At 40.1% G+C, this 144179-nt stretch overlaps 1 protein-coding gene across 4 annotated transcripts; it reads left to right on the top strand.

The window, feature by feature from the left end:
• The first annotated feature begins 34837 nt into the window (after positions 1–34837).
• LOC109033208 (very long chain fatty acid elongase 7) lies at positions 34838–101662 on the top strand. 4 transcript variants are annotated; one of them, XM_019045726.2, is made up of 8 exons: positions 34838–35746; positions 63765–63901; positions 75465–75655; positions 89787–89867; positions 91342–91398; positions 91892–91997; positions 93789–93925; positions 95325–101662. In XM_019045726.2, the coding sequence occupies exons 1-8, from the start codon at positions 35709–35711 to the stop codon at positions 95871–95873; spliced, it is 1296 nt and encodes a 431-aa protein (XP_018901271.2). In that variant the 5' UTR covers positions 34838–35708; the 3' UTR covers positions 95874–101662. The 4 variants fall into 4 exon arrangements, with proteins under 4 accessions (XP_018901271.2, XP_018901270.2, XP_018901269.2 ...); XM_019045725.2 differs by lacking the exon at positions 91342–91398 and adding an exon at positions 91238–91294; XM_019045724.2 differs by lacking the exon at positions 93789–93925 and adding an exon at positions 93982–94118 and having other exon boundaries at positions 34843–35746.
• The last annotated feature ends 42517 nt before the right edge of the window (positions 101663–144179 follow it).

The raw sequence follows: 144179 nt of genomic DNA, 5'->3' as shown, positions 1-144179 counted from the left end.
CTATCGGTGCGCGTTTCTGTACTACCAAAATGAATTGTCATAGCCGAGAAAAATCACACGAATTCGTCACTTAGTTTTCAGCTGTGATTGCTTGCAATCATTTTCTTGATGACATTGTGTAGTAATTACTGTGGTTATGATGACTTCAAACAGCGAGCCATACTTTTACATTCGTGATTTGCGGCTAAAAAGATCCGTGACAATGTTTAAAATCAACTACTGGGCTCTTCCTGCAAATTATCTGTATAATTTAGCCTGAAGAAATCAACCAGTTGTACTAAAAATTAATCGCGGGATCACACTCGGAGGTATTTGGTAAAAAAAACATTGAAAACATATTGTTTTATCTGAGGGCTTCTGGGGGGCCGCTTCTCTCCTCTATAAAGTTGTGGTCGCATGCACTCGCTCAATACCATTCGATTCCCGTGAAGGGTAAATGGGCCTTACAAAGACTTTCGAACTGTACAAATGCTTGAAAGGCGATCTCTTGTGTCGCATTTATGTCTGACAGAAAATATTCATTGTAAAAGCTTTTACTTTCATGTTACATACAAATGTATAGCTCAGTTCGAAAGCACCCGAGTCCAAAACTGAGGAAAAATCGTTTGATTGCAGAAAAATGGTTTTGAAGAGACTTACGCATCTTGGATTATTTTTTCTCCGCGGCATATACCGGAGCCGTTCGATAGACACACCCTCAAAAATGTATTGTGACCCCATCGCCTCATTAAGTAACGAGCGATAATGATGAGAATGATAATTAGAAATGGAAGTCTGCATCAGACAGCAACCCATTCGAGGTATACACAGGAGCGCCACTAAATTGCGATCGATGGTCGAATCGGGAAACAACATTCCATGTTTGAGAAGCTTAAAATACTCGGAATCAAGATATTGCACCACCGATTTGAGACACCGAGACACTGACACAGTCTCCGAGACGTGCGTCAGCCAACCACGCACTCGACAGCATTTCAAGCAAAAACCGAGCATCTCCGTCAGTGGCGTATGGTCCACAGACCCTATTTAACGGAACTTTAGTCAAATTTTGAGGGTGGAAAAAATTAAAGTTTGGCACTACAGTTTTATCATACATACTCTCATGGATCGTCACCTAAGTTTTCATCGACTAATAATGATTTATAAGATTGTGACGGACCCTAACAACAGAGCGCGCGGTAGGTCTTCATTAGCTGATTGTGAGCCGCATTCGGTGGTGCGTTACAGGGTGTTTATTTTACCGAGTTACGCCTCATCTATGTAAATTTTTGGGCAACATGGATCCACCTGATGGCAAGTGACTTCCTTTTCACCCCGTTTCATTAATTTTGAACCGAAATTTGTATGCTTTTGAACGCTCCAAACATACGCCAAAAAATGCTAGAAATCAGTGAAATTCATAATTTTTAGGAAGCTCTAACTTTTTTTTAATTCTAGTTAATGCTTTGCGGATTGAAAAATCTTGTTCAACATATCCTTGACTTTAAAATGATGCCAATTTAAATTGCGCCTTTTTGCAACTAACGGTCGAAATCAATTTTTTCGGAGTGCACCTCCGTGCATCAAAATGTGGAATATTCCATGCATTTTTGGCGTTTTTGCGACTGTTAAATTTTTTCTAGGTACAAAATAAAAGTATTCTGATGTACTTTGATCTACTGAGTCCGAAAATGACCTTTGTTTTTTCTTATCACCTCTCACTTTTCCGAAAAAGCAACTTTTTCCCGGGAAAATGAGCAATTTTGACGTATTTTTGTCATAATTGCAATTCATGTTGATAAAATATACTAGACCCGTGATAAAGAGATTCTATCATGTATATAAAGCTGCTAAATCCGAATGTGACATAGGTTTTGATTAATCACCCTCCAGTTCTCCGATAATGCCGATTTTTCCGCGCTTTTTGGGTAAAACCTTTCCCGGACTCTAAGTGTGTTAAAAATACGGTTTAAAATTGATTTCGATGTTTGATATATCGATTCTTATGTATTTTGACTCGCTAAGCCCGAATATGACCTTAGATTTTTCTTATCACCCCTCATTATCCCGGAAAACTCAATTTTCCTCGGAGAACGAGCTTTTTTGGTATTTTTGCGACGATTTTCCGTTTTCTGAGAAAAACTGGGGGTTGTAAGAGGCAATTTGAGGTCGAACTCCGGTTGAATGTTTCTTAAGACGTCAGAGAAGACCTAAAGAGGAACTTGGAAAATCGCTACAACTCCATAGAATAGGAAAATTGGCGCCAAAATACCGAAAAAGCTCGTTCTCCGAGGAAAATTGAATTTTCCGGGATAATGAGGGGTGATAGGAAAAATCTAAGGTCATATTTGGGTTTAGCAAGTCAAAATACATAAGAATCGATATATCAAACATCGAAATCAATTTTAAACCGTATTTTTAACACAAGAGTCCGGGAAAGGTTTTACTCAAAAGGCACGGAAAAATCGGCATTATCGGAGAACTGGAGGGTGATAAACCAAAACCTATGTCATATTCGGATTTAGCAGCTTAATATACATGACAGAATCGCTTTACCACGGGTCCGGTATAATTTATCAACATGAATTGCAATTATGACAAAAATACGTCAAAATTGCTCATTTTCCCGGGAAAAAGTCGCTTTTTCGGAAAAAAGAGAGGTGATAAGAAAAGACAAAGGTCATTTTCAGACTCAGTAGATCAAAATACATCGAACTAGTACTATTTAGTACCTGGAAAAAATTTTACCTACATGTTGCAGAGGTCAACAGTCGCAAAAACACCAAAAATGTCCATTTTTTCCGGGTAAAATCGGCTTTTTCCGGAAAATTTAAGGGTGATGGACCAAAACGGAGGTCATATTCGGATTTACCGCCTAAAAATAAATGAGAATAGTCTGATCTCGACAGAGAGACACTTTTGTTATTATTTTTATACATGTCAAAATAGGGTGGAAAAAATCTTCAGTCTTGAAAGCGCCAGAAATCACATTTGAGGTTATGTTTCTCGGTCAGGATGTTAATATTTTGTTAAACTAAGATGTAAAATGAAATCAGCGTGGCGTGAATTGCGATATATCGATTGGTATGCCATTTAAACCTATGGAAAAGGATCGATAGACAGGGTGTTCGCAGCGAACATCTTAATAATCGATTATTTACCATAGGTTTAAATGGCATTACAATCAATACATCGAAACTCACGTCACGCCACTGATCTCCGTATGGTTTTCATTGGATTTACGCGTCTCCTGCCAGTCCGGATAGTCTGCTCTTCGATGTTGCGGGTCGATTGTTGAAACGATAAATCCGTATCTCAGCAAAAATTTCTATCGATCGAGGTCGCATTCGATATAGAGTCAATAATCGAGCCGCTGATATCCCTACGACCACGATCGAGTGCTACCTCCAATATTAATTGAATATCAATTTATCACTCGGACGAAAGGATCATTCATTCCTGTCAAATGTGCGTAATCCAATCTCTATCTTTTGTTAAATTCACGCCTTCAACTTTAGCGTATTGGCACTTCGCACGGGCAGTAGAGCGAGTTCGTAGCAGAACATCCTAAGTTGTCCGTAGTCAGCGTCATTCAAATGCCGTTCCTCTTAAAAGCTGTTTGATGAAAGTTCTGAAGGTCGGAGCGATGGCGCCATACTGAGATCTATCATTTGAAACTGCTGGAGAGGGTGCATTGTAATTCGGACCGTATTTTGTAACATGGAACTACTAGTTCTGACTCATTTTGGAAATAACACAAGTGCCATTAGTTTCAAAAGGTGGGTGCGAGCTTTTGTGGATGGGTCAGAAAAATAGGAGTTTACCGCACTGCAAAATGAAGTTGGAAGATATTAATGGATTCGATCAGAATCAACTTAAACGCGTTCCGCACGGTTCCTTATTTCCTATCTGAGGCGTTTTCACCCTTAACAAAAGCAAGTTTATGCATTAAAATGATCTGTATACATTCTTTATGTTTTTAAAGATATTTCCACAAACGTTCAAATCATTAGATTGGTCAGTTTTTTGGCAAAAAAATAAAATAGGAGTGAAAATCAGGCAAAGTGCTACGTAATAAGGTTGATTTTAGCAATGCTGACCAATGAGTCGAATTGAAAAGGAGTTTAAGACTGAGGTCTAAATCCAGCATTTGGGCTAAGCTCTGATTGTTAAAGTATAAACTCCTGAAATTTTATGGAAAGTGGGTTGATTGATCAGTGAAACTCGGTCTATTATTCTGTGGATGTCTTCATATGCTTAACGCGATAAAATACACGAACATAAGGCAAAAAGTAGTCCTCAATCCAAGGCTCATACTTCCTAATAGTATTTCAGTTAAAAAAAAAAATAATAAAAATAAAAAAAAAAAAAACAAAAAAACAGAAAATAGATCATTCCTGGGATTGAAACTTGAGCATGAGTAGAGCAGAGAGAAAAGTTCTCGACCGAGCCTCACAGCTTATATTAGTTTCTAGAGGACAACCCCATTATTTCAACCTATACATTGAACTTGTGAGGTAAGTTACTTTTTAAAATTGAAATTAGGACAAATGGCCGTGGGAAAAAATTTAATGGCACACCCTACTCGCAGGATAATTACAGTGGGACAAAAAGAAATACGGGGATTTTTATTGGGAAAACTTGTAGTAGGAAACAATTTTTTAGGGAAAATGACTTGCTACAGATTTTTTACGTTCATTTAAATGGAGGTAATCAGCGATGGAAAATCATTAAGAGTTTTAGCCTCCTAGGCCTTTATTTAAACGACAAAGCCCGATTAGGATATAAAATCGGAGTTTTGCATGCGGCGGAGGCAGGCAGTGTTGCAGAGGGGCTTGTTCGATGCCGATGGTCGGTGCCGTGCACCGGTGTGCCACACTACACCCGGCACCCGTCCTGGCCCGGCCCGGCCCGGCGCGGCGTTTGTTACCTTCTTGCATCATTCACAACTTGTTCTTGCTCAACGCACCGTCTCCGACCATCCTTCTTACGGCCCCGTTTTGAGCCTTTCTTCTCCTCTTGATCCTTTGAATTCCAACAAATGTACATTTTGTCACGACGAAACTTTTCCTCAACATGCTCGTTTCGTCAAAACCTTGCAGTGCAGAGAGAAAAACAAAAAGGAAACATTTCAATACCAAATGGACGAATTTATGCACTGGGAAAAAACACATTGGATCTAGAGTCCAGACTCTTGAAAACATTGACAAGAAAAAATACTCTTGATTCAATCGGATTTTTGCTTGAATCAAAACAAAATCCGCTTAAATTAAGAGGCTTGGTTCTTGATTTAAGCTAGATTCTGATTGGATCAAGAGTACTAGTTCTTGTCGATGTTTTTAAGAATCTGGACTCTAGATCCAATGTGTTTTTTTTTCCAGTGTGAGAAATCGGTTTATTAGAATGGAACACTTGCGCTGGATACAGAATCGCGTTTTGCTGGATTAAGGTAATAAATTAGGAATAATTATTAACATACGCCCAAACGCCAATTTTATACGTCCAGTATCAACGGATCCGTCATCCTTCGAATAACGAGATGTATGACGTCATGCACCGCGGTAGTACATACCATGGTTTCTTCATAAGCGGCATGTGGGGTCAAAAAGTCGAGGGGGGGGGGGGATAAAAATTGATGGATTTTGTTTGCTTTTCTACTTACGGTTAAGTCCCGTTTCAGCCCCGGCGTTCGAAAAAAGTGGGATGAGCTTCAGCCACGATAGCGTCATTCTATAGGTTTCTTTCACCTTTGACTAATAAATTAGTGATACATACCAAGGTGGAGAAATGGTGCTGGGTCCACACCATTTCTCCACCTTGTTACATACAGTTCGGGCCACTTCTTATTGTTTAATTTTTTCATTAGTGATATATATTTATGCCCTAATTGGTCCTCTTAAAACATGAAGAGAAGACGGTGGAAATAACATTGGTAACCGCACCGCGGTGAATCATGAATCATGTCATAGCCATGTCTCTTGAAGGATGATATGTTCGTTGATGTTGGACGTGGGAATTTGGTGTTGGGACCCATTCAACCTCGCCTTTGATTGATTTACCTTTTTAATGAAAAACTAGGCATTATGACGCCTTGATTCTATTTATGAATTCCCTCATAATCATAAGAATACCAGGGGGCGTACCCCCTGGCCGCTACGCGGCCCAGCCCCCAGAGGGCACTTCGAGATCTCTTAGGCCCGCTTCGAGAAAAGAACGACCAAAAAAAATGAAAAGATTGTCTAACTCGACTCTCATCTATCCAATCTCTCTCCGGCTGGGAAAGGTTGGACCAATGAGAATCGAATAAAAATATCGGCATTAATTTCAAACTTCGCGCCAAAACGGGAACAAAACTAAACGAACGGAACGAAGCGTTTCGTCGCTTTTGGATAGTCTGTAGCAACGAAGTATACATTCCGTTCACTTATTTTAACCTATCCAGACAAAGATTCTAGACATCCCATTTAGTTCAATTTTCCGCTAAATTAGAATTTTGAAATGAAATTTTCTTCCCCCTATATGCTTCATGGTCTACTCTTATCTATAAAAACCTGCGTCCTATTTTCAAAATCTGATTACAGCGTAGCGGGCTCATCTAGGGATTATCACCTGTCAATAGCTGCAAAAATCATGGACATCGGAGTAGAAAGCTCAAACTGCGGCAAAAAATATAAACTTACATTGTTTACACGGGATAATTCGCAACTTTACCACGTAATGTAAAAAAAAAAACCTGGGCCATATTTCCAAAATCTGAATAAAGCGGGCTCATCTAGAGACAATTGCCTGTCGATAGCCGCAAAAATCATGAAAGTCGGCCCGGTAGATCGCCAGAACTAAGTGTTACCAGTAATGAAAATTTAGGAGGCTTGAGAACTTACAGTATAGATAGTATGGATACTCATGATTTTCTCCGAATAAAATATTTTGATGATAGACAAAAGACGTCTCCTACAGATTATTAATGCAGTTCACTCAAAACTGTTAAAAATTGAAGTACAGACTTTTGAGTTGTACCATCGATATACACTGAAAAAAAAAGTAGCTTGGATCAAGCATGACGATTCCTGAATTTGCCGCCAAGAATTTTTTTGATCTTGCTTTACGTTTTTTATCTTGTTTTTTTGCAGCTTAAGCTGACTTTTTCTTTATACAAGAAAAATAATGTTCGGGTTAAGCAAAAAAGTAGCTTATACTAACCAGAAAAATTATTGATTTAAGAAGAAATACTTCTTGGCGGCAAATTTAAGATTCTTTTTTTTCGGTAACTCCTGCACGTTGAACAAGAGCCTGGCAAGAGTCTGTGATAAGGCTAAAAAGCCGGCAGAGGAGAGAACAACGTGGAGTAGGGGGTCGATTTGTCATCACTCGAGTGCGAAACCGTTGCGAAGGTAGCAATGCGTGATTGCAAGGAGGCTGAACTTCTGACCCGTATAGTTAAATTGACTAAGTAAATACCACCTCACATTGCCTTTATCAAGTCCGTTCTAGTGGAATCAGTGGCAACAGCCACTGCACTCTCCGCTGGTCGAACCGCTCGCGAGATGTTAAACTCACGTGCCCCCTTCCTCCCCCCTTTAAATCCTCGATCTGCGGCTATACAATTCTTCTTCTAGGATGAAGTTCAACTTATTAAACTCAAACCAATTATAGATAATTTCCTCAGCTCACAAACGAAAGATAGATCAATTATTTTTCCAATTCAATATACTTCATTTTCCATCGGCATCACTATTTTCGTAAAAAACCATTTTTTTCGTATTTCACGGTGAAAACGATTCACTCAAGTGAGTTATTAATTTCAAAATATAAACATGTTTTCTTTATTCTCTCACTCAAGAATCAAAAGTAGGAAAAACGCCGAGAGACTTTAACGCCAATACAGGAAAATATGACAAGATTGGAATTTGCAAGAAGGCTACAGGAAGTTATTATATTTTGTCAGGATAAGGAATCATTCTAAATTGTCTAATGAATAGTTATTACGGGTTGGAAAAACATTGGAAGACTTCAACGCCAATGTAGGACAAGACACATCGTGGACGTTACCGCTCCTAGGAAGGTGTGGACGTATACTTTTTTCGGATTTCTTGGAATTTCCTTAATTTTTGTGTACAACTAAGAGAGAAATTTTCAGATTATTGTCATCATTGCTTATAGCTTAGGTAAATAATAGATTTTGATCTGAAAGAGTTTCTATCGACTTATATATAGTGTTTTCATTCACGAAAAACATGAAGATTTTTCACTTAAAGGACTTCGAATTCAATTTAATGTGTCTCACTGTATGCTGTGTATATACGGATCCAAAAGAGTGACGACTAAGACTGTAGAGAGACGACTAAGTTCAATTTAGGCGCACGCCCCCCCCCCCCCTTAGCACAGAAAAACGAAGGAAGAGAAGGAGGAAGAAATATAGAAAGATAGGAAGTATTAGTAGTAAGATAAGTTTATATTAAAGCGGTGCTTTAGGATCTAAGGGCATTTACACCTCTGTGTGTTTACATGGAAATCAGGAAGGAAGGAAAGAAATGAAAGACGGAAAGGCGCTTGAACTTGGCAGTTTTTCATGTAGAGATTGACTCAAACTGCACATTAGATACTTTATACTTCCTGGAAAATTTCCTGGGGGAATCGGGGAAGCCCCCCGGACCTTCCTTGCCTCCTCCCGTTCGAAGGGTCTGGATCCGAAACCAGCCCATGGTTGAGGAAATACAGCCGCTTTATGATTCTAGTGTTTGTTTTTTCTCTGTAGGATTTGATATCAAGTTGAGAGATTTTTACAGTGTAAATATGAGCAAGGCTAAAAATAAGTTTTGCAAATACAGCTGGAAAAGTAAAAACAAAAACAAATTGCCCGAGGCCTCTCGTCAGAAACTGGTTTCTAACTTTGAGTTTTGAAATTTGGGCCGGCCAGTTTTATCCTAAATACTGCGCATCATTTGAATATGGCAGGACAGGGTCACGAGTTATGGCCTGAATTGTTAGGCCGCGAAGAAGCCCGGTTAGAATACGCAAGCAGTGAATATTCATTCGGCGGATCATCACATGTTTCACGATCCAATTTCGATAGCACCTGGACCTGCCCCTCTCCCCCCTCTTCTCCTAAAGATCAAGTTTAATTTGTTGAATGAATGGGTGTCTCTTTCTCATAATGCAATCAGTCAAAAGACGAGAAATTGGACAATATTTGTGGGCAAGACACGCCGCTGCCACAATTCTGTAAATTCTTTTTCATAACAAATTGAGGTTTATTGAAAAGGGTGTTTTTGCGGTACGTCTTCGTAGGACTAGAATGAACTGCTAAATCATAATGGATATTATTTTCGAGGTATTCAATCTCGGATACGCAAAAATTTTTAAAACGCGAGCATTTAGGTTATTTTGTTGTAATGGAGACCATGGACAATCATAGTAGCACCTGATGGCGCTTACTAAGCTCTAAATTTCCGCTTCTCAGTTATGCAAAGGCGGATCCAGCAATTTGGCAACACCGGATTCCCTCCATTTAAACATATGTTAAATAATCGATTCTTGTCGGGGCACGTGCCCCCCCTCCCCCCCTCAAGAATTGATGAATTTCCATAGGTTTAAATGAAGAAAAACAATGTTTCCTATTTGCTGGATCCGCCAATGCAGTTATGACACCTCAAATTGGTATACAACAATGACATTTGATATTTTATGCCTTCTACTATGTAAAGTTTGCAGTTACAACAGGTATTATTACACAACCCTATATCAAATCTTGTTACAGTTATTGACGTAATTAAAGAAAACTGCGCGACAAAAAGTCGATGCAAGCATAACGACAGACCATACTGGGACGGCAATGATACGTTTGTCTTAGAATAAACTTGCAGTATCAAATTTAAAAAAACGAGGGGGTACGCTCCCTGACCGCATTGCGGTCCAACCCTCCAAAGCGTTTCGCGCCTCAGGCGTTATGCGTCACGCGTTTCTCTTATAATTGAACGTATTTATGCTAAAAGGAACTATGTGCATAGGGTTTGCGTGGAACATAGTTCCTTTTGGCATAAATACATCCAATTTATGTAAGGTATGATATAATGTAACGTACCTGCACGTTAAAGTTACTCACTTGTTATTGAGTCTGTCTTAAAGCCCATTCAAGCTAAGTGATATGCACAGGAACAGTTAACAGCGTCCTTGCCGGATGCTACATGAATGGGGAGGGGGGGGGGGACACAATGATATGAAAATTGAAGATGATGTTCCCAACTTCATTCTAAAAATCTGTGGGTACTTGGTTGTCCTGCAGAATGGTATTGAAGACGGGTTATTCCATGTAGATTTGAAAAAAAATTTCGGCTTTTTATGATGCCGATGTAGTGACACAACTTCTAGGAGGGGAATATGGGGTGGTGAAGAGAATTTAAGTTCTATCTATCCTCCAGGCGAGGAAAATAATGTGTTCTTGACAAATAACACGGAAAGAAGGAGCACGGGGCTGTTGGATGATGAGAAAATTTCCAATTAATTGTGGTAGTACCCCAATTAATTTGGGTTGCTAACCCAAATTTTGCGGCACTATGCACCTCAATTAACTGGAAATTTCCATACCATTCAACAAATTGGGATTGCACCACAATTTTAGGGAATTGCCTCTAACTCTACTCTTCCGTGAAAACTTTAAATTCTCAAAACATACAGCTCCTCCTATTATTCAATGATTATTCAATGACATTAAAATGCGGAAAAAGAAAGGAAAAGAGAACCGTGCATTAGCTAAAATACGAATCTTTGCAAACTTCTGCGAATACTTTCCGCACACATTGGTAAAAGAAAATAGGGGGTCGAATCAGATGATCCCCTGTCAGCTTAATTCATTTTACAGATTTGATCTTGAATCGCCTTTGCTAATTTAATGTTGCTCAAAGGCTCTCGTAGGACCCTAAAATGAATCATATTGTCTGGAAGATTAAGCAGGCGGTTTTATGTTTAAAAAGAACATTATTTCGTATCAGTTGGATTGTAATTTTGACGCAGGGCTGAAACAATACTGAAAAGATTTATAACTTGCGGGTTAAAAGGTGCTATCGTAAAATAGGTGGGCAACGATGCAAGGGGCCCGTTAAGATTAGCAAGATGACCGCCCGCTAATTTTGATTGAGCAACAATATTTAAAGATTACGGGTATATTTTGACATTCACGCGATCAGTCGGTCGTTGGACGTTGTCACGTTGTGCATCTTGTCGCAGTTATCTCCCCTTTTTTGATGTTCATATAGGGTAATAGATTGTTTGAGTAAAGAAGGAGAGCAGGAGGAGGAAGAAGAAAAATAAGAATGAGTTAAGCAAAAGGAATGGGTAGGCTCAAAATTTTACATAAATGAATCTTAAATTTGGCGCTCCCACCCCAATTATACCTATTGCACTTCTTCTGGCTGAATGTTTTAAGTCTGCTCATTTCGGAGTAGATGAATATCGAAAAGTGCGAAAAGGTATGTAAAGGCAATTGAAAATAATGTTGGTAATTGAGCGATGTTTCTCACCCCGAAACAAAATATCTATCTCAAAAATAGTTTAACCACGAATACCTTTTTCTCTCAACATTGGACTTCAGTTATACCTACGTACTTAGTTTTTTATTGAGGCACGTCTTATTACACTTCTTTCCGTTTCATTTTCCTAATTTCTCCTGAATTTCCCCCTTATTAATTTCGCAAAAGGAGGGGACCACGCCATCATGTGTTCCATGACCTCTTTCAAGATCCGTCACCAATAAAATGATATCTTGTGGTTTAAAATAGTGGTTTAAAATAGGCGAAAAAAATAATAAATATGGCTGTTGATCTTCAACCAATAAGCTCAGCATCTTTGCAGTTGTGATCTCAAAAGTAATAACAAGTAAATTGCTATAAAATTTAACAGTAGACGGCAGGTAATCTCAGCTTTGGCCCTTCGTCCCTCTTCTTAAACTCATCTCTGATCCAACGCGCTAAGCATTAGACCATCATCACAGTCAGTGAAAAAAGACATTGCCTCAACAAGATCTCAAGAGCCATTCGATAGTGAAACTGCAAAATTGCGTATCATGATTGCGGTGTTCCGAAATCTCCGCTACAATTTTATTTATTCGTAGAAGATGAAATGAATCGTGGCCTTGAAGTTTTCAGAGGAAATTCATTAGAAAGAGAAGAAGAATCACTGAAATCTTAAAAAAAATGATGCTCTGTAGTTTATCATGTAGAAAATAAAGTGTGACAGGAAGTCTGTAATACCGCAAACCGAGATAAGCATTTATGCAGTTTCTTTATCGAATTGTCAACTTTTCAACAATCTCAATAACAAATCAGCATTGAGGTCAGTCATCTGTATTGTTACATTGCATTCAATTTTTCCTCTTTTACTTAATTCAAGGATTAACCAATTCAATCACCAATCAATTTTTACAGTTTACCTTGGATATGCTTGGAAACAGTGCGCTACGATCTGAGCCCTTTAATGGGACTGCATTTTGCAATTTGGAGCTATAGATTCTGCCTCATCTGAAAAAACACTTATGTGCATAAGGAAACTAACGGTACATACGTTGTTCCTAAACTGGGCTGGAATTTATAGTTCCTAATTGCAAAACGTAGTCCCATTGTCTGTAAGTTGTCCGCGAGTTGCGAGGCCCAACCCCTAAGTCCAATATAAAGTCGGAAAATGTATATTCTCAACTCAAGCTGCGCGTAAGTTGAGCTTTCTGTAGCAGTCTCTAACCATCATCAGTACCATAGTTCTTCAACGGTACAGACCATTAATCAGCGATCGAATAACGAAGTCAACATTCTTGCCTCAACTCGCAGTCGACCGCAAATCTGCCGACGAAATTCGGGCCCTGATACTGCCGGCGGGGGACAATGGGACAGGCCGCTGGCAGAGTCTCAAGTCTAAGCCTCCGGAGCTTCGTCGCCGAGGAGATGAGAATAAGTGACGAAAAATAAATTGCGACAGACTCAAGTCGCGATTGAGTAAACAGCGAACTTTACGGATGATTTATTTTGCCGCCGGTGCCGGAGTTTCGATCGGGTCCCGGTTCGGGCGCAGCGACGGGTATCGGCCCGCGATCCCCCCCCCCCTCCACCCCAGCCGCAGGCCCCCTGTCCCCTCGAATTTCGGTCCCAAATCACAACACATGTTCGTTTGAACTGATTATAATCGCCTTCGCTGTTGCTCGAGGGCAATTAATGACGCCTTAATTCGATATAAATCGCTCTTCACGGACAACAGGTGTCATTGGCGGAGCCATAAGATTTGGCAACATTGTTTTCTCTCCATTCATGCCTGTGTTGAATAATCGATTTTCGTCGGAACACCTGACCTCTCCAAGAATCGATACATTTCCCTAGGTTTAATTGGAGAGAAAGCAATGTTGCCAACTTCTCGATCTACCTCTGGCAAGTGGTGAAGCGTTGACTCTCGGGTGTATCAAAGTAGAAGTTAGTTTATACACATTCTTTTTCAATTCTAAAAAAAACATCGTAAGAAAACAGTTAGTTAGTTAATTTGATTTACGACGATCAGCGACCAGGTTATTTACGTCGGGGGCCAGGAAGTCTTAAATATTTAAATGTAATTGCTTAAAGAGTTTTAAAATTTCGGTGACTAAATACTTGGAGTTGGGTATATGGATCACAATATATGTTTAATTCCGTAAGCCGGATCCTTTGGGTTAAAATTTAGCGGGGACCGCCGGGCCGATCCGGGCGTGGGTGGTACCGGTTTGACCCCCTCCGATGGCGGGAAAAATAGAGGGATCGCGCGGCGGGCCCCGCGCCCCTTGCGCACTTTTCGTCGTCTCGTGGACGAAAGAACGTAACTCCATTTCAATGTTGCCAAATTACCCCTCGCAAATTGCCTATTAATCAAGAGAATCTTGGGCATTTCTGACTGAAAATTTCCCTGATTTTTCTCTAGATTCCAAGCAAAAAACCAACCAATTTTGGATAAAAATTGCCTACGTACATTTTTGTAAAATAAATTAATTGTTCGAGTCAATTTGGCAACCTTGGAATGGAGTTACGTTCCTTCGTGCTGGAAACGACGTTTTATCCCGTCCGTCCCGTCGGGAGATGCGCGGTTTATCGTTATTTTCCGGTGCTTCTTTCTTGGTCGGCTGATAATTCGGCTGCCCGAGGTGGTTGTTATCATGGGAGTCGCTTTGGGTGATGGATTTTTAGCCGAGGCGAACCTCAAAATTTTACCATATTCGCACAATAGGAAGTTCAGAGATCAACTTTGAACGAGATGTAAATAATGCGATGATCAAAGTGCGAAGCCACGGATCTCCTCTTGCGACGTTGCAGAAGCTGACTCCCTACCACACTCAACGCAATTTTTTTTAAAATTATCATACTTTTTCTTCTTCTTCGGAAGAATATTCTGTATGTATTTCAAGCAAAAAAGTTAGATTCTTTCTCATTTACAAGAAAATGAGTTAACAAGAGGCTGGAAAATTTCCGTAATCCTTCCATCCCAAGATCGCAGGCTTGCGGTGGGAACATTAATAGGCAACGAGGATATCCTAACCTTACCTTAACTCTTAACCGTGGTAATATAACGTCTTTTATGAATAAATTCAACCTTTCCGTTCATGGGAGGAAGAATAATTTACCAGGGTTAAATTGCACGCCAAACGTCACTGTAACAGTCTCAGTAATATGAGCATATGGCAGCAACAATCTTGACGCCATGCTCAAGCTGTACACACTATGAATTCAGTTTCCGTAACCAATGGGCCTTTTAAGCCCCATTTTTCGATGCCGCGATTATCCTAACACGAGTTCGAACAATCGCACCGAACACGGTTCGGTCGGTGTCAAACTCATATCAGCGCCTGCAAGACAGTAGAAATACTTTACGCATTGCGCCAAACAGTGCAGTCGGCGTCAAACGCATTTTAGCGCCTACAAGACTGCATGAATACTTCTCGCATTGCACCAAACGCAATGCGAGAGTTCTTTGCGATAACTACTTGACCACGAGTATAGGCACCTTGCCGCTAACTGGATTGAAGGCGCATCACATTGTGAAGATGACTCGACACTCGACTGAGCTCCCTTTCCTGGCTTGCACGACGCTAAAATCGTAGAATCGTAGTTCGTTATTGCAAAATGCAGTCCAAACAACTCAGTCATTTTTATCGTAAAAGTACGATTTTCAGAGAGGCTTGTGGGATGTGGGTGCCTATTGAGAATTTTACGAAAAATGGAGGCCTTATACAATGAATGTCTCCGATTGTTTACTATTCCGTTCTCCTCACTTAAGAGCGTATACATACAACTCTATTTCAATGTTGCCAAATTTCTCTTTCCAAGTTGCATTTTTACCAGGAGAATCTTGGGCATTTCGGAGTGGAAATTTCTTCGATTTTTCCGCTGATCTTGTGTAAAAATCATACAATTTTCGAAAAAATTGACTTGTTCGATTCAATCTCCCAAGTTTCGAATGGAGTTACGTTCCTTCGTCGAGGAAACAACGCACAATGGATCGTGTCAATAGGAGAGGTCGGACAAAATTTTGAAATTTCAAAAGCTCATAACTCCGTTCATACAAAACTTTGGGGGTTTAAAAGTGATCTCATTGGTTTCCTCGTGAAATTTCCTCCGAAAAATACCGCTTAAAATTAAAATGTGACGAAATAAACATCAAACTTTGCAGTTTTAGTCAAAAATTTGATGTCCGACTTCTGTTTTTGACTCGATCCACTGTGCGCCGTGTATGGGTCCAATTCCTCTTTTCATTTTCAGACCGAGTCGACTAGTTTAGGAAAGCGGAGAGCAGTGGCGTGGCGTGAATTGCGATAAATCGATTGTTAATCCATTTAAACCTATGGTAAAGGATCGATTATTGAGGTGTTCGCTGCGAACACCCTGATCATCGATCCTTTTCCATGGGTTTAAATGGAATAACAATCGATATATCGCAAAGCACGCCACGCCAATGGCGGAGAGGTAAGGAAGAAAGTGAGACGATCTGAACGAGGAACAAGGGGTGACATAGCACGTCGCACTGATGATGGCCGAGGGGCAGTGTGAGGAAACGTTAAAAATTCAATCATCCCAGTGTTAGTTGAGCAACGGCAGCTTGTAATGTGCCGTTGTCTGACGCAATGACGCCTTTCAACGGCAACAGAGGTACGTTACTATTCTCACCTCGACGACTCTCAATGTTTCGTACACCGGAGGCATTCCTTGAGAGGATGCGTTAGAATTTTCATATTAGAAAATCATGAGATAGAGAGAGCGAGATCACTGCTTTTTTTTTGACGGCTTAGTACGGAATGAACAGCTCCACTGCCGTGATAGCGAAGAGAGCCGTAACTGCAAAAATGAAGTTCTGAGAAAACGGGCTCAGAAGCTTGTAATCGGAACATTTTATTGAAAGAAGCCTCCGCTCTTTGTCAAATTGCCACTATTCGTCCGGAAGACTCCTAGAAATCATTTGGGGATTAAAACTCGACCGATTTTATTTTAAGTACATGAAAAAGGTAAAATTCAGTTTCGTGTTAGGTTATTGTTAGGCCGGACAGCCGTAAGTGCTATCTTCTGCATGCTTTCGTGGTTGCGTTTTGGACGCACAACAAACACATTTTCAGGTTAGAAATTGGCAGAAGAGGGCGGCACTTTACTGGAAAGCACTGTTTTCATTGGCTCTCATGCACCTACGGCTGTCTTGAAAAAAAACTATAGTCATTTTTTGTGCACTTACGGCTTTCTCATACGTCTCGTTTTCATTAAATTAGGATGAATTTTGCTGTTTTCGCTGTCTCAGTAATTTCATCTAAAAGAGTTTAGACGAATTTTGAAGAAAACTCGATTTCGAAAATGTTGCACTTACGGCTCTCTACGCTATCACGGCATTCCAGTTATACTAGTAAAGCTTTTAGAACTGTAAACTGACCTCAGGCTAAAAACTAAACTTATTTTAGAAAAATATGGTAATAGATTTGCTGTTGATAGTTGAACGTGCTAATTTGATAGTTGGGTTGCATGAACAGCATCGTAGAGCCCAGTATAAAGCATGGTATAGCGTACGAATCACCTAATGGAACACTGAAAAGAGTATGGCACATTTGACCACGAGTATGGTGGATTCTATGATGATTCTACTTGATTTTTGACACAGTGATGCTGTGCGGTAAATATGACCAGACATCTGGCTGCATTTATCATAATTTTGGTGAATGCTGTTAGAGTTGCAGTACTTTCAACCATCATAGAGTCTGTTTGTGATCATCAAACCCTTAGCACTGTACTGCCGTGCTAAGGAAGAACGCCGTACGAACATTCGAGAGTTGCCAAATTTCCCTTGTTAAAACGTGAATTTTTGACGACATTTACGGACATTTTTCTTTGAAATTTTCAGATATTTTAGATTAAATTGCGTAAAAAACTGTCTGAAAATTTTGGAAAACAACATTCGCAATTTTTCTAGTAAATTCTGTTTTTATCGAAGGAAACTTGGCAACTTCTGAAGGCTCATACGGCGTTCTTCCTTAGCAGGGCAGTGTACCTCAAACTACACTTTTTTCAGTGTCTGAGTGTACCGTATGGACTGACGTTAGGTTCTCGTACAACTTGAGTTTTTTTTCCTCCGTCAAGTCTAAATTTTAATATGAGACGATATAGGACAACACATTACAAATTCCCAGTGACGAGTATTCTGCCGTGATAGCGGAGAGAGCCGTAAGTGCAAAAATGAAGTTTTGAGAAAACGGGCTCAGAAGCCTCTGACAAGAACACTTTATTGAAAGAAGCCTCCGTTCTTTGTCAAATTGCCACTAATCGTCCGGAAGACTCCTAGAAATCGTATGGATGATTAAAAATCGACTGATTTTATTTCCATTACATAAAAAGGGTATTTTTCATTTTCATGCTAGGTTATATTGTTAGGCAAGACAGCCGTAAGTGCTATCTTCGGCATGCTTTCGTGGTTGCGTTTTAGACGCACTACAAACACATTTTCAGGTTAGAAATTGGCAGAAGAGGGTGGCATTCCTCTTGAAAGCACTGTTTTCATTGGCTCTCATGCACCTACGGCTGTCTTGAAAAAAAACTATGTCATTTTTTGTGCACTTACGGCTTTTACATACGTCTCGTTTTCATTAAATTAGGATGAATTTTGCTGTTTTAGCTGTCTCAGTAATTTCATCTAAAAGAGTTTAGACGAATTTTGAAGCAAACTCGATTTCGAAAATTTTGCACTTACGGCTCTCTTCGCTATCACGGCAGTATTGCAAGACTGATTTTTCGGGCGGGAGAGATTTCCGGGCGCTCGCTGCGTTCTCAAACGGCGATCATCCCGCCGGTACCATCATAATTGACTGCATCACACTTCGGCTTTGCCGCGCCGCTACGCCGCAAAATCGCGACCCACAACGAAACAGGAAGGGGGGGGGGGCGAGGAGCCACGACCTTGACTAGGCGCGTTCGTAATGCGTGCCACTAGGTCAGTTAAATTTTGGTCTTCATCCACCGCAAAACTTTGATTTGTGGTATTTTCTGCCGCTACTGCCACCGCCACTTGCCTCGCGCCTTCTAATTGGTGCCGTTTCCCAATGAGCTCTCCAGTCGTCCTTCCATGTGTAGTGCCGAGCGTCGCAGATATTCAGAACTTTCTAGTTAACTTTTTTTGACAATCACTCCATCTAAAACGAGGGAGATTTTTTTCCTGTCACGTAAAAGTGGAAATATGAATGTGCAACGTCCCGAAGAGCGCTGCCTCATCGAAGTCTATATTTGCAGTGGGTAAATTGATTTTGGGAATGAACTGAGAAAGAATGTGTATCTCAATTGAAAGGTGCAATCTCGGAGGCGTCCAGATAGCATTGTAGACCAAATTAGTCTTCAAATTTTCAATTTTGGCAATTTGACTTTGAGATCGGTGTTCTCGTCGGAAACTGCAGCTGACACGTATCCAGTGGCCTTTGGACTAAATCATGATTTATTCCGTAAACTACATTGAGTCAACTTAGAAAACCCGCATACATTCCCAGATTTGGGGGGGGGGGGGGGCAAAAAAGGCCCTTATCGAAACCCCTCCTTTCTGTACCTACTGTTGGACGTTCAGATAGCCACAAAAAACCCGTTCGTACGGAAACATGTAAAATTCATCCATCAAGCCTTGCCATACTCGAGAATAGGGAAAAATACTTCCTCAAATCATAGTTAACGATTTAAAAGAAACGAAATTATTTAACCGAAAATTTTTGGTCCATGATGGGAATCAAAACGATTATGAATCAGCGAAGCTTGCAAAGCAACCTTAACCGACAAAAAAATGACACATTCATGTGAATTATTATTTTCACGAGATTCCACTGAGGTCCCAACGAGTCTCCACTCGGCGAAATTGCGTAAAAAATTGAGGCAAGTGCGCAACTTTTGAGCTTGCTCACATTTTATCATCCATCCTCCGAGTGCTGCGGCATCTGGTTCTCCCTTCCATATCACTCCACATCCTCTCATTCTACTGCATTGAGAGTATCTATTTTGATACACTGAAAAATATCTCGGTGTATTACAGATAAGGACTACAAGAATAGGTTCATTGTCTCAATTTCTGAAAAGTAAAAGAAAATACTAAAAATTCAAGGAATTACGTTTTTGATCTCAATTTTTTCGGTAAATTAGAATTTATAGAATTGGTAATTTTACCGAGAGATCTCGGTAAAATTATTGAACTTTCTCGGGAATTTTACTGGAACTTGGTAAAAACTCCAATATTTTTTATCGACTATGGTAGAATTACCGAGATAAAATGGCAAAGATACCGGGAATTGTTTAACAATACAAGTGGTATTCTTACCTGAAAAAAAACAGTAAAAATACCGGTTTTTAGGTAAGCTTACCAGTCTGTCTTGGTAAAATTACCAATAATTGGTAAAAAAGTGAGATGGTAAAGGTACCAATGGACCTTGGTAAAGACGCCGAGAATTTTTTTTCAGTGTATTCCATTCCAATAAATAACAGTTGAATCCGTGCTGTTATTAGACACGTTATCATCTTTAATTCTATTTGTACAAAAATTTACTTTTTTCCTTTACTTTAAACTTAATATTAAGATTTGACTTTAAAGAAAAGAAAAACTAAACGCACTGAAAGAGGACAATACATGGATGTCAACACCAGGCAAGTGGGCAAAAAGGGTTTCCCTTGGAAAATTTTGAAAGGCACTGAAAGCTGGAGCTTACCTTGCTCCATATAACGTATTATTTAACTGTTCGATTTTCCTTGCTGCATATTCGTCCCATAGTAATCCGAGAGAACCTACCAACCCATTCAAAAAACAAAGAAGACTTTCATATCGTCGCAAAATTTTTAATTTTAAATTTCAAAGATCAAATTCTAGAAATGTGCCCAGGTCTGAGAAAGAGAACGTCTCGGATCACGGCACAAACTGAACGTATAGAAAAATTTCGTTCAGTTCCCCATAAAATGCACCTTTAAAAATTCGAAACTTTCCTGACCTTTAAAAATACATTATGGACGTGTCTAAAACTTAAAGTCGCGACATTTTTAAAAGAAACAAGATTTCGCGCCCATGTGTTTATGAAAAAAAGAGGATAAGCATGATCTTATAAACAATTTTCCTGTAATAAAACGAAAGTTTTATTTTTTCCGAGTCGGACAGTCTTCAAAGCACATTCAAATCACCTCGAGGTGTGAATTGATGAAAAGCGACACGCGACAGGATCAGGCATTTGCAGAAACCGCGTTACGTCACGAGGTGGATTTTTTCTCGTTGCTTCGTTTGTCGGAATAGCCCATCGCCCATTGCGATCGCTTTCGCGTGTCAACCTGCCACTTGCTTACCGATCAAGGATTCGCCGAACACGGACGTAGGGACGTGCGACGTGCGTCGAGTGACGTGAAAACGTCCATTGTCCGTAATTATTCCCGCTTCGCGAACAATTACAAGCAAGTTCTGGAATTTTTCACACAAGCAACGCAGCGCTCCTCCGTCCAACACCCGGATCTCCCCCGCTTTTCATGGGCGATTTTAATCGCTCAGCCGATAGGGAGCGTGTTTTGATTTCAACCTGCCTCTAGAAATTTAGTTTACTAGACGCAATGCGTTCAAATGGCGCACCAGCTCAACAAGAAGATGTTGGAAAGGGGCCTCACATATTTAGAATAGATTATTCTGCGATATCGGTTCTAGAAACCGCATCATCGGTTCATCCAGTCGAGCATTCAGACCAAACCGAAGTAACGAAAATGCTCGGTTGCATGAACCGAGAATACGGTTACACGAACCGAACAATACGACCGATATTGAACAGCGTGCATACGGTTCATATGACTGAACTTTTTCTCTCAGTGTACATAGAAAACAACCGAACTTTTCTCTGTTACGAACGTATCAGAGCTTTCCCGTTTGTTTTGAACTGACGTCTATGGAAAGAAGGAAGTTTTAAAATTTTCCCCTTCGTCTCAATTTGGAGTCTTCGGCCAGTTTCTGCTAAGCTCAGCACACCTCTCCGAGTAGCTTCAAGTTGAGGGTTGCGCACTGTTTATCCGTCACGTGGACTCGACGTCAAAGGTCAAGGGCAACGATGTCTGAGGCCGGGCGTCCGAAAGCCAAATAGAAAAAGCTGAGTAATGTTCGAGAAAGGACGAGGAAGGGTAGGTGAGTGGCCGGAACGGTCATCATGCAATCGCCCGTTTCAGTCGGACAGGAAGATCAAAAGTTCAATGCCAATCCGGCCAAGCGCGGGGGCGGAGAGGAGAAGGGACGCTTTGAACTTGAGCGAGCAGAATTTTCGAAATCCAGGACTCGGGAGCGTCGATCGCAGGGAAACTGAATTATTTCACATGACTTGTAACAATCGGCTTCAGCCTCGCTCGTGTCCGTTCCTGCGGTGGGAGCGGAGGGAGGGGGTGGGGCGGGGCGGGGAACGAGGAAGGGGTGTCTCTGGAGATTCATTTCACGGGGATTAGACAAACTGAATGGATGATATTCGAACGAGAATACGGCTCCTCCAAGTTCGAGTTTATGGGAGCTTTCGATAACAACATTGTGCTGAGATGCGGTGAAATGCCGAATATAACGATGCGCATCGCACGAAAAGCGTACCTCCCCCCCCCCCCCCCCCATGCAGTGGAGTATTGGAGACTTTAAAGGTGTCTGAAATAGATGAATTTCATGTATAAGTGGGGACCACTGAGTGCAAAAGCGGAGCGAGCAATTTTTCAACACCGGATTTCCCTTCATTTAAGCCCATGTTAAATCATCGATTCTTGTCGGAGAACTTGGCCCCTCCAAGAATCGATATATTTTCGTAGGTCTAAATGGAGAAAAAAGAATTTCGTCAATTTGCTGGATCCGCCAATGACTGAGTTAACTGAGCACGAGGATATCCTCAGTTTCTAAACTGGAAACTTGTCGGAGGAGTTGTGACAGAATGATCTAATTTGCAAAAATGAATGTATTTAGATATGGGAAATGCCGCATCATCACGTCACATAAGGCAGTAGATTTCCTCGCATTTGAATCTATTTTTCCTCGATCTACCTTTTCAGAAAAGAAATGCTGCATAAAATGCATAAAACCCTGCTCATCGAACATTCTGATTTGAAGCGATGATTTTTTCAAATACAATGTCTCCGTTTAGTTTTGACTGCTTTTTGAGGACGGACGAAAGTTTGGTGCATTTCATGTATTAGAAAAAAGAGGGGGAAAAAACTTAAATACGAAAACACCAACAATTTCTGCGGCTTTGTCACTACAATTGCAAAAATCAGAGAAAACGAAATTAATCTAAAACAAAAAATCAATATCTTTATTTATTTCTTATCATCATGGTTTCAGACCACCAGTCTATCACCATATAATAGACGTCGTCGATGGTAGATACAGGCCCGCCACATCCCATCTCGGGCCCTGGTACCAGTTTTAAGGTTCGGGCCCCAAGCACGGAGGGGGGGGGGTCCGAGGGGCATCCCCCGAGAAATTTTAGAATTTATACGACTAATCGGACGCATTTTGAAGCTTCCATAAAGAATTTTTCTATCAATTTCTGCGGAATAATTATGTTTTTTTTTTCTACTTTCAGCACAAAATACTTGCGAATTGTTGCATTCAAAACCTCTGGAAAATTTTTATTTTTATTTTTTTTTGGGGGGGGGGGCATATGATACTATTTTCAGTTCTAAGAGGGCCAGGCCCCCCTGGACTCCCCCTTCGTTTGTCTATGGCAAGGGAGTTGAGCCATGAGCCATTGAAGTCGAGGATACCCAGACTGGAGACTCTTAGCATCTGACGACGGAAGAAAATAAAACGCAGTTTCTAAAAATATCCCTCTGTTCTGAAAATCTTGAAAATAGATAGAAATTTTCCAAGAAGTATACTTCTTTTAAAATTTAAGAAGAATTCTACAGTGCCCCAGCGTGTTTCTGAAAATCTAATCACCTTTTGCGAAATTTTTAGGGTAAATTTTTCACTTTTTCTTACGAAACAAGGGTTGCATGTGAATTCGTAAGGGGTTTTTCACGGGTAACACGGGCCCCCTCCGGGGCCCGGGCCCCGGTACCAGGGACCCAGTATCCCCCCTTGTTGCGGGCCTGCTCTCATGCACGCTGGGCTTGTCGATTTCCTTTGACATTTTTGCAGTGGTGAATGCATAGCTGAAGTTCGCTCCAGCTAGAATTGTATTTAGAAAATGGGTGGTTTTTATAGGAGGATTAAAAATAAACAAAGCGGTTAGAAATGGAAAGAAAATAACATAAACGATGCAAAACGATTATTCCGATAACGGAACTTGGCTGTTTTGAAAACGCCTTCAAATGCGCGTGATACCTCACGCATTCCGGAGAGTTCAAATAGTTGTATCATTGCGCCGTAAGAATGTGACGGAATATTTAAATGAAGATAGCCTCCATGCACGCTGGGCTTGTCGATTTCTTCTGAAATTTTTGCAGTGGTGAATGCATAGCTGAAGTGCGCTTCAGCTAGAATTGTATTTACAAATGGGTGGTTTTTCTACGAGGATTAGAAATAAAAAAGCGGCACGGAATATAACAAAAGAATATGAACTATGCAAAACGATAATCCGGGTATCGGAACTTGGCTGATTTGAAAACGCCTTCAAATGCGGTGTGATACCTCACGCATTCCGGAGAGTTCAAATAGTTGTATCATTGCGCCTTAGAAATGCGACGGAAGATTACAATTGAAATGGTCTTCATGCACGCTGGCCTTTCGATATCCGTTAACATTTTTGTAGTCATGAATGCGCTTAAGTGCGCTTCAGTTAAAATTGTATTTAGCAAATGGGTGGTTTTTATAGGAGGATTATAACTAAACAAGTGGTTAGAAATGGAAACAAAATAAAATGAACTATGCAAAACGATTATTCCGATAACGGAACTATGCAATTTTTTTCCACATCCACTGCAAGTGGATTTTCAAATTTTGTAAACTTGATGGAAAATTTAAAATTCCCGTCAAATAGTACCTCACTTCACCAAGTCTTACAAATATAGATCAAACAGGAGCCGTGATAGCATTTTAGCTCATGTCTGCCACCTTATATTTTCGAATTTTGAAAAACTGATTGAAAATTTGAGATTCCCGTGAAAAACTCTACTCTGAGCTCTGTATCTACTTAATTAACTTCTGACAATGGGAAAGTTAGAATAACAATCATAAAATGAGACAGAACTACTTTTATAAATAGATGTAGAGATAGTAGTAGTATGTGGGCTGAAAACATGACACGATAAGAACAAGAATAAAAAAGTGAGGAACGAAGCTAAAACAACAAATCGACAGAGGATGTTTCTGCCGGTAACTCTCGCCATTATCAACTGCTGAATTTTCTTTTAAAAAAGTAATAAATAAGAAAAACAATCACATATTAAAATGAGTCAGTGTAATCAGCCGGACGAAAAATATGAATTGTGCATATGAATAGGTTTGGTCAATTTATTACGACGACCGGCAACTAGGCTATTTCCGTCGGAGACCAGGAATATACCTTAAATTTTTAAATTTACTTCCGTAAAGAGTTTTAAAATTTGGATAATTACTTTTGGATCATCAGAACTTAAAGGATGGATGTTTGAAGTATGAATGTATTCGTGGCATAATAATGAATTATAACAGTATTGTAATCATAACAAACAGAATGTATATGCATAATGGTTACGTCGAGATTTTCCGAGTAACGAAAGAAAATTCCGGCAGTTTCAGTTGGTGATTGCGCAAGCGCTTCCATACAGCACGGAGCTGGCCGCAGTGGCAGAGTAACCGCAACCAACAACCTTCCTCCTCTATCCGCTTCCTTCACCTCTCACTTTCCTGCGTGTGCGTGTAAGACAAATAATCAGAGGCAAATTAACGAGTGTCGTTGAAATTAGAGTCAAATAAAGTAGGAGGCCCATGGATCCATCGGGAGGAATCTTCACAACAGTGAAAACCTCGTGATGGTGCTCTCGCAAGTGGAGGGATTTGAGATTTAACCTACTTTGCTCATGTAAAATTCCGCAAAGAGTAGGATGACAACTTCGATTTCCACCAAAATTAACGCCCTAGTCTATCAATGCATCAGTGCAAAAAAATATATGAATACACAGAATTAAAAAAGTAGAAAAGTCTTATTTTTATTGGAAAGCCAACAGACCAAACCATCTGCTTGAATAATAATGCCACCATGCGTCAAGCATTTCAAGTGTGTCTGTTCGAATATTCTTCTGCGTTGCGTTAAAGTCTTTGATTCTTGCTTTTTGCCGTCTTGGCGAATTTTCGTGTGTTTCAGGTTACAAAAATTGTATAATTTCAAATAATCAAAAATTAAACATTTAATTTAATTTTAAATTTCCCTGCGTTAGGCAAATTTATTGCATTTGTCGGTACGCCTACTTTTCTTCGCGATAATAAAGTCTCAGAAGTAATTCCTACATTTTGCCGCCTTAGCGCTCTCTCGAATGGTTTGTTTGGTTTGAGCAAATAAGTTCTAAGGGATGGATAAGATTTATGAATTTAAATTTTTTAAGAGAGTTTGGGACGAATTTGATAAATACGCAAAAAACTGTTTTGAGATCCTTGCAGATCCATTCAATTTTTAGAGCTGAAGATTTTTAAAAAATTATATCAACCTTGCTGTGTTATTATAGTGGCGGGCATCCTACTTTGTCACCCCGAAGTCACTATCAAATTGCCTGCTTGTATGAATGAACTCAGAGTGGTTGCCTTTTTGTCACACAGTGTGTATACGCCCAGAAGAGCTAATGTATTTTTATGATAAACTTAGCAAGCAGGTGAACCAGGTGACCGAAACCGGTTGCTTGCTCACCAAAGCTCACCAGCCATATCGGCGCACATTGGATCAAAACCAGTAAACGCACAAAATAACTTTCCGAGAAGAGTTTTCAATCCGAGATTTTTCTGCATGACGCAGAATTTCTCCAGTCTGAATTGTGTGTGCGAACGGATGTTCTTACATGCACCAGAAAAATTTAATTATTGCTGTTGATTCGCAAAAAAATAACTTTTGTACTTTTTTTCCAGTAGCTCTGCGTTGAAGCCCAATTTGCGGTGTTTTGAGTAGCCTCCCTCCCCGCAACTTTTAACTTTCCCTCTCTTCTCCCATTGCGTTCACTCTCTCCCCCAATCATGGTCTCTCTCACTCTCGACTGAGTGACGCGAAACCGAGTCAAGGCCACCTGGTTCGTCAGCGTGAGCTTCTAAGCTGGACTTGCGGCTCGTGCGGTGGGGCAGCATCGACCATCAAGTATCGATATACTCCCATCTGAAGTTATGGTAAAGAATCGATCATTATAAGGTGATTCTTGCGAGCGAAGACATTAATGGACCCATTTTTATAGGTTTAACTGGCAGATTAATCGATTTATCGCGAAGCTCGTCGTGCCCCTACGCTCGTGTTGTCATCATGAACCGACAAAGTAACATATTTCCTTTTCCCCTCAACAACATTCTACAGTTCTTGACATTATTTGGCAATTAATTCAATGCAATCCAATGAGGGCCTAGCTCCTTTTAAAATTTGAATTTTGAAATGTGCTATCATCCCTGGAATTTTTCTTCCCTCACATTTTGTGGTGAATAAATTTGAATCGCTGTTGTTCACTCTGCAGTTTAATTCCTCCTAACTAATATATGTTAATCTTAAAATATCAACCAAGTTATATTCCGTGACCGTTATTGATAACATGATTATAGTCTAATGAATTAAATTGAATTCCTTTTAAATATCACCTACATTACAATCTTATCATTTACGTGGGCAATAAATGACGCCATGTATTCGGAAGGGAGGGGTGTAGGATTACCTAACACACAAGAGAATGGAAGGGGTATAGGATATCGCTGGAAAAAAATTGGAAATAAGGCTAACGTTATTTGAGGACGCCCTCGACCAAAAATTTTCAGTCTGATTATGTATCCATCCCTGCCAAAAAGTTTTGGCACACTGGAAAAAAAAACACATTGGATCTAAAGTCCAGACTCTTAAAAACATCGACAAGAAAAAATACTCTTGATTCAATCGGATTTTTGCTTAAATCAAGAACCAAGCCTCTTAATTTGAGCGGATTTCCCTTTGATTTAAGCAAACATCTAATTGAATCAAGAGCATTTTTTCTTGTCAAGGTTTTCAAGAATCTGGACTCTAGATTCAATGTGTTTTTTTTCCAGTGCAAGCAAAGATTTCATCTTCGAGTTTCACAAATTATAAACTTGCAGAGGTCAAATGAATGAGCCAAATTGCTGACAATAAGTCTTCGTCTCTTCTATGGTTCCAAAGTTTCTATAGCTCTCCAAGTATCCGAAATAATCCAGTCGGCAAGGCTAGAGTCAGTATCAAACTTTCTTTATTTGCACTTGAGGAGACCACAGAATCCTCATACTTTACAATAAGTAAATTGTTGGGGTTAACGTATGCCAGTCACAATATCCACCTGAGACTGCGAATACTAGAATCGGCCTTCGTAGCTTGTGGTTACTTTATTGACCGCAAAGTTCGATCCGCAACACCTGTAACTTTGGCATGTCACCGAAGTCTAACAGTAGCGGCTCGACACTTGTCACCCAAGCGGCTTTTACCTGTGCTTCTCCCTGGCAGTGGCAATTTTTCAAGACGGCAACACTGTTTTCCCTCCATTTAAACTCCATTAAAAATATCGATTTTAGGTAAAGCAAGCTGCCTCACCAGGAATCGATTGTTTTACGTACATTTAAATGAAGGAAAAACAGTGTTGCCAACTTTCAAGAATCGCCACTGCTTCCTGGGCGGCGCGCCGCACCACGTGCTAAAACGCATGGGGAGGAAACCTGTGATATTTAAATACTGTTTTTTCACCTATCATCAAAAAAAAAAACAGATTCAAAAACGACGGTCTATTTTCAACTTTAAAGATTCTTGCAAAACCATTAGAATAAGATGTAAGTGAACATTGTAAGGTGAATTTCATTCATTCCAAGAGCTTAGATTATACTGCGTCGCTTGACATCTTGAGTTATTTTAATTTTGCCGGTGAAACATTTGCTCTTATACTCATAATAATTTCAGGAATCAACACTAATCATGAAAGGAATATTTCTATAGTGTCTGAAGGTACTCTGGAAGTATCTGGCACATTAGTTGCCTCGTACCAAATTACACAAATTTGATGACTAACTGCCCAGGCCCAAAAAGTACTTGTGATACTTTACCTAAGTAAGGACATCTTGAGTGAAATGAACTTTTCACAGGCACAATTTTTGGTAAAACTTAGGCCTTGTCTTATAATCCATTCACTTAAAGTGGTAGTTTGATTGTATCTGACGGGGATTTAATACACAGTATGGTTTTTCATTCAGCGGTGTAGTAAAAAATATCCATTGGAGGGGAATGTTAGAGAAAGTCTCCTCTGAAGTATCCGAAAATGGTATAGAAGCACTTTTTCTTGGTAAAAAGTTTAGCTCGTATGAGATTGAAAAATTCTATAACCCTTACCTTTGGCTACGTTCCTGCTTTGGTTCAAAGATGAAGTCAATGGACTATGGAGATGTTGCATGTGTGAGGAATTTGCGATTTGACCATTGATTCTTATGTAAAAGTTCGCGAGAAACACAATGATGCCACTGGTTTTCTCTGAAATCGTCTCCCGAGCTCAAAAAAAGGCTCTCAAAGTGAGGCCAAAATGGAGGGGATATCCCACCCTACCCTGAGAGTCCACCTGTACATCAAAACAAACTCTCCGTGCAAAGATAGGGAGCAAATATATTAGCAGGGTTACCACTTTATTTGGGGACTCCAAGACTGAGAACACGACAACCTTGCGAATGTATTTGCTCCCTATCTTTGCATGGAGAGTTTGTTTTGATGTAGAGGTGGACTCTCAGGGTAGGGTGGGATATCCCCTCCATTTTGGCCTCACTTTGAGAGCTTTTTTTGAGCTAATTTGGAGATCATTTCAGAGAAAACCAGTGGCACCATCGTGTTTCTCGCGAACTTTTACACAAGAATGGATGGTCAAATCGCAAATCCCTCACACATGCAACATCTCCATTCTCGCAAAAACCTGGGGAGTCGGCCATGAGTCCTGTGGCTGGAATTGGTCCAGAATCGGACAATTGCCACCACATGCACGTGCATATTATTTCTTAGGCTCTTCAATTAACTGGATATACGCTCGACTCCCAAGTATTGCGCATATTTTGCAAGGATAAATTACTCGGTTTCGCGCTGATCCACGGGACCGTCGCGTCAGCAGCGACAGTAGCGACGAAAGTGATAAAAACAATGCTTCGTATTTTCCTACACGTGAATCGCCGATTCATTCGCGGGGAAAAAACGAGACTTCCGCACCGAAGTCTAGTCTTGAACTTGCCCGAGAACGGAATCATCTAAGATGACTTTCATCTTCTTCCCACTCGCGGTAACTTAATTTGTCTACAACCCGAAGACAGATTAAATTGCACCGCTCATTTCGTTTTGATTTATGGCCCACCATTAAGGAAGAAACAACAAGTTACGCTCTCCCGGCTTAAACTCATGGATAATGTGCCTAATCATCTTTCGAATGGGATTTTGACCTTAAATTTTCCCCGTTCGGACTAGAAAGGTAAAATGGGCGGCGTTTTGCGGAAGGGAACCGGGTGGTATTTCCAATCAAAATAGATTTAGAGTTGCTGGTTGATACAGGGAGGGCCACCGGCCCGCATTTGCATTTTGCAAAAAGGAACCACTAGCATTGCAATGATGCTAAGATTGTGCAACTTCATCTTTTGCAATAAAATTGCGGAAATCGTGAAAAACTATGAAATTTAGATGGTAATTTTTGTCTTAAATTTACAGTTTTTAGCGAGTAAACTAGAAACTATGAATGGATAATCAGGTTTTTCCTCCAAGACAAAAGAAGTTGCACAATCTTAGCAACATTGCAATGCTAGTGGTTCCTTTTTGCAAAATGCAATCCATTTAAAGATAGTTCTAAGTCATTTGAGAACTAGTTTTCTCCTCATATCATAAGAGCATCTTTCAAAATTACTTAATTGTTTCTTTTTTCATGCAATCGAATTTGAGTACATTACATCGGCTAATTCAAAACAATCTATTATCAACAATACCTTTTGACCTCTTTGAGATTAATAATGGTCAAATTAATTTTCATAACAAATTTTATTTTCTGTTATTCTTTGTTGTTGTTGTTGTTGTTGTTGTTGCTGTTGTTGTTTTTCTATTATTATTATTATAAAGATCATTTAATGTTGCTGAACTACTAAAATTAGAATGATCGTCTCCAAAGTCTGAACTCGTGAGCGTTGACCTATATTTAGAATCAACGCTACAGCGACCGTGTGCTTATTCTAGTAAAAATACATTTTTTCTTACATGAAAGGAGTCGAAGATGTTTAAAATTTTCGTTCAATGGGAACTTTAGGAAGAATTGTGTCTCCTCTTCTTCCAAAAAATTGATACGTCAGTGCATTCTATTCAATAAGTTTCCTTGCAAGATAGGGTGGATTTTAAAAGACGTAAAATTTTCCAACATTTTAAGTGTACACTAAGAACGACTCTAAATCGTAAAAGTCTCCCAGTCATTAAGCTCAAGGGTCCTGATTCATGCATAGTCATCTTCATATCTAAAGTTTTTTATTTGAATGATGGTGTTAATACTAAGATCAATACAGAGTGCAATCTACCTTCACTAGCCATGTTCTAATTTATTTACAAGGAGCCGTGTAGCGTCATGGGGATAAAAGTTCCGACTCCGAGTCGAACTCCTAATTTATAAAAAGTATTTTTTCCCCGGATATATTGAAAGCAACAATTTGACAGTATTGTGTGCTGGAATTATAAAAGGGAACGTAATTTTTCCGCAGAAAATGCGTCCAAATTGATTTATAATTTCAAAAATTTTTCGGGAGAGGTCCTCCGGACCCCCTCTGAACTGGGCGGTATTCCATACCCACCGACCCCCCGGTGGTAGGGGGACTAGGCCCCCCAAGCAAAATGACCTAAGCACGCCTATGCTGAGACGGAGTCTCCCCAAGGACTCGTAGATGATATTGGCCCTGGATAATAGCTCGACTGGGGTTTCACCTCTGTGACTGGAGGAACAACCGGCTTTTCCTCGTTTACTTTTGAAAATTTCTGTATGTAGGTTTCAAACGGACTATAACTTATTAGCTGATTCATCCGAGTACTTACTGTTTTGCAGACCATTTTTTGCAATACCTGCAATTAGCCCTCTGCGCGGTCATTGTTACTCTTATTGTTCCTCTCGTAATTACTGATAATCCTTCTGCAGTCACTTTTATGGAAAAAAAGATGAGGAAGAATGGGAACCCCGGGGGAAAATGATGCGACTCAAACTGGGCAACGGAACAAAGTAAGGATCCTGATCAATTACCATCTTTCCCCAGGTTTTAATTTGTAAATCTTCACGATTTCTTGTCACAAGAGGTCCAACAAATCTATCATCGGTCTCATTTTGCAAATGAAAAAAGCTTATAAGTAAAATTTAAAATTTTAAAAAAAATTTAAAAAAATTTAAAAACTTTTAAAACAAACTTAAAATCACTCACTTGCATACAATTTTTAATTTTTCGTCGCGCTAAGGACGGAGTTCGGGACACCTCCGAAACGCGTCCGCTTCAAAAATTAAAAAATTTTATGCAAGTGAGTGGTTTTGAGTTTGTTTTAAAAGTTTTTACATTTTTGTAAATTTTTTTAAAAAAAACTTAAAGTTTACATATTCAACGACTCGTGTAGTGATTTAAACTCCTGAAATATTCTTTCATCAACTCATAAAAAAAGCTTTCCTTTTCATCAATTTCTCTTCATTTTTATGGAAAACTTAACTGCACCATTGGTTTGCACTAGATTTAACGACGAAGACATATCCTCAACAGAATAAACAAATGCGTGCTCTGTTAAAAGGCATTTACTTATGGACGAAAAAAACTATCATACTACGTATCATATTTTTGATGTTTAAAGATCTCCGGTCCCATGTAATTTTTTTAAAGGAGAATAAATTAATATAATTCCTTGAGGTTTACACAGAATAATCTTCGCTTGGAGAAGACGGAAGTTTTCAGGAATTTATGTTGAGTGTCTTTTCACTTAAAGAATACAGTATGACATGAAGTCTGTAACGTCGTAAGCCAATACACGTGGTTTGGTAGTTTCACCGTCGATATAGCCGTGCACGTGGCAAATGGACTGGACTTGTGAATATACACTGTGTACACGGATAAAAAAGTGTCAGGGGTTATCCCCTAAAGTTGTGGTACTTACTACCCAAATTTGTTGGATGATATGATATGGACATTTCTAATTAATTTTATTAGTACCGCAACTCAAATTAGGGTAGTACCGCAACTCAAATTAGGGTAGTACCGCAACATTTGGGTTAGTTACCTAATTTATTGGTTGGGGTACCACCATAATTAATTGGGGTGCTACCATAATTAACCGGGGTACTACCACAATTAAATGGAGATGTCCATATCATCCAACAACCTCGTGCTTTTTTTTCCGTGTAAGCCATTGTCAATAGACTTTCCATAGATAGGAAGGTATGTAAGATGGTAAAATGAGGCTCCCATCACTGAAAAAAAGTATGACAATCCCAGCTATGCTCCTAGCTGTTTTTGGCGCCAGATATAAGAGCAGTTGTACCAGCGAGAGGTACGGTTGAGTCCGTCGAAAGTGTGGTTGAATCAACCATACCTCTGGCCAATGCAACCTCTGATATATCGACGGTGAAACTACCAAACCACGTATCTCGGTTTGCGACGTCGCAGACTTCCTGTCATACTTCATTTTTTAAATGAAAAACTACTTAACATCCGGTCTTGAAAATTTCTGTGATTTTCCCTCTTTGTGCGGAGAAAATTCCGTGAAAATTTCAAGGAATGATATTGATTTGGTCTCCTTCAAAAAAATAAAATGTGAGCGTAGATTTTTAAACACCGCAAACGAGATACGTGGTTTGGTAGTTTCACCGTCGATATATGGCATCAAAATCAATCAGGAGTATGGTTGGGATTACGTGGTACTTTTTAGTGATGTAATAAGGTGGAATATTCATTTTTTGGCGGAGGCTCAATCGGTTCATATTGAGCATTGAAGGGAACTCCTAAGCGTGAATGACAAAAGCAAAAGAAAAGTACCGACAAAGAGAAGAGAATGTCAGGTGGTTCCTTTTCGGTCAGTACTAGGGAGGGCAGGCGTTCAGCTTTTCGTACTTTTAAGTCATCACCAAATGAGATCATCAATTACTCGGTTATAGGTTCATTGCAAAACGATTCCGTGCTTTCGCTATTCGCCGGCTCACAGGCCGGAACAGGTAGCCAGCGAGGGGATGGCATGTGCTTTTTCAAAGACGGCCACCTGGAAGTAACCTCAACCAGATCTGCCTTCAGGAGATAGGAATTTTCCTAATTACACGCGCAAATGAATTGGTGATCATTTTTGCAATCATTTGTGTCCAAAATCAGGGGAGCCATTTCAGGTTATTGCAGGGCCGGGCAAAAAAGTGACACGCTTTTTTCCTGCTCAGCTTTTCACCCTGGAAACGGCAAGTAGAGCAAACTAGAGTATCTACACTAAGAGTATGCGAAACTCCGGAAATCCATTAGGCTCCCACTAATTCCTCCGTGAATAAAGTTAGGACCCAGAAGGCAGCCAACCTATGAATTCATGATATCTAAAATGATTCATTATTGTAATTGTTACGAGGCGTCGTTTGTAAAGTACGTATATACTACTTATTTTTTTCATGAATTTACTCATTTTTGCGGAAGAATGCTCATTTAAGAACATCCTCGAAGTTTGTCTGTCCTTTTGGGCCTTCAGAGCTCCATGAGGCAAGCTATCCATACTCTTGCGATGCATGTACTCCTAGTTCTCTCAGGCCCGACTCAAAAGCGCGGGGCCGGGCGAATGCCTGGCCTGCCCCTCCCTCCCCACCCCCTCAAATGGTACCCCTGTCCAAAATGCCAATTTTAATACCTCTTCTAATCCCAAATGTGTGTCAAATTTAAAAAAAGTATGGTAAATTATGGTAAAATTTAAAAACCGTATAAAATATAGCTTCCAACTTCCTCTTTTCTTTATATGAAACTTATCCTCGATTTTTCAAACTAATGAAGTGCTGCCTCTGATACCTAGAACGGAAGAAAATCCTTCTCGACAAAAGAAGAAAAACAAATTACAGAGTTAGCGGCTACCACGTGTTGGCATTTCCATGCCTACAACAGCACGAAAACATTGATACCTGTCTGTTGGTCTCATAATATTAATATGACAACATTCGACAAAACAAATTTTCCGATCCCTGTCAGTATTTGTTCGTTATTCGCTGCGAATCGATTCACTTTGCGAACGAATAATACGGCAAAGTTGAAATGCTGGTCGTGGAAGCCGGTGAAGAGCGCGACGAGGAGAATCTGGTACTGGGTCAGAACTTGAACTGACAGTGGCGTTCGGGTGGTTGCAGCCACGGCCGGCGCTGTGCTGACCCAGGTGTCCCCTCCACGCTGCAGCCAGAGCGGCGGATGGCTCACCTCTGAGCGCGCCCCACCGCCCCACCGCTCCGCTCCAACGCCGCCGCTGCCCCTTCTAAATGTGTATACACAGCCGAGAAATCTCAACTCCGACTTACCTGCCTTACTCATATCATAGCCTGGACGCAAATGAATATTTGGTTACAGCCACTCAAACGAGGCGTATCAATCGAACAATATCGCTCCTCCACACCTGGGACCCAGAGATTTACAACCGACTTTGCTTCCAGCCGAGATAGTCTCCGCTCCTTCGGCCGTCCGAACTCTTCCAGCTCCGCAGTTCCAATCGCGAAGTGCAGTGAAAATTCTTCCAACATGAAAAGACGCCAAAACACCACGCATAGTGCCAAGAAGAAAGCTTTCAGCCTCTCGCCTGCTTTCAGCTGAGAATCCTGCCGTCAGCTCATTCGATCCTTCAAACAATATGATAATATAGTCGTGTAAAGATCCGTGCTTAAAGATTGGCTCACCTTTTTTCGGCCGGGTGAGAGAGGATTTCAAACCCGTCTTTTGTCTCTCACCAAAGTTTACGCTGGTGAAGTGGACTTGTTTGGTGATCGGTAGATTCAGTGCAGTGATCGGGTTTCGGATTCTCGGGCGTGATAACGATTCCGGCGTCTCTTGTGCGTTTTTCGTTGTTGAATATTAAATTCCAGTGTTTAATCCTCTTACTGTGTTATACCAAACCATTCAAAATGAATCACACGGAGTCGTGTTGGAATCCCAACTCCACGTGAGTACATTTTAAAGTTGATTTTTTTTAGTTTTTATGGGGTTGGTATGAATTACACGAACAGGCAAACGACAAAGACTAGACGCACGATGACGAGACAAAATATGATTATTCCTAAAATACTTTTCATTAGACTAGACAAAATATTGAGTTCAAAAGTTTTTCAGTGTCCATATTGAAAAATACCATTGACTGACTGAAAATTTATCACGGATTGGGGTTAAGTTTCTCTGTAGAAAATTGAAACATACACAGCATGAAGTGAAGAAGCATTTTTCCGATTTTTTCCTTTCGTCTTTTTTACACACATTTTTTTTATTTATTCTGAAATTTGTCCCCCTATATTCATGAAAAAAGATAGCACAAATTATTTGATTTACTGCGTAATTTTTTGATTAAATTATATTGTAGTCAAATGCAGGTGTTTTTTTTTTATTTTTATTTTTTTTATTGCAAGTATTACTACTTCGAACGGACATTTTTTTAAATCAACAAATGCAGTCTTATTTAAGATGGTCTGTTTTGGCAGAGGAAATAAATTCTGAGACCATCGAACTTAACGAGGCGGAAGGATTTTTCATGAAATTCATTTAGCAATGCAAACAGGCAGAGACTTATCTTAAAAAACTTAAAAATATGACCTTTTCATTTTACAATAGACAGGAGCACGTCTAAACGTTTTAAACCGGGATCTATGACTGTGAATGCTACAAGGGTGGATTCTAGTGAGTAAAGAAATGGAAATGAAGACTTGACACTTGATGAGGATATATTTATGGTAGACATTTTTGTAATGGAGAGTGTAATGGAATAAATACATTATTGATGAACATACTAATAGAAAGGTTACACGATTAGATGGGTTGAACAGTAATTAACGTGAGGAGAGGTAGGTTAAATTTCTTGAACGGAATATAAATTTGATGCGGTTTCATCCTCAAGTCTCCGCAATACATCCTCTTTCGTTACGATAAAAAAATGAAAGGAAACAGGAATAAAATGGAGTCTGTAATGTAACATCATCGAGAGAGGAAAGAGTGAGCGTTGAAGGAAAAGTTACACGAATTATCTAACTGTTGCAATAGGCGTGATAGTTTCGTTAAAACACTTTTCGTTTCACCGAGATGAGTAATTTATTACCGCTAAACAGGTTTTTTATAAACCGCTGACTCGGGGCATAACGCTAGTTAAAATCGTTCGTCGTAGCACTCCTGACAATTAATCGCCGCGAGGTGTTTTATTTATTTTCCTCGCAGACACCAAACTGGGTCATCTTTATCCTACGCGGATCGACTGAAGTTCAATATTTTGCGAAACCGGTATCCTTAATTTTGCGGCACAGCCCTGCATCCATCATTAGTCGTCTGCTTGCTTGCCAGACTTGATGAAAAAAGGATAATTCCATTTTAGACAAACCGTCGTTTCCTAGACGAACGAATCTAACTCCATTCGACGGTTCTAAAATTGACTCAAACAATTTAATGTTTTACAAGAACGTACCTGCGCAATTTTTGTGGAAAATGTGTCTGTTTTTTGCACGAGATCGGAAGAAAAATCAAAGAAATTATCAATTGGAAATTCCCAAAATTCTCTCGGTTGAAGTGCCATTTACGCGGGGAAATTTGACAACATTGAAATGGAGTTACGTTCTTTCTTAAGAAAAACGACGTAGTTGAAGGTGCTTAAACTACATTAATGTCGAAAGTCGAGAAAATGCATCTTGATCGTTACTTTCCGAACCTTCCTTAATTGATTTTTAGTTTCTTCGTTTTGTTTGAAGAAAAACAAAAAAATAACGCTGTTACTCAAGAGTTTCCACGAATATTTTCCACTGGAAGAGGAGCCTTACGTAAAAAGTCCTGAAAATAATTTTCATTACATGTATAGAAAGAATGTTAGAGGTTGTCTGATTCCTCGTTCCATATGATCCCCGAGAAATATAGTAGCTAGTGGTGAATTCTTTACAGTGCTGATCACGTGGTTGGGAAACGTAACCTAGTGCACGATAAGCACTAACGGAAAGCTTGTGCTGGTTATTACATATCCTGGGGTTCATTTATAGTCAGAAATCTAGTAATCACCAACATTTTTTTCCGTGCGTCGATCTATAGAGTTGACAGCAAATTTTGAGGCCTGCACACAGTTCACGCTATGATTGGATGTCAAATTGGGAGTTTAAGGGGTTAAAAATGCGGTGAATAGTTTTTTGGCTCCATTATTTTACTGTTTTACCCTTTTTATTTTCCGTTTTCATTACCAAAACCGGTCCGCAGAAAAACAGAATTTTGTCCCTCAGGTAAAAATCTGAAGTAGGACTCAATAATTCCGCTCCTTAGGGATTTTACTCTAGACTTCGATTTAATTTGAAGGTTTTCATGGGATGCCTCGTAAATTTAATGAACAAGGGCATTTTCGTAACCATATTAGGAAGGGGAAAAAACCACATACTGTGTCAAAAAAAATAAATAAAAAAAAAGCCAGAAAAACATATCCTCTAAAGGTATATTACCTTTTATTGCCGTGCTAAGGAAGAACGCCGTATGAGCCTTCAGGCGTTGCCAAATATCCTTTGATAAAACACGAATTTCCCGGTTAATATATGCATGTTTTCCTTCCAATTTTTTATATGATTTTGTTCTCAATTTCACCTAAAGTTCCTGAAAATTTGAAAGAGAAATATTCACAACTCGCCTCAAAAATAAACATGTTATCGAAGGAAATTTTGCAACTCTCGAATATTCATACGGCGTTCTTCCTTAGCACGGCAGAATAGGCTTGAAGATCAGTGGTCTCTTGAAGTGCAAGATTCGCAAAAGAGCGATCATGATTGACCCGTCATGACTGTAAGGCATCGAGACGGTTCCAACGACGGCCGCGGGCGGTCTTCAACGTCCTTGACCCACCAATCCTATTACATAATCAAATACCTCAATTTCTTCGAGCGCCGCGGCGGACGCATGCTTTTATTTTCGAGCGGCTCATGGAATACCGGCAGCGAAAGGATTAGTAAAGCTCCGATGAGATAATTGCCTTAATGTTTGAGCCGAGTGAATAACTTGTAGGTTAAACAAGCATCAAAGCACGGACACTGCTAACTGGATCAATAGCGAGACATGTTGATCAGCGGGTATAGGATCATTAGCAATTACGGATAAGTGGTAGTGCGTGCACAATGTTGCGGAGATCTCAGCAGAGCTGCCAATCGCAGAAAATAATTTTCAATGGACCACTAGGCAAGACACGAATTAAAAGGTTCTGATTTAAGGCCTGGATACACGTCCAAATTTCCATCAATTTTCGATCCAATGGTGTCATCATTTTGATCGGAGATTGACGGAAATTTAAGCGTGTATCCTTTATGTGTTCTCATCAAAATGTCACGTGCAACACGACTTGCGCATAAAAAATCACCGATATTCATTTTGAACTATGGTAATAATATTTTTACTTAGCATTGGTTGTGAAAAATTTGAATTTCCCGCTCCCAAGGATAAGAATAGTCTCCTTGAAAAAATTGAGCACTACGACGATTTGGCAGGTCCCTTAATGAACGGTGTCCCTTTCCTACCCTGTGTCATTCAAAGCGAGAGCAACGTGCAACAGCTGAGCCGCGGCATCAATCCAGAGGTTGGCGTATTCTCACAATGCAATAACTCGTCGCCTACCTGACATAAGGGGGTAACTACACTCTGCAATGAGCCCTGTTCTCCGTACAATTCAATGATTTTGCGGGCTCATCTTAATGTGTAGTTACGCCCTTATGTCAGGCAAGCGACGAACTGTCACGGTAACGTTTAGTGTGCGACTTAACTCAATAAGATGATTATTTTTTCTACGAGCGAGAAGTTTGAATAGATACATTGGTACGCGTTACTGTCTTCATTAGGAGATAATTTCAGTAATTTTTGTTGTACAAATCGAGATCTACGCGAAATTGTGATGAGGGAACATCTATTGGAATGCTTAGATTCGTAGTTCGTACTTTGTCTGGTGGTGCATTCGTTCCAGAGATCCACTAGCTGATCTTGGTAACGTTTGCAGTCATTATCATCTCTTTTACATTTTAAAATGTGATCCAGAAAGCGTCTTTTGGAAGCTACTCCGCGTAGGTTCGATAAAACATACCTTTTGGTAATTTTTATAACACAAAACCACTCAATTAGAATCAGCCACAAAGAATTTTCGAATGATGACAATTTTTGACACTTTTCTACCCTTGCGTTCAAGTCTCCAACGGTGTTTCTGGCGATTTTTTATTTTTCGCTTCTAATTTTCTTTTTTACCAAACATATCAAGCATTTTAAAAGAATCTCATCATAATGGCTGATGAGATAAAGGAGAGAGGGAATACGATGTTATCTTAGAGTCCCTTTATACCCAGAGTTAAGACAACTCACTTTTGGTTGGGCTGAAAGTGGCCTAAAAAAAAATCCAATTCTGATTGGTTCTCGCTCATGGAGGCCGAAACGAGTGCACCAAGATGGCGGTACCTCGAATGTGAACAAGAATAATGAAAATATTACCTAATTGTGGTTTATCAAGAGTAAATTGTTATTTCCATCGGTCCAAAATGAAAATAGATTAAGAAACTATTCACAAACCAATCTCATTTTCTTTTTAATTGATCAATTAGTTGATGTTGTTGTTTTTGTGTGACAGACATCGCAGGATTCCTGATCCTTATCCCTCAATATCGTTCGTTTGGGTGCACTCGTTTCGGCCTCCATGGCCAGACAAGGCCGGCTGCCAGTCAGCTGATAATCGAGTTGTCTTAACTCTGGGTATAAAGAGACTCTATGTTATCTTACCGAAAACGTTGTCCTCAACAATGATGTTGTAAACCTACTTGTTTCATTCCAAAACAAAAATCATGAAAGAATTATCATTTATTTTTTAATTTTTTTAATTTATTTTTTTTTTTTAAACAAAAATGCTACTCTTTTACGTACATGTTTCTATATTCGTATGAATCTGATTCAGATTTCCCTTTATGAAGTAGTTTATTTCTTTAAACTTCATGTATTTCGTGACAAAATACTGAGGAATGATAGTAAACGTTATTTCGTCGCTCACCTGTCATAGAGGCGTAACTTCACTTCACGATGGACCTTGTAGTCCATACAGCTCAATGCATTCCTTGGCTCATCTCGATCTGTAGTTACGCTTTTTTGACAGCCAAGCGACGATTTAATCAATAGACACCCGTTCAGCCCTTTCAGTTAATCATTAGCTTAGGTATCGGTCGCGCTTAAAAACGTTGTTCATACGTTGCTGGCTTTGAAGAAATTATACGAAAATGCAAATTTCGCTAAAATTGAGGATATCGAGCAAAAGTTGGCACGGGTATCAAAGCACGACGGCAGATTTGTAGCTGGGCCTGGTGAGGCAGTTGGGTCAGAGGCAGAAGAGTGAGGCAACTGGCACGTTTCTCCCTATCTCTCTCTCTCACTGTAGTGTTCACTGGCCAGTAATTACGAATCGTTGGCTAATTCATCAAACAGACACAGCTGACAACACACATCACGCTCATGCACCGAGCATATTTTTTTCGCTCCTTCTCCGCTTTAATTACAGCATGGGCACGCCGTGCTAAAATCTCACTTTCGGTATCACTTTTCGGTAGGTCAGATTCCTTAAAAAAACATGAGCCTCATTTCACCGGGCAATAAAATCGTGGACGTAGTGTGTCAGGAGTTAAATCTAGGCTGAAAAGCTGTGCAACAAAATTTAGATACCACTCACGGCTCTATTCGCCGAGTTTCTTTAAATTCCTTGTTCATTAAGTCGGCTAAACGTCGTATTCTTGCTTTATCCCATTTATTTATTTCTTCTTAATGGAATTTTTGCAAAAATGGGGAATTTTCACGCAAAAATTTTATTGTTTCATCTAAGAGTACTTAGTAAGCTGAGTTGGCAGTATTTTTCAAAAAAAATTTCTGATATGGGAAATCGGAGAAAAATAGATTTTAAAGTGAGAAATTGTGCCGCCTTGTGACGTCATTTGGCGGCATTATACATTTAAACACATGTATTTTGGCAAATTCGGTTATTCAGTCATATTTTCTCGGCCATTTGTTCAATTTAGAAACCAAGGATATCCTCTTGTTCGGTTTTCTACGCAGTTTCTTTTTAAACATGGAATTTACAAAAATTTCAGACACCCGCAAATTCTCCATTCTGAGGTTTTTCACCATGTTGAAAGGTGGGTGCTAAAACTGGACAGCGTGCAACAGAAACGTACTAAGTTGTATTTTGGAAAGAGGATGGAATGGAAGTAGTTATATATCCAACTAGGCAGTCATTATTTTGCTCCTGTCACAAATTCAACTCTGGGGAAAAATATTTTGAGCTTGAAAATCGTCGTTAAAGTTTGTCCTTATCTTTGAGTACTATGGAGAAATTAAACTTCAACACTCTTTTTCTTGGTTCTAACTTGATGCCAGTAGTGGGGCGTGAATGATAGTTCATTGATATTTCCCCATTTGAAGCATTATAAAGAATTGATATCGATCCTTTTCCATGGGTTTAAATGGCAGATCAATCAATACATCGCAAAGCACACCACGCCACTGCTTGATGTGACTTGGTGCGTCTCTGCGAAACTCGAACCAAGTGTTCGGAACGTCCGATAAGTTCCACATGATAAATCAGCTGTAGATTCATTAGACTTTCATGTTAATGTTACATTTTACGTATCATTGATTGATTTAGAGCGATTATGAGTGACGTGATGCCCTATTTGTGTAATTGGAAGTTTCACTAAATTTGGTTGTCTGCACAAGGAAAATTCTTCCCCCTCTCCCGCCGGGATTTGCTGATATGCTCTTTCAAAAAAGCATGAACTTTCGTTGGCAGCTTTAAGACGTTGATTTGAACTGAGGTCTTTGTGTAAAGAAAATATGCATTATGGCTGAAGTTTAATAGTAACCCTAAAGTTTAAGATTGAAGAAACCTATGACTTCAGCTCAACAAATGTCCCCTTGAAAGCAATTCGCGTTAAGTTAGGAAATCTACCTCCAAGATAAAAATGAGCAAATGAAGTCGTTGCAGGTTTTCCATCATTGAACTAACTTTAATCATAAAAGCTAACATCTTCCTCGATAGTAGATTTCTGAACTTCCCCTTGTGCAAATTACTTCCGAAGTAGAATTTTAAATAGGAAACATGTAACTGAGTGTTTCGTTTAATACCATGGCCAGTCCTCATTAACTGCCGGCTGGATCATCGAAATATTGTGTCCGTAGACTTTATACACGACAAGTATAAAGTAAAATTTAGCTGCGCGATTGGTCGGCATCGTCACCTTTTTATACAGTACTTTGTGTCGGTTGAGATCGACTTCAAGCTATATCGGCAACTCAAGAGCTGCCCTCAGTCGGACGTTGATCCCAATCATGTAGGCACGATAAAGAAGAGGACGCAAAAAGTCGATCAATCACATCTTTCCCTTTCACCTCATTCTTGCCTTGTCCAATCGACTAACACGAAATTCTAGCAATCGACTTCAGTCAACTAGTTAATGCAGGAATTAACACCACAAGTCGTCGTTTCTGGGACGAAGGAACGTAACTACATTCACTACTACTATTACTACTACTACTAATAAGTCGCTCTTATAGTGCTTCTGTATATGCTCTGCGACACCCAACCGCCACTGATATCGATCCTGCCAGAGCTCCATGTAACTTCATTCAACGGTTGTAAAATTAACTCGAACAATCGGACCCAATTCTGCTAAACAGAAGTATGTGCATTATGACAAGAGCCCTGTTATGCATATATTCTTATGGGTCTCAGGGCTCATGTCTTAATGCACATGGTTCCGATTGGCCGAAATACGTCCAGGCATTTACCTGTGCAATTTTTGGCCAAAATTTTTCTCATTTTTGAGTTAGATCAGAAGAAAAATCAGTAAAATTTCTAGTATGAAGTGCTCAAGATTTTTCTTGTAAAAACGAAAAATTTGAGGGGAAATTTGGCAACATTGAAATGTATTTACGTTCTTTCGTGAGGAAACGATGAATGGGACTAAATTTCCAGCTAGGATCTACTATTTGTGGCTCAATTCTGAAAGCCCCTATCTGCATAAAAAAAAACTGATGGCATGCAAGTTGCTCTTAGAATGAGCCAAAAATAGTAATTCCTCATTACAAACTGCAGTTCAAGTAAGAGCCGAGCATTCGGGAAAACGATAAGAATCGGCCGGATAAATCTTTGAGGCGGATTATAAGAGAAGCAAAATACGGCACTCGCATGTAAGACAATGATCGAGAGTGCATTTGACTTAAATTAACGTGCTCGATGTGTAATGACAGTGCAAGAGGTAAAATACGTGGTCGGGATACGAGGTTGTCAGATCGTTTCCAGTGCAATGGCTCTTGCCCAGCCAGAACCGTGTTCGGCGATGCTCTCTGGTGCCCTGGCGGGGTGACAGGATTCATACTCTGAATCTTCCGAGCGTCGCGGCGTCGGCGTCGTCCACTCGGTCGGCACAGCACCATTCCACACCGGTTGCGGGAAGGCACTTTCTTTGATGGACTAATCGGGTCCCCCGCCCCACTACCCCCTCCCCCCGCCCCGCTCCTGGTTTACGACTTAATTTTCGATTGCTCAAACGCGAGCTGTTGCAATTTCATGCCTGAACTTAGATACTGCGGAACCGGCGCCGCGTGCTCTTGAATGTCATGCAATACGCTCCGGTGAATGTTTCCCAAACGACCTTCGGGCATGGAGAAAAACAGATACCATCACATTTGGGCTTTTCGATTTCGAGCTTTTAAAAATCCAATATTTTTCGTTTTCCAGGCAAATGAACGTAAATCCATTTTGAAGTTGAATATTTTACATGGATGTGAATGTAATTTTTTTAAAAATTTCGCTGATTTTAACGTTTGAATAAAAAAAAAACCAGTGCCTCACCCGGATCCAGAAACTTTGAACGGGGGGGGGGGGGTGGTAAGGGGTCCCCCAAAAATTTTCGAAATTTTAAGCATCTAATATGCAGTTTGAGTAAATTCCGATAAGAATAATTTTCAAATTTAAGTGCCTTTCCTTCTTTTTCCTTTGTTCCTTCCTTCTTTTTCAACTGCTTCCTCCTATCTTCTTTCTCCCCTTTTTCTTCATCCTATTCTTGAGACAAACGGGGGGGGGGGGCATACGTTCCCACTAGATCCGCCTATAATCGGTGCAACTTTCAGGCAAAAATGCCGGACACTTTGGGCCCCGGGATTAATCAAAGGGATAGAGAGAGGATTTACACTGTACAACTGTATCTGAATGGTTGTGAGGATCTGTTACTTATCAGCGAAGTGAAGTTTGATTGGTGGTCGAATCTAACAATGAGGAGAGCGCGTCCAATGGAGATGTTGGACATGAGCGTGGAAATCGCAATTCAACATGTGCGAATGGGTATTCGTTCCGCTGCTCATACCCATACAACGCACTCGCTCCCACCTGGACGGTGGTCAATTGATTTGGTGGTCTCTTTCTTCTTACTCTGGCGTTTGAGTCTCCAATGAATGAGCCCGATTTTGCCCACGCACCTCCTCTTTTATCGGAGCCCGTTCATAGAGCTTTCTCAGAATAAGGTATTTCAATAATTTCCCACCATAAATCGGATGATTCCACTCTCCGTCAATAGAAAATTTTGTATCCCACCGAGAGTAAAAGTCATGATGGTGAAAATACATCAGTGGTTTCATTGGTTCTGATGGTTTTACTCTTTTGAAATGTTCGTCTGTAGAGCGAACTTTTTGGAAATTTGTGCTTAGCTGTTGAAGGTAGGCATCCTTAAAGTGAGCTGAAGATGGAATTTTCATAGTTTAATACTTTATTTTAAAACCCTCCGTAAAAACCCTTATTATTTCATGTTTAGAGGTTAGAAAGATCCTTTCTTCTTGACCGCCTAGTAAACAAACCGCTTCATGTGGGAGACGCTGTCTTAGAAGCAGTCGCCAATCTGTAGTCCTTACATAATCGATGATTTCAAAATTCATCGGTGCATTGCACGTAAAACATCACGAGGCTATTAAGGAAAAATTAAATTCAAGCTTTGCTAAATTTTCTTTTTCAAACAATGAGACTGCAGATGATGAATTCACCTCATAAATCTACTTTCTGATTATGGAACTTTTAATTAGCATGGACTTTTAACATTTCATCAATTGTAGCACCTGTTTTTTTATACTTGTGTGATGGAGGGTAAATATTTTCCACCATTCCTCATCATTATGGGATTACTTAAAAACGAGCGCACGGATGAATAATCATGGAGTTTGGAGTATTATTTTATGCAGCGAGAAGGCAAAGTCACCCCAGTGTTAGTTCATAAAACGATCAAGTTAATAAGCATGATATGTAGTGTGTCGGTAAATATGTGCAATTTTTCACGCTAATAAACCAATGATTATTTTTCATTTGCTCACTAGTGTTGATCTACAGATTGTGAGAAGCCACCGTTGCCACATAAAGCTGAAAAATCAGCACTTTTTGCAGATTAATCTTATGAAATATTCACTTTTTATCGTATAACCTGGCAACCTTGCGAGAAGCAAACGTCAGACTCGACACTTCGGTAAAACTATTCGAATCATTTACGGATGTACAAAGAGGGAACCATCAATACGTCACGCAAATACACGTCAGCACGTGTATTGGTGGTGGTGGTGGTGTTTTACGAGAAGACTTGAATTTTTCTCGCAGAGCATTTTACTCACAATTTAAAAACATCCTAGCTCAAAATTTTTTCTCAACAATTTTTTTTGTCTTGCTATTATGTCAAAGCAAAGAATTTTACAATACAATTGGAGAGTGCGCTGAAAAACCGAGCTCCTTGTAGCTAAGTCTTCAGTACTTTCTTGTCGCACGTCCGAGTAAAGGTACCGAGGCTTCCTGATTATTTTAAATCAAAGCTACCGTTTGGCCACAGGGCCCCAAGTACTGTTTAAGAGTAACCAAGATCACGGAATTCAAAGAAGACTACGTGCAGAGGGTGATAATTCTCAAAGGACAGAATCAATTCGCTCCCACCCGGTGTTGCCTCCGTTCTGTTTATATCAGGAGCCTCCACGAGATCCAGTGTCTCAAGAATTAAAAATTCCCATGCCTTTTGTTAGTTTGGGGAGATTTTCTCTCTGTTAAATCATCCTTAACAATTTAGCCAACCAATACAATTTTTGGTTAAATCAACATTCAGTTTGATTTTTCGGTTGCAGTTTGTGGGTAGCCACCGTAAGTCAACTAAAAAATCCAGGTTCGATTCTATCCATTCGCACCCAGTTGGTCTTTCAACCAAGAGGTTATGTCAATCCAACAACAGGATTTTTTCAATTAATAACCGAAAGAAAAACCAACCGAATGTTTGCGTTACTTTGTGCTACTCTTACCACACCAATACCACTTTTCCTTACTGTGTACTTTTGGATACTTTTCCTTATCGTGTACTCTCTGTATAAACGCACTCTGTTTCGTTGCAACGAAGTTTGAGCTAGGATAGTTCTTGAGAGGCGTCTCACTCAAAGTTCAAGGGAACCGAGGCGCACGCTCGCTGAGAGAACTTGACGATTGACGCCTCTCGAATGCTGAATCAAAATCGAAGGAGCAAATATAGGTTACGTGATGCGATACTAGAACGCAACTAGCCATACGTAAGGTGGACGTCATGAGGTATGTGGCACACGTCCTTCTGAGCCTCATTTCGAGCGCCTCGAGACGTCTTCGCTGTCGCACAGTTGCCGACCACTTTAATCGTTTACCTTCGAGCTACGGGCGTCAAGGTCATACCTTTGGGTCTGAAACTCCCTCCGAATTAAGTCACCAAAACGGCCGAAAATCAGTTTGAAATCAGAAAATTTTACGGTGTGGTAATTATCATTATGGGCGTGCGCAGTGCATTTTTTATGGTTGTGACAGATGACAAAAAATCTTAGGTTTTGTAAACTATTGGGGGATGGGGGGGTATGTGGATTCTCGTCTCCACCTTCTTCCTTTGTGGATGAAATCTGATCTCTTTTGGTCTCCCCAAACCCAACCCCAGCCCCCCAAACCCAAGACCCAAACGATTGATCCAAATATCTCGCGACATTTCTTCAGAGACTTCAACGCAGATACAGAAAAATAGACTAATTGAAAGAGCAGTTATTTTTGTCTCGAACGACTGACACTATCTCTGCGATATTTTCTCGTAGACCTAAACGCAATTATAGATTAGTAGACTAATCGAAGGACTAGTCAAAGGATTCGAAGGATTAACTCTGTAATTTTTGTCCCAATCCGCTGACATGTTCTAACATTTCGCAATAAATCTCCGGAGGCTTGAACGCGCCTTTTTTCCTTTGTTTGTTTGTCTATTGATTTGTCTATTAAAAAATTGTCTATTGATTTGTCTATTAAATTTTAATAATCAACCTGCTGGCTTCCCAGCTACTGAATAGTATATATCATGATCAAAACTAAAAAATTTTCCTTGCCTTTTTCACCCTGTTCTCAGTAGCGGTGAACGTCAGAGTTGGATAGCAATTTTCACGAGAGTCAACTAGGTAGGCGCACTATGTTTATCCGGCTCGTTGAATTAGAGGCGCGGATTAGTGGCAGTGGCGTGGCGTGAATTGCGATGTATCGATTGTAATGCCATTTAAACCTATGATAAAGAATCGATTATTAAGGTGTTCGCTGCAAACACTCTGTTTATCGATCCTTTTCCATAGGTTTAAATGGCACAACAATCGATAAATCGCAATTCACGCCACGCCACTGATTAGTGGCGTGTCGTGATTTGCGATGAATCGATCGATCTGCTGTTTAAACCTATGGGAAAAGCTCGATCATCAGGTTGTTTGCAACGGGCTCCTTAATAATCGATTCTTTACCAGTGGTTCAAATGGGAAAATATCGATAGTCCGATACACGTTTCGCCACTGGCGCGGATGCAGGATGCCGCTCCCAACGTGCGAGAAGCATGTCAGCAATAAGTCACCGGTGATTAGTTGCTTCTGCACAGCCTTCCACAATTAGACGCCACCCTCACTTTATTACATGCATTTTAATCGGCCGGCATCATCATTAAACCAGAAAATCCTAATAGGCTTTACGCAACCTCTCGGAGCTCACCTCAACTTAATTTCCCGATAAATTTCGTCGCAGCCGCGGATCCAGGCTCGGAGTTTTCCCGGGAAACCGACGCCTTTACGTAATTTCACAGCCAATTTTCTTTGACTTACCTCGGGGGGATTTCAACACGGGCAGGATGATCCGTGGTTTGTCGGGTCGTCGGATGGAAATTCCCTGGCGAAAAATTCACGTTTCATCGTTTGATTTGGCCGCTAGTTAAGTATGAGTGATTTTAATGACATGCGGAAGTTTCCTTTCTCAGAGGCCTGATTTTTCCGACTGTTCACCGTCACTGTATCCAAGTTTGAGATTTCCCTCTGCCTTCGATCAAATTCTCGCGTATATCATTCGATGAAATTTAATTCCCAATTCACAAGAGCGATTGAGCATACAAAAACCACTCATTTACGGCTAAGGAAGAATACCGCCTAACTAACAATTTTGGCAAAAATGAGTTAGCGACTTTGCTGCATTGCACAGTATAAATGACGCAAGCTGATGTTTTTAGTTTTTTCCAATTCTGTAGAGGAGCGCTTTAATGTATAATTTCGATTTGCAGATGTTCGGTATCACGGCCGTCGATATGAATAAATAGTAAATCTTCAGATTGATTTTAACGAATTTTTTGTTTTTTGATGATCTGAGACTTTGCTCCGTAATGGAAAATGATGGGTTTTTTTCTCACTAGTAATTAATTTATCTTCAGCTACTATATCTTGATGATTGAGTAAATTAAATACAAGCAACTTGATAAAAAATTGCAAAAATGTATTCATTTTTGCCCTAACAGAATTATTCGGCGAGCACTAATTATTTTTGATGAATAGTCCTGTTTTTACTCTTACACAGTTGAATATAGTTCAGTTTGGCAGGAATTCCTAAAAGAAGAATCGATAGCTGTAGTTTTTTGTTTTCTCCACCCCTCTCCTCATTTCTTCTCTGAGCCATTGGTAATATGAGTGAGGGAGAATATCTTCTGAGCTTAGCCAATGGCACCTCTAGCTGTAAACGCCATAAAAATAAACTGAAGAAAAAACAAATACTCCAAGTCTTATTTCGTAAGGAATTGAGACTAATGACCCACTTAAATGGCAAAAATGTTGCCTGTTCGTCACGCGAGCAAGCGTCAAATGACGTTTTCCGCATGGGTGAAGCTGCGCGCATGAAGCAAATACGGGAAAAGCGGAAAAGTGAATTCAATCTCAAGCATCTGAGAAATTAAAAAACGATGACGACTAGACATCGTTTCATTCGCCCGTATATTTGTGCAAGAAGTCTATTAATTGACCCCTAATCTAAACACACGAACTTTGCTATTACTTTATATTTACTACGCGCCAGAATTGAACATTGTATATCATTGGTCTCTTTAGCAGTGGCGTGGCGTGAATGATCGATTATTGATTTTTCCCATTTGAAGCCATGATAAAGAATCGAATACTAAGGTGTTCGCTGCAAACATCCTGTAAATCGATCTTTTTCCGTAGGTTTAAATGACAGATCAATCAATTTATCGCAAAGCACGCCACGCCACTGCTCTTTAGCTCGTTAAGTTGCACGGTTTGCACGGAACTGACTGTTGTTCCCGAGAGTTTCAACATTTTTTATTCCCTTTACACTGACTCATTGATAGACGAGAGTAATTCTTTGTTACTTTTCCTCAAAAAATGGCTGTTATTTGGACGTGTTTGTGAACACTTGTTGGTTAAATGAACTAAACTTGAAAAAAGGATGAATAGACATTTGAAGCACAACCTCATGAATGTAAGATTAATCAAGTATAGAGTGCAAGAGAGACTGATGATTGAAGGCACAATATGCTATTACAGGTGAAAACTAATAACGGCACAACGCACTTTAAGAATGAGTGCACAGAAATACTGCCCCTTTTTCTGTCTGGGATCCTAGAAAATTTTGTTTTTATAAGACAGAAATACTCCTGATCACTACACGATGGACCATACGATGTTTTTACAAAACTCTCTTAGAGATGGTCCCATCTTGCTTTGTCAGCACTGTTGTATCTTTGAGTCATGCAATCAAAAAACAAAAAAACAAAGGTGAGTTAGTCACGAAAGTTGCTCTACAAAGTGCGGAAATTCACCCTTTAAATCCTCCCATAATCATCCCTTCGTTTTCCTTAAATTATTTGCAGAATTCAGCTAAAATTTTGCTTCGAGTGACATGTTTGATTTAAGCCACATTTGGTCCGAATCTACAATTTCCATCGTTTGTGGGGTCGAAAAAAGTCCTACTTTTACCGAGGCTCCATCCAGCCCTTAAAGTTAGGAAAAGAGCAACCATCAGGTCTTAAATCCCTGCCGACTGAGATCAAAAACTCGGTCGGAAGTTCCGAACAAGATCCGAGGCGGAGAAAAACGGCAGCGTCATCATGCCGAACTGCAGCAGGCAAGATCAACGAACTCGAAATGACTCATTGAAAGTGTGAGATGATTCGGCTGGCATTCTGGTCCTTTTTCTGGCATAAATATATAGTTCAGTTACGTAAGCGCGGCGCAGCGCGGAACGGCTATTAGTATGAGAAGGACGTTCGATAAACTTTGCCGGCACCGAGCCCGCCGCACAGTGTTCTGGTCATCATATAAATTGCGCATGCGCATGCCCTCCATCTTTCATTTTGAATTCCGATTTGAAGATGATCGACACGCAGCTAAACAGTTCACAAAAGAAAGTCTAACTACGAGGTTCCCTGGCCGCTTCGCACCTCTGATATATTAGAAAAATAAAGTTATAAATAAAAAATTCTTGGCCAAACCTCATTGTGAGTTACATTACTCGAAAAATTCCCCCCATTTTTGAATTTTCATACCATGATTTGATTTACATCTGTAAAATGCAATGTAAAGTGCATGCCCGTAGCTGAAAAGGGGTCGATTTATTCAAAGGCCGTCTTGATCACAACTTTTACTTTTGAATATAATCTTGAAATATTTCTTACGTAATAATAAAAAGGAAATATCTCCCCATAGATATGGGTCCAAGTATACACGTGTTTTCAGGATGGTTTTGGTTTTGGCATTTTTGGTTTTCAGGATGGACATACTTCTTTTTAATTATATCCAAGAAAAAAACACCAAACGTGGCCTTCCGTAACAAGGTGGTAAAATAGTGCCGTTTACACACTATTTAACGGGAAAATCAGGGCCAAAAAGTTCATAAATTTAAATCGGAGTAAAACACTGTGAGCATTATTTTGCGTATAGTAATGAATTTGGACTGATTATACCCCAAAATTTTCGTCACTCTCTGAAATTGTTGAGCTTTTTGGCTTTGTTTTCCCCGTAACATATTTTGAACCCAGCACTACTTTATCACCTTCTTTGAATTACATCTCGCCCAGTTCTGAATTCGGGAGTTAATTCGGACGTATTAATGGTAAGAGGTACTATATTACACACAAACTCCATATTATAAAAAGAAACAGGAGAAGGCGGGGACAGAAAAAGCACACAATAATTATTACAAATCACAGCTGTGGATTTTTTTTCTCGTCCTCGCCTTTTCCTGTCTCTTTTTATTCTGTGTTCTCGGGCTGTCATCTACATTTATATACACAAACCCCATATTAATAGCTTCGTTCAGCATAGAAACGTTCATTTCAGACCTCCTCAATGTTGATTTTTTATTCAGTTTCCATTCGAAGCAATTATATTTTCCGCTCCAGAAATAATCTCCAAGAGACCCATTTTACACCATTGTGCGATGAGGCGTTGAGGATGCAACACGTGCATGACTCGCGCGGGATCTTCCGTGGCTCACCGTTCACCGACACCGACACCGGGCGCCGTCGATGATCGCGATTGACCGGGTCGCCCAGTCCATTGCCTTTACTCGCTCCCCACGTGACCAATGGATTTTCGCTCCACAAGTATTTGGCATCACTGCCAGCCAAGTCATAGAATCATAACAAGGCCTTTTATCTTTTCATGTCAATGACAATCGAAACTAGTCGTCCTCTCCTACTCTCACAACCGATATTCAGCGTCCTCATCGAGATGGATGGCATGTTTCTATATACGCAAAAACCGTTTTTGCATCGACATAAGGAAAATAGCGTTTTTCGATTGCACTGATAGAATCACGTGACTGTGTCTCTTTCTTGAAAACACGCCAGAGGAGTTGAACATAAACACAAGAATCATTGTGTGAATAGCCTAAACACTGTATATTTTACGAATGAAATTTTGAACTATTATAAAGTAGCCAAAACTTTTACACAATGTTTGATGCACAAAATTGATTTTGCTTCTATACGTATTATGCCAAAAAATATTGTAATAAATCACTTTAAGTACGCCTATTTCCAATATTGTCATTTGTACATAGCGAGACTTCAATTGAACTTAATTAATTTCATTTGCCGAAAGGCCTTCACTGGTTCTCACGAACAACACAGCCATCTGCAGTTCGGCTCCTTTATTCGTACATCGAGTGGCTTTGTAATTTTATAATGTATGACCGGTCAAAATGCGAAATTAGACGTGTTTCGGATCAGGAAAAAGGCATGACTCTTTCATGTGACTTCCCATAAGCTTTTTTGGGGATTTTTCCGTGCAGGTATACCGGAGAACATAGCTTTTCGCAGATTATCATAATTTCACAAGTAATCGCTTTGTCATACTATGAGCATTTCTCTGCTCACATTGTCTGGCACATACTCCAACCGGTTCGCCTTCAATATTCTTGTTGGCAATGTGAGCGGCCTAGGAGCAGTAATAGTTGTATGCATCGGTGGTATGACCATGTTCACTTTGTTTATCATAGCACCAGCTGTTCCAGGTGATCGTATGAATGATGATTTTCTAGATGCAGACACTCGCGACTAATCGTGTGTGATGGATGCTTTTAGGACCTGCGCGACCCTTCTAAAGAGGGTAAGGGGGGTACAGGGACTCCCTCTAGAAAATTTTCAAAGTTTTAAAGTATCCAAATGCCGTTTATGAGTCAACTTCGTCGTGAATACCTAAGCACCAAATCTAAGCATCCTTACTTCTCTTTTCCTCCGTTCCTCCGTTCCTCCGTTCCTCCGTTCTTTCTTCGTCCCCTTTCCTTCCTCCTTTTTTCGGACGAGCGAAGGGCTCGAGCGCACGCCCCCTACGCCCCCCTGGAGCCGCCTTGATTACATACATACATTAAAGTCGCTTTCACAGCGCGCCGGCGCTCTGCGACATCTAGTCGCCACTCTTGTCTGTCGACCCAGAGGTCATCTGGTAAATGACATCTTGTAATTTCATCTTGAATGCCACCTATCCACGATTTTGCTGGACGTCCCCTTCGTCTTCTCCCAGGAGGAACCCAATCCGATATCTTCTTAGGCTTCCTTGATTGCCAATCCATGAGCTTAAACCAGGAGAGCACGATCCTTTGACCTTTGACCAGCGCATTCGACCCATTCACCTGTTGGGCGGAAGTCACGCGACGCCGCGACGAGTGTCAACGCCGGATCCGGATCCAGGGAGTCGGGGGTCGGAGAAGGAGGGCGGGGCGCGGCGAAGCTGAGTCAAGTGCCGCTTTACATTGAACTTGGCAGCTGTCAGTGGAGCACACATGAACCGACTGAGATAGGTTATGATCTGTTTATGTAAACACTCAGCCCGGCGCGAAGCGGCTGGCAGGAGCGCGGGAACGCCGCCGCGGAGTGGCGTCTGGCGTGGCGTTATGTCACCGAGCTGCCGCGCAGTCTGGCCGGCGTCTCGTCTGGAGCGCTCGCTTGAATCATACTCGAATTAGTCCATTGTGAGTCCGGATAATGCGCCCGTGAACGATGACGAATAGCTCGTGTCCTCCAGGAAGCATGCACTCCCAGCCCATTGATACAGATTAATGCGGCGCGTGCTTTTCTTCCAGCTCCTCTTCTTCGCCAATTCTGTCCGGACGTTGCCCTGTTTGTTCTCACTAACATACCGCTTTTATAGCGCTTCCGTGCGCTCTGCGACACCCAACCGCCACAGGTAGCGATTCTGACAGAGCTCCTCTGCAGCCTGATTGTTGAAATTTTGTGTTTTTCGGGTGGACATGGATGACATAGATTAAAAGGCGGAGCATGATTGGTCAACTATGTCTTATCGCTGCTTTGTCGTGCCCATGTCGGGTTGAACAAGCTAACGGCACCTTTTAAGTTTCTGACAGTATGTCGTCCATTCCACCTAGCGGACCGATCACGCTCCGCCTTTTAACCTATGTCGTCTATGTCGTCCCGACAAACAACAAATTTCACCAATCAGGCTGCCGGCGAATCCCATCCCGTCATTTCCTACCTTATACCGTCATTCCACGATTTGGCAGGGCATCCTCTACGTTTTCTGATAGGAGGGCCCAGCTCAGAATCCTGCCTTGTCTGCTGCCATTTCAATTACGGCATAATTTCATTAGGTAGGTACCTTGATACGCTGAAAAAAGGTTGGATTATTTTGGCTCAAGTACCCGCATTTGAGCTCTACTCCAACTTATTGAATTAGCACGAATTAGTTATTACATCCAACAAGTTTGCTGTGCAGTATACCAATAGGTCTGTGCGCAACACCAACTATTTGGGTTATCAGTTGAGTAATGAGTCGAAATCAGCCAATTATTTTATTGTTGTGATTATTACTTGAAATTTCTCCGAAAAAGCAATGAATCTCGAGCCCGCCAAAGCAAAACTGAGTCCCTGCAGAATATTGAAACCAGGCTTTACGAATTTCAACGGTATGTCATAGCTCCAAACAAATTTTTCTTAGGAACTTCCTTAGCTAGCGCAAATTAACACAAACTATTGAAAGATCTGGGCATTGAAGGAGTCAGGAGAGCTCCTTACATTATCGCAAAGCACTCCGTCCGTATAAAAAAAAGTCAAGGAATGAAAAGTTTTGAGGCTCTAATATGATACCTGTCTCAGCAATTCCTGTATCAAACTAATTAATGTACCGAGGCGAAGGAAGCTCAACGACCTAGCTCGGTTTTTCTCTGATTAAAGAATCGAAAAGAAAACAAACCCTGAAAAGCGGGGGGAACGATGTTGAGTTACGCCCACCGGCTCCCGTACAGCTTCTCTGTCCACATGTGCGTATACAAGCCACGTGTGCATCTAGCCCAGAGCCCGATGCACGTGGAAATTTTTATACCAAACCTCGCCGACGTAGGTATTTTGATAGAGATAACCGGCTTCAAAATTCGTCGCTGGGTTTTTTTACCTTGAAATCGGGTTACAGCGTTGTCGTTGAGTTCATAATTTTTAGTATTTCTTTCGTGATGAATTTTAAAATCGGCGATTTCGACTTTCAATTTGACAGATATGTAGACTAGCCGCCAGCCGAAACAAAGACATTGCCTTGGAGGACCAGGGGGGGGGGGGGGAGGAGTTGGGTACCGGAGGCACCAACACCGATGACCAGTGACCCCCGAAGTCTAGAGACCCGCACGCAATTAAGCTCTGAAAATCCGTGCATGATGCTAAAAGAGCGTGAGCTGCAACATTGCCTCTTTTCCTGAGTAAAGATCAAATTCAGTTTAGCTTTTTTAAAATTTCAAGGTCAAAATTAACTATTTCTTCACTTGTATGATAGGGATTTTATTGTCAATGTCCACTTCTTCTTTGGACCGTTTCCTTGAATCAAAAAGAAAATTTGTCTTTGTAAATATATTTCTTGAACCCAGTGTGCGTACATCTCTTAAAAAACTTTTAGGTTAAGGCCAATTAAATATAAACATTTCTCTAAAAGAATAAATTGTCTTTCAGATACTTGCATATAATGAGAATGATCGTTTCGCAACGTTTGATTTGCTGGTTACCGATCATCGCTCTTAATGAATGAGGAACGCTTGTGTCTTTCGAAAATGAAAAATGAAGTAAAATATCAAAAGTACAATGTTCATCAATAAAGGAATGACTAAGGGGGGAAAGATGTATACAAAACCAAGTTTTTATCATCGAAAATTTTCACAAAATGGGATCACGGCTCTCGCGTTTTTACTTCCTAAATAGTGTTATTAAATTAGCCTAAAAGCTCGAATCAGTTCTCAAATTTTACTCGTCAAACGTTCTTCAATACCATAACAAAAAGTATCACAAGGGGTCGGGCCGAAATGAGCGTCAAGGAGTCGGATTTGCGAAGTTTATTTAAACTCAAAAAAAAACATCAATGATGGACGAATGGCATTAAATACGTTTCACAGTGAATGAGTAATTATTTATCCTGGTGGCGTTGAGTTGGTGGCTGTGCAAATTGTGTTACGATGCGGACAGTACCGGATCGCTGCTTTATTTACCCCGCGTTGAGTCTAATGCATTCTAGCCGGGCATGAGGTAATGAAATCAAGCCCCGAAACCACGCCCACTGCAGCTTACATTGCAAAAATCCCCCGCCTTCTGTCGCCGTTATGGCGCAACGCTTCCAGGTACCGGGCTACGGTGCTGGCCCCCAACCTCGCGCATCCAGATTCAATCACACGCCAAAGTCACACTAATCGGACGTATTTCTGCCAAACAGAACTATGACCATTATCATGTGGGCCCTCTTATGCATATGGACCGAGTTTATCAGAAAGGAACAGGCCCGCCACAAGGGGGGGGGGGGGATACTGGGTCCTTGGTACCGGGGCCCGGGCCCTGGAGGGGCCCGTGACGCAGGTGACAAACCACTACGAATTCATGTGTAACCCTTGTCTCGTAGGGAAAAGTGAAAAAATTACCCTAAAAATTCCGCAAAAGGTGAATAAAGTTTCAAAAACACGCTAGGGCACTATACAATTTTTCTTACTTTTTTAGAGATTTTCAAGATTTTGAGTATATGTAGAATGATATTTTTAGTAACTGTGTTTCATTTTCTTCCGTTGTCGGATGCTAAGAGGCTCCTTTCTGGGCATCCTCGACTTCAATGGCTTAACTCCCTTGCCATGGACGTGCGAAAGGGGAGTCCAGGGGGGCCCGGCTCCCCATAGAATTGAAAATTATCATCTGCCCCCTCAAAAAAAAATTTATAGATGTTTTGAATGCAACAATTCGAAAGTTTTTGGTGCTGAAAGTAAACAAAAAGGCGTAATTATTCTGCAGAAATTGATGGAAAATCTCCATCATAAGAGCTTCATAATAATGCGTCCAAATAAATTTAAAATTTCAAAAAGTTCCCGGGGGAGGCCCCCCGGACCCCCCCCCCCTCCCCTGTGCTAGGGGCCCGGGCCAGATAATTGGTACCAGGGCCCGAGATGGGATGTGGCGGGCCTGGAAAGGAACCAACCCTCATTTTTAAAAAAATTGAGTTAAGAATGTTTTTGAGTTCCACTAGCCGTATATTTCCTCCTGCCAAAAAATGAAAGTTGAAAAAGAGAGTTTGAAATTATCGGGAGAGTTTCCAATATTTTTCTTCCAATTTTTTAGACAATTTTGTACGCAATTTCATCTAAATCCTCTGAAACTTTTAAGGAAAAATATGATCCACTTTCCTCAAAAATACGTGTTTTATCCGGGGAAATTTGGCAACTCTCGAATGTTCATACGGCGTTCTTCCTTAGCACGGCAGTGTCGGTGTTGGTTTCTATGTTGATGCTGTTGCTGCACCGACCGCGGCGCGGCACCGGTGGCGGCTTTGGCTGTTGCATCATTAACGACGTCGCGTCCGTCGCTGCCGACGCGATACCGGCCACTTCTCCCGAATCCAGCATCCAAAGTTGCATCACATGCAGATACCTGCATTCCTCATTTCGTCGACATTTATCTTGAACTTAAGCCGACCCCGGCCTCCGCTCCCAGCCCCTCCCCCTCCCCCTCCGTCCCCGTGCCCCTTTTTTCGAGTGCGATGCACTCTCCACCGCGTTTTTTCCACCGACTCGCCTCACAATGTCAGCAGCACCGTGAAAATCTAGGATAGAATCCCAGTTTATTCATCGATTCAGCATGCATGACTCTTCATTGAATATAGTCCGAAAATTTGAAAGCTTGAAGTTCCCACAAGAATCGGAGCCGGAGCATTGATGATCGCAATTGAACGGATTATTTGAAAGGAGGGCGTGACTGCCAAATTTTCAGAAATTGAATTTTTGACGGGATATTATTCGTTAAGGGTGGACGCATCATTCTACCGAGTGATCCTACCAAAATTGATCTTTAAAGGTCTTTTTTAACTTTAAAAAATCTGCTCAGTAAAAAAAAAGGCTTGATTTCCGAGCATGGCATGTTGATTTTTCATTGATAAGTTTAAAATTAGTGTGTATTTAAATTTACACTTTGCCTTAAACGAGCATTCAAGGCTGTGCAAAATTTAATTTTGAAGTTTCTAAGGCTATTGTGACTATAAAGATTAATTTTGAATAACCTCTTTTTTGAAGGAACTGAGACAAAAGAATCATTTATCTTTCAATTATTGAAGCTCACCTTCTCAGAAAAAGATAGGGAATTCTCGAGGGCGGCCAATTCAGAACGAACACTCTTGAAACTAAGAAATTAATTCGGTGGTTCCATCTCGTTCTCTCACGAATGTGTTCCTCTTTTTCAAGAAGGTATACAATTATCTGATGACATACATACTGAATCTGTGAGAGATTGAATATCTTAAAATGCTGTTTGGAACAGAGAAAGAGTTCTCATCCACTAAAAAAAGGTTTTGCGGAATCAGGGGCCCGTACGAAGTCATGAATCGGTTCGGCTGTTGCCTCTATCTGAACGCATACTACTTAATCGCATTACGTATAAATATTACCTAATTATTGGTTTTTTATGGAAGTGAAATTAATTGGCCGGGTTTTACCGCAACCGTTGAAAAAATCTCATTGACGAGGCTCTTTTCTTCTGTCAGTGAAACTAGTGTGGTTAAATGGCTAGGTTGGCCTCAGGCACGTACAATGTCATCCCCGATGCTTGGGAACTGATGCCTCGCAGACAATTATTATCTTGCTGATATAATCTTTATGATTCATTCATTCTTTCCCGCTATTTCTTCCCAGCTGGTTACTTGCTTCCGGAAATGTTTACCCAACTGAATCGATTACTTGCTTGTTCGGAGACTGCCGAGGGTATTTCCGCTTTTCTGTCGTGTGTATCCTATACAGTTGCCTATTTGCACGGAAAAATATCCACAAATATTCATTCGTGGGACACATTATCATTGTTTCGAGAAGAATGCAGTTTAAACGACATTTCAATACATTTCTGAGCGTAGTCTTAACAAAATTAGTCAATTTTTAACCGACATTATTCTGACGCTTCAACTCATCATTTTTTGTCATAGTTTGATTGGTGTATTTTTGCACTAATGTCCACGATGTTTGAGGTCATTGGCAGGTTATTAAGTTTAATTTAGTCGTACACTCTAAATTACTAAAATATAATTCTGGTTTTTTAATATTAAGTGGAGATATTGTGAATTTTCATTTTTTGTCATAATGCGTTCCGAAGATCCAATAACTGAATTGTATGAGTTTTGCAGTCATTATTAGCTCTTTACATTTTTAAAATATGACCCAGAAATTGTCATTTAGAGGCTGCTCCGCGTAGGGCTCATTGCAGAGAACGTACCCTTTAGTTATTTTCAGAACGAAAAAACATGCAATTAGACTCAGCCATAAATAATTTCAAAATGATGACAATTTTTGACACTTTTCTACCCTTGCGTTTAAGTCTCCGAACAATACCATATCGCAGGGGTGTTTTGGACGGTTTTCTAATCTCTCTCCCCTCTTCTTTACTTTCAACTGTGAGCCTATTTTAAGTTAAATAAAGATGCCAGATATTTTAAGATAAAGAAAGATGCCAGATTTTACTTTTGCACTGAGTTGAATGAAAGATATGTGTGTTTGATTTGTTCCGGCTTCTCTTGCAAGCTCTGTAATGAAGTGAGGAGATCGTGATGTTCCTGTTCATCCGCCAGGTAATTGATGGTGAAGTCTAGGAAATGAACTATTGAACTCCTTCAATGCGTCGTGCAAGTCTCGCGGGTCACCAAAACTTCCTGTTAGGTTCCAATCCTGCTGCATCACCTTCAAGGCTGAAAAAGTCATTCAGTTTCACCTCTTCATTGAGCAGAGATGTAATACGGACCCAGAGAAATTCAAAACAGTCTCAGCTAACATAATCCTTGGAAAAATGTCAGCCTGGAGTATATCGATTTATCAAACCCTTCCTGAATTCTGACGATCAAGGAATTTAAGGATGAGAGAAACTTCATTTCAAAAATCATTTTTTACCTGCTAAACCCCAAGGTCAGGGTTTTCTGCATTTGCAGAGTATTTTAATATTCTCACTGTCGGGGCTAGTATTTGAAGACTTTATTTGAAATTTGTAACCGAATATGTCGGAGTACAACCGATTTAAATCAGTATCTGTTTTTGTTCTGCTAAAATCAAGGATAATATGTTAGATGTCGAAACCCATTTACCAGAGTTTTGTGCTTTTTACCATACTAAAGGTAGGTGTCGCATATCACTATGATAAATCTTATTGGAATTCCATTTATATCAACCGACAGTGCTGTTATATCAAAAATCAAAATTATTTTTGGCTCAGATCACTCCCTTTTAATAAAAATTCTCGATTTTAGTCGATGCTGATAATGTAAACCGAAAAAAAAAACTATTTTAAAAAGTTGACTCCGGTTTTGTCGGTTCTTTTATTTCCTACCTTTCTGAACGCTTGAGGTAAAATAGTCAAAATAATGGTACTTTGTCTCCATAAATCTCTCAGGAGCAACAGAACTCAACGACACTGCGTCGTGTACTGTTGCAAGTTACATTCTATAAATGGTTTGGAAAGTAACTGCAAGTTGTTTCAAAATACTGACGAAATTGCACCGACGGTGAGCTCCTGAACTCGTAACTGAAACGCTATGATGCGGTTTATTAGTGTGTCTCTTCCTTCCATCGGGTTGTCGGTCTGTGGCATTCGCCTCGCAAGCACCTGAGGTCTCGCAGTTTTCACGGTCAACTTTTCTCAGCTGATAACAGTCTCTTTTCGCGATCTAACTTGACACTTAACTCAAGAATACTTTGTCCGATGTCACTCAAATAACGCTTTTCGTGTCCACCAGTCACACACTTAGTAAGCAATCATTGGTTTTTATATTGCCGCTTCGTCTTATCATAACACTATGGAAGTTATAATGCTGGAATATATATTTTACACTTATACAACCCATGCGCATTCCGTTACTTTGGCCGCCATTCCGCTGTTAGCCTCCTTCGCTGAGGTCATTGCGGCGCGGGCTGTATTATCAGGAGGGTTCGGGTTCGATTTCTGGTCCGGTGACAAACATTTTATAAACTCAAACAACGATTTTCTCTTACACCAGTTCACGAGTTGGGACTGAAAGGGAGGTGGCTTCAAACGGAGGATCTTGAAAGAAATGAAAGAAAGTTTCAGTGAGTTTTTGCCACTCGTTAACAATTATAAAAAATGTATGTGGACGAAGTATCTTTTTGAAAGTTGACTAAAGTCTACGTTTCTTTTTGGGTACAATATTTACGTATGAAAAAAAGTATTGCGATGAACCAGTATGAGAGTAATAAAGTAAAGTTCAGGCTTAGCTATACCATTCATTCTAGATAATTTTTGAAAATTTTTTCAGTTTATGCAAAAGGAAAGGCTCGTTAGACCTTCATTTTAGATACTTACTTCCAAGCAACACTTTGTATTAGGATACAATTTACCTGAAATGAGGTGACATATGAGCGATTTTGACTATTTTCAAATCGTAATAAATAATGTTTGATTTCCTCGAGGGCACAGAACTACCTCGAATTTAGACTTTCTCTTCTTAAAATACTTCATATATCAATGAAAATATTCCATTAATTAATGTCACTAAACATTGACTGAGAGGATCATTTTGAAGATTTACCAAAATTATAGCAGAGCGTGTTCGTTCATGCAATTTGCATATTTATCGTTGCATCGCCTCGAAACTGGTGTCAGGGCCAAAGGCTGACTGAACTTTTGTACTTTAAAAAAAGGGCTATAATTAGTAACGTGAGTCTGACCTACCTCAATCTGTTTGCGTGTGCAGCAGCTTGACCTGCGACAAGCAAGATATTAACTGTGAGTGGAGGAACACTCCTCCAGATGACTAAATCCTACTAAAATAAGAAAATAATTATTCCTTCAGATGTTTGGGATGTATTGAAATGAGACTTCAGATAATGCAATGCATTCTTACCAGGATTATACCCTCGTATGAGAGTTCAAGACACCAGTAAAAGACCCGCAAAATGCATACGCAATGATGTCGGCTTAACCTTATTGACTTTCTGCAATCCCTATAACAGCGTTTGTCTCGTCGTATTATTAAATATCTATGACTAAATATACCCGTTCTCGATTTTTACGATAAACCCACGCATTTCTCTGAATTTTTCTGCAAAATCGATGTGATTTTTTGACATATTCGTACTTTAAGTTCTACTTTTTACGAGTATTTTTTGTTTTGAATACAAATTCATTTTAGGGCGAAACAGACTCATCTGTGATTAAGTTAATTGCGCAGGTGTAACTTAATATGGCATTGATCTAGGTGTTGTTAATTCACAACTCGGATCAGACATTTTGCAAATCAAGCGAATCGATACAAAATAGAATAAACGAATTCGCTACTCTATCATTCCCAATGTCTCAGTATTATTATGTGATTCCCTCTTTAAGTTTCTATTTTTTTGTTTCTTGTCTAACAATTGGTTCGTTCAAGAATTACATGATGTACTTCAAATGCTCAGACGAACAGACGATGATAGATGCGATAACACTTAGACATAAATTACACGTACATACTTTCATGTAATCACAAGATTTTTAAGAAAACTTAGTTCTTCACAAGTCGATATGCTACAGCATATTTTATTTATTCAAAGCTTGGATCTATTTGCTCTTCGGAAAAATATTTATGTGTTAAATGATGATCACGCCTTGACTCTTATTTGGTTTTTGTTTCAGGTTACAGGAGAATACGTTAGCACTAGTCTTTTGCCAAAGTGAAACACAGACATTTGATGATCTCCGGAAAATGTCTAGTTTAGGATTAATTAACTTTGCTGTGGATAGGTACCATTATTTAGTCGACACAATAAGCGGTAAGTTATTTTGTATTACATCGTTTCTCAATAAATCTACCCTTAATTTTCAAAGAATTTGCTGTATATTTGTCTTCCAATGTTTCAGAGAATTTTATTCGCTTTTTGAAATAAAGTAAGTGAAGATTTCAAGGAACAATATTTCCAACTTTGCTCAAAAATGGAGAATTTGCAGGTGTCTGAAATTGTGTGAATTTCATGTTTAAGAAGGAACTGCTGAGTGAACTGAACATGAGAATATTCCCCGTTTCTAAAATGAGCAATTATTAGAGAGAAGATGACCAAAATATATTATGAGCTAAAATGCATGTATTTAAATGGGGAATGCCACCTGATGACGTCACAAGACATGAGATTTTCTTTCTTCTAAATTCAAATTTTTACAATTTTCTAAATCAGAAAAAACAGCATGAAAAATACTCTGTACTCAGCTCACTAAGCATCATAAAGGGGAGAGAATTTTCGTGAAATTGAGGCACTGGATGCGAATAGGGCGCTCCTTAGTTGCAATGTTTCAGAGTCTCCTCTAATATTTCATTCATTGTAAGGAAAGTGAATGCATCCATTTCACTAAAAATTTCACTGAATATTCCTTATGATTCTACAATTTTCCATGGAAAGAATTCTGGCAAAATCACCCATTAATTCCTCTCCAAGGGATTAATTAGCAACCTGGATTCTGAAACAATGCAATAAAGAAGTGCCCTTTTCGCATCCAGTGCCTCAATTTGTCTATTGCTGTTCTATTAGGGGAAATTTGGCAACTCCTGAGGGCTCATACGACGTTTCTCCTTAGCACGGGAGTATGGGCATTTTTGACCGTGGAAGGGGCGCTGGAGGACGACCGCATCCGAGGATTCGGACGTGGAGGTCCGAGCGCGGGACGCTGACCAGCCGAGCGGCCCGACCCCGGCCCGAAGCCCCCGGCGGCGGCGGCGGCGGCGTCGCGACGCAACCGGGCGCCCTGGCTCCGACGCCCGACGCCCGATGCCGATCCCGCGTCCTTGCCGCCGGGATCTGTAGGCCACGCTCACGTGTTTGGCGTGCCACCGTTCTCCGTCGACCGCTCCGCTCGACTGTCCCGTCCTGTTGCATCTAGGGCGCCCAACACCGCGTTCCATGTTGCCAATTCCCATTCTGCAGTGCTAAGGAAGAACGCCGTATGAACATTCGAGAGTTGACAAATTTCCTTCGATAAAATGTTTATTTTTTAGGGAAGCTATGGATATTTCCACTTGAAATTTTTAGGAATTATAGGTGAAACTGCGAACGAAATTATCTGAAAATTTGAAAGAAAAATATTGACAGATTTTCCCGAAAATCCATGATTATCAAAGGAAATTTGGCAACGCCTGAAGGTTCACACGGCGTTTTTCCTTAGCACAGCAGTATAGCACTCTCCATTTTTAACACAAAACACAAAAATAGCCGGAATAATTTAACTAGAAACACAAGAAATCGGGTAACCGAGGTTGAAAAACAACGAAACACCAAGCCGGGGATGTTTCGGGGTGGTTTGAACCCCTCCTCAACCAGGATACAAAAATTCATAAGAACTCATCAAAACCAAAATACCTAGATCTCCATTTCGTGATAGAGAAAACCCGCATTTTTTGGTTTTCATGATTTTTTTTATATATTTTTGTTTCCTGGTCGCGGAGAGGGTTGAAATCTCTCCATTTTATTTATTTACTTTTTTGGGAAAAATCTTCCTGAATTTTTACATTATGTTTTGTTAAGGTCGGTTTTATTGCATTTTTTTAAAAGACAATCCACGAAAATATCGATGGACAACGTGCGAGATCACGTATCTCCCGTTTGCGACATTGCAGACTTTCTGCCATGCTTCAGTTTTTCATTGTGAAACTTGTCAACTTTATTTCTTGAAAACTTCCTTGATTTTTCCCCTCTGTTGGGAAAATATTCTGTTTTAATTTTGAGCTGTGAATTTGACTTTTTTTTCTTCGAAAAAATAAATATGATCAGAGATTTTGAAACACCGCGATGGATATATGTGGTTTCGTACTTCAGCCATTGATATTGTTGGTCCTCAGTCAGATGAATCGAGTATACCTAGATCTCATCTCTTTGTTTCGGATCTCTAATTAACACAAAGAATATATCTTTAATGAGCGTCATTCCTTTGGTCAAACCACTCGATTTAGTACGCAGTATATACAGCCATCTCGTTGCTATTGCACTACATAGTAAAACTTCGTCCTTCTGCTCAAGATAACTCGTGGTGACCTCTACCATGGGCGAAAGAGACATCAACAGAATAATTGCTCGCATACAGCATGCGATTGTATCAGCGGTATGAAAACTTATAATGCAACGCCATGCCATGCAGCCTAGGTTTGAAGTACTGATCAGCAGATCTTCAGACTCTTAGATTGGTTCGCCTCCATTCAATTACGATTGCTCAATTGACAGAATTTATTTGAAAACTATACTAATATAGGATCCTATATTAACTTACTATGATGACTTTTCTATTCATCGAAGAAATAAAAAAGGAACACTGGTAAAAAAAACCTCCTGGACCAATGCCGCGGTGCATTGACTTAAGAGTGCAGTTGCTTGTCGCCGGATTTAAGAGTCTTGAACTTTTGTTTCAAGCGGATTTTGCATTGATTCAAGTGGATTTTGCATTGATTCAAGTGGATTTTGCATTGATTCAAGCGGATTTTGTATTGAAACAAGAGTCCAGACTCTTAAATCCGGCGACAAGAAACTGCACTCTTGAACCAAGCGGTTTTTTTTTTACCAGTGAAGGAATTAAATTGATGAGTTAAAATGGAATGAGGCGAAAATAGACACACAGAATATGCTAGACCTTGCTACAAAGGGGTTTAGTCTTCTCTGCTTGCACAAGTAGCGATGAAAGTATCTGCGCAAGCCTATGATAAAGTCGAATTTTTGTCTTGTGCAGTGGCGCGGCGTTCTTTGCGATATATCGATTGATCTGTCACTTAAACCTATGTTAAAGGATCGATAAGCAGGATGTTAGCAACGGACACCTCAATAATCGGTTCTTTAATATAGCTTCAAATGGGGAGAATCGATAATCGTTCGCTCACGCCTCGTTATTGTACGCGAGTTCCCGGAGACTTTAACGCGCGGGTATAAAAGTAGCGAAGATCCTCGGTTCGTTCTACGCCCGGTTTGAACCCGTGTGCGTCGTCGTTTCGCAACGGTGATGTGCGATACTGCGCCAATAATGAAGTTTCGCTCTTTCTCCGTGTCCGTCTCATGTTCACCGTGCCTCCCATCGAAAGTTCATCTTGCATATCCTTGACATCTAACTCGAAGGGACATGACGTAATCTTCCTTCTTCTTATAAAGCCCTCCCAAGAGACGATCGTATCTGAGTGTTTTTCCTTATCTTTGACGTTTTTTGAGGGGTATATGGACGTATTTCTGCTAAACGGAACTGTGTGCATTAAGACAAGAGCCCTGAGATCCATAAGGATATATCCATGACAGGGCTCACGTCATAATGCACATAGTTCCGTTTGGCAGAAAATACGTCCACATAGCCGAGAAATACTCGATCAAAACTGGAGTTATTCCTGTTTGCAACTATTCTACCGTGCTAAGGAAGAACGCCGCATGAGCCTTCAGACGTTGCCAAGTCTCATTCGATAAAAACAGAATATACTGGAAAAATTCTGAATATTTATTTCCAACATTTTCAGACATTTTGTATGCAATTCAATCTAAAGTATCTAAAAATGTCAAGGAAAAATACCCATAAATGTCGTTAAAAATACGAGCTTTATCAAGGGAAATTTGGCAACTCTCGAATGTTCATACGGCGTTTTTCCTTTAGCACGGCAGTATTAATAGCCATAAACTTTTGACCTATTGAGCCCGCTTGAAATTGTCGTTTGCTGGTATCCGGTGACTAAAAAAAACTTTTCCCGGACGCGAAAAATTTGAAAAAAGGGATTCAAACTCCGTAATTTTCTCACTAAAAAGAGGTTTTCAGACTTTTCCAATGTGACCGCCGTGATTTTCGTGTCTGTTCTTTGAGAGTCTATTGAAATCCTCCTATAATAACAAAAATGATTCCCATTGATAATAAATTTAATGGAATTGAGCAATAACAAAATAGGTATCATGTAAACACACATTGACAGAAGTTTTACCCAGAAAATCCCAGTCAAACCTCCGATAGTAAATAAAAATATAAACCCTGTAAACCACAGAACAAGATAACTAGACTCATTAGATTTTATTCCACCTACAGTAGCCTCTTACCTAAGACCTGTTAATGATGAAAACCCACATTTCAATCATAGAGCAGCGGAGAAATGCCAATTCCTCCATTATGACCGGGAGAATATCTAGCATCTTCATTCCGATCTCAGAAAGAGCGGCGAAGATGATCAAGGGTGAGATGAGCCGGGATCGAGTGCCCCCGCTGAACAACTGGAGCGATGACTAGACCGAGGTTGAGCAGATTCGAATGTAGTTCAAAGACAGTAATGCAGATCAATTGAACGGTGCGGTTACGATAGGAGAGCATTTGAACTCGGAGCTTATAATTGCGTGCTACATGTGAGAGTGACCGATACACGCCGCTGTGCTGAGTAAAAACGACCTATCTACGCGGTCGTTGCTTGGCTTGGCATCGCGTTTGTTTGGTCAGTGCGAGGTTGAGCACCCGACAAGTGGACAACATCTACACACAAACAGTTACATTGCCATGAAAAGACCTTTGGCGGAACATTATCATTCCATACCTAACGGATAAACGACTGCTTCTCTCCATTGCTGAAGCGCTTACGCAATCCGCCGATTCCTGAGAGAAATAGAAATAACTCTCGCGCCTATAGAGCTTTGATGCCTTCTTTGGCTGTTTCTCATTTTCTACGCACCTCTTCTTTCTAGCTTTACTTTTTCAAGAATCTTTTTACACATACACTGGAAAAAAAACACATTGGATATAGAGTCCAGACTCTTAAAAACATCGATAAGAAAAAATACTCTTATTCAATCAGATTTAAGCTTAAATCAAGAACCAAGCCTCTTGATTTGAGCGGATTTTCTTTTGATTTAAGCTTAAATCTGATTGTATCAAGAGTCCTTTTTCTTGTCAATGTTTTCAAGAGTCTGGACTCTAGATCCAATGTGTTTTTTTTCCAGTGTACATTAAGTCGCTTTCACAGCGCAGCCTCGCGCTCTGCGACGCTCAATCACCATTGCCCCCTACCCTCCCAGAGATCATCAGGCAATTTGCACCTTCTGATCTCCTCCTCCACCCCTTGTCGCCAACCTTCCACAGGACGTCCACGCCGTCGCCTTCCGGGAGGAACCCAATCGAAAACCTGCTTGGGTAACCGATCGTCTGCCGATCGTAAAGAATATTTTTAATATTCGAGAATTTTTGGTGCATTACTAGGCAAATTTTCCTGAAAAAATTTAAAATTAAGAGTTTGCCACGACTTAAGTAACATACTCTACTACACAGTTAAAAATTTCGGAGTGAAAACGGAATGTATTTGATTCCTTAGCCTATATTGTTCCTAAAGAGTGAAACCCGCTCCATATTTGAGTGGAGTGAATTCCACAAACATGAGTTGATTTTGCACTGTAAGAGCACAGTTTCCTATTTATTGTTCGAATTTTTTGGGAGCAAAGTAGGCTTTGGAGTCAGCTGCACTTCACTTGCTAAGATTTGCAACACTGTATGATAATTTAGATAATTCTCTTAGTTTCTAAGGATACAAAAGCATTTAGTCTATTTGAATCGTCATGTCAACGGTGCAAACTCTCAAAAACGTGCGTACTTCGTTTGCGGTGTTTTAAAATTTCCGCTCCTATTTTATTTTTTAAAAGAGAAAAATTCAACAATGTTTTTTGAAGTTTTAAACAGAATTTTGTTTTGCACAGAGAAGAAAAACCACAGCAGTTGTTTTAAAAACTGCCGCTCATGAATAGTTTTGAATTTAGAGAATACAGAGAGGCAATTGGACGTATTTCTACCAAACGGAACTAAGTGCATTAAGACATGAGCCCTGAGGACCCATATGAATATACGCACAACAGGGCTCTAGTCATAATGCACTTAGTTCCGTTTGATAGAAATACGTCCAATTAGTCTGCAACGTCACAAACCGAGATGTGTGGTTTGGGAGTTTCATCATCCATGCTATGCCAGCCGGAGAGATCCCTCTCTATGAACAATACGGTGGCATGTCGGTTCGTTGAGTACTACCGCTTTGCGTCAATTCCAGAAATGGAAAATTTTAACTTTTCGCCAGTGACAAGCGACGGTGGGTCCTGAAGCCAGGTGGCACAGCAAGTTGGTGCGATCTGAGGAGTAGTGCCAAGAGAGACCAACCCAGTTGTCGAAGTGAGCGTTTAACGGGCGGCGTTGCATACAAAGCAACGATAACTAGAGCACTTGCAATAAAAACAAGGCATCGATGTTGGCCCACACCTAGTGACCTATAGCCGCGACTCCGCGACAGTCCACCGGGCATCGAGGATTGCCAAATCGAGCGAATCCGAGCGGACTCGACGAGAAACGTCTGGACGCTCGAGGTTCTCGATGCAACAGCGCCCGCCCGCTTGGGCTAGGTCGGTGTTTATCCTCCGTTGACCGCACCGATGAATGAGGAACTTATTTGTAACACATCTGACCGCAGTTGCAAAACGCAACAGTCAACGGCAACGGGGCAACGGCATTCCCTTCGCGCGCTTTTTCGCAACGGCATCGCGTGTTTACGCATCCAGTAATGCCGGTTCTGGGTAACGAGGTGACTTCTTGCCCAGTACTGCCGTGCTAAGGAAGAACGCCGTATGAACATTCCAGAGTTGCCATATTTCCTTCCATAAAATGTTCATTTTTTCAAGAAAGTTATTAATATTTTTCCGTTAAATTTTCAGAATCTTTAGATAAAATTGCGAACTAGATTACCTGAAAAATTGGGAGAAAAATATTCATAAATATACCAGGAAATTCGAGTTTCATCCCAGGAAAATTGGCAACGCCTGAAGGTTCATACGACGTTTTTCCGCAGCACGGCAGAGTATTTCACTGCCCGCGCCACTTCACCCGAGGAAAATTAGCATTTGAGACAACACCGTCTCCAGAGGCCCCTTAAATAGACGTTTTTCCAGGTTCTAATACCCACATTCATCACCATGCGGAAATACTGCCGTAATTTCCAAGGCCGGATGTTGTCGAGGGCAAAGGTCAGTGCCGTGGCGTGAATTGCGATATATCGATTTTTATGACGTTTAAACCTATGGAAAAGTATCGATGAACAGGGTGTTCGCAGCGAACACCTTAAGAATTGATTCTTTACCATAGGTTTAAATGGCATAACAATCGATAAATCGCAATTCACGCCACGCCACTGGCAAAGGTGCATAGTTAGAGAACAAATACAAGATAACGGGTAACTAAGGCTAAAAAAACAATAGACGGGACTTTTAAGGTTGGTTTCAACCCCTTTTTTGACTAAGAAACAAAAATATATAAAAAATGATCCACCCCGAACCACCTCGTATCTTCCCACGCGTTGTGTTAGTGGTTTTTTAGCTATGGTTACACGTTTTCTTGTATTTTCAGTTGCATTATTTGGGTCATTTTTGTGTATTATTGTCAGAGAAAAATAAAGACTGGTAACCCGGTAAAGATAGAGACTTCAACTCTAGAGGATTCTCCTTCTCTTTATGGACTTTAATAAGGTAGCAATAGGCATCTTACCTTCTTGTTGGCTGATGTCCTTCCGAATCGGCATTGTTCCCAACAAGTTTCCTGCGGAGAAATTTCTCAATCTGTTGCTCAACAATCAACAAGGAGGTAATTTCAAGGGTTGTGTGGTGGAGTCCCGAAAGGAGAAGTTTCCACCTATCATTAAGAGATTAATGAAGAGTCTCCCTGTATCCAGATGTATAAGTTCATTTGGGCATGATCGGGTGTATGATGATGGAGAAGTTTTTGATTTTTGATGTCAATGCATAAGAGGAATAAACAAAATAAGGTTTAAAATTACACCATGCAAGAAATTGCATAATAATAGCTTTTTCTATCGCTCAAAGACAGAGAAAGACAGAAATGATTGCAAAACTCATTACCCATTTTTCAAATCACTATTCTTCCGAATTCATTCTTCAAGAATTTTTGGACGTTTGCAGAGCGTGCGTTCACGAGCGTCTTAAATTTCAGGGTGGAAGCTGCTCAGAGCCATGAGTTGAGATAAGTCACGATATCGAGGATTTGGATGAGGAGGGTTTTCGTGTCTTGCGAGATAATTATTTGAAACTGACCGCTTTAAGATGGAGTAAATGATAATTCGTTCGCCTTCAGGCGGTTGGCGTCGCAGTGGCGAATTCAGGCATGCAATCAGCAACGGTAGCCGCGAACAGTATGTGTTTTCTGCCGTGCTAAGGAAGAACGCCGTATGAGCCTTCCGACGTTGCCAAGTTTCCTTCGATAAAAACCGTATTCACTGGGAAAATCGTGAAGATTTCTTTCCAAAGTTTTCAGGCAATTTTGTAGGCGATTAATTAATTTAATATAAAATATCCGAAAATGTCAAAGAAAAATGTGCATGAATGTCGTCAAAAATACATGTTTTACCAAGAGAAATTTGGCAACTCTCGAATGTTCATACGGCGTTTTTCCTTAGCACGGCAGTATGTGTGTTGCGCACACTGTCAAAATGCGTTTAGGGCATGCAACCTTGCGTAACGAAAGCCCTCCCACTCTTTCCATTTCAAGGATTATAAGCTTTCATGCTTAATTTTTTACACATCCCAAAATCATGATGAGCGGTGAAAATCTGCAAGAGTATTGTCCCTAACAATTTATGGAAACACTTTTGTTTTGCTTTGTTTCATTGAGGAAGATCATACTACTAAACATATAGTCATACGCACTATCGGGGACGCAGCTCTTCCCAATGGACAATTCGTCGCTTGGCTGACATAAGGGCGTAACTACACATTGAGGTGAACCCGGGAAAGCATTGAATTGTATGGAAGACAGGGTTCATTGCAGAGTGTAGTTACGTCCTTATTTCAGTTAGGCGACGAATTAAGGCAGCAACAGTCATGATCCCTATTCGGTAGATGATGAGCTTTGGGTGACGTAATGAGCCAAACAAGTTTACCAAACTTTGGTTTGTTCGCAGATCGAAATGCTCAACACGTTATTGAACATCCACATAGTAGGTAGATCAACAGTTGAATGTTGGAGTCCCGAAAGTAAAAGCTTCCACCATCGCCAAAATACCAGTCATGGTGTCATAATCGATGATCTTTGATTTTGCTCTAAGCATTTGGTTAGATCTGTTTTGCCCCCAGTGGGTGATGAGAGAGGAGGTGAATCGACACACGATGTTCAACAAGTGCATGTAGAGGACTGGTTACTTTTTACCTCGGCTTATTCCTAATTATTTGTCGCTAATTGCGGTGCATGTTAATGAGATGGTTGGAGGAGTTGTGTCAATAACGGGCATTTACAGACTCGTGCGCGTCGGATAGAATCGATTGACCCTGACTCAACATGACACTCATATAACCCGTTACGTTGACTTGACCTTACGTCGGTGCTTTCCCGACTATGAAAAAGGTCACCGTATTTTTCCACCTGGTTTTTCCGGTGAAAAGCTATTTTATGCACCAAGCTTGAAATGAATGTTTTTCATTTGTTCAATCTTTCAGTGTGTGTCTTATTTCCAAATTCAGCTACTTTGAAAATTGGTCCGTGGAGTTTTTCTTCTTGATAGAGTTAATGACTTAAATTTTTAATCTCTCGAATTCAATTGGTGTCATCGAACAAAAACAGGGAATAGCTTCAAACGTATGAAAATGAAGCATGAGCAAGACTCGCAATACAAGTTCAATAGTAGTTCAATTGTCCTGAAATCTGGCTGCAATCGTCGTTCATGAGTTTGTGTTTCAATGGGAGAAACTTGCCTTAGAAAGATATAAGGTGGATTTTTAGAAGTTGTGTTGTCAGAATTCAATTCTAAGTAGACATTTCGAGTCCTGATTTAAGAAAAATCAATATTATGTATATACGTGTATGTGCGGCAATACAAATCCGAGAGGTGCGGGCGTAAGATGTTGAAGTGATATTTTGAAAGAAGTGTGCTGAATTTTCACAGTGAGAGGCCTTTTCTTGAACCCACTTTTGAATTGTGTAAACAAGTTTTAAAACGCACCTATCCAGCCCTCCTTTCCTAGCACTTGGTAGTTTCTCAAACTAAAAGCTGTGCATGTTGCCTAAACAGACGAAACGAAGGCACTCTATATTGGCTGCCTTAAGAGAGAAATTTGCTCGGCACAATACTCCTTCAGGTAAATAGGGAAATAAGGGTGGAAAGGGGTTGAATAATAGAGGGGGTGGGTCTTTGAATTAATTATTAACTCCAGGAGAGAAATGGATAAAGAGGGAAGCAAGAGATAAAGAAAAATTCATCGAAAACGGGAGTTAAAAAGTGAGGAAGCAACTCTTTTCTTGGACGGAATTAACTCCTTTATAACCGATCTACGTGTGAACTAATGATTAGCGAGACACACGCACAACGCATTGTTATTTTCCCCCACGCCTGACGCAGCAACATGACAATAACCATGGTCAAGGTGCCACAGTCTATCTGCCGTGACACGATCTTTTAATTTTTCATAGTTCGTATCTCCGGCTTAAAATTCGTTTTATATGTCAGTGCAACGCATCTGTAACGAGTACAATGCTAAGTTCAAATCCGCTTATTATCTAGATGCAGGAAGTCCAGATAAGTACTATTGAACAGCGGCACAGGAGCCTCTGTAATGGAATTGCGATCATAGTTTTCGAGACAGCGAGACATTCCTGGCCACCCACACCAAGGTTGAATTTTGGCAATGTTATCATACCGACCACTTTAATTGGGTCTAATTATTTCAAGTGAGGTTTGCTTGAGTGGTCCTCCGTCCTGTCCTGTGTCGTGATGGATTTGAGTGCTTGCCTAGTGTCGCCATGACCTCTCTCTGCCAGTCGCAAAATGAGGAATTGGCCAAATAGGGAATTGGATTATGAAGACGGAATCCAATCTAAAGCGGAAATGAGCACATTCATAATGGAGAATTGATAGATCATAGTTTTCTTCCTCCTCGTGTGCCTGTGCAAACTTGAGAGCTAGTTTTTCACATTTTTGCGTAAATGACCTTCATTAAAAAATAAAAGAAATCTGTGATTAATTATAGAATTCTAAAATATCATTCTCGGATAGCCGTTTTAAATGCGAAGTACGGAAAGTTAAAGGCGACAAATTTTAAAATTAAGGAAGAGGACTGCATAATAAATTCTGGCAAGAAAGTTCTATGCTGTTAAACGAGTGCCGACCCAACAAATTCAGTCTATTCCATAATCTAACTAGCTGTAAGAACGAAACGAAAATTCGACAGTCAGTTCACCGATTATACATTGTGATCCTTCATTTTCATTTTCAAAATCGTGATACACTTGCTGATAATAATGTAAATAGAATAGCCTCCTTTCAATGCATTTTTTTTAAAGAAAAAAAGCGGAAAATAAGTTAACTTTTGTTTGTTTCAGACCCTCGAGTCAGCAGTTGGCCTCTCATGGATAGTCCTATTCCCACTTTGGCAATGGTGGTGACCTATTTATATGTAGCTGTATTTTTTGGACCTCGACTGATGGCAAATAGGAAACCTTTCAAATTGAACAATCTTCTGGTTATTTACAATGCTGCCCAAGTCTTATTTAGTGCCACAATGCTCTGGGAGGTATGTATCGTATTTTCTTCTCAACTTGTAATTTTTTTTCACGAAGTTAAATTTGAAAAATGACTATGATCGTCGCATAATCGACCCTCCGTGTTTTGTCGAGAGTGCTTGCTCGGTAAAAGAAGGAAGGCGATGTATCCCGTACGTCTGAAATGCTAAAATCAAGAAAAAATGGGAGTTCAGAAAAAGTGCCTTCAAATTAAAGGCTATGCAAATAACAACACTGTCAATTGCAAACATTTATTTACTCAAGTTCGCTCTCTCATTGACCGTGCCCCTTTAGTACCCATTTTCTGGTATGCATTAGTAATTTATTCCCAATGCAACTTAAATCACTCAGTCTATATATCAGCACCATTGGGAGAGTAAAGCTTCAAAAGTCGTTCAACATACGGCGGTTTTGTAAAGGCTGAAATCGGTGGCTCTTTTGCACTCTGATTAGAGAAACTTGCGCAATGAACTTGTGCTCAACGCACGTTCGAAGCTCATGCACCCATTTGTTGCCAGATTAACGCAAAAAAAACTTCAACGATCTCAAAACGCAGTAATTTTTTTTTACCAATGGACCTGTGGACTTCCACTTGATCTGTGTTTCGTGTTCAAGAGTTGATTTCCAAATTCCCTGCTTTGTGAATCATTTTCAGAGCAATATTTCGAAAAAAAGAACATGTGACGTTATTTTCTAGTTAACCATTGCCTCACTTGGCAAATTTATCACAATACCCACTCACAGGGTATCCGCGTATCACTTCTAGGGCAGCTTTCCACCGTCGCCAAGCGGTAAAGTTACCAGAACAGGTTATTATACCAAAAATTCTGAATTTTATTATGCTTGAAAACAATTTCTTAGAAAATTGTCAATTGGTCCTCTTCTGCAAAGGCTTTCACGTGGACATTCGGGAATAATAAACGAATTCACTGTTACGCTTTGAGTTTTATCTCTGCTTTGGCAACATCGTTGAAAGGTGAGTGCGACTAGTACCCTAGTTAGGCGTGAGTATGGATAATTAAACCATTATCTCAGTTTGGCATGTACGATCTGGTTCAGATTTTGTTCCCCGATACCGTACTGATGAAACACCTATCGCGGGCTCCACATCCAGACGCATTAACACACCTTCGAAGGAGCACTAACCGTGCAGCCTCCACTAATTTTGTTTCCGTCGAAGGAATTTGGTGATTTTGGTTTAGATTCTTGAGCCATGGATATGTTGAATCACCGAGATTCTCCGAAGCAGTGGCGACGCGTGAATGATCGATTATCGATATCTCCCCATTTAAACCCATGGTAAAGAATCGATTATTAAGGTGTTCGCTGCGAACACCCTGTTTATCGATCTTTTTCCATAGGTTTAAAGGCAGATCAATAGATATATCGCAAAGAACGCTACGTCACTGCCCAAAGATATCATCAACCTGTAAAAAAAATTAAAGAGGGCTTTCTGTTGCAGATCAATGACTTCAACACATTTATGAAGTGTAATTACGGTTGCAATGACAGTCTAATGATAGGCTCTTTCAACGTATCAAGTTATTCTCTAATGTCGTTTAGTCAAAAATAACACAGTTTGTGTTTGTAAATTTTTTTGTGATATGTACGGGTCTCACATTTTAAAATCAAAATAGTTTTGAGTAGATTAGTAAAAGGTTATTAATAACATTTTACGGTTTCAAAGGAAAGTTGACATATCCGCTTATATTGATGTGCTCATCCACCTTTAAGGAAACTGTTTCAATGGATCAGCTTTCAAAAAAAATAGGAAAAAAGGAAAAAAATTGGAGGCCTTTGTAACTTCAGCGTAGCGCGCTTATGCCCTCAGTTCCATTAGGACCTCACGGATCAGTTTTATTAGATCTGTCACTTTAGCTGAATCTTTCAGAGACCAAAGTTGACCAACATTATTCGAAGAGGGTTCACCACCAGTCGAGAAGTTAAACACATCTTCGGGCCGGTCGGGGGGGGGGGGGGGTGTAGAAAGGCCAAAAATTGCAAAAAATGACCTTTTTGAAGTCGTGGAGGAGGTGCGCCTGAAAGGTATGTTTCCATCTAAACTGACGACATCACTCGAGTAATCGATTTACCAAGTAGAGACCGGGACAAAAAATGCAGGCAGCCAGTGCGGGGGAATTGCAGTGGGTCGCCGATGGCCCCTCTGGTCGTGGTAAAACCGGTATTTATTCGAGCTGAAATATCCGACGCCTCCTTTTAGCCGGTGGCGCTGCGCCGTCCTGCAAAGCCGTATCCACTGCCCCACGTCGCCAAATATCCCTCAGCACAATATTCCTTAATTGAGATTGTCACCGATATTAGCGGCTCTGGTGCTTGCACTAGAGCTGCTATTCCGGACGGTCCCAGTTGGGGAGTATCAACGGACCATGTTACATTGGAGAGACCGCGTGTTGGTTGATGGGAATCGGCGCCATTTTCTGCTGTTTAGGGGGGACTGATTTTATTTTAATTGATATCTTTTTCCTGTGAGCGAATGCTATGTTGTGTAGTGTATTTTTGGAATCATGGTGATACTGTCAATAATTCAAAACGGGTCTGTGCTTTAATCTCGCACTGGAAAAAATGTACTTTACGTTTAAAATTTGAAAATTCAAATCTATAAGTTTTCGCGCTTTTTTCGAAGAATGCCGTGGTTGGAGCTTCCTAGTCATACTACTCGACATCAGCTGATAGCAAACAAAGGTTACCAAGGAAACCGTAAACGCGTAACAACTACCTACCGTCGCCAGAGCCGCTTTCCGACGCGAATGCGTTGGAGCTTTCTGCTTGTTTTTCCTTGAAATTTTTAGATACTTCAGATTGAAATGCTCTAAAAAATCGAAAGAAATAGATCCTTATATTTCTAAGAAAATTCAGGTCATGTGATATTAAATTTGATAACGTCGGAATTCTCTTAAAGCGTTTTTACTTAGGACGGCATCGTGGCATCGCGACGGGCACCCGGCACACTTTCTCGGGCATCGGCACCGCCGCACAGTGGATCGAGTCCACAGGAGAGGTCGGACATAATTCGGGAACTTTAAACGCTCATAACTCCGTTCATACGAACGTTCGGGTTCCTAAAAGTGGCTCCATTAGTTTCCTCGTAAAATTCTCTTTCAGAAACACCCCTTGAAATTTAAATGTGACGAAACAAACATCAAAATTGCCAGTTGGAGTCAAAAATTTCATCTTTGATTGACTGGATCCACTGTGCGGCACCGCGTGGTGGCATTGCATCACACAATTGTGTTAGATAATCCCCGAGCGCAAGTGGCTTGATCTTGAACTATTTTGTAACACCCCCCCCCCTCCCTGACCGGGAGAAAGGGGAGGAGAGAGGAGTGAGCGGCCTTGAAACTCATCCGCGGCCCGGAGAAAGTGTAATGAGCGTGTGCCGGATTCGGATTCGCGGCTACGGCCGCCGCGTCGCTCTCCCATTCATGACCAACTCATTATCGAATCGAGATGCCTCGCCGCGGACCACGGTTAGGGGCGCCGGGCCGGGGCTGTTATCTCATCGCTGAGGCGCCGCGCACCTAGCGCACTCCTTTCCTGGGCCTGGACGCGGAGGTCTCTCCGACTTGCCATTGATCCTGAGCCTCGTCGCGTCGGAATCCAGGTCGATTCGGTGACATTTCGCCGGCGACCTCGTGACCTCGACGCACTCCCGCGGCTGGCGCAAAGGACCCTGCGCGCAAAGCCAAGAGGTCTAGAGTCGCTTTAAAGTTCGTCAGTATTTGGATCAGTGACTACGAAAAGACAACAACTCGAAACAATGAAAATAATCAAGACACACACAAAACTGCAAATTAGGTGAAGAAGTTGGTCTAAGAAAAAGATTTTTTGTGCCTAAAATTAAATATTTAAGGAAACTTTACAAATACGGGACAAATGCGGTAACTTCAATGACCTCTATGAAAATTGTCTGACCTTAGTGAAGAGAGAGCATTTTTGAGATACCGAGTTGGTGTGTTTTCGTTCTCACTGATTCATTTCAAACAATGTTCAATTCGACCTTCTGAGCACGATAACCTTTCCAAATTAATGTCCTCACTGTATGGCAAATTCCAAAAAAATCGGACTTGAGGAACGATGTTTCAAGCATTTTACCACGCATCGTCTAGTGGACCAAATATATTTGGTCCACTAGACGAGGAGATAGACGACGATAGACGAGGAGAGGTTAGTGAAAATGTGTATGAACGGACGGCCCTTGGAAAAAGATTACTTGGACGATCGCTAAAAACGGAAAAACAGGAGCACGGGGATTTTGGATGATTAATTGTGGTGGTACCCCAATGACTCATGTTACTAACCCAAATATTGACTTATTGAAACCCCACCTTGAGTTGCGGTACGACCACAATTCATGGAAAATGGCCATATCATCCAAAAAACTGGGGTAGTATACCACAATTTTAGAGGTTATCCCCTAACACTGCTTTCCCCGTGAAGAGATGCACTTAAGGTTGACTTTTTTTCCACTGAAGATAATAAAATGTCTTACTATTGCTGTTATTTTTATTTTTGACGAATATTTTATACTGATTAGTGATGCATGTCCTCGGTATTTAAGAGCTTGACAAACAGGAGGGCCGAGCCTTGGTCGTCAATGGGAAAAAAGAAGACCATTTAGTAGAAATGTTACAACATCAGACCGATGTCCAAAGAAAACTGTTTTTTTCTTGCCGGTCTCGAAGATAATACAGAAGAAGACAATTAGACTTCTCCAATTAACAACAGCGGGCGGTGCAAAACATACACAGTGACGATCTCATATCTCCGTATGAAGAGGTGTGTGATAATGTGATAATGCCCAAAAACTCACTTTTTAGTCTCTTTTTCTTTAATTTGAGTACATACGAAGTTCGATTTTAAAAGCTATTTGTGCTTAGAGGGTTATAAGAGACGTCGCATCGACGGAATGCATGTATAGGTACTTTTGACTGACAGTTCATATTGAACATTGTTAATCAGGTAATTAATCAAAGTTTTTTTCTCGGTGTAGATTTAACGGAATATCTAAAATTATTCAGAAGGTAGCAAGTGCAGACAACAGGTAGAAAGAACATAGTGCTTGGTTGTGGGCTTACGATGAATTGAGTTCCTGTAATCATCCGACGTAAAAATACGAAAGCATTCAAGTCATTCAAATCCATCACGATTCACGTTCAAGTCGCGCAAGTCGAAACGCCTTCAAATTAGAGGATAGGCCGAATGGGCTCCCATGAGGTTGAATAGTGGTATCGACATCCAATGTCACTATTAGAACTACACGCCACAGACCATTTTTGTTCCCCAGAATTTTCGTTTAGGACAATATATTTATAGAGAATTTTGAAAAAAATACGAAAAAATAACCAATTTCCACATGGTATAAAGTAAAAAATGTAAGTATTAAAAACATTATTCAAAATACTATTGACAGCTAGCTCATCCGCACATTCTTGTCGATATACAAAAGAGCCAACAAACAATATCGTGGTCATAGTAGATAGCATGCAAACACAGGTTTGAACAACAACCGGCAAAGCTAATCTATGCAAATCTTACCTTAGTTGAATTCAAAAAGTGGATGAATAAATTACGATATAGCTAAAATGAGTAATCACCATAATTAATTGTTCAAAATCTGCCAACAAGGAGCAATCATGATCAATATTTCACTAACCAATGATTAAGTCTAAAGACTGAACGATGGGTAATTATAAAATAACCAGAAATTATCAAACTCTAAAACGGTTTATGAGTTTGACCTAGTTTATGGCGGTACAAAGTAGTTCGAAGAAAACTATCTTCTTTCACAAGCTAACAAAACTCCTTAGATATGACGGCTGCGGTGAGCTTAAAACAAATTAGTCAGTAAATGAAATTTGAAGTTGACAATCGCGTTATACGCACGATTTTATGCGCTAAACACGCTTTATTTAAATGTTAACATCCAATTAGTTACAACATTGTCGATGAGCAAAAATACCGCTTGAATAACAAGGACAAGGGAAACTTGCGCAACAAACCAATAAAATGTACAGACAGTGAATAACTCTCTCGCTTACGGCTTGGTATTAGTGAATCTAGTCCAAGTTCAGTGGGAGCTTATTAAAAACCATTTGACCGTGAGAAATACTAATCAAACGTATCATTTCTGTGTATTTACCCGAGAACTCTGTAAGCTGAGGAACTTGATCTCAATCTTCAGCACTCTTACCTGTCGGAAACGGAGACCCAAAGTTCAGCACCATTCGGTGTGCTTGAAAACAGCCTTAATGCATTTGGTAATGCAAGGATATTGATGATGGCTGAAATCTCAGTCTGGGAGTCTGCAAAGTTAATTGTTTACTAATCTACGTAATTTTTCAAAAATGTCTTCAAGTTTTTTTCATGCAGTAAGAATTTCTTTGAACATTTTGAGGCGAAAAAGTAGTCCCGTTTCTCTCTCTCTCTCAGGGGGGAAAAAAAACCACGTAATGACTGTAAATATACATATGAGCACTGAGCAGTAGTGATTTCTGTAATAATCAGCGTAACTAGGACTCTTAGGAAAATCATTGCGAAAAAAAAGAGATAATACTTGACGAGCAGGATCTATTATCTCTTAAAAAAACGTTAGTGTTACAGCCCACGTTGTTTGTACATCAATACGTCGGAAGGATAGTCGCAGAGCTAAAATTCACCTAAAGCAGCCGGAGAGTTTTGAAAAAAGCTCCTAAATACGAGAAAATAACCGAGAATGATAAAACAGGCTCGGAGATTTCGAAACTCAATGTAGAATAATACGCGATCTCCGAGTTTAGCCATCCTCGTATTCTGCCGCGCGAAGTATAAACGCCGTATGAGCATTCAAATGTTGCCAAATTTCCTCTCAGAAAATAATTATATTCTTGAGGAAAGTTATGAATAATTTTCATTAAAATTTTCAAAATTTTCAGATCAAATCACGTATAAAATCCTGTGAAAAATTGGAGAGGATATATTCACAAATTTTCCTGAGAATTCGTGATTTGTCGAAGGAAATTTGACGTTGCCTGATGGCTCATATGGCGTTCTTCCTTAGCATGGCAGAATTCATCGTGAAATTTTTTATCTTGAGCTTAGCGTGGAGTGAACCAGATCCGGCGACCGGGAAAAACGCCCCACTGGTGGAAAACAGTGACCCGTGGTGACCACCGACTTCCTCGGCCTCGATGAGTGTTGGCTGTTGACTGTTGACTGTTGACGGGCGCACAGTGAATCGAGTTAATCTGAGAGGTCGGACTTGAAATTTGTGACTAAGACTGCAAATTTTGTTGTTCATTTCGTCACATTTTAAATTTGAAGGGGGTGCTCCTAGAAGAAAATTTTACAGGAAAACCCAATTTTGGAACCCTGGAGTTTGTATAAACGGAGTTATAGGCGTTTAAAGTCTCAAATTTTGTCCGACCTCTCCTATTGATTCGATACACTGTAGGACGTCTTGAGCTTGTGCTTCACCGCGCTGCGCCGTTTCGCAATTTATGGTCTATGGCGGTTTCCTGCGTCTTGTTTCGTGCACGCAAGGAAGCTGTGCGTAAGATAATTTACTCTGGCGTGGCCTCAATGTTTCCAGTGCGGCTCACTTGCAATTAACAGACTTGACGCATTTAAATGTCCGAGACTCCGTTGTTCCTAAAAAAAAGCCCACGATCGGCCGCCAGAGATCTGGCGCTCGCAAGGCTAACGATTAAATAGAATCCTCGACTTGGTCGAAGCATTGATTCTATCTCCAAGCACGCTTTTCTTGATCAGAATTCAACGAGGTCTTTTGCACGCTAGATTGCAATATTTTTTTTCTCGCTCTCTCTAAAAATTCCACGGGGGAAAAAGTGTTAGGATTTATCCTCTAAAATTGTGGTGCTACCCTAAAATGTTGAATGGTATGAACATTTCTAATTAATTTTGGCAGTATCAAAACTCAAGTTGGGGTAGCACCGCAACATTTGGGCTAGTAACATAATTAATTGGGGTGCCACCACAATTAATTGGGGTTCTACCACAAATCCATATCATCTAACAAATTGGGGCAGTACCACGATTTTTGAGTTTAACTCCTTACACTTATTATCATCCAAAAATCTTGTGTTTTTTCCGTGTCTATTTAGAAAAAATCGTATCCCTCATTTGTACTAGCAAAATCATACACAATCCCGTAATCATATACACAAATCTCCGCTTCTACTTTATTTTCAAAAGGAGACCAAACTTTTTTTTTTTTTTTTTTCACTTCAAATATCCCACGAGGAATAATCCTGCGCTTGACCGTCCCGAATCAAGCCAGCCCCAGGTAACCGTTGTTTGAGACCATCAAACTCGGATCACCTGGCCGGGAAGCGAACCCGAGACCTCCCGACCATATAGCAAACATCATAGAACTAACATCATGGCTTGAAGTTTTCATGAAACATTCTTCATAGGAAGAAAATAATTCACCAAATTTTTCAAAAAATGACGTTCAATGGTATTCCGTGTAGAAAGCAAAGTATAACAGGAAGTCTGCAACGCCACAAATCGAGACACGCATTTCTGTAGTTTCACCATCGAGGTATGGAAAGTCAAAAGTATTTAAAGAGTCCTTCATGTCGCAAAATTCTGCAACGATTTGCTCGCCTCGATTTTCACATCCTACGAGGCATACCTTCGATTGGATTGCATTGACAAAAATTGTTCTCTTATCACGCGGAAAGACTTGGAGCGATTCATATAAAGATTATTAATTTTCAGAGGATGATGAGCAATTCATTAGCAATAGCATTGGCGAGTACGTTTGACTTTTGACCTTTCACCTTGACGTTGTAGCACTGGGTCCTTTCAGCGCGCGGCATCGGTGGATCGTCTGCGGCTTTAAGGCCGTTGTTCACTGCTAGGTTGCCAAGTCGTTCAGTAACACGAGGCGTAAAAGAATATCCTCAGCACGATGTGACAACGCTGTTCAAACGGCATGGGTAAATGAGTACGTCAGATGTCAGGTCGTGCTTTGATATTGCATCATTCGGCAAGGCTGATGTAGCCAGGCAACTCGCCGAGCCACACCAGCAGATGTGCAATTGACTTTTTCACTCTTTTCGCAACTTTCAGAGAAATGGGGGGAAGAGTTATGGGGAACGCCACGATATGCTTTTTTAAACGTTCCTTGTAACGGGTTTTATGGTCGGGAAGCAGGTACCCACGATCTGCAACTCAATGAATTGATTTTGAAACCGCAGAACGGGTATTTTGATGTGCGACATTCCAACCTGGTGGAAGATTAAAGGCTAACTTTGGACCACCGTGTGTAACATTGGGCCACCCTGTATTCATATGTTGCCTCTTCTTTCCCATTTTACTTTTAATCGAAATGAAAGTCACAAAGAATAAGGAAATCAATAATAAGTTTGGCGACACCTCCGCTACAGAGAGAAATAAAGAAAAAGGAGAAAACAGTGACCTAATATTTTACCCTGAAATTGCACAAAGTTAGCCGTGTTACTTTCGTCGTTCCTCGCCTTAATACAGTTGTATGAAAAATACTTCATAATAATTTTTAGTTGCTAATTTTTTTGTTGGTAAAATAAGCTAAATATACAAAAACAGTAATTAGCACATAGCAATGAGCAAAAATCTTCATGCCATTCTCTAGAGACCATTCATTTCTTAGAAGGGAGGCTAAGCAAAAAAGCTTGGCTCCTGACGCATTACAGCAAGATGTGATGATCGAAAATTCTAAAGAATTGTCCTAAAATCCAAACATTAAAAATTGAATTACATTTTGCAGTGAGGATTCACTATTTCTCATACATGCTGGTTTCCATACGAAGATATGTGCTTTTATGGGAGAGCCAGAGATAGTGGTTTCAGGACATTTTGTTAACGATTTTTTGTTTGCGCACCTTTTTTGTCCAGTTGTTTACGTAAAATAAGCAACGGTGACTTGGTTCAAGCGTTATATTTTAGTCGGTATGTAAAATTATACTGACAATATAAAAATGATAAATTGAGAGAGAAGGAGGTATTGTTATAGTCGCTCATTTTCTAAATGAAATGGTATTACTTCCTCCTTTTGAATCATCTTTTTAAGTTGTCATTTGTGAATATTTGGTTTTATTTATATCCTTAAAATATTCGATGTACAATATACCTTATATGTGTATGGGTACTTTTTTTTTTTATTTTTTTTAATTTTTTCTTTACGGAATTATTACTTCATTTTGAAAACATTTATACTTTTAAAACGTGGCAAATATTTGTAAAACCTTTTCCAAGCGACATTAATCTCAATAAGCCGCAGTTGTGCCGACAGAAACTGCAAAAATTAATAAAATAAAAGAGGGGAAAAAACCAAGACGCACGCAATCTTTAGTTTTAACCCATTTGTACTTCGATCTTTTAGAGTCAAATACGTCAAATTTTGAGCGTTTGGTTGCGCGTACACCTCGCTGCAGCACAATAAAAGCACAAAATGTAAAAGAAAAAATTAAAGTGCTTTGGAAATCATTAAATATGACACGGAACCACCAATATTTAAAAAACACACATTATATTATTATTCTCCATTGCTAAATTGATACATATTTTCTCCCATCAATTTAGATGAGAATAATCAACGCAGAGTGTGCAAACATGTCAAAATCATGAGTCAAAAAACGCTGACTATGCGAGTCTAAATATTAAAGCCTAAGAGAGCGGAGCGGCGTGCTGCCAGCGCGAGAGGCTCACTGGCGCCTACAAACCTAAGTGGATACTCCACGCATTGCACAATGCTTGAAGTATCCACTTAGGTTTGTAGGCGCCAATGCGCGCTTCGCGCTGGCCGCCCGCCTGCCTTGCGGCGGCGCCTATTTCACAACAGAGGTGTTGCACAGTATTATACGAACGTATTAAGAATGGCAGGCATCCTTTGAAAGTACAGATCTTTCCTCGCAAAATAAATACTTATCGTACACATAGGAAAAATCTAAGAGCCTTTAGCTGAGGCAAATATAGAGGTTTATCCGGTTCAGGTATAGCAAGGTGGGAATTTCTTGAAAGATAATTAAGTCCTGTTACACCAAAAAGTTGTAGAAAGTTTTAGTGAATTTTGTCTCATGGAATTGACGCTCCCCCATTTTTACCAAAACTCTCAACTATATATTATTCTCCGTTGGACCAAACAGACAAAACAAAAAAACAAGCAAACCCTCATTCTTCCAACACATTTTACATTTTCATACAAAAACGTCATGAGCAATCGTCGTATGTATTTACATGTGGGCCAATTAACTTTGGGTCTCAACTGGCATGTGGACCAAAACTCCCGTGCCGAAAAAACGTGTGGACGTAAATTACTGGAAAAAACAGGTGCGCGGACAAAAAATCATTGACGAAATGTCCTATAACCGAGTTAGTGGTGCCTTACTTATTGCAAAATGTAAGCCAATTGGATTGCATTTTGCAAAAAGAAACCAGGGGCATTGCTATGTTCCTAAGATTGTGCAACTTCACCCTTTGCAATTAAACTACTGTAATCATGCAAATATATGGAATTTACATGGCAATTTTTGTCTTAAATTTACAATTTGCAGCGCGTAAAATAGAAATTTTGCCTTTTTCCTTCTTTAACGGCTTGTATCAGCATAGTAATGCTCACTTTTTCTTTTTTTCAAAACGGGCGAAAAAGAAAACATGAGTAAACATGAGTAATAGAAAATGTTTATAGATGATTAGGTTTTTTTTCCAAGACAAAAGAAGTTGCACAATTTAAGCAACATTGCAATGCTCTTGGTTCCTCTTTGCAAAATCAATCCGATTGATCGTTCGAATCGAATCAGTCTCCAAAGTGCTGAGGAACAATTTTAATTGTAGACAGCAAAGACTTTTTAAGGATATTTATGCCGTCTGCCTCTGCGATTCCGAAGGAGAAATGTTGCGATCCGGCAAAACAGAGACAAGTAAGAGTAAAAGCGGATTGAGGCTCAACGAACGACCTTGCCAAGACCGGTGACCCAAATTCCATTAATTCGATTTAGTCACTTTCTGCGGGGCTACGCAGTTCAGATTCACCAAGTGGACTCTGCCTCACGCAACGGCAATCATCACTCTTTTGGGCCAACGGCACCTGCGGAGCACTCTTTTTGGGAAATTATCGCTAGACCATTGTCGCCGCTTCTAATTGGCTGCACCAGTTTCAAGTTTTCTTGAAGATTTAAAGAGCGAACAATGCCTTAAAAAAAGCGTGCTGAAAAGTATGATCTCTAAGTAAAATTGATTCCGTAAAACTTAATCAGAATATTTAGATCCTTGATTAAAACGCCATTTGAGGATTCTTCCAACCGTTTTCACGCGTCAAAAAAGCAGAGAAATTCAATCGCGTCGGAAACCTTAATTTTTTGGGGGGAAAATTGTTCTTTTCTCTTGGTTCAATCCAAACCTTTTAAACTATAAACGGGAAAACAGGCAGATAAAGTCAGGTGGCCCATAAGGTGAAAACGTAAACACTGCAGAACAGCAGAGAAATGAATCCGGGTCAAGCATTCTGATTTTCAGTGATCGATGTGATCATCCCAACACTCTTAAAAAAATTGGGCCAGAATATCAAGGCGTAGTTTTTATTTTCATAAACATTTGAAATAAATCGTCTCTGCGACTGGCGATAATTCGGTAAACTTCGGCCGTGTTTTTCTCAAATTTAATATGTTTTATTCTCTGACTAATTTATACAATTTCGGGGCGTTCTATCAGCCAAATTAAATAATCCATCTGAGTTGTTCGATGGCTATCTCGTTTGATTTCTTTTTTCCACCGTCAGGGCCTTTTCCTCTACCTCTAACAAAAATAGTGGCCAAAATTAAAATGAGACTCTATTTCAAAGATGAAACATCTTTTTCCTCAGTGTGACGAAACATTTAATGAGGTTCTCAGACCTGAGGCGCATCTAGAGGTTCCTTTACTCGCTACAAAAATGGTGAATTCATGACAGTGGCGTGGCGTGGACGATCGATTATCGATATTTCCTCACATAAAGCTGTGGTAAAGAATCGATTATTAAGGTGTTCGCTGCGAACGCCTTGTTTATCGATTCTTTCTCATAGGTTCAAATGGCAGATCAATCGATATATCGCAAAGCACGCCACGCCACTGATTCATGAGCAATCGGGAGTCATGCGACTGAGTTTTCCCTTTTCGTGCCGCGCGAATGGTTTTCTTCCGGCTTGAGGGCATTGGAAGCGACCGGGAAAACTAGTTGACCAGTCAGCACTCTTGACTTTGATCGACCAATCCAGGGTGAACGGACGAATGTTGCCGAACTCTTGTAAGCAGTTATCTCCACTCACATTGATTTACATCTCTGAAATTTGTCGAAATCACGAAATTGGCATCGCTGGAGTAGCAATGGGCAGGTGTGTTTTGCGAGACTGCCGCCCATAACAAGTTGCCGCGGTCCAATTGACGCTCATAATCATGACCCACATTTGAATGCGCTTTTCGGGATACACTCAAATTCATTATAAATATGTTTGACCACTTTGCAAATACCGGCTCCGGACTGGATTCCGTTATTTAATTAGAGCCACGGTAATGCGTGTTTATGTTTTTAATTTCAAAATATTTAAGACAAAATATTCAAACGACTGCACTAAGAGCTGTCTTCAGGGACGTTAAGTTTTATGTCATCGTATAAGAACAGGTTATATGTTTTTCCGTTTTCCTCAACTGAATGCCTCGCTTTGAAAACTGCTTGGATTTACCGCTATGTAACGTCTATGCCGTATATGTTTTCGTCAATGGAGATATTATTGATTTCTCAATATTTTCTTTTAAAAATAATGTATTAAATTTTGGAATGTTTCTATCAAGCATATACGCTAATATTCTTTACGGAAATTAAAATTTAAAGAGAGACGATGAGCCGTCGCGAAGGGGGTGGGCAGTTTTCGACGCCAACCATTTACCTTTAGATTAAGCAATGTTCGTCTGAACCTAATGACCATTTTGTGACACTCCTAACAAATTTCTTTGATTTTCAGTGAGATCGTTACATGAATTGCATGACTTACGTACCCTTACACTTACTTTATGTCCTCTTGACACAAACTAAGTAGCATAGAGATTGACTAATTTGTATTCCTTTCATTTTTAAGTTCTAATGATGTTCTTTTCTCTCTGCTTCAGCACCTGATGAGTGGATGGTTGTTAGACTATAGTTACAAGTGCCAACCGGTAGATTATTCCCACAATCCGACAGCAATGAGGGTAAGTGTGTCTTTATTCGGGAAAGTTTTCCCTTATTTAAATATTTAAAAAAATTTCAAGTATAGTATACAGATAAAATATGCTTCGGTGATATCTTACCTCGTTTACGTAATTATTTTCAGAATGAAAAATGAGAGAAAATTAGGCGACTTAAAGTACAGGTGCCGTTTGCCTAATGATTTTTTTTTTTTAAATAATTGGAGTGCACTTTGCAATAAGGAACTACTATTTTTGGCCCATCCATAAAAGTACCTTCTTGCATAAAGTTACTAATAGCACAAATTCTGCTCCCGACATGAGCTCCAAATTGCAAAATGCAGTTCAATACTGATCAACGAATTTTCTCTTTTGACTGTAAACGCTTTGAAATATTTACTAAGGATAAACCAATTAGTTATTTTTAAGCAAGGTAATTATGAACACAAGGCAAGGCAACTTATCGATTTATTTGGTAGATGGACAGTGAGATAAAAATAATGTGAAAGGATACAAAAATCGAAGACAGTGTTACAACTCTGCGTCATCACGTGCTTGTCCCTCCTTCAATCAAGCTTCACACTTCGTCGCTCCGCTGGCATGAGGACTTATCTCAATTTCCACGAGAGTCCTGTTTTACATATAAATCCATGCTTCCTGGGGCTCTCTTGGAAATCGAGATACGTCCTTACGATAGAGCGACTACGTGGGGACAGCCGTGAAGGGTGCTGCTGCAACCCTCGGTGAGTTTTATCCCCTGCACAGCTTAAGCATCTCTCCGAAGGATCGCGCCACCATATCGTTCCCATTCGGAAACTAAAATGAAAAACAATATTCAGTATTCTTCAGAAGTCGGAGCATGATTTTCATCAAATACGCATTACCGAGTTGCTTACATAATGAAAATTTTAATTTCTTAATAAACTATATGAATGCCATTGACAAAATACAAATTATTCCGACCGCATAGAATGGAAATAATGAGTTTTTCACATTAATAATTATTAAATTTTCATTTGATAACAACGGACATGTTTGCAAAATCTCTACTTCAGATATACCGTTTGCGTGATTGATTGTTTTCATAGCTCAAGAACAATTCTTAATCCTTAATCACCTACTTGCAACAAGAGTGCGGATATGGTCTGAACGATCGCAACTGGTTAACAACGCGGTTCTCCTTCAATTTTGGGTGATACCATTTGACCTACTTCGGAGCTGTAATAGTTGCTTGTTGGTGAAGTACGCTGAGTATTCTCTTAAAAATCACAACCTGCCTGCTAACTATACGAAATGATTCAGAATTCTTCCTCTCTTATAACTGTGCATATAATTACAATACCACCAAGACATTCCATACCAGAAAACTATCAACAAATGTTTCCTTTTTCCAGATGGCTAATCTTTGTTGGTGGTACTATATTTCAAAACTAACTGAGTTTGTAGACACGGTAAGTTTATCACAACTTTCACTAAAAATAATTTGTTTGTTTTCCAGATGGCAAACCTGTGTTGGTGGTATTATATTTCAAAACTTACAGAGTTTGTAGATACGGTAAGTTATTTTTGGGCAGAAAATATTATTGTGTAACACAGTCACGCATACATTAAACTATATTGAGACTAAATTTCCAGTCCCAACCATTGAAATCCAGGAATCGGAGGTCATAAGCATGCATTTCATGCAGCCGATAATATAATTTAGGTCATAATTCAAAATCTTGGATTTGGATTCACTTTTAAGTTCAGAAAGTAGGGATTTTGAATCCTACAATTATTATAGGGAAAAAATAAATTGTCATTATAGCTCTTTTTCTTTGTTTATCAAAACATGTAAGATCTTTCAATTAGGATAATGCAATTAATGGATGAGCTCCCTCTGCTAATAAGTCTTTCTAGAAACAATGGTGTTTCTTCCGTCATGTAAGTGAATGTATACTGTGTGAATAAAATTTTAATATTTGTATAACGTGTTATCTATAATCTGTTATTTAGAATTGTATCATGTTTCAATCGATGTAATAATAACATTTTGATTTTAATTTCAGATGTTCTTTGTCTTGAGGAAAAAAGACAACCAGATCAGTTTGTTACATCTCTACCACCACTCTTTGACACCTATTGAAACCTGGATTTGCGTCAAGTTCCTTGCAGGTACTTAATATCCTTTGTACTTTAATGTTCGTGAATGCATTGGTGTTACTTCATTTTTTTCTTACTCAAATCATTAATCATACCATTTAGTGCAATCCTCAATAAGGAATGGTTCACACAATCATATATGGCAACACTGAATGGTGAAATGAGCTTCTGCATTAATATTTCTTGTGGAGGGGTGGGGATAGGGAGGGGCGTAGCAAGTCACTGGACTTCTAAGTTGCTCTATTAATTTTGTTTCAAGATTTCCTAAAGAGAATATAGATTTAAATAGGAGAATGTGGGGTTTTAACATCATTAATGACACACGGACACACTATTTCTTAACTTGCACCTATACCGTTTCGCCAAATTCTTTGTACACAGCTATCAGTAATAGCATGATCATCGCTCGCAATGGTCCCAAGCATAATTTTATTTTGATTTCTGTCAAATCTAAGACCCAATAGGGTTCTTGACCTTAATTGTTTGACCCCTTCTCCCCTTTGATGAATGTGAGACTCAAAGAGAGACATGAGCGACGAGTGCATGCATTTGTTGATTGAAATTAACTAGATTTAATAATGGGACCTGCTTGATATTGTTGATCTGGAAAGAGATATTCATGTGTTCACAACTAATTGCATTTATAAAATAAAAATTTTTACCAAGATTTGATGACGTGTGGAAAAAAAACAGTCGAAAATTATGACCCAGCATTGAATGGAGTCTGAACGTTGGAAGCAAACGCGGGCAAACCTGGCGTCAAGTAACGTGTTTCGATTTCTGTATTTGTGTTGCCTGCTTTTTCTTTGTCATCTGTTTAAGTTATCATCAATTTACATGAATCTAGTAAGGAAAACTAGCTTCATTAAGAAACCCAAGGAACAGGAGAACACTTTCCCTCAAAAATTCTCCGCAACCAAACTGGAAGTAAGCGTGTCGGCTCAATTTATTATTATAACAGAAGAAGAAGAAGAAATAAAACCGCATCAGGGCATCCTAACTACCTGAACTAATGGATTTGCGGGAAAAAATGATTAAAATACAGCTAACATTCGACGACTTTTGATTTCATCCAGAAAGAAAGTATATAAGAAGAAAAAAACCCATGTGTAAATGAATAAGGAATAAAATTACTGAAAGAGATGCTTGGAAATCGCTTCAATACAGTCTATCTTCATTGTCTACAATGGTCTGATCTTTACGATTCCAAAAAGACCCGACGCATTTATCTGCTTTTGGCTCAAAGTCCTATAAAATGTGCTTTTCAACTCTATACCTCTCAAAAGTGAAATGTTATCAAATTTTTGTACAAAACAAATCAAAAATCAAAAAAATTGATGTATAACAGGTTTAATATTTACATCTTTGCTTAAATATTTGCAGTAAAGAAATTCATAATCTTGGCTTACCAATTTGCTAGATTTGTCAAACCGTTAATTTTTTTTGTCAATTTCAATGTTTAAACTAAAATACCTGGAAAAATCAATCCAATAATTTGTGAGTGATTTGAAATTTTGCACACGATGTATCAAGTACAGAACCTCATACGATTACTTTTTGTAAGGCATTATACTTCCCTACATTTTAAATATGTTGAAACGCCGAAAAAAAAAAACAAAAAAAAATAGAATTTCAGCCATAATTTGGATTCTTACCCCTCTCTTTACGACTTGTAGCACCTGCAATGCAACAATCATGGAAGTTTATTTTTCGTCAATTTATGTCTATAATAATCATGAGATCAGTTTTCTTTCTTTCTTTAAAAATTCATGTTAAGGATGTTTTTTTTCTTTCATTCTTTAGGCGGGCATGGCACATTTTCGAACCTCATTAACAATATAGTCCACGTCATTATGTACTTTTATTACATGATGTCTGCGATGGGCCCGCAATATCAAAAGTATCTGTGGTGGAAAAAACACTTGACTACACTTCAGCTGGTAGGTTTCATTACATGGCTTGTCATTAATTGAATATAATTTTTCTAATTATTTAGGTGGACATGGCACGTTCTCGAACCTCATCAACAACATAGTTCACGTGATTATGTACTTCTACTACATGATGTCTGCGATGGGGCCTGAGTATCAGAAGTATCTATGGTGGAAAAAGCACTTGACCACGATTCAGCTAGTAGGTTTTATTGGATTAACATAAACACAATAATGGAAATCTTCTTTTATTTCATGAGAAAAAGGGGGGAAAAGTTATATCCAGCGCCTATAGTAAAAAGAAAATGCTGGATTTTGTTAGACAACTGCAATTAGACATAGGCAAAAGATTCATTTTCATGAAATATAAAATGCACTAGGCAACGTCTTCTTTAGATAGACTGATTCTGGTTGAATCCGTCTTGCGAGCTGATCAGTGAAGTTGATGGACAAAGCGATAGAAATAAAAGAGGAAAATGGATCGATCCTAATTGGTTGGCACGGGCGGTTGTTATAGACTTGGCGGAAAATTATGGACCAACTATCTCGTAGGGAGCCGCTACTTATTCCATCACATTATTTGTCCATTGCAACCACCCCGCTTCCACCAATAGGAACGCTCCATTTTCTCTTTGTCTTTCGCCTTGTCTATGAATCTCAATAATCAGCCTGCAGTTGATGTTTTCTACATTTCGTTGTTTTTCTTACAGACTCACAATAAAAAGCGTATTCTTTCCACATTAGAACGCTTTTCTTTTTCTTCCCGAGAAGGGAGATAAGGGGACAATATTGTCCATGAATTTTGAGACCGGCTTTTACTGCCTGCAAAGCTGGGAAAGGAATGGAACATAGAGCTAATTTCGATGTTTAATACAAATTGCATTTATCAATTACATAAGCTTTAGAGGTGAGTAATAGCCATAAAAAAAGATGTGAGGCTCACTCAAAAACGCAAAGCCACGATGTTCATTTCTCTTCTTAACCGAATGTTACCCAAGTAGCACACTGCAACGAAATTATTGAACTTAAATTGCAATTTGATTTCGATAAAATTGTAATTTTTTTACCATCAAATTGCAATATTTTTACATCATTTGGTAGATTTATTCCGATTTTAAACAATCGACAAAATGAGCTCCATGTGTCAGAAAGATAGGCAATATGCAATGCAATGAAAAATTGCAACTTATTTCAATTGTATAGCAATAAGTTTCAATAAATGGGGCCCCTTCAAATAAGAGGTAAGCAACATACACAACACTTAGTGGAATTGCAATATTTTTACAATGTAATCGCCCCTTATTGCAATCTGTGCTACTTGGATATTAGTGCTTCTGGCTGCTTGATAAGTATTATGAAGAATGGGTCAATTTCTGAACTATTTATATTCGTTTGTTTACTCATTCAGGCTCAATTCACCCTGGTTTTCTTCCATTCGCTCCAAGTCCTGGTCTTCGACTGCAGCTACCCAAAACTGGTGGCAGCTCTCCTCTTGGTCCACTCGACCATCTTCTTCGCGCTCTTCTTCGACTTCTACCAACAAGCCTACAAGAGGAACCAGCGCCCACAAGCCAACGGCAAAATCGAAATGAACGGCAAGGTCGAAGCGAACGGCAAGCACGAAATGAACGGCAAACCTATGCTCAACGGGAAACACGAGATGAACGGCAAACCTCTGCTGAACGGAAAACACGAAATGAACGGCAAACTCTTGATGAACGGTAAATCACTCATGAACGGGAAGCCTGAGTTAAACGGGAATAACAACAACTACTTGAACGGCAATCACGAGATGAACGGTAGATTGACGATGAACGGGAAGCCTGTTATGAACGGGATGAACGGTAAATACGAGATGAATGGTAAATATGAGATGAACGGTAAATATGAGATGAACGGTAAGATGGAGTTGAACCATAACAATAACCGAGAGCTGAATCATAACAAAGTAGACTAGGGAAGCCGGAGGAACGGAAATATGGTCCGAATACTCAACTGACCGACCCGATTTCGCGATCGGCGGTTTCCTTTTGGATCCCTTCGGATCGAGCATCGAGCCATGCTCGTATGATCCCTGGGCGTCGCGCGCGCGTCTCCCCCACGCGACACGCGAACAACGAAAATGTACCTGCTTAAAACAAGCGAAACTGATACTTGAAGTAGTTATTAAGCTATTATTCTTCTTAAGTGAGTAAAATTTAAGTACGTAAACTTACAACTTAAAAATTCACTAATGCTCGTAACTCATGTGTATCCATGTGTATAGTAATGTTTTGTTTTTAGGACTTGTAACTGTTTAAGACTGAATGTCATACGGCGGGTCCGTCACAGAGCCCTTTCTTAGTCTGATATAGCCTGTTTTGGACGAGCTTGTCACGTGACCTTGAACTGTTATCGAAAAAATCTTATATTAAAAAGGAGCAAGAAATACCAAATAATACCAACTTAAATTTTGCCAATCAGTTAGCTTTCGTGCTGATCATCAGATGGTTAAAATTTCAAGGTCACGCCCTTTGCAAAAGTCACGATTTTCCCCGGAGCGAGCTGTGCAGTCATATACTGTTCGTACATTTGCTCAGAGAATGTGATTTTTCAACAAGACTGACAGCAGATTGTCAATAGCTCGCCGTTTCTTCTCCATGCGTTAATTTGACGCAACTTTTACAACAAATTTTGTGAGATGTTGACTCAAATTTTAACCACACTATCGTGTTTTTGCAAAAATCTGCTATGTTTATTATCTTTCGAAGGAATCCGGTTTATCTGTCTTATCATGATTCTGAGAAGGTGCACTCGCTACAAATTCATGCAGATTTATTTCTGATGGTCTTCGATAGTTAAAAAAAAATTTCAATACTATTTGGAATCGGTGACCTGTATTTAAAACAATATTGCGGAAACCTGGCTGCTAGTGAATTCTATCTTAAGCGGGGACACTTGATAAAACGTGCAGCTGAAACACAAATTATTTAATCAAAACAATGTGTGTTATTTTTTACCTAGATGCAAGTTTGATGAGTGATCAAAATTTCTCTGAGGGGTTCATACCCTCTCGTTGATTGATACGTAATTCTGCACGGAAAAACTGCACGCGGCACCATTTTCCTAATTGGAAATTAGTGTAAGAATTCCCGCTCTTAAATTTATATGATCTCACTTTTACGCCATAACTAGGCACGTTGGCCACATTTCCAGCATTTTTAAGTCTATTTAATTGACTCAAGTGGTGTTTTCTTACCCGGCACGATACACTGTTCGGCAGTGCGGTTCCATAACGTTAGAACACTGCAAAAATACTGTGATACGTTCCAATATCCGTGACAAATTTTCACTCGTTGAAATTTTCAAAGCGATCACTGTCAACCACCAATTGCTGATCAGAATTTTTGTCGGCTCTAGTGCTGATTGTTTGTTTCTGATTCTTGCCTCACAACCGGGCAGCGAAGCTTTTTTCGTTGAATTCTTTCAAATCATCGCATTCTTGTAAATATTAGTTTTAATTCTAATGATACCGGTTAAATTATTGCGTTTGGATGGTTCTGTTTAGTAAAGGCGTGCAGTATTAATGGAACCAGAATCGTCTCAATACGAGCATTTCTGAATTGGTTGTTCATTAATTCGTTCTAACCTGACTGAAACTCTCTTGAACATGTGTGAAAAGTAAAATCGAACCTAATACTGACACAATGTTGCGATTATATCTGTTATGTATGAAGTTGAGTTAATATTTAACGGAAGATACTGCAACGAGTGTAGGTGCGCCAAAAACAGAAGATAAACGCAGATATTTGCTGTAAGATGAAGTATCCGTAAAATTGCAATCTACGATTCAGGTGAAAAATGAACTTTAATCATCACGAGAAAAACTCAAAAACTAGTAACACCTTAAATCATTCTAATCATTTATTTTAGTGGAACGCATGCATTCAAATTTATCTCCTATCATTTTTTATTTAATATTTTGAACTAGATTATTTCGGAAAAATATAAACGATGCTTTTAATGGAAGAACTTTAAGGAGGATGAGATATTATTTTTAAAATTTAAAGCGTTAATTCTCAAGTTTCATTCTGATTTGAAACGGTGATTTTATTCTATAATGGGGTTGTTACATGAACCAAATTTCGGATTTTAAAAAAAAGGCGCTAAGTAACATCAAGATCAAACCAAGAGTGACAGTTTTGAAGTTTTAGCCTTGCATAATACGCAATTTTGGATGTAAACTTTACCAACTCCTTTCACAATCAAAGTATTTTTTATCAATCATACATTTTTCACATGGTAACTTTAATTCCCATTTTGTATTTTTATCTCCACCAATTGATGGATTGATTGATTGAAGTAACCGTAGATCGAATCACCATAGATCTCTCAAACGAATTATGTCCTTCACGCGTGCATTGTAAATACTTAATAATGTATTCCTAATGTTAGATGGATTGAATCATTTGCGCAAAAATACTTTTATGTGCCATATTGCAATGAGCATTAAACCCTCTACGATCAAAATTTATAAAATTGAATTGATAAAAAATTTGCAAGTTTGAATAAACGCTATTCCTTACATCGATATAAAAACCGACGCATTCATTTTAAATGATAAAAGATTTTTGTTTTTCTTACAAGGGGGTCTAATATTACTCTTCCAAGGGTGCTTACTTGAAGGGTACCGCTACATTCAAGACATCTGTGTAGACTAACAATAAATAATCAACAGGAACAGAAATTCCACAGAAAGCTAAAAAATAAAATGAAAAATTTAAAGATCATGATAGAAAAGCTTATAACGCATACATGTTTCTCATGTCGTTATTTATTACTGCAGTGAGCGCTACAAAGTAAGGTAGTAGTAGTAGTAAAATAATTTTATTTTAAAGCGGTGCTTTAGCATCTAAGGCCATTTGAGTCATATGAAAAAAAAGTAAGAAAACATCTGGAATCGTTCGGACTATACTGTTCGATAAAACGATAGGCAATAACTTGATTCGTCCTCTATCAATTTTCTTAATTCGCCTCTATCCCTCATCTTTTCTAGATCCAGAGTTAGAGTTAGCGCAGTCAATCCCCGATCCTCCTTTTTCCTCAATCCATAGACTTGTTGATTTTTCTTAAGTGTACAAACTATTCTATTCAATTTATATTTATTTCAATATTTATTTATAAAGAGTACAATTTTACCCATTGGTTTGTACATATTCATTGCATTTATACTCTTCTTTAAATGTAGAAATAGGTTATTTATTTTCTTTTTTTAAACAAGGCCTCAATGTGCAATATTAGGTATTGACATCATCATCTTCTTCTTCATCTCGCCTCATGATTATGACTGTGAATCATTTCATTCATGAAAATCACCTCATCTAATTTTTTTTTTTTTTCAATTCTGAATGACACGAAAAATTTAGTCATTCATCAGTTTTCTTCCCTCTCTCATACTCATCCATTACATTTGATACATCGTCAGTTCAAAGCAGATAAAGGCGCCCGCCACATTTTCAAGCACCCGTAAAACTCTGGGCCTATCGTCCTGAAATATGACGAAGGATCTCAAAAGACATAGTGACAAATTCATAATCGCAATTTGGATAAGTTACATTGGTTGTAAACTTCCAAATAAAAGTATTACGCATTATATACTGATCACGTTCATACATATCAGTGGCGTGGCGTGCTTTGCGGTGTATCGATTGATCTGCTTCTTAAACTTATGGAAAAGGATCGATGAACAGGGTGTTCGCAACGAACACCTTAATAATCGATTCTTTATCATTGCTTCCAATGGGGAAATATCGATAATCGATCATTCACGCCTCGCCACTAAATGCATTATCTTAAATACATATCTTCTCGAGCGTCATCATCATACCATCTTCTCATCCTCATTATCACGTCACGAATGAATGATTTTCATTTTAACATTCATACTCATCGATAGAAATATCAGTGCATTTAGTTAAGCAATAACTTACGTAAAAGTTTCTTACTCTTACATTTTATTACATTTCAAATTTATTTTAAAATGCTTCATTAATCGGACTTGCATGGGCCCATTGCGGACTGTGTGGGCCTTGTATCCATTTTCTCATCCTGATTTTTCCTTGAACATTCTGAACTTCTATATCATTATCATTTTCATTTCCATGATTCCTAACGTTTCTAATTTATTTGTAATTCTAATTTATTTTGATTAGTTTAGTTTTAAGTGGAAAAAATCGATCAAAATCAAAGCTTTCCATAAATCTCTCGAAAATAATACTCGCTGCTGTTCATTAATTACACTTCACGCTTTTTCCTTTTCTTTTTTTTTTCTTTTTGAAAGATGACCGAAAGGTAAATTTGCTATTACAGTAATTAGTATGGAACGTTGAAGCTTTAAATATTGAAGTCCATTCGAAATTTGACTGATTCTGTACGAGCCACCGATTGAATCAATTTAATCGCTCCGTGGGATCTAAAACTCTAATGTTCCGTATCAAGATTCTACTTTTATTTCTTTGGAAAACGTAAACTATGCGATTTAATGCTATTTTAACTGTACATATGTAATTTGATTCTTTTTCTTGCTTTTCTTAAGCTTCCATCTTACGGTGACATCTTGATTTTATCGAATTTTATCGAGCAGTATATTACGATGTGTCCTCTTGATCTTAATTTGTCTAAATGCGATTATCGCAGATTGGTTAAACTGTGTTTCTTCCTTTGAAAATCACAAATGATCGATTCCTAATGAGACAATTTGCTTCATCTAGAATCGATAGTTTTTAACACATTTAAACGAGCAGAACCCAAGGATTGACAAATCTCCAGAATCGCCACTGAATTCATGAACTGCTTGCACTGTTAGAAGATGTGTAATATTTCCAGAGACATGGGTTTTGTCCTCTGATTGCTGGATAGTAAGAAAAGTATATCGAAACATAGTGTATGTGTTGATAATTTTCCAGAAACTGTTATTAAGTACTTCTGAAGTATACGACAGTTTTGTTTTTCCAAGGTACATCGGCCATTTGATGTGATTCGCGTAAGTTCAAAGATCAAAAATAGTGCGCTTAAAATAGGTGTAAAGAAGAAACAGTCTTATCAGCACTCCCGTTTGGAAAATCAATATTATTAGGCGTTCAAATTTATGATTGGAAAATAAAGGAATACTGGATAAATCGAAACCCGAATCTCATCCTCCTTAAATTTTGTTTCCCTTCCTTTTTTTAAGTAGGGGTAGTAATTTTGTCTAAGGTTTAACCAAACAGTTAAAAAAATAAATGTATTTAAAAATGAAAACGTATCGACCAAACAGAAAAATGAATTGGTTCAGCAGGCAAAAATAATCGGAAATTTCCTTCAAAAACTTTACTAATTTTTTTTTGTAAAATCAATTTTTATTCTGAAATGAGTCCCACACAAGTTTGTTTTCATCAAGTAAAATTTAAAAATATTATGGGGCAAACAGGGAAAATAAAGAATTTTTTCTATTATCTTCTCCTCATACTCGAGGACAAAGATATCTCTATTTGTAAATGGTCCAGAAATGATGTGCTATACGCGTGGAAAGATTGAATATCTGCAATTACGGAACTTCATCTGACACAAAGCTCAATTACGTGTACGTATCATATTAGTTATGTTATATATTTTGTAATTCAAGCTCTCTTTTGTATTTATAAAGTGTGTGTAAGTATACATTCTTTTTATTTCTGTATTCGTTATAATATCATGAACAGATAAATATATATTTGTATGAGTCTATAAGTTTCTTTTTATTTATTTATTTTCTCCTTGTCATTAAAATGTAATATGAAAACAATTTTACTTGTGATGAAAAAGTGACGCGAAGTTAATTTCACTAATTTTATGGTGAAATGTATAATTTACAATAATAAAATCCAATACTTTTTCTGATCCCTTTTTTAGGAAATGTTATACTGTCACTCTGATTGTTCTCTTAATACGTCACTCAGCGAATGATTTAATATCTGATTCATGCATTTAAAAATAAAGAGAAATATTACCCTATAAAGTGAAAAATTGATGCAGTGCTCTCGAAAACTTTCAATGATCGCATAATAATAAACTATTCCACAATTTTTTTTAAAAAAAAACAAAAAACCAAAAATCGAGATTTGCGATTCTGCAATTTAACATCGATATAATAAAACTGCCTGGACGCAACAGCAAAAAAGCCCCAAGAGGGTGTCCAACGTTGAGTGAAAAAAGAGAAAAAAATACATCAGGGTCCAGAGATCAAAATAATCATACAGGCGTCATGAACGTAAAAGATTTAAAGACTCGGGGGTGGCGATTGATAGGCGGTAGCCGGTTCCAATGGGTGGGGAGGGGTGCGGCAAGGGGAGGGGGCGAGGGTGGTCAGGGGAGGGGGTGAGGGCGGAAGGAAGACGGGGGTGACAAAATCACATTGATACACACATTAACTACCGGCCTGAAATTATCCGAGGCGATACGATAAGCGGGAACTGACTATTTATAAAACCAGGTTCTCCGATAGGAGGGCAGCGTCTGATCCGACGATTTCGGCGAAGGGCGCGAAAGACAACGGAGGGATGGGACGGGGCGGCGGCGCTGGAGGGCGGCAGGGGTGGGTCTGGAGCGATTGTGATTAAAGCTATCTTGACATGGCACAAACTTCGTCACGTGGCGGGCGCAGTGGCTAATATGTTAATCCGAAGTCACTTGACTTCGAGGGGGAGCAAATACCCCTATTAACGACGCCCGTCGATTCCTGCCCGGGGTCGGTCGCGCGACCTTCACTTAATCTCGTATTTAAACTCATTTTTGGTCGAAAATTATACCTCGATTTACTTTTGCCGGCTCATTGAGCGTTGACCCCTTGCCACGACGGTTTGCCTCCACCATCACCAAAAAAAAAAAAAAAAAAAAAAAAAAAAAAAAAAAAAAAGTCATATTCGCGAAACAATATCATTGATCCTTTTCTGCTCGATTTGTACAGCTGCGAGGTCTCTCATTTTTCTCTAACTTTATACCCTCTGCTGATTTTGTACATGAGTGATAAAATAAGGTAACATGGTAGTAACAACAAGGAAGAGGTTAAATTTTCACCTAAGAACCCACTGAACATATATTAGGTACAATCGAAAACACAAGAAAATGCGGAGACAAGTCTAAAATACGAAATACAAAGGCGGGACGTTTCGGTACCTTACGGCACCATTATCAACTGCTAAAATAGAATTAAAAATAAAAAAGAAATTGAAATAAAAACCAGCAAACGGCTTTACATGGTGGAATTGGTATTGAAATGAGACTGCAGTCACTATATATATGTGCACTATATATGCACAGTACCAATTCCACCATGTAAAGCCGTTTGCTGGTTTTTATTTTAATTTCTTTTTTATTTTTAATTCTATTTTAGCAGTTGATAATGGTGCCGTAAGGCGTCGAAACGTCCTGCCTTTGTATTTTGTATTTTAGCCTTGTTTCCGCATTTTCCTGTGTTTTCGATTGTCGTTTCAGTTTCGGGCTGCTTTTACATTCTCTTTGCTTTCCACTGTATTAGGTACTTTATATGAATGCACCTGAACAGGGCCGGATTCACCTACTTGTCGCCCATGGGCCGCCTATATGTTGCCGCCCCCTCCTCATTCGCTTTAAAACTCGATAAAAACCATCAAATGAACGTGCCATCGGGGGAGGGGTGCATAAGATGCAGTTATTCGTGTTAAACACATTTTTTGGGAAAGCCCTGTCAACACTACTAGCAAAAGTTCAGGGAACTTTGCGCGAAAGTTAAGTTCCGTAAACCTATCTCTGTGTGAACAAGACCTTCTATTCATAAGAAATTAACGAAAAAATTATTAAAGAACAAACATAAATGTGGTTCAATGATTTTAACTTCCGCCGCCGCGCCGCGCAGACAGCACCGTGTTTGGCGCAACGCGTAAAGTATTCCGATAGTTTTGTAGGCGCTATGAGTTTCACGCCGACGACCGCTGCTGAACGCACTGTGTTTGACGCAATGCGTGAAGTATTTACGCAGTCTTGTAGGCGCTATGCGTTTCACGCTGACCGCACTGTGTTTGGCGCAATGCGTGAAGTATTCATGCATTCTTGTAGGCGCTGTGCGTTTCACGCTGACCGCAATGACCGCACTGTGTTTGATGCAATGCGTGAAGTATTCGTGCAGTCTTGTAGGCGCTAATATGTGTTACATGCCAATCGCAGCGCCGAGGGCTTCTCCTTTTCATCTCGAGTCCTCGTCATCATTTCTCTCTAAGTCGCGCCGTTCCAGGCCAAATTGCGTGTTTGATTTCTCTCTTAACTCGACTTATTGAGGGTGCTGTCTCTTGTATCACTAAGAGACGACAAAATTAGAAATTACTGTACTCTCAGGAAATGACAGATTTTGTCGCCTTTTCTCTTTTGTAATTTTGTTTTTATAAATCCGATTTTTTTTTTATACTTATACTTTAAAAAATTGCAGATTTTTGCTGCCCCTTAGATTTGCCGCCATGGGCCGCGGCCCATGTGGCTACCCCCTTAATCCGGCCCTGCACCTGACTTAAAAATGGACACTTATCCTCACAATGTCCGGGGCTGGGCCCTGATACCGAGAAGAACACATGTATGACAATTTCCATGTCACAATGAAGATTGTTCCAGTTTATTGAAATTCTTCCATGCTCAATTTGACAAGGGCTGCTGGACTGCCGTTTCCTCTTTAAAGTCCAAGAGACGCAAAATCTCTGCGGCCTAAACCAGCGCAAAGCACATCCATATTTTAGAGTTCACTCAATCTCCTAAGGAAAAATTTAAGACGCGAGGAGGCGTGAAAATATGTTGATAAGCTCACAAGTCGTTACGGAGTGATATGGCTCAGTGTTTCCTAGCCTCAAGATCAAAACTCATTAAAACACGTCCGAACGAGGAATTGCATAATTTCAGAAGTAAATATTTTTTAAAGATGCCAACCGCGAGAGGTGAATGCAAAGACGAGCGTTTAGACATTCATCGTACTAGGTAAACACTCGACAGGATATTTTCCTGATCAAAAGATAATTAGAAAGGGGGAAAACTGAAGGAACGAGGTAGAAATTTAGTGGTAAATAAGGGCTGAGTCCATTCAGAAGAGCATCCGGAGGCTAAGCAATAGCGACGGGTAGATGTCTCAAGTGAGCGTTCATGAACGGAAATAAAGAAAGTCATCAATATTAAAAAGATTTAGCTCGGTTGGCTGAGAGGACTTGATAGTGTAACCTCTTTGCGGTACAGGGATGGTTCCCTGCTCCCTCTAGGAAAAAAAAAACCCTATGGAAGAAACTGGAGACACTGCTATCAAACTTACATGTTTTCCGCTGGAATAATACAGATTTTAATTTCATTTTGAAAGAAGTCTGACAATCTCTGCTTACATGAGCTCACAGCTCCGCAGAGCTACTAGAGAGCACAAGTGTGACACTGTCTCCTACCCCCCACAGTTTCTCCCTCGTTGACCGACAGGGAGGAAGAGAGAGAAAAAGAGATCTCGAAGGACAGAAAAAGCTGCGGATGAAAAGTGGGGGAGGCTTTTCAAGTTTAATCTGAGCGTGTGGGGCCCCCGGTATCTTGATCATCGGGAGAGAGGCGCAGACGAGAGAGAAAGACCGCAGGGCCGAAAGAGTGAAAACCGGGAAAGCGCGTGCAAGATGGTGGAGAAACCCCCGTTCTTGCGCCCCCACCCTGTCATCTTCAGCGCGAGACACAAATCGCATCTCGCAAACATTAGCCACTTGTAAGACATGTTGACGGGGAGCACGGCGTGGCGGTGGGGGCGGGGGCGAGAAATCAAGATGGCGGATGTGACGTCATTCATCTCGCGATATTGATCGCCTTTGCCTACCCCTCCAGGGGTAGATAACATTATGCGGTTTATATCTTGAGCAAGCAACCGAGTCGTTTCTATCTCGGAGCGATCTCTCAAGACATATTCATCAGTACTTGTTGAGCGGAGTGCACCGCTGCGGCGAGCCAGCATTAAGTCATCTCCCGAACAATGTCATTAAACTTATCTTGCTTATTGAAAACTCATCTTCATACATTTTTCCTCTATCCAGACCACTTTTCGCGCCCTGCTCCGAGATATCTGATGTATCCGTTTTACAAGCTCTATAATATCTCTCGTTTCCTTCCGCCGAGTCTTTACAATTAGCCAACATCTTCAGGAGAAAACTGCGCTGTTAGCCAACCGTTTTCCAACGATACTCAACCACACTGTTACTTGAATTTTTATGGTCATATTCTTCCCCAGTTCATCACAGGTCACTTCCACAAGACCTTAAGATTGATTCGCGGAATGAGACTTAAAAACAAAAGTATGGTTAAAGTATCAGAAATTTTCGTTAATTTTTGGTGGAAAGTCGATCACTTAAACCACTCTAAGCAGTGAATACTCTCTCCCTCTCTTGAAAAAAGCTTGCAATTTTTATAAGTAGGTGGGTAGATGTTTGCCTAGCTATTAAAATTGAGCGGTTCAATGTTATGGGGAGGGAAAGTTATGGTAGGGATATTTTAACAACTGATAAATAATTGATGTACCTGATGATATCGTATAAGCAATCACCCTATCAAATTCTATGATATTTCCTAAAACGATAGGGCATGCATTTCCGACATATTGTGTTGTCTATACTATTGTTTCTTTTTAGACCATTTATGGTGACTTCCGAAAGTCTTTCTCAAAGTCAAAGTTCTTTTTTTTTTTCTTTAGATCTTGACATCCTGACGTGGTACTTTTTCTTCTTTCATTTTTAATATCTAGTAAACTTATAAAGCTGCGATATTTTGAAAAAGGTACTTTCATGAGAGCTCGCTATTTTTTCCCCTCAATGTTGATGAAATGACCACGAAATTGGATGGTCCAGTATCATACTACAGTTTATTAAAACAAAGTCGTCTCAACCAATACAGAAGCACTTTTAATCGCGATTATAAACTCTATTATGAGCTGTACGTGTAATGATGGTTCAGAAAGTCTGTGAGTCCTAACACAGGAGTTTCAAAATGACTTTATAGTTTCCAACTAGTTAGGTGCAAATGCAGTGTGAAATAACCCTCAAACTTAATGGGAAGTATATTTTTTGGAAATTTCTCATAAAGTTTCTTCGGGTACTTAGAAGTTTATATCCGATAAGCTTTTTAATCAAATTTAAAAAGGATAACAAGACTATACGTAGCGTATCACGGGGGTGGAATACCCTACTCACTCGCGGCTTACACCGAGAGAGAAAATACTGGCGGAAGAATATTATGTATGTCGCACATTAGAAACATTTATCCGAGAGGCAGTGGTAGAGGAAGAGGGGGCTGAGAGGGCACGGGGACACAGCGAGACGGAGGCAGAGAGATTGGTATCGGGAATATTTATAACCACCTCAGAGCTCGCGTCTTAAATTGCAAATATTTAAATACATATTTTTAACGGGGTGTATTTTTGTAAATACAGGAAAAAGGGAAGTTCAAATGGGGAGGGATGCTGATGGTATCCATAGCGACGCACTCCCCTGATAACGCCCTTATCTCCCGCTCGCAGATAGCACCCCTATCCCCCCTGTTCTCCTGTCTCCCCCGCTTAGCCCGCCTTCTCCGAAGTCATCTCCAACAATATCTTATAAACCACCCTGACAGCAACGAAGATAAATGTATTTCTGTCTTCATCCCTCTCACTGTATGCCTCGCGCTTACTCGCACAGTTGAGCTTGAACGTTACCAGATTTTGCGAATAATCAACCCATTCTACGTGGAGATACCTAAAGACCCCTTGTAATTTTGTCGCCATGTCGTGCACCACCGCGGAAAATGTTGAGTGCACTGAATTTAGTATGACACAACCTGATGCTAGCCGAGTGAATTATTCCACTCATCATACAGTTAAAATTGAAAAATATGCAAGTAAAAAAAATACCATCGTAACTTTCCCCGTTTTTCTTTATTGACTTTGTGGGGGAAAAATTGATGAGATTACGATACCATATGAAAAGTTGATAATAGTGCTCTGTTCTAGAAAACAAAATTATGACATCAGGGACAAGCTGGCCCAGGTGGCTATCGCCAACTCGCCACCCGGTAACACAGGTAAAAAATAAGAAAAAATAAAGGCGTATAAAGTGACAAACAAAAACACTGGAGCCTCTCTGAAACTCATTTCGGGCGAAAATTAGTACTTGCACGGAAGAACCAGGCCCGCAGGCCCAAGCAAGGGAAAATCAGGGGCCTAGCTCTGTTTACACTATAAATACTAATTTTACCTGAATCAATTTTAATTATATATTTAAATTCACCATTTTTATTTATTTTTCTATGTGTTAATTTTTTCTCTATCATATTAATACCTCGATACACAAAACAGCAATCTACGAATATTAAGTTTCCTATAGAACGATTTTAGAGTGATAAACAGAGAAATACCTCACCAAAAAATAAAAAATACAAAATGAAGTTACAGCTCCACGCCGCGCCAACGTCCTGGTTTGATGTTTGGTGAATTTTCCTGCGTTCTGCCCTCGAGCAATCGTTACATGTAAGAAAGGAACTACCATTCGACCACGTGGGTTCTCGGGTAGCCTAAACTAAAAACTAAAGGCAAACTGACAGTGAGTAAAGTTACCGCTTCGCAGCCACGCTCTGTGAGTCATTCCAGCAATTTCTTTTTTTTTTGCCATTATCTATCCAACATTGTGTGAAAATGTGGGGGTCGCTGTTAGAGAGAGAGAAAAAAGAAAAAAAAGAAGGAGAAGAAAAAAAATTGGTCCTGAGTTTCTATCAAAATGGAGGAAAATTTTGGAAGATCCAAAAAGTACTTTAATTTGACGCAGGAGCATTGTAAAAAATCTTAGGTCTTCATCCCAATTCGTTCAAAAGTTATTTTTATCATTTTTTCATTTTCTTCATCTACTTATCCCTCTTCTCTCTCAAATCATTCTCTTCTTTCCCTGATATTCTTATACCTTTTTTTCTCCTTCTTCTTCCTCTATATATCTCTTCTCTTAACTTCTTCTCCTCTTTTTCCTCCTCCTCTTTCTCCTCCCCACTCCTTCTACTTTTTCTACTTATACTAATTCTTCTTCTTCCCTGCTAGTCACTTTTTCATTCTCTTTTCTTCTCCCTCTTTTCTATTTCTTCTTGATTTTTCTTTTTTTCTTTTCTCTATTCTGTACTCTTGCTTCTCTTTTCCTCTATTTCTTATCACTTTTCTTATTATTTTTTCTCTCCTCTGATTCTTCGTCCTCTATTTTCCCTCCTCCTTATCTTTATCTCTGTTTCTCATTCTTATTCTTCTTCCTCTTTTTCACCGCTTTCTCTTCATTTTGTTTTTATGTTATTGTGTCTGCAACAATACGCTTTCAGAGACTGTCTAACTCCTAGATAGAGGATGATACCACTATTCGACCACATGGGAGCCTGTGTTGCCTACCCCAAAAATTGAAGGCAAACCGTTTACTCGGATTGAAGTTAAGACAGGAGTGATGCATAAAAGTAGTAAATGACTCCAGACAATAGTGAAAAACACTACGCTCAAGGGAAGTATGGAAAAGTAAAAAGAGTGCACTGCAGGAGGAGGGGGCCCTCTTAACAGCGAGGAGAGAAGTCACCAAAATAAATTAATTTAAGTGGAGTGATTTGAACTTTACGTTATTGCAATTCACACTGAATAAGACATATAAACTAAGATTAGTATTGAAATTAACTATCAGATTTTTAACAGCATATAACTATACATGAATGCAATTTAATATTTTATAAAACATTTCACAATTGCACCCCAATATTTTTAAAAGCCTGGATCAAAATTATAAAAATTCAAAGAGATAAAGAGGGAAAGAAAAAAGGTTTATTTAGAGGTATCTACTAATAGCCGCAAAAATCATAAAAATCTGCCCTAGCACATATCTAGAATGTAATGTGACAATGAAATACAAATTTGGAGGGTCAAAGAGATAAAAATTATTATTATCATCTGAATATTTGAAACATATTTTTTTTTTCATGTTCAAGCATTGATTGATTCGACAACACTGGTCGAAGGCCGTGTAACTTTCGCACTTTTCAGATTCTGCGTGTCATTAGTGGGCGTCCCTTCGTAATAGATGGGCGTCCCTTTGGCTGCTTTCACACGGGTCTTAAAAAACAAGCAGCGGCGGGTCCACCCTTCACCCCTCGCCCAACCCCCTCGCCCTCCCGGCGCCACCACCGATTCGGCGAACCCGGTCCACTTTCCGCGGAGAAACATGATTGATCGCGCTATTTGTTTTGCAGCTTATAATTATCATAAGTCCCTTCATGAGTCCCTTCATGAGTCCTCGCGCGTGGTCGCGGAACCGTGTCCCTTTGCTTTTTACATTTTCCTCGCCGCTCGCTACTCCTCAATAATCCCTTCACTTGTGGAGTCATCCGCTGGGAAACTCGAAAATCCAATGATTTCGCCCACTTAATTCAGATTAGCTTTTGACTTTTTGACAGGTCCGCACGGTCGGATCACGGGTTTATTATTTCGGCTCATTTTGCAACGCCGTTGCTTCACACTCGCATATCAGTGTGATCGTTTTAGGGTTCTGCATGTGTGACCTTCTTGGTAAAAGGGACCTTGGTTTGCTAAATTATAAATCAAATTATTGGTACCAGAGATCAAAAGGCTCGAAAATCTCAAACCAACCCGAATGACGATTTGCAGTTTGTTGTCCGGAAAATGTTTCGAGAATAGATCATGGTTATTTTTAACGATTGGAATCACTCTCGTTCCTTTCCATTGACACACGGGACACATTAAAACCATATTGCAGCAAATAAGGGGCAACTCGGTCAACCTAAAATGATTGTTTATAAATCATTTTTGTTGTTGTTTCATAATCATGTTATATATTATTGACAACCCAACAATTTGGCATTTAACAATAAGAATGATGACAAAAATGTCGACAAAAATTAATTAGCACTGAAATAAACAAGATAAATAATAACTATGACAATCCCGAAACGCCTTCATTATTCTCTGAGTGCTTGGCTCAGGTAGTCTGCTGTCTTGGAAGCGAAGACAATTGCCTGTCTCTTGTTTTGAAGGCGCATCATCTGCTCTCAAGAAACGAATTCATATTTGTTTTCGCAGTAAAGTAACAGACTTTTTTTTTTTTATTTATTCAAAGCAAGTAGTTAGTATCTTTGGGTCATAAAGTGCTCGATAATGAGACTTTTTGATTGATAGAACAAAAACTTTTTATTATTCAGTCTCAGTCATCCTGAAAAATCCGGTCGTAATATTGAAAACAAACTAAATTATAGCACAAATGAAAATTCAGACTCATTCACTGTGTGGTTTTCTGAGAATGGATGATTAACTATTGTCTTAATTAAGCAGTGATCGACTTGATTAGACAATAATCAAAATACATATAAAACTGTAAAGTAATCGTTTGATCGATTCGAAATATCACAAACTGATTGCTTGTCATAGACGCACGAGTCGTGAGGCAGTAAGTTGGAATTTTGTAGCCAATGTGCGTTAAAAATCGGCATAAAGCTGAAAATCTTAATACAGAGGGAAAAATCTCATGAAAGCACAATTTTCCCTCAAAGAGATACGCTGATTGGTGCAACACTAATCACGACCAATCATGAAGGCAACTGCAGACGCGTTTCGGGTCTAATTGGACCCATCCTCAGCGCAGAGCAGCCTCCTGAATTTACTGCTACCAAGCTCAGAGAGGTTACTAGTGTTGAATCAAACAGCGTATCTCTTTGAGGGAAAATTGTGCTCATATGAGCTTTTTCCCTCTGTATTGAGACTTTCAGCTTTATGCTGATTTTCAACGTACGTTGGCTAAAAAATTCCAACTTACGATCCTAAATACGACTGATATTGATAATTATTTTTCAATACATTATTACAGGTTGAAACATCTTCTAATTACACAATGAAAAATATCTGTTGCAATTATGCCTGCATTTAGTAGGATCAGTGCACAATCTGGGAATTCTAACGAAATAATTAAAGATCAGACTATGACCATATACGCCACCCGAGATCGTGAATTTGGCATCGCCGTGGCTCCGCCTAATTACGCCTTCGAGAGAAGGAGGATAATAAAAAATGTAGGAATTTAAGTTTACTTTCGCACGGACGGGTGAACTTGCCTTCTAAAATTGCTTGAATAAAATACAAGTAAAAAATTGTAAAAACCAAAGTTGACAATTTTGGTTTATTTTTTGTGAAACCTGTTGTGGGCACATTTTTCATTCGAAAAATTTTGGGTTGGATTGAAAATAACTCAAATTGTATCTCTTTTCACGTAATTACCACCTAAAAAATACTCAGAATATCAACGGTTCCAGACCCTGGAACCGCTTTTGACTGATAACTCTGGAATCCAGAGTTATCAGTCAAAACCGCTAGGAAACAGTCGATTTTCTGCCTTTCATTATAATGGGGGGGGGAGGTGAGGAGGGAGTGACCCGTACTTTGTAAATAGGAGAGCAAAAGATTTAGGATCCGGTGTGAAAAAAGCTCCGCTGTCAGAGCCGCATAAAAACACCAAATGACTGTACTGTGACTGTCACGGTTAGTCATCTTTCGGAGAAAAAAATACGACAGGAAAACTGCAACGTCGCAAAGTAAGTTGCGTGGTTTTGCAGTTTTGCCATAGATACACTCGGATATCGGGGATAGCTGTATCGTTTGAATGGAAAAAGGATGTCTTAAGCGAGGCAGGAAGAAGGAGTTAAGACCAAAGGTCTCATTTCGCCTTCAATTTTGATGATACTTCAAGCACATTCATAAAGCCCGAATAGTGGTATCAAAGAGCCGTGTGAGTTTGAGAGCCTTATTCTGTTGTAATCACTTGATTTTTTATATCTCGAGGGTATTTTTCACGAAAGTGTGTCGATTCGACAGTCTCGTGAAATTGAGGAAAACTAAGATAAATTTCCCAAATGTCGAGGATAGTTATGTGGAAAGATTCTAAAGGATGAATATCAACGATTTTCATTTTCCCTGTCTCTTAACGCTCATCTCTCTGCTGCACCCTTTTGCTTAACTACTGATTTTCGAGACGATGGCTCTCTAAAGTCCTCATTTCTACTCTTGCTCGTGAACTTTTTCGACATCTTCAACCTTTAGATTACTAAATACTCAGAAGAATCTTCGTTCTTTGGACATAGTAAACAATGGGAAAAATTCATTGCGAGTGCTTTTCTCAAAGGACAAATTCTGCGTTGGATATTTCAAAGCAGATATTGTCGTAATGGCAATTTTATTTTGTATACTTGGATGCAAAACCTTTAAAATTGGACACATCCAAAGAGCACTTATACTATCATCAAAGAAAAGATCGTTCAAAATATTTTCATGATATAACTAACTAATTAACAAGTCGCTCTTATAGCGCTTCCGTGCGCTCCGCGACGCCCAACCGCCTTTGATAGCAATCCTGCCAGAGCATTTTATTTTCATGATATTCTTTTTTTTTTTAAAAAAAAACAGGGCAAGGGAGCATGATGGTGCGGGGAGAAGAGTTAGCCACGAAACAAGAGAAAAAGGTTGTTCGACCAAAACGAGCGTAGCCCGAGCACATTTTCGAACACCGTTTGCGGGAAATAAAAAATGAAAGTGCCTCCGCAGAGAGAATACATTAAGAGAATTAAAGTTTCGGGAAAGCGCGCCAAAGCCAACACCCAGGAGCTGCAACATAAATCACGGACTTTAAACGGGGCTGATTCCAGCGTTGAACGCGCCCGCCCTACCCTACGCCACCCCTTTCCCCTCCTTCCCTTTCCTAAACCCCCTCCCCCACCCCGCCGTCGCGTCGCGGCGCGTGCTACTTGAAATCCGATTGCCGTGCGATTGTCCGATTTGCATCGCACGATTATGATAACGAATGAGTCCCCAATTTATGATCGGGGTTGCCATTTCACCCCGCCGCTCGCCGCTCGCCCCGTCTTGAAATCGGATATTTGGCAATCGCGCTTTATGAAAACATCCCGTAACTTGACCTCTTGTTCCGCTTGCCGGGGGTGTACCGGAGGCCGAAGAGTTGAAACGCGAGAGGGTGTCTCAACACCTCTCATAAGTCACAGAGAAAAACTAGTAATTTAGCGCCTATTCAAAATTTTTATTGACTACGTTACTAACTGAGCCTTTTGTTTTTATTCAAATGGCCGGTCCGAGTCATACTCGCGGGTATTGATTTACTTTTACGACATGATTTTCTTTTGTAGACGCGCGCGCGCTGAGCAAGAACTTTTGCACTTTAAAAATTGGTGGGTTTTAATGCTTCTGTGTCCCTATCTCAACCATGCTGAAGCATGGTACTGCCGTGCTAAGGATAAACGCCGCATGAACCTTCAGGGGTTGCCAAATTTCCGATAAAACGCGAATTACCTGGTAAACTTATAAAAAATGAGAAACAACTTAATCAGCCAAAATACACATAATAAAAGAACAACTTAATTTGGGGAAAATGCTGCAAATAAAGAACAAAGAATAAACAAAACCTGGAACGTTTCAAAATAGTTACAGTTTCATTTTCAACCGGAAAATAAATTAAAAACAAAAACGAGCCGTCGCTACGCTGTTATTGCGAGACCGAGACTCCGAAACTTATAAATATTTTCCTCCCAATTTTTCAGACAATTTCGTTCGCAATCTCGACTAAAGATTCTGAAAATTTAAAGGAAAAATATTCATAACTTTCCTGAAAAATAAACATTGTATCGAAGGAAATTTGGCGAGTCTCGAATGTTCATACGGCGTTCTTCTTTAGCACGGCAGAATAGGGAGCGTTAGGACACTGGAGCGTCCATTTTGACGGTACAATTACCCGACCGCGTACTTCGTTTGCGGTGTTCGAAAATCTCCGCTCCCGGATTATTTATTTATTTATTTATTTTTTTAGGAAAAACTAATCAGTATCATTTCTTGAAATTTTCTCAGAGTTTTCTTTGCAAAGAGAGGAAAAAGTAGGGAAAGATTTCGATAAAGAATTTACCTTGAGTAGTTTTCCATTTCAAAGATAAAATTTGACAGGAAGTCTACAACGTCGCGAACCGAGCCACATTGTCTATAGTAGTTTCACCGTCGATTTCTAATTGGTTCAACGAACCTTCCTCGAGCTTCATAGGGCTGCTTAAGATTCCCCTCCTCCCTCCCCAAAGTGGCAGACGTGCTCGAGCAGATCAATTAAAATGATCGTATTCATTTTGGTTGTGATTTTGATACGTGATCAGAATGGCAGAATTGTAGTCTTTTGCAGCTGCGATATTTTCATATTACTCGGTGCTTTTATCCGTCTGAGTGAGCAGCATATGTATATCTTTGAGCCGTATGTATTCACTAATTCGATTAGAATCACTCTACTCCTTCAAATCAATGAGATGCAACTGTCATAGCATGTAAGAAAAATCGGTCCATTCAGGCGCATTAAGGTACCTCTGTCCCGCTCTGCGTGAGGTTAGCATGTTCTTTTTCAAGTAAGATCAATAGCGTGTTCCTGAAATAGGCCTGCTGTAATGCTGGTTAAAGAAAACTATCCTTCCACGCTATAAAGAAGACTTTGAATTCCATCCATTGTTAGGCATTTGGATATCTTTCTTGATGTTGACATCATATAGACTTTTTAATCGCGTTTTTTATATTTTCATTGGTAAGAGGTAAGTGTATCAAGTAGTTTTAATACTGGGGGTTGAATTTGTGGCTTTAATTTCGTATCATAGATAACTGCTGAATCCTCGATTGGTGTGACTGTGAAGAGTCCTTCTTATGATACTATGTTAAAGATCTCCAATGTACCCCATTTAATCATTACGAAATCCATATCGACGGTGTTCAAAAATCTCCGGTCCTGTTTTATTTTTTTAATGGAGAACAATTCAACATCACTTCTTGAAGTTTTCTCAGAAATTGCCTTGCAGAGAATAGAAAAATCACGGATGTGTTCAAAAATTGATGTTGAATAGTTCTCCATTTAAAAATAAGTATACAGGAAATCCGGAACGTCGCAAACCGAGATATGTGGTTTCGTAGTTTCACCATCGATATGGGTCTTCTTCAGGAGAGGAGCTACCTAAAGAACGACTAAGAATACGTCCCATATGCCTTTTTTAGGGGCTGACTTTCAGACTTCCCGTCGCCGTCATGATAAGCGAGTTTCTCCTGAAAATTTGAATGGCAAATTTTCTTACCTCCCGACCAAAGTATCACAAGCGCCATGATACGTTTCAAAAAATTTGCCGCCATTTTATTTTTTTTACAAAGAAATTGTTTGACGAAGCTGTCCAAAAATTTCACTGAAATTACTTCGTGCTGCCGATACAATTCAGTGAAATTTTCAAACAGATTCAACCGCCGCTTCCCCTGTAAAAAATTAAAATAACGGCGAAGATTTTGAAACGTGATACTTGTGGTACTTTGGCCGGAAGGTGACGGTGCTTTAATTTTAATTCATAACTTGCCTCAAGGCCGATTTGATTTACGGAGCATTTCCAGGGTGGATATCAGTGTTGCACGAGAGAAGGGATCGAAGCTGTAAGGAAATCAAGGGCTCTGATTAGCTGAGAGGAAGTGCGCGAGACATGCGTGTGCCCACACAACGGTGGCCCTCTCAAAGGGACGAGAGGGGTAGGGGGTGCTAGCGTGTGCGGTCTGGTGGTAGCCGCAAGGACGTATCAACAGACAATTGATTGTCGCCATTCTAGCAACGAGATAACAGCTCAATCGCTGCGCCCCGGTTGCCTGTCAGGGCGAAAACGGGCCCCGGAGCCGGAAAAACCGGGGGTGAACTGCAACGGCGCCGACAGACCCGGCGGAGATGAAGTGCCTGCAAAGGCGCGTGTTCCGGGCCCCACGCATCCGGAAATTCGAGCGCCGCTGAAAAAACACTCGAGAAAAAACAAAGGGCATTTAATCGGGCGCTTTTTTACTTTTCCACTCCCTTCTCATCGGCCATTTTCTCCTGACATTTCATCAATCGAATTTGAGGACCATTGTTCGGCCGGAGAGTGGATGTGGGGTAATGCGCGGCTCAAGTTGGGATTGAAGCGGCTAAGCGCTCGGCATTGTTCCGTTGCTGACTTCCTCGCGCGACATACCGATAGCGCCTGTGGATGCTAAGTGACTCTCCAGCTTGACACAGAGATGCTTCGTCGAGGAGGCCCAAGGATCCGACCTTTTCATCCCGAGATCAAGGCTCAATTGTGTCAAAGCGTGCGTGAGTGTTCTTATCGTTTCGAGTTCTAAATTGCCTTTCGAAAATCATCTGAGAGAATGAAACATATGCTTGCGCTTATACTAATTTCAAGTGCGATACATACCCTATCGTGCATTGAAACGAGGTGTCACCTTTGAACGTGGTTACAAGGGTACCTCGTAATATTTGAAAATTGCCATTTTTTGAACGGGAGCGTGATATTTTGATCGCATCAAGCAAAAAGGAGCCAGCGCGTTGCAGTACTGTAAAAATGTTGCTTCTTCATAATTTTCTAAAAAATTCACCGAGAGTAGGAAATAGTTATTGCTTCCCACCCAAAAATTGTTAAACTTCAGGGAAAATAATTGTGTACATTTTAATATTGTACATACATTAAGTATTTTTTTAAAACGAGATTAAGTTGCAAGAATTCAAAAACACTACAATAACCGCGCTGTAAAATTAAAGCTATGAAGTTGACTTGTTTTTCTTCGAAAAAATTGAAGAGAAGCGGAAATGTTGGAGGTACGTAGTTTCGCATTTTGACCATTGATATCATGGAGAATGTGTACGCAAATTTTTTATTGTTTCATCTAATTGTAAGAGTGCTCAAAGAGCTGGTTTCGCAGTGTGTTATATGACTTCCTCCTGATCCGGGAAAAAGTATGAAAATGGATTAAAAAGTGAAAAAATCCACCTCCTAGTGACGTCATCTGGCGACATGTCCCATTTAAGCACATGCATTTTAGAGGATTAGATCATTTTGTCACATCTCCTCCAGTAATTGTTCAATTTATGAACCAAGGGTATAGGGCCGTACCTAAATGACGTAACTCTCTATAAGGGCATTTTTGACCCCCCTTTTCCCCTCCCCCTTAGGTCCCTATCCGTTAACACGCAAAAACAAAATGGCGCAACGCTCACCTCAACCCCCATCCCACCTAGAGGGTTACGTAATTTAGGGACGGCCCTTATCCTCGAATTCAGTTAACTCAGTAGTTTCTACTTGGACGTATTTCTGTTAAACAGAACTTAGCGCCAAATTGAGTTCCTTTTCAGGGTTTTAGAATCCCGGATAGCGCGTTCTACCGAACGGAACTAAGCGCCATGGAAAAGCATTGCGAGTATAGGAAAGGACTAACATCGCGCACCGCAACACCCGCCAATCCAAGCCCCCCTCTCCCTTCTTCCCCCTATGGCGATTAGTTCCGTTTGATAGAACTACATCCACTTAACCACGAAATTCATCAGATTTCAGACTTCTGCAAATTCTCGATTGCCATCCTCTCGTAAACTCTCTCAGCGGCAAAAATCATAAAAAGAGTGGCTAGATATTTTTCAATTTTAATTGAGGAGGCGTGCGTTGAAGGTTTCGATAACGACGAATACGAAAATTTTACGAGCGTATCGGAAGGGGCGGGAGCCGGCAGCGGCTCGCGGGGGAGAGGGGGAGGGGGCAGTAGGCGACGGCGAATTCGATGCGCCCTCCGCCTCGAAAATTTGGAGCATAGGTATTACACATCGTGGACCGCAAGCGCGCTCCTGCGGCCGTATTAAAAAGCAATTAGAACTAACGAGAATAGAATAGAGAGCAGTGTATTTATAGTGTCCCGATTCGACAAGGTGTCATCGTTGAGGGGCCCCGCTTCGGCCGGGCGGATATTAACATACAAAGTGCCCAATAAAACTGCCACACTCCGTCGCTTTTATCTCCGCTCGCGCATCCCCGCCGCGCCTCCTTTCTTCGATCCCGTCGGCCAATCCGAATCTTCGCCGTTTTGTTTGTTCTATATAAATCATAACGCTAATGGTCTTCTAATTGCGCCGGCCAAATTTTCCCGCCTGTAATTGCGCTCTCTCCGCCGCTTACGAGTCGCTAGTTTTCACGCTTGTTAATGTTATGACTCGGAGTTCGCCACCGTGCTAAAACGGAATCGCTGTTTTCCCCCGAAGAAACTCTATGGAGCTGCTTCACATCGTTAAAAATTGACGAGTGTCATACGAATGGTGGGAAACATCCCGGTGGACAAGAGAGGATTGTCGGTCAATTCGATAATCTTCTATTTTACATGAGGGTCAATAATGGTAATAAAAATTGAGCATCCTTCGATTTTTCTTCTTTTTCCCCTTCCTGCACTCTGTATTAATACGTTTTAAAATGCGCTCGGCCGAAAGGGTGCACTGGGAAAAAAACACATTGGATCTAGAGTCCAGACTCTTAAAAACATCGACAAGAAAAAGTACTCTTGATTCAATCAGAATCTAGCTTGAATCATAACGAAATCCGCTTAATTTAAGCGGATTTCGTTTTGATTCAAGCAAAAATCCGATTGAATCAAGAGTGTTTTTTCTTGTCAATGTTTTCAAGAGTCTGGACTCTACATCCAATGTGTTTTTTTTTTCCAGTGTGCGCTTTTTGATTTCAAGCTGCCTCTAGAATTCTAGTTTACTAGTGGCAATGCGTTCAGAAATCGCCACTACTACAATGATCGCATTGGAATCCAGGTCAGGTAAATACTTCCCGAGACCTTTTTTGCAATCTTAAACAATACATTTATTTCAGTCTCGGTAACAATGCAGCATTGCACCATTGTAGAGATCGAAGAAAAATTTAACACAAAGATGACATTCTACGAATTGAAAAGGAGGAAAACCTGTAATCTACAAGAGCAATGTCAGCGCAACGATTATTTCTTCTATATGAAGGAGTCCTGAATTTGAAAAAAAAAGGATTAAAAGCACGATAAGATGATAACTTCATCAATTTTTTGCATAAAGACGTGCACTTAATGCTACATTTTAAAATTCCTGATAAATTATTATTTTTGATGGATATTTAATTGAGCGAAGATGGAAAAAATGGGAATTTTTTCCTTACACTCAACGAAATCGCGTTAAAATTTTTGGTAAATTTTCTTGATAGCTCATCCATACAAAAATGCATCAACTGTGGCAATTTTGAAACGTACCAGTGGACTTACGTCTTCATGCAAAAAATCGATTTAAATCGACGCAATTGCGTCAATGTATGAATGGGCGGTGCTGTGAAAATCCCTAAGATTGAAAGACACTCGGATGGTACTCTGCTGTGCTAAGGAAAAACGCAGTATGAACATTAGATTTTTGCCAAATTTCCTCCCACCAAGAAAATTTTCCAGAGGAAAATTTTAAATATTTTTCATTGAGTTTTTCAGACACTTCAGATAACATTAAAAACAAGAAATTCTTGAAATTCAAGAAATTCTGAAATTCTCCTAAATCTCGGAAATTTGTGATTTATCAAAGGGAGTTTGGCAATGTTTAAAGGCTCATACGGCGTTTTTCCTTAGCATGTCAGTACTCTACTGGGCGACGGAGCCGTCGGTGGATCAAGAAGTGAAGTGAGGTGGCAAATAAATTTATAATAAGAACCGCACGGAGGATCGGTGAGGGTGTGAACAGACCCCGATGAGACAGAGGAGGGTTAAGGGGCGGGGGAAAGTTGGGCCAGGTTTAGCTGGAGCTTATTTACACGAGACGGCGACACAAAGGCGGAGAGATATCCAGGCGGGGGAAATCGGTGGATATCTCAACTGTTACTAAACGATAAGGATTTCAAGGGTGGAGGTGCCATGAACCATATCCCAAACTTCATTAGGATGAACCACCCCTCTTTTGATTCGATTACCCCTCGCGCTGCACCCGTTTCGCCGTGCGTGCGTACCAGCACCCTCTCCCTCGGGATGGGCGCTTCGGGAATTGCATAGGAGTCAAGGCGCAGGAGTCACCCGCGGCAATACGGTCGCCACGCGGGGCGAAGTCGAACATATTTTTCATTGCCTTGTTTTACTCTTGTATCAAAACGCGATAATAGCTTTTTAAAACACCCAGATGCACATTCATAAAGAGCCGCTCAATCGTTTTAAATATTGTCCTCGCGCCGCCGCATCAGGCCGCTTCTGAAATTATTATCATGGGAACGGAGCGGATATTCTAATAACTTGCTACAGTTCATCTCTCTTTCTATCATCCTCTCCGATACTCCCCGTTCTTACCCCATCTCTCTCATCATCCCCTCTAGCACAGATAGCTCTGTCATCACTTTGTTGAATAGAAAACACTAATAGACCTCCTAATTTACGACCGCTAAAACCACTCATTTGCTCGGAGAATCGCGAGAAAAAAATTGTGTTGCAACATTATGAAAAAGCTGAACCACAAATCGACGATGAAGCTACCAAACCACGTGCCTCGGTTTGCGACGTTGCAGACTTCCTGTCAAACTTTACTTTTTAAATGATAAAACCACTCAACGTCAACTCTTGAAAACTTCCTTGATTTTTACTCTGTAAGCAGAGAAAACTCTGCAAACTTCAAGGAACGACATATATTTGTTCTCCTTCAAAAATTTCATCCGGAAAATAATACACTAAAAGGTTTTGTCAAAGAATCCTTTTTGATGTGACATGAAAAAATCTAAATAATAATAAAGGCTGCGTGTAACCAACCCCCTCCAAAAAAAACATTGATTTTGAGGTATGACTGTACATAGAAAAGGGACGCCAGGCGAACAGACTTAAATTTGTTCAAGTAAGGTTTCTTTTTTTTTACTCCAGGCCCCTTAAAACGCCTAGAAATGATACAATTTCAACTTTTTTATTTTAGTATTTGATATTATTTTTTTTACGACGAGAATACTTTCTCTAACTCGCGAGAGAGCAAGAAACTGAAATTTTTTCCGAATCAAAGCGACATTTTAATTACTTCCCGAATCGGGCATCCTACGTGTGCGAACATTACAACCTAAGTCTCAACGTAAGTATGTCGAAAGCCTCGTTTGCGATCGTATTGCACTGAACGGAGGACAAGAATCATGACAAATTCTGATAGGCGAACAGCGACGATCAGTTCGGAGCGATGCTCACAATCACCGGCTACTCGGGGGTCCCGTCCCGTCAATAAATCGAGGACATCTCAATAGTCTGGCGGGCCCGAGTCACTCAACTCGTGTCTGACCTCCTGCACACTCCGGAGAATTTCCGTCATCTCAGTTTTAATTTTTTACCTACCTCTTGTTTACTGGTAGCATTTCTAATGGCAGCATTATAAATGTGTGCGACTCCCCGGGTCGCCCCCCGGGGACAACAATGTGTGGGGCGTACCGTAATATGTTACTCCCGATTTCCCACGCGACATAATGTAAAATAGTCCCTTGTCTCTCTCTGTCTCTCTCGTCCACTCGCTCCCTGTCTCGAGCCGTAGACAACCTTCGACACACCGAAAGTTTACCATTCAAAAACGAGGGGCTTCGCACTGAAAAAAAAATCTCGGTGTACTAACTAAGAAAAGGGTAAAATTACCAAGAATTCAGGGTTCTATTTGATCCCAGTTTTTTCTTGGTAAAATTACTATTTATGGAATTGGTAATTTTACCGAGAAATCTCGGTGAAATTATTGAACTTTCTCGCCTGAACTGGGCCTTGGTAAAAACGCCAATGTTTTTTATCGACTGTGGTAGAATTACCGAGATAAAATGGCAAAGTTACCGGGCATTGATTACCAATAAAAGTGGTATTCTTACCTGAAAAAAACAGTAAAAATACCGGTTTTTAGGTAAGCTTACCAGTCTGTCTTGGTAAAATTATCAATAATTGGTAAAAAAAGTGAGATGGTAAAGGTACCAACGGACCTTGGTAAAAACGCCGAGAATTCTTTTTCAGTGTACCATTCAAAAACGAGAGTCTTCGCCTTCATTTTTTCTTCCATCATTTTATGGCGTTATCTCTGATTTGCGCTGGGAAACTTGCTTCCTCTAACCAACAAATAGCGATGAAGGGAGGGTAAAATGCAAGACAAAATAAAAGAATACAATTAGTCAAGTGCGCCGGTCACAGAATCGTGTTTAGATGTTTGATTATTGTGGATCAGCTAATATAATAAAGTCTGTCCAAACTGCAACTCTCTACGTGTAATATTGCGCTTTGATAAGTTTGTTTAATGACGTCATCCACCGCGGTAGGGACACCTCTGGTTTCTTCCGTCTTGCTCTTATTTGTCAGGGAGACAAACATTTTCAGTGGTCACACTGCGTTAAATTCGGATGAAAGTGAGGTGGAAGAAACCAATGGTGTCACCAGCGCGGTGTATGACGTCATAAACCGAATTTTTCAAAGCGCGATATCTCGCACATTTATCGGCGGTCTTCTCCAATATTAGATAACAAAAGTGTTATAGGACATTTCGTCAACGATTTTTTGTCCGGACACCTGCTTTTCCAGTAGTTTACGTCCCTCGCGTTTTATCGGCATGGGAGTTTTGAAGCACTCACCAACTGAGACCCAAAGTTAATCGGTCCACATGTAAATACAAACGATAATTATTCACAAAGTTTTTGGACGAAAATGTGTAATGTCTTATAAAAATGAGGGCTTGCTTATTTGTTCCTGTTTGTTTGGTTCAACAGAGAAAAATACATGATTGAGATTTTTGGTAAAAATGGGGGAATGTCAATACCATGAGGGAAAATCTACCAAAACTCTCTACACCTCTTTAGTGCAACAGGACTTAATTATCTTTCTAGGAAATCCCATCTTGTTAAACCTGAATCGGATAAACCGTTTGATTTGCCCCAGCTAAAGACTCATGAATCATTCCTGTATACGATAACTCCGCGGCGCTTCGAGCAACTATTTCACCACAGAGGTGTTGCGCAGTATCATACAAGATTGACGGCACCTCAATGTATTATGATTGATGGCATCAAAAGCACGAAGTTTCCTACCAAATTAAATCTAGTGATGACGAAAAAAAGAGAGCGGTAGTCATAAAACTTACTAAGTCCTAGTATATGTACTCAATAACGTTTATCATGATTTTTTAGTTTCACTAGATGAAAAAGTGACTTTATTCAAACAGAAATATGCTCAAATTTACCGCAGAGAAGATTTCCTTTTGAGTCAATAAAGAAAATAATGCTTGTTTAAAGAAGAGAAGATGCTTATATAAAAAGATAAGTCACTTACATCAAACAGAAACCCGCTTCCATTCAACGATTTTATTCTTGCTCAAAATAAAATCTTCTTGACGGCATACTCAAGAGTGTTTTTGCCTAAGTCGAGTCACTTTTTCCTCTAAAGAAATCCAAAAATTTTGCTAAACGATACAAAATATGGATGCTTGGACTTGATGAATTTTTGGACTTCCCTCTATTTTTGTGCTGTAGTATCTTGATTTATTTTGCGAGAAAAGCTCTGTGCTCTTAAGAGATGCCTGTCATTCTTAATATGTTGGAGCGCTTTCAATTTCGCATGATACTGTGCAGCACCTCTGTTTTGAAATAGTCGCATGAAGCGCCGTGGCACGGCGCGGCGTGTTGCCAGCGCGAAACGCGCATATAACCTACAGGGATACTTCACGCATTGCGCAATGCTTGAAGTATCCATTTAGGTTTGTAGGCGCTAGTGCATGCTTCGCGCCGGCAGCACGCCGCAACGCTCTGTATTTCTGAATTGCGTTTTTCAACTCATGATTTTGAAATGTTTGCACACTCTGCATGGATTATTCTCATTTAAATTGATGAAAAAATATATGTATTACAGAAAAGTATAATGTGTGTTCTGTAAATAGTAAGATGGTTCCGTGTCAAATTTAATGATTTCCAATGCATTTTAATTGTTTCTTTTATATTTTATGCTTTTACTGTGCTGCTGCGTGGTTTGTAGGCAACCAAACGCTCAAAATTGGACGTATTTGACTCTATATAATCGATGTACAAACGAGTTAAAACTAAATATTGCGTGCTCTACAACTACGGCTCATGGAGATAAATTTTTGTATCGAAAATTTAAAGAACAGAAATAAAATCAAATATTCACCAATGACAATTTGAAAAGATAAGATAAGATATTTTTTAGGAACAATGTGTTCACTTACATTTCTTAGATGGATGATTTTTTTACCCTCCGTATAAAAGAGTAGCGACTTGAGAATCGGATAAATTCGGTCATATTACAAACTTTAAAAGAAACTATTCAACTTCGCTCCCCGCGGAATTAACGTAACCTTGGCTATAATTTATATGAAAGAACTCCAGTGGTGGGAATGATTGCATGGCGCAAGAAACTCTACTGATGCTCAAAGTCGCATAAAATATCAAAAACATAGGAGAAATATCACCAGATATCGCCTAGATATAATCATTGTCGCGGGTTGCTGTTTTAGAAGTTTTAACCTATAGTCGCATAAAAGGAACATGCATTCAGAGATGTACACACACGCCTGCTACAGTGGTGATTTTAACAGCCCCAATGGTCTTCAACAAGGCAAAGATCCTTCGGTGTAAGAATACCCACAATTTGTATTCAGGTTACTCGAATATTTATTTACACTAAAGCTTGATTAATTGTTATCTTTCATAAAAGTTAAACAAGATTCTGAATCTCGGAGTCTATCTAATCTCGGATCAAGATGATGCTAGACCGACATTGTCCCAGATTTTAGGGCCATTATTATCGGAGGGCAGATAGACACATCATACCCACGGACTTAGATTTAAGACCGCATGAGCGACAGAAGGACAGAAGGATGGAGTCGGGAGGACAGTCTGTCCTCCGCAGGGGTGGGCGAGAGGGAGAGGAAGGTCAATTTTGAGCATATTTGAGCTGATTCATAACTCAAAGCCAACAGGTGTCGAAAGCCCTAAAACCAATACGAGTCGTGGTGGCTGGTGTCCCCAACAATTGGGCCGCTACCCGCTGCGCGACACAATCCGACTTTACCACCCCCTGTGATCACTAAATCACAACCCTTATTTTACGATTACGCGTCCTTCTCCAGTCTCGGATTGTAAAAACAATGCGACCCCGGCCATTGCGTCGCTTTTGCGCAACAACCTGTCTCTCTTTTCATAATTGGCCGCCTTGAAATGGTGACCCGGTCGAAATTATGTGGCCGTCTGGGATTTCTGTCCGAGGAGTGGGTCGGGAGGGGGAAGGGGTGTGGGTTATCATGCGTGAGTGGGGCCAATTTTACTGTCACTATTCCGTGGGTGGTCCCAGCTCGGAAAAAATCGATTGGGGGTGAATAAGGTGTGAAGCTTTATTGAAATCTCGGCTTCAACGACGACCTGGGCGATACTTGACCTTGCTGTTGCTCCTCATTTTTCATCAAATGATTGCTATGAATTCTTATTTGTATGTGTGACACCATCAAGTGATGCCTAAGCTCTAAAGGATTTTTTTTGCGTCAAGCTTGTGGATGTCAAAGAGTTCAAAGGTCAAGCGCTAGAGAATTAATGGAAACAAGGCACTGAGAATTGATATGACAATCTGTTACTTAGTACGCTTTTGCTACTGCTGTTGTGATAATCATTGCAAGTAAGAAAAATCATGGACGTTTGGTGGCCCAAAATGTAGGAGGAAGGGTGAAAGCACTTGTATAATACGTTTAAACAAGACCATAAGATTCTGATACCGCTATTCAAACTCTTGGGAGCGCATATTGCCTACCATCTCAAATGAAGGAAAATTTAATGCGAGAAGCTGCACCTCAAAAAAATTTCGCAGATTTGTGGCATTTCGTTCTTTATAAATAAGAGCTATAAATTGTTTTGATCACCCATTAAATTGTTAACATTTACTTCAAATACGTTTTCCTAACTGCCACTGTATACATCAACTTTCCGTCTGCCAGTGTATTTTAAACTGTTTCCTTCCACATAGAATGGGCTGCTTCATTTAAATTACAAAAAAAATAAGTTAAGAGTACGAAAATTAAGAGAACGTTAGTAAATCTTTGTTAATACCTGTATTTTCAATATTACATCCCGTTATTTTCATCTCATGTTTTTTTCTCTGATAACTAAGGTGCCCAGAGGAAGTTATACGAGATTTCCTTCCTCCGGCAGTTATACCGTCAGGATCCCAATTTAGCGTCCTCACGTACGGCCCTGGGGTAACACATAAAGTAAGTTAAGAAGTATTTAAGCTTAGAAAAAATATGAAAAAATCCTAGATATAAGAAATATGAAAAGATAAGGTAAAGAATGGGGTAGCTTTTAGAGTAAGCTAAAAAAAAAACCTAAATATGAGGAATATGAGAAGATAAGTAAAGAGTAGGTAGTTGATAGATCATTAGAGGAAGGCGTGATGGTGACTTTGCCATCCCACCAACCATTAGAATAATAATTGTAAACTAGCTGCTTCAGCTCGCTACGCTCGCTTGCGCCGCTAGCCGGTGGCTTCGCCCCCTGGACCCCCAGTCACTCGCTCCGCGAGTGAATGTTGGCTCGCTTCGCGAGCCAAATTTTGCTACTACGAGTAATGGGCCTGTTGCATGCAAGAGATACAGCCGTGCGAATAGACTTTTTAGTGGTTAAATGACACGAAAATTACGATGCTCACATTAAAAAAGTCTGAAATACACTCCTTATTGCACAATTTGCGTTGTCAGGAACGCGCTTTTTCAAATTTCCCGCGTCTGGTGGCAGTTTTCTAACGGAAACAATTAACGGCAACTCGCGGCTATTTCCGGTCAACTAAAACTGACAACAGAACCTAAAAACCGGAGCTCGTGATATCGTGAAATGAAATGTAGAAGGATTGAGTTGGATATTTAAAAGTTGATCAATTTGGTTACTGCATAAAGCGTATATGGACCACTATAAGAGATCACGTTGGGTTTGTAAACAAACTGAAGGAAAAAATAACAACCACGACTCGGCATCTTCCGGAAATCACCGAGCCCGCCGTTTGCTCGTTTCCGGTGATTAGAAAACTGCCCTCAGTCGCGGGAAATTTGAAAAAGCGCGTTCCTAACAACGCAAATTGCGCAGTAAGGAGTGTATTTCAGACTTTTTTAATGTGACCATCGTAATTTTCGTGTCATTTAACCTTTAAAAAGTCTATTCGCGCGGCTGTATCTCTTGCATGCAACAGGCCCATTAGAGGACTTCCAGGAAAATTTTAAATGATAAAAAAATGATAAATTCAAAAACAAAGAATAAGAAACTGATAATGTGACCACCTACTTCTAGAAAAAGAAACATCTTTGAAAAATAAAAAACACTCCTTGAAAAGAAAATCAAAACACTTTGTGAAAATTTAACGGTGCGAAAGGGTGAACATTAATCACCGATTCTCTTGGAAGAACACATGAGCTGCTGTAAAAAAGTTAATTATTAATAAAACCTGTGCTGCCGTAAAAAGGAAAATTATCTTCTGAAAAATACACATCAAAATTAAGTAATTTTCATGTAAAAAAAACTATAATGATAAAATCATGAAAGCAAAACTCTAGACGCACTACTGAGAAACCTGGACAAACCGAAAACTGATTATGAGCAATTCGACGGAGGAAATGCGTAGTAGGTGTTCCGAGTCAGACGGCATAAGAAAGGGAGTGATACTGACAAAGGACCCATGCCAGAGCAGAAGGGTGACACGTACTAACGGCAGGTAGGGATGGGTTTACGTGGAGAGGGAAACGGAAAATCAGAGGGTGGGAGGTCCCCCAACCGTATGACTCGTCCAGCGGCAAAGACGAAAATATTTCGTTATCAAATCGCGGTAAATTTTGCAACGTCGGTCGCGCAAAATGAAAAACTAAGGAATGTTGGCACGTCTACAGCCTAAAAGCTTTCATTCAAAACAAATCCGAGCAAAATCGGTCCAGTAGTTTCCGAGATCGAATTAGCACAAACTGTCCAACGTCAAAAACGCAAGCATGTCGTTATCAAATCGAGGTAAATTTTGCAACGTCGGTCGTGCAAATCGAAAAACTAAGGAATGTTGGCACGTCTACAGCCTAAGAGCTTTCATTCAAAACAAATCCGAGCAAAATCGGTCCAGTAGTTTCCGAGATCGAATTAGCACAAACTGTCCAACGTCAAAAACGCAAGCATGTCGTTATCAAATCGAGGTAAATTTTGCAACGTCGGTCTCGCAAATCGAAAAACTAAGGAAAGTTGGCACGTCTACAGCCTAAGAGCTTTCATTTAAAACAAATCCGAGCAAAATCGGTCCAGTAGTTTCCGAGATCGAATTAGCACAAACTGTATGAGGCCAAAAAAGGCCTTAGGATATTAAATATATAGATTCAGATTGTTCCTTTTGAGTGGGGTAGCTATTCCCGCCCACCCGAGTTATAACAATCCAAATTGTGACTCTCTAATAAAATGTTACCACAACCCCCCCCCCCCCCAAAGAAAATCTCTCATTAGTCTAATAGCGACACAAATCCCCGGGGTTGGGCTGCGGACCCCTAGTTTTCACTAAAGAGGTTTCCAAGCTTTTCCTAAACTAACTTTCAACTTTTCTAAGTTTCTAAGTATAGTGCAGTTAATATGGATAGCTTTTCGGTGTATGAATTCTGCCAGTGACTTCCTCGGGAATCAAAAGGCGACCCGGGGGTCGTTCGGGGCCCAGGACAGTTAGGAGCCCCAATAAAATCATTGTCGCAGAGGCCTATCCGGAGGAGGCCCTCATATAGCGAAGGGGCCCATAACTCACCGGTTACTTCATAAACACCTCCGGACAAGTGCCGTGTTTGTCTGTTTTCACGGTGGGAGACAACTCAATTCGGCCCGAGTGATACCGCCCGAAGACACGGTTGCGCCTCCTGGACGCCAGGAGCTATTCAATAGGCTCGTCTATTATGGTTTTTGATTGTGGTCACCCATTTTTACGTCGATATTCCTCGAGGCCCTACCGTGGATTCGTGTCCCATCCGGGTTGTTTATGACCGCGTTCGGGGGCATTTATCACCGTTTTTTTCCGTGTTTTGAGATTTCCTCGAAGTCGCATCCAAATAAGGCTGCGCAGTGCATACGGAGACCCCGTTAACATGGGCCACGACCGCGCGGCGCGTCGCCGTTGAAAATATTTTACGGCCGTTTACAGCGTTTAATCTGGGAGATCCCCGCGTCATCTTCGCTTATTGGGGCCCCGCTTGTTTATTTTCGTTCGTGAACAGGGCCCCGCGCGCCGCGAGGGCCCCAGCGAGGAGCCACCTATAATTTCGTTTTCACTCCTGCTAACATGTCGGACGACAACGAGACGCGGGACAATGGGCTCGGTAGTGACCACAATGTCACATGCGCATGCCTCCTTCCCAATGGATTGTTGCCCCCCTGGCCGGACCCCCGTCTCTCTTGGGTGCTTTAATAGAGGCGAGTTAAGGAGGATCAAACAGGTGACTCGTCCGTTTTTCTTCTTGTTTCCGTCACTGTCGTCGTCGGCTAGTTAACAATGCGAAAGCGGCGCGTGTAAGGGCCTTTAGGAGCCGTGGCAACCCCCTCCCCGGCCCCCCTCTTTGTTCCCTTACTCGAGTGGCTAAATATTGTGGAAATAAAAAGTGTCGCCTGTCTTGAAGAAGAAGAAAAAGGCAGAAGTGTATAGGGATGGGTACACGAAGGAGAGTAAGCGAGAAAAAAAAAGCTAAGAAACTAAGATACTGAGAAACCAAGAAACATAGCCCAGACTGTAAGCAAGGTGGTAGAGTAGTCCTGGGTCCGCACTGTTTTGCGGGGAGAAGAAGGCCAAAAGGTTCGAAAATTTCAATTGGAAATTGCATTAAATTGCTTGCAATGCAAACTGCTCGAGCTAAACACTGCCTCCTCAGTCTTTTACTGGTATGTTCATTAGAGCTCAAATTCTTTGACTGTAATTAAAATTTCTGATCCTTTTAGCCTTCTTTCCCCCGCAAAATAGTGTGGACTCGGCACTATTTTACCACCTTCTTCAGAAACGAAAGTAGAGGATTTAACATAAACGTAAAGGGAGGAAAGGTATTGAGTGGATGAAATGTAGATCGGTGAAAACGAAAAAATTGACGTAATAAGAGAAAGGATTTAAAACCCTTCTTTCTTTTGGGCAAAAGTAAAAATGTTTTTCATTCGGTATTTTGATATTTTCTTTTTAGGGAAATGTTTTAAGTTACATATACAAAGTGGAACGATTATAACAGTATCCGTGCCCAAAATGAAGAGTGCATATTGCAATAAACCACGATTTAAATCCGACATAGCCTCTGTGCTGCGATATGCTTCGTAAGATTTGGGTAAGAGAGAACGTTATTGAGGGTCATTTTGTTGCACTTCAAATGCATCCTTAATTATTTTCTCACACTATGCCAACTGCATGGGTTTTATAGAAACACATCTGAATGGAGCTATCGTCACTGAGAGAACTCATAACAGTGACTTCCTAGTTACCTCTCGTTTGCTTATTACGGTAAAATGACGCATGGCCACGTGCAGACGGGGGATAATTTTTTTTAATTTTTCAGTTTCTTTCCGCACTTCATCAATTTTCATCCCCATGCGTTGCTATCAAAATGAAGAAGAGATTTTTTCTTTTAAATCATGTGGTGTCATCAAATAAAGCTGTTATGATCGAATGCGTTCGGCCCTCTGCATATAGATATTTGGAATCGGCTCATGATTGTTTTCGTTTTCTCACTGAGTTTTAACTGGTATATTGGAAGAAAACCCTTGATATTTTTAAGATTCATTTCTTACGCGTCTACAGCAAAATTCTGAATAATTGAAAAACGGATAGATACGAATATCAAAACTTAGATTAAAAATCCAAATCAAATCCCAAAAATCTACTTTTTTAAACAAGACTTGGCAACGTCTAGGCCTGCAGCATGAAGATTCGCCTTTTTAAGCAATGCAACGGAACCCTACTGCGCCAGTATTGTCCGGGGGATTTTTATGCTGTTGTATCGAAACATTGTCACTTTTACCGATATTAACGTGCCTCTTTTCAGAGGACTATTGACTTGTGAATTAAGACATTTTATTCATGCTCTGTTCATCTTTTGTGCCTTGTCCCATCTTCTTTTTATAATTTTGAGGATTTATGAAGCCATGGGTCCACACCGCTGTTTAAGTGCACCTTTAATCTGTTATGACAAAACAACTCCAGACTGTCATCTTGAGGATGCTCAGATTCACTGTAAAATGCATGTCGTCTTCAATGCCTAGGCAGAAATACCTTAATTTTAACATTTGTTGCTCCACTAGAAATTGCCGTTTCACATATCGTCTCTCTAGTAGGTGTCATTGAAATAATATTCTATGAGGAAAGAAAAGTGCTTATAAAGATGATGCTAATAATGAGACATTAATTTGAAATGCTTGATACAGTAGACCCTGGATTATCCGGTTTCGTATTATCCGGACTCTGGATTATCCGGATCTATTTTGCAACCCTGTAACTACGTACGCATTCCGATAAGTAAACAGATCCGCGGAGAAGCGGTCGCAAGGCTTATTGGCGCCTGCAAGGCTGAAGGAATACTTCATGCATTGTGCCAAACAGTGCGGTCGGCGCGGAACGCATTAGCGCCTACTAGATTGCATACATACTTCTCGCATTACGCCAAACGCAGTGCAGTCGGTTAGTTAGCCTAAAACGCACATTAGCGGCTACAAGACTGCATGAATACTTCACGCATTGAGCGCTTTAATCGTTGTATTGTAATTTATCGTTGTCGGCTACCATTCACAATCATCATTGAGTCGTTCAGTTTGGCGTTAACCTTTTAAATTCGTGTTGGTATGTACATGATGTATACATAATGAGAATACTGTGGTGTTGGTGGGTGGTGTTTGTGTTTACTATTATTTTCCGGATTTCTTTTTCATCCGGATCGGGCCCGGCACCAATTAATCCGGATAATCCAGAGTCTACTATATACTCATTTCAAGTATTAATTTCAAGTGCAATAAGTACCTCATTCATACATCAGTTTTTCCCTATAAAATCCATACGTAGGTTTTGTAGGTGCTAAAATTCAGTTGCTTCTCTTCAAAACTGTCATTGAAATAACTGAATATTTGTTTTCTTCTTTCTGTCAGGATGTATATCCAGATGTAGTTTCTTGGGGCCAGTTTAAACGTATAAAAACTTTCTTCCACTGAAAGCTCACCGATATAATGCATCGTTTTAACCTAAAGTTTTCTGGACCTAAGACGATCTTTTCAGCGATATGTCAGGCTGTTTATTTGGAATCGTCTCTTTTTTATGCCTTTGTTCCCATTTTACCTCCGTTTTAATTACTTTTTCTGCTTCATATTAATGCACAACACCACAAACATAATTATGAAATCTGATCACGTTCCCTCGGATATTTTCCTTTTATTCACCCTCAAAAAGATGATGTCGGTGGATTTCAATAAATTGCTCGGCCGTCACAAAGGTTTCGTAGAAAATGGCGAGCGGTGGTCGCAAAAAAATGTAACTGCCTTATCAGACACAAAAATAACACAAAACAAGACTTACATATACATGTATACGAAAATATGAAAGCACAAGAGAAATTTATGCATATCTCCTCGAGGGAAAAAAAATCGTGAGCACAAAAAATCTCATTCCTTGCCAGAGGGAGGCGGGGGAGGAGGAAAATGTAAAAGAGGGACAAAAAAAGCAGAATTGGAAGAAAGTATCTGTGAAAAGAGAAAAGAGACTCCCCGTGAACAGATGAGAGGGCGAGATTTTCATAGCGCGCTATCTCGGGGCAATAAATTTAACTTAAAACTTTTGATGTATGAACCTCGAGCGGAGCCCCCCGACGCTGAACGCCGCGCCGCGACGCCCTCGGAAAAGCAGGAAAACCCAGGCCGCGGAGCGCAAAATAAAAAACGGTGGAAAAATCTCAAAACAACTCTCTCGCCGCGTTTATTTATTTTTTCTCCCTTTCTGCTCTTCCTTTGCTCCTTCGAAAAAAGGGAAAAAAATGAATACAAAATATAAAAAGAGAAAAATCACAATTTTTTCTTCCTTTTTTCTTGTCGGGCTGCGTTTATTCATTTAATGTTATCAGGAGGTTGGATCACGGAGTTTTTCAGCGGGAGTAGGTTGCCATGGTTACACCGGCAGCTCGGTTGCCGAGCGTGACTTAAAAATGAGAATTTTCCAGCCGCATTGGAGGATTGTTTGAATATATTTTGGCACAAGTGACAATTTAACGGCGAGCGTCCCGTACTCCCGTAGCATCTCTCCCCTGTGAACCATCGCCCCCCCCCCTTCTGCCTCCCCGTTTCCCCTCCGTCGCGTTCTCTCGATCGCTCGTCTCTTCCTCTTCTCGGAGCTCATTTTATCAGTTTGAATTTCAAAACGGAACATCCATTATTTCTCCCCCAAACCGAGGTACTGTGCCACCGTGCCCCACTCGGAGCATCCCCCTTTCCGGCATCCTCCCCCCCCCATCCCCGACGCATAACTCTTCCTCTCGACCCGCAATGAGGCTCGCCCCCCTTTCCCTCCGCATCTTTTCCACGCTTATTTTTCTCCTTATTTTTCTTTTCTAATTTCATAACTCCAGTTTGAATCGCGGCGAAACATTGGCTCTCCCGGTGCATTCAAATTGCCTATAAATGAATCTTCCGCCCCTCCGCCGCGCTTTCCCCATTAAAATCTCCGTTTCTCCCTCCGTCGGAGATTCACGTGAATTTTCTTCGTGCAGGCTCGGATGCTTTCAATTCTACTTCCTCGATTCAACGCCATTCCGGACCTACGGATGAATTTCTCTTTCACCCCCTGCAACTTGATTTTTTGTATGCGGTATGAAATTTTTGACCAACGAAAGGGGGTGTCTTTAGGATTCCAACGACATAATTGAATTTTATCACATCAGTACATTGAAAAATTCCCTTCCTTTTTAATAAGAATCAATTACCTCCCCCCAACGGTGGGAATGTCCGCCATGCGGTAGCCAAAGTTATTTTTGTGATGGAAAAAAAGGAAGAAAAAGATAAAGATAAAGGCAGATTATTAATATTTATCGATTCGTTTTGCATCAGATTTCCCCGTCAAATAAAAAATGCATTTATACCTACAAGACATCTGAGTCAGTCATCTTTGAAAGTCTGCTTTGAAGTCTGCTTTGAAACTTGGAAATTGAATTTTTTGGGACAGTTGGAAATTATCACGGTCTGGAAAAATCTTAATCCATGCCGATTTCTTTCTGTGAGTATGGGATCGTATGACCTATGGTTGTCGGGCCTTAATGTGGGTTCAAGCACGAGTCCTCGTAACGGCGGGTATGCGTGTAAGGGTGCTCCTGGTTGTGTGGCTTCCCTATAGTTGTGGGATCACAATCGAAAATTTGTCAGAAAAAGGAATTATACGGCCATAAAAATTGTTGGTTAGGTTAGGTCAGTTTTATAACAACACACACGAAGGGTGGCAAAATTTCATGAAAAATAAAAACTTGAAATTTCTCGTGAAATATTTCATGAAATATCAGAAATTTATGAAAGATATTGAAAAATATCGCCTCTTTTTCATTTCTCGTATAATGTAAAAATTGTGACTTTCTTCTATTTTTGTATGTTTGAGTGCGGATTGCATACTCTAGCCCCTGAAAAATATGAAATATTTCACAGTCTCGTGAAATTTCATGAAATATTTCACTGAAATTTCCAATCCTTCATTTCTTTCTTACGTGTTATGCCACCCTGCACACGCATACAATTGCCCCACAACTAGCGTCGCGCAGGATTGTAAGTGTGTGTATGTTTCCTTTTCTGCGGTTTAAAAAAACTATTTAACGATGCTGGATCTCAAAAAGAGCTCTTTTGTCCTTCGATCATACACCATTCAATTCGTGCAGCGCTGCAAAGTCAAACGACACAAAAAAGAGTGTAATGTAGAGAGATCCAAATGTCGGCTTGGAGCAATCCGGTGTCAAAATTATTTACGAATGGATAATAAATTGCGGTGCGCGGTGCCCAATCCCGCAGGGAGTGACGGTCAATTGGCAGGAGCGGCGCGAGGGACGCGAGGGACGCGACGCGAGGACCCCCGTCGGGAGATCCGTTTCAGCGTCGCAGGTCCCGCGGGACACCGTTTAACCTTAAGTTTTCATCTTAAATGCGAGATTAAATCACATTACGCGACCACCACGCCGACGAGGACTCCAGATTTGATTTCGGCTTCTCCTCCCCTCGCGTTCTGACTTGATGACAGATTTAATAAAGGATAAACGGAAATCAAACCCAAAGCATCACCCGCACACGACAATCCGCTAATACTCTCCCTCCGCCCCTCTCGCCCCTCCGCCCGATCCTCAGTCAAACTCCTCCAGCCACCCCTTCCTCCCCGGCGCTCTTTTTCCGGGTGATAAGCTCCTTATTCTAGCTTGTTTGCTTCTCAGCAGGGCGAGGCTCCGATTTTCGCACCCTCCTCCCTAATCAGTAGCGTGGCGTACTTTGCGATCTATCGATATTCCCCCATTTGAAGCTATGGTAAAAAATCGATTTTTAAGGTGTTCGCTGCGAACACCCTGTTTATCGATACTTTTCCATAGGTTTAAATGACCGATCAATCGATGTATCGCAAAGCACGCCACGCCACTGTCCCTAATGTATGTGTAATTAGAATGTGAGCCAGATATTATCCTTGGATATTACTGTCTCATTTTTTCAATGGAGATATATTATTTGCTGTCAAATCTAAGATGATTCAATCTCTATCCTACTTTCTTCCTGGCCCTCCCTTTCTCGTTTTTCTTCTTTTTCACCGTGTCTGACAGACTCGGATCGTAGGATTCCTGAGATATCGTCGCTCTTTCGACGTAAGGGCGTGTCCCCATCTCTACGTGAGCCCTGTTCTCCGTATAAGTCTACGTCTTCTGGGTCTCTCTTGGAAATGGAGACACGCCTTGACGTGAGAAGAGCGACGAATGTCAGAAAGCAACGAAAGTTGGAAGGAGGGGAAAAAAAGGAAAGGGGGAAGCAGAAGAAGAAATAAAAGTAAAGGGAAAATATCAAGAGAAAAGAAAAGAGGAACGAGGAAAAAGGAGATGAAGCGAGTTAGGAAGAATAAGAAACAAATTAAGAAGGATAGGAGTATACAATTTTGTGTGTACAACAAGACTGTACAAAACTAATGTATTCTTCTTTTTATCCTTCTCCATCCTCCTCTTCTTCTTACTCATCTTTTTTCTCATCCTTTTTCTTTCCTCTTTCAATCTGTTCCTTTTCTCTTGCTTTTTATCTTTATTCTCCTCCTCTTATTTCCGCGACTTATCCTTATGTTTCAGGTGTTCATAACTTCTGCACACGTGTTTTTTCAAGACACCCCGTAATAGGTTTTACCCTGTTCCTTAATTCCCTCACAAATACAGCAAGCCTTATATAACCTGAGTTAGTAAGGCTGAAGTTAAATTAGAATTGAATTTTGATGTTCTCGTGTGTCATTATGTGACCTGCTGACAAACATTTTATTGGAGCTGTACCTGAACTTGAGGTATAGCTGTTTGTTGTATATGAATCTCAATAAATAAAGGCTCAGTCTAAATTAAGCAGGAATTATAGGATGCAAGAACTGAAGGCTGGACCAATTCCTCTTTTACCTCTGCGCTATTTCTCTTAAGGCACTCAATTTCGCCATGCGTGGTCTCTAACACAATTTAGAAACGATATTATTTTGGGAATCTCTCTGAGAAAAACCTTTGTGTGTATAGAGAATAATATTGTATTCTGACTGCAGATTCCGGTTAACTAAGTTTTGGCAGGATGCAGGGCCGGATTAAGAGGGTAGCCACATGGGCCGCGGCCCATGGCGGCAAATCTAAGAGGCGGCAAAAATTTACAATTTTTTAAAGAGGTATAAAAAAATCGGATTTATAAAAACAAAATTTCAAACGAGAAAAGGCGACAAAATCTCTCATTTCCTGAGAGTATAGTAATTTCTAATTTTGTCGTCTCTTAGTGATAAAAGAGACAGCACCCTCAATAAGTCGAGTAACGAGAGAAACCAAACACGCAATTTGGCCTAGAACAGCGCGACTTAGAGAGAAATGATAACGAGGACTTGAGATGAGAAGGAGAAGCCCTCGGCGCGGCGATCGGCATGTAACTCATTTTAGCGCCTACAAGACTGCACGAATACTTCACGCATTGCGTCAGACACAGTGCGGTCATAGCGGTCAGCGTGAAACGGATAGCGCCTACAAGGATGCATGAATACTTCACGCATTGCGTCAAACACAGTGCGTTCAGCTGCGGTCGTCGGCGTGAAACTCATAGCGCCTACAAAACTGTCGGAATACTGCACGCACTGCTCCAAACACGGTTCGGTCCGCGCGGCGCGGCGGCAGAAGTTAAAATCATTGAACCACATTTATGTTTGTTCTTTCATAATTTGTTCGTTCATTTCTCATGAATGGAAGGCCTTGTCCACACAAAGATAGGTTTACGGTACTTAACTTTCGCGCAAAGTTCCGTGAACTTTTGCTAGTAGTGTTGACAGGGCTTTCCCAAAGAATGTGTTCAACACGAGTTAATGCGTCTTATGCACCCCTCCCCGCTGACACGTTCAATTGAAGGTTTTTATCGAGTTTCAAAACGAATGAGAGGGGGGCGGCAAAATACAGGCGGCCCATGGGCGGCAAGTAGGTGAATCCGGCCATGGCAGGATGTATCACACTCTTGCATCCTACGTACCAAAGTATGGTATGTAGCGCCTGCTTACGCTTCGTGTGAGACACGCCTTGAGTTCAATGCTTTTCGTTTGTTTACCTCCGTATTTACCTTCCTACTTTTTAGATGATGCACGCGTTGGTAAACACTCGCCTAGCCTGACCTTAAGTCGTGGTCACTGTTGATGTATAAAACCTGCCTCAATTCTGAATAAAGTTGTTGTTCGATATCACAAGTTGAGTCTATCATTTGTGTGTGTAGAGCAGCCATTATATGGCGACCGTGCTCCGAATCTACAAACGCCTTCGGAGAAGAACATTCAAGTGCGCGTGTTAACTTTAATATTTTATGCCTTCCTGGGAGAACTTCTGGCGCAAAACGAACAGTATGGGGAAATGGTTCTCCAAGGAAGTTAAAAATGTTAACAGTGAGACCGTAATTGTGGCCGCGGGAAATAAAGATAGTGTCGTGGACCATGATGCTGTACAATATGGCATTTTCTCCTTAATGTTGTGCGTCTTAATAAGCGTTGCGGTGTACACATTCGTGAAACGAGTTGTAAATTGGGCAAAGAAAATGGAACGACGTCTAAAGGCTGTAGAAACAACACTTGTGAGCGTTCGCGTAGAAAACTCCTCAAAGTAGTACGATGTCATCAGAATTCCTAAATTTTACGGGTAATGTTTTTAAACTCCCAGTAAACAGAAGAACCAAAGAAGCTTCTGATAAATTGATATTACTTGAACGATTGTGGCTTCTTGAGCAACAAGGTGAAGTTACCGAGGAAACGCGAACATTATATGAAAAGTGCCGAAAATTTTTAATCGAAAACCTTCCGAAGGAGGACATCGAAACCAAAATAAAAGCAAGTATGAATTTCGAGATAAAAACTGCCAACTCCATAATTCCGGATTTCGACGGAGATCCTTCAAAAACGCGTGACTTTTTAGACTGTGTAAAATATTATTACGACACACTGAGCCAGGATGGCAAAGCCAGCCTCCTGCTCTACCTCACGAAAGTAAAATTGCGTGGAACAGCCAAAACAGCTACACTCGGTGCCACATCATCCCTTACTGCACTCACAAAAGCCATCAAAGACCGTTTCCAACCAAAAATTACTACGGCGTCAATTCAGCGCAAGTTAGCAGCTTTGCAACAGAGCGACAAATCGGTTGAAAAATTCGCATCTGAAATCGAAGCCCTGATCAGCCAACTCTCCGAACTGCAAATTGAGGAAAATGGTGAGGCCTCTCGAAAACTAGTCACGACCCTAAACGATACTCTGGCCCTAAATACTCTGAAGATGGGAGCAAACGCTGGATTAAAGAAAGTCCTACTCGCTTCAACAGCAAAGACCTTTACGGAAGCAGTCGAGACAGCCCTGAATGCAGAATCTGGTTTAGCTACGTTTGAAGGAACATCAGCACAAGTGAACTACATCAATAAGAAGCAGTGGACCAGACGCGGTTACCGGAGACGCCAATTCTACAGAGGAGGATACAACCAATCCAACCAAAGTCAATCCAAGGAGGATTCTTCGAACAGTTACCAAGCTCACAGCAACCAGCGGGGTCAAAACAGTCAAAATAATCATCGTGGTGGAAACAAGGGCTACCGAGGCCGAGGAGCAAAAAACGGACAGCGCCCGCCGAAGGATCGTACCAACGTCTCTATAGCGGCGGCATCAGAGGAAGTTCCACTTACACCATAAAACTGGGTAATAAAGTCAATTACTTAAATCTTAGGACTAATTTATCAGAATCTAAACTAAATTTTTTAGCGGATACCGGATCAGATTTAACATTTTTAAAAATATCTAGCGTCCATGTAGGTCAAGAATATTTTACTCTACAAAAACTCAAAGTTTCAGGTATTGGTGAAGGTTCCCGTTACACTTTAGGTACTTTGTTGATGAATATAAAACTTGATGACTTTACAGACATTAAACATGAAGTACATATTGTAGATGAAAATTTTCCAATAAGTAGCGACGGAATACTGGGTCGAGATTTTTTTATTAGATTTAAGTGTATATTAAATTTTGAAACCTGGACATTAAATCTTCGTGTAAATAAAAAATTATTTGAGCTACCCATTTCGGATAAATGTGAAACTAGATGTAATGTAAGAAAAATCGTAGTCCCACCTCGCTCTGAAGTTATACGCCCAGTCAAATTAAATCTGAGTGAAGATAGCGTGGTGCACGAATGCGAAATCTCAGCTGGTGTGTTAGTTGCAAATTCGATCATACCTTCGGTAGGTAATCAATATGTAAAATTGATTAATCAAACTGATCAACCTGCTGAATTTACTCATTTAACTCTATTGCATGAACCTTTAAATAATTTTTGTCGGGTAAATTTTATTAGCGGTCACTCTGATTCAGAACGCAAAGTCTTGGTGGGTGAAAGAGTTCGGAAAAACCTTGGGGGACTTCCTTTAGAGGAGTTTGAGCCCCTGACAAATCTTTGTCAAGAGTTTAACGATATTTTTCACCTTCCAAAGGATACCCTGACTGTCAATAATTTTTATGAGCAAGAAATAATCGTAACAAATCCAAAACCGGTATGCTCGAAAAATTATCGCCCTGTAGAGGCTCAAAAAGCCGATTTGAACGCCCATATTGATTCTTGGATAAAGGATGACATCATCGAACCATCCATATCCCCCTGGAACTCGCCGATTTTCCTTGTGCCCAAGGCTGGAGAGCCCGGCAAAACCAGGTTGGTAGTTGACTTACGGAAAGTCAACGAACAAATCTGTGGGGACGCATTTCCACTCCCTCACGTAAGTGAAATTATGGATCAAATGGGTCGAGCTAAAGTCTGGGCTAAACTAGATTTAAAGTCTGGATTTTTACAGGTTCCGCTCAAACCTGGTATTTCGCGAGCTATCACTAGTTTTAGTTGTAAAAAGGGCCATTTCCAATTTAAAAGACTTCCTTATGGAATTAAAGTAGCCCCAAACAGCTTTCAGCGTATGATGTCAATTGCACTTGCCGGTCTTGAAGATATTTGCAGCGTTTTTATTGATGATATATGCGTCTGGGCACCTAATTTACGCCTTTTAGTGCGTAATCTTCGTCGCGTAATGGAACGTTTGCGTAAATTTAATTTGAAACTTAATTTAGACAAATGTGAATTCTTTAAACGTGAACTTTTCTTTTTGGGTCATCACTGCTCCGCTGATGGCGTAAAACCCGATTTTCGAAAATTCAATTTAATTCGTGATTATAAAGAACCAACCGACCCAAAATCCCTCTTAAGATTTATCGCCTTTTGTAATTATTACAGAAAATTTTGTAAAGAGAATTTTGCAGAACTTTGCCGTCCTCTCAATGAATTACTTCGCAAAGGAGTACCTTGGGAGTGGACTCCAGAAAGGCAAACTGCTTTTGATAATCTGAAAAAGTTTTTGAGTTCCCCGCAAGTACTTCAGCCCCCAAATTATTCAAAAGAATTTCGGGTCACGTGTGACGCTTCATTATATTGTCTCGGAGCAATTTTGTCACAACTCGATGAAAAAGGCCGAGATAAACCAGTTGAATTTGCAAGTAGAACGTTGAATAAACACGAAAAGAAAAAAGACACAACGATTCGAGAACTATACGCGATTCACTTTGCCTTGAGAAATTGGCGTCATATTTTGCTTGGGCGCCGTTTCTCCGTGTTTACAGATCATCGCCCTTTAGTCAGTCTCTTTAAAATGAAAGACCCAACATCCCAATTAAATCGTATTCGCCTCGAATTAATGGAGTTTGATTTCCAGGTAAAGTACGTCCCAGGAAAAGATAACAAGGCTGATTTTCTTTCTCGTATTGTCATTGACACCGCGTACTTAAAAAGTTTAATACCCAATGATGACGTTAAAATCGATGTTGTTACTCGCTCTATGAGTAAACAATTGACCAAGGAGAGTAATGTGCAGAGCCAGGCTGACTCGATTCCGCGCTCTGATCACGGCCGGATTAGAGTGTGGGACGCGACGTCACCTGCTGGCGTGCATTCCCTCCCAGAACTTCGTTTTGTTTTTAAAAATGCGATTGACGAGCGACAAAGCAAAAATGCTGACGTGCGGAAAACGGGGAAAAATTTTCTCGTGACCTTGTCAACACGCGATGCTAATGAACTCCCAGTGTATTTACAAATTTGTATGCAGTCGTTAGCAGATAAGTTCGGTAAGTTACGTCTGCGTTTGGCCTTAACCGACGAAATATTTCAGACTGTAACCGTCCAAAATTTCAAGAAAATGATCGCGGCTTTCGACGTACCTATATGTATTTTACTCTACTCTCCGCCGGTGCGGGTCACTGATCGCGCTGAGCAACTCCGAATAATAGAGTTATTTCACAATGATATTTACGGACATTTTGGTCTGTGGAAGACTGTAAAACGCATTAGCCAACGATTTCATTGGCCCGGATTACAGAAGATGGTGTCTGAAAAACTATCAGCTTGTGCAAAATGCCAGCTGAACAAGGTAACTCGACACAATTATGAAAGGATGCAAGTAACTGATACACCGTCCTCCAGTTTTGAGGTGACAGAAATGGACCTGGTCGGTCCCTTGCCTATCACAGAAACAGGTTTTAGGTATGCGATGACTTTTCAGTGCAGCTTAACAAAGTTTATTCACGCGATACCTATACCTGATAAGTCGGCAGTCACTGTGGCAAGAGCCATTGTGGAGCAGTTTTTCTGCATTTTCGGCGCATGTCATAAGTGGCGAACCGATTTGGGTTCCGAATTTGTTAACGAAGTATTCCGTAAAGTTACCGGGTTGCTGAATGTACAACATGTCTCTTCTACGGGATATCACCACCAGACACTTGGCGGGATCGAGCGCAGCCATAGAGTATTAAATGAATTCTTGCGTATGCAGGACCCGTCACTTCGATCAGCATGGGATCGGATCCTGCCCCTTTTTGCCTTTGCATACAATACTACTCCGCATGTGAGTACTAATTTTACGCCATTCGAACTGGTTTACGGCAAGTTGCCGAATTTTGTGCATTTACCGGGTTCGAATGTTTCTTCGCCTGTATACACTGATTCATACGCGGAGGAGTTAAAAGTCCGTCTACGGGAAGCACACAGGATGGTCCGTGCTTTACTTCATTCGGAAAAATTGAGGCGTTGCGCGACTTCAAATGAAGGCGTGACTCCAGCCATTTTTCGCGTCGGGGATTTAGTAAAACTCAGGTTGGAAGATAGGCATAAATTGGATCCTGTCTATTCTGGCCCCCATAAGGTAGTAGCAATCGAGGGCGTCAATACAAAAATTGAAGTGAAAGGTAAAATAATGACTGTACATAATAATAGGCTAATGCCATACATTTAATTTGTATATAAGATTTTTTCTGAAATTTCTAAGGTATGTTTTTATTTCCAAGTTTCATTTATTTGTTAATTATACTTTTTTTTTAACAGCTTTTCTATAACCTTCAACTTGCAGGTTTTTTTTTTAAGAAGAGAAAACATATTTTTAAATACTTGTATAATATTTCTTTTTTTTCTCTCTCTACAGAAAAGTGTCTAGCATCCACTATACCCTTTTCTTGAAGGGCGGGGGTGTAGCGCCTGCTTACGCTTCGTGTGAGACACGCCTTGAGTTCAATGCTTTTCGTTTGTTTACCTCCGTATTTACCTTCCTACTTTTTAGATGATGCACG

The sequence above is a fragment of the Bemisia tabaci genome, chromosome 1, assembly GCF_918797505.1.
Source record: "Bemisia tabaci chromosome 1, PGI_BMITA_v3".
Taxonomy (NCBI): Eukaryota; Metazoa; Arthropoda; class Insecta; order Hemiptera; family Aleyrodidae; genus Bemisia; species Bemisia tabaci.
This window is presented reverse-complemented; position numbering and strand designations above follow the sequence as displayed.

Coding starts and splice junctions, on each gene's coding strand:
- LOC109033208 (XM_019045726.2), top strand. CDS start 35,709: ATGAATCACACGGAGTCGTGTTGGAATCCCAACTCCAC. Junction 75,656..89,786: donor GTGCCACAATGCTCTGGGAG/GTATGTATCGTA, acceptor TCTCTGCTTCAG/CACCTGATGAGTGGATGGTT. Junction 91,399..91,891: donor TTACAGAGTTTGTAGATACG/GTAAGTTATTTT, acceptor TTTTAATTTCAG/ATGTTCTTTGTCTTGAGGAA.